Raw genomic sequence first — 144179 nt, forward strand, 5'->3', positions numbered from 1 at the left:
CTAATTAATCAGCAAAGTCTATTCATTCTCTCTCTTAAAATACATCTAGAATCTCTATCATTTTTTCCCAGTGTCCCTATACTAGCTCAAATCTCAAATATCTTCTATGTAATCTAATGTAAAAGTTATTTATTTATTTTTTTGGCCTTCAGTCTTGCATCTCCAAGCTAAGGTCAGTAGAATTTCATTTCCCAAGATGAATTTTTTTTAGAAAACTCGTATCAAGAAAGCCAGCCCTGGCGGTCTGGTGGTAAGATTTGGCACTCTCACTGGGTTCTTTCCTGGTCAGGGAACTGCACCAGTTGTCTGTCAGTTGTCATACTGTGGTGGCTGCATGTTACTGTGATGCTGAAAGCTATGCCATGGGCAATTCAAATACCAGCAGGGTCACTAATGGTGGACAGGTTTCAGTGGAGCTTCTAGACTAAGACTAGGAAGAAGGACCTGGCCTCCCACTTCTGAAAAAATTGACCATGAAAATCCTATGAATAGCAGCGGAGCATTGTCTGATATAGAACCAGAAGATAAGAGAATGGCACCAAAAACAGTGGACAGGGTTCCACTCTGCTGTACACAGGGTCACTAGGAGTCAGAATCAACTTGATGGCACTAACAACAACAACATAGCAATAAATGTTCTTTAAAGAAAGAAATTCGGGGATCAAAAATATTTGAGTAATTCTACATCTTAGAGCTTGTTTGCAAAGAATCATATTGAATATTAGCACATGAAAGGCTCTAGGAAGTAATAGCTTTAAGAATCTAGTATTTAATCAATTATTCTGTAGACTACACTTTGACAAAAGCTGTGCTGGAGTTGCTAAAATTGCTTCTCTCTGTTCCTCGTCAACAGAACCAACCCTCCTGCCTCTGCTCTCCAAGGTTCTCACTCTACCGTGCATCACAGTCCATTCAATATATTTTCATTTCTTAGGAGAGAACAACCTGTCCCATTCATCTTTTATCTTTCCATGGTGCCTATCATGGCCCACTCTACCCATAAGTATTCAATGAATACTTTACAGTTTTGGATTGAATTTTCTCCATAGATTAATTAAAAGAGTAACCCGTTACGATTTTTGAAATTTAGGAATTTTTCATTAATATTTAATGATCTAGATATTATTCATGCCTTTGTCCATGAAAGTGTCAGACATTTTGAAAAAGTTCTTAATCGAGGCCATTGAAGAAGCATAGTATAAATTTCAGGACATTAAATCGTTCCGTACTGAACTGAATGAGTTAAATCTACTCCCAAAGCACCTAAAACTTTGGAAGGAAGTGATTTACTTACTTTCATGAACTCATTAATTAAGTGCTCATGATACTCTAGGCTTTTGCCAAAAATAGAGATGATTCAGTCTCTTTCTGAAGAGACCATCTTCGGTTTCTATCTAACTGTTATTGTTAGAATACAAATATGGCTTATTGGTATCTGCCACCCCTGAGGGACAATGAAGCACATCACAAAGAGAAAATATTGGCACAATGGTTGTCTCCAGCTAAAATTACCTAAGAAACAGAAGTTGCTGTCGAATAGGTTGATGTGTGCTGGCAGGGTTATGAGAGAAGTTTGAATTGCCTCTTCCTGCATTATGTCTAGCATGTCAAGCTCTCAGTTTTGTAGGGGTAGATCTGCTATTCTATCACTCCTTTCGTAATTAACTCAAGATAGCTCAAAGCTACAAGTTTCCTGATGGTAATACCATGCGTATGTAGGCAAATCTGGTAATATGATAACATTCTAAGAGAAGTGGTGTTTCTTAGGACACTAGAGATGCTTCTAACTCTTCCTGAGCTATGACATGACATTTCTCTTCTAACTATTTATCTACTGAAATACCTTTTATATGCTCTAGATTGAAAATGGCTATTCTTGTAAAAGACTAGATCTTTTCTTATATGAGCATCTTTAGCTATTCAATGGAAATCAAATCAGTTGGGAAAATGAGGTTAATTTCTCAGTCCTGATCATGAGAAATGAGATACTCCATCTTGCTGAATTCCTAATGGAATCTGTGAATCTAAATCTTTTTGTGCCATTACCTATTTGCTTCAAAGCTATGGGGAATAGGGAAGTTTAAATGCTTCAGCCATTTCTTTTGAAAAACTTTCTTGTGCATTTTAAATTCATGGAATCGCAGAGGAAGGGAAAATAAGTCTCCCGTAAATTAAGGCATGATGCTCTTGATGATCGGGTCAGACCAGCTGATAAGCTCTCCATAGGAATGCAGCACAGCAATCGACTGTCATAAAGATTAACATCCATTTGCTTAGCTAATGAGTGCTACATGCACAGCATATCCAAAACTCATGTTTTAAAAGGTTGTATCCATTTTTATCATCACATCTGGAAGCACATCCAGTGTGGTATACAGCTGCATGACTGATTTTCGTGTTTGTGGTTTGTAATCAGTCTCGTTAATTTTTAGTCATATTCCATATATACTGGTGTACTCGGAAATATATATTATTGAACATCTGGAAAAGTTTCACTTTTCAGGTGCTTATAAATGCATTTCAGCACTATTTTTCTTTCTCTGTGGCCTTGAATGGTTCTCTCTTGCTAAATTTGACATGCATAATATCTTACAAAAACTAGCCTTTCATAGGTGATAATGCAAAGAAAGTTTGCACAGGGATTACTTTAAATAGACATTTTCAATTACAGAAGAGTCACGTGACCCCATTTGGTCTTTTTCAGTGCTATTAAAGTAAGAAAAAAAGGAAATGCATTCACAAAATGTTAAATTAAATGTTTAAAATTAGCCTTTACTATATTTTGCTTTGAAATACCTGCATGTGTACTTTTAAACATGTCTAAATGATGTGTCATGTTATGTTGAGTATATTCTTTCAAAATAAATCCTGCCCCTCAAGGATATCTATATCCAAAGTAGCTATGCCGTAATGTAGACTATAATAGCCCTTCTGTGCTAAGAAGAACAGGGATAGAAATAGATACTGTATGACTAAATGCTGATTGACAGCTCCATCACAGGCATGGCGTTTCTTTAGCTAAACTGCAATAAAGAGACTTCATATCATACCATTCATAAGATAATAAAATAGCGTAAACAGATGTAACCTTGTGGAAAAAAATTGTCTACTTGATTATAATGATAACAAATTGAACATTTACTTTTTAAATATCTTAGATAAAGATTACAAAGGTAAGTGTTGATTCACAAGGCAAAGTTTCTTCCCAATTATCCTTTTAAATGTTGTTTCTAATAGAAAATAACACTATATGTGGGTACTCTTTAAATACTTGAAGGCAAAATATTTTCTTAGGATATAAGAGTTTTTAAAATGTAAACGCTGATTGAAATGTCTCCAAGTTACAGATTGGAGACAGCTTAAAAGCTCCCACAAAAGGAAACTTCACTTTCAAACCTGTCAAAGTTTACTGCGTTGGTATATTATTGGGGGAAAAAATTTGAAGAATTCTTGTCGTCAAAAGTTTTATGAGAAATACGTAGGATGCTTTCAAAAGCAAAGACCTTTACTACTTACAGACTCACACATGACAATGAATGGCATCATTATTATGAGTAACACAGACTCATCTAAATGTATCCTTGGAATCATGGAGCTCTCGAGAACTCCTTATCAGTTGCAAGAACTTACATAAAAATTGATGAAGTAAAAAATAACAATTTAAGCCCCTAGTGTTGACTATACTCAGTAACTTTGTCACATAGACAATAGATACATTTAAAGTTATTTTGCTTTGATTTCTTTTAATTGTATTGTCATTACTCCTAACAACTACATCTCTAACTACTCTATCATCGAGAGTTACTATTGGGTCAATTATGACCCACATAATCTGTATAAATTTTCTTTCAGACAAATTGATGGGAGATTTGATGTGAAACACAGGTGATTTTGTTCATTTCTGTTTTTTTTTCACTCTGATGGCAATATTTTTCCATGCTCTTTTTGTTAGTGCTGAATATTTGTTTTAAACAGAGGTTAACAAGTTCCAAGGTTAAAATTCATGTCTGTTTTGATCCACCTGGAGGGAACTGAATTGGGATACTCTCAATGATAAAGCAGAAGGGAGTGTAATTAAATGGCATCCACACAGAATCTTTGGGACATATAGAGTTTCTAAATCCCCGAATTCAGCAATGCCGTCAGTGTTTTGGCTGGCAGCCTATAACCTCCTTTTAACCTGAGCCCAGCTTACTCAGCAAGCTATGGCAAATGACTGCTGAGCTGTTACTTTCTTATTTCAAAATACACCTCCAGTTGAGAGAGGGACATGCTCTTTTACATATGGTATGGGATTTTTGTTTGGGAACTCAATTTTCTGTTATGAGTGTTTTAAAGAAATGTGCAGCAGAGGCAGTGGCAGAAAAATCAGAAACTAGAAAAGAAGGAGGGAGGGTGAACTCACAGAAACTGAGATGCAATGCTTGTTTTGGTCAGGCACAGAGAAGTTGAGAAACACTGTAGGTGGGCCAACAAAATCTATCATGTAGGACAGGGACTACAGAGTTCTGAGCTAAAGTCCTTCCATCCAGCCTGTAATGCCACCACCTCTCACAGCTAAACAAGAACAAATTTATTCTCCTCTCCCATACTTTTATATAGCTAAAGAAGTAGTATTAGAAAGTTGGTGATGAGAGGCAGGAATTACACTGATGGTGTGTGTATGAGAGGGTATGTAAGGAGGAGGGAGGGGAAAAGAGTGAAAAAAGTGATGAGCCGTCTCCTAAAGAGTGATGATTCCAAAGACAATGACCACAAATTCCCCACACTGTCCAGGAAACACCTATGCTTCCAAACGTAACTGCTGAACTGAGTCAAGTAGAACATTCAAGAAATATACTTCATTTATTCATTCGTTCATTCATTTTACAAATATTTACTGAGAACAACCTGTGTTCAAGACACTGTTGTAATACTGTGGATAGAAATAGTGCTGAACAAGATGAAGACTTTGACCTCATGAAGCTTACAATCTAGTCAGGAGACATACAATAAACAAGAAATACACAATATGTTTCAAGCAGTGACAAATGCTATTAAGAAACATGGAGGATAAAAAGGGGATAGATATTGACAACATGTGGTGGGGGAGGTGGACACTATTTCTTCTTGGGTGATCAGTGAAGGCCGATCTGAGGAGGTGGAATATAAACAGAAATGTAAAAGAAGTTAGTCAGGGAACCATGTAAAGTTCTTAGGAAGAATTTTCAGAAAAGAGAGAATAGCAAATACAAAGTTGAAATATGTCTGATTTCTAGCATTAAAGCAAGAAGTTCACCGTTGCAAGAGTGAGAACTAAGCAGAGAATGAGTGGAAATCATAATACAAGATTAGGCCAGCTCATACAGGCTTTCATAAGTCATGGCAATGAGTTTGACTTTTATCCTGAACGTGATGAGAAACCATTAGAGATTTCTCTGTAGAGGAGAGATATGAAACTTGTTTAAATTTTTAAATGACTCCAAGGATTCAGGTCTGAGCAAATGGATGAATAGTGGCATTATTTGCTGAAGTAAGGAAAACTAGAGAGGAACAGGTTGAAGAAAGGGGTGAGGGAAGGTGAGAAAAAAGTTCTAATTTAGATTGAGTTTGTGATGTGTATTAGATAACAGAAAAGGAATGTTGAGTAGATAATTGAATATAAAAATCTAGAGCTCAGGGGGAGAAGTCTGTAATGATGGAAAATATTTAGACATCATCAGCATTTAGATGCTATATTTTGATGAGGGACTAGAACAGATTGTGTAGAGAGTGACTGTAGATAGAAAAGAGAGTACCAAGTACTGAGTCAGGGCTCTCTAACATGAAGAGGAGCCTGCAAAGGAAATGGAGGACATGTAAGGAAGGAGGAAAAGAATGAGTGTGGTGTCTCATAAGCTAAGTAAAGAGAGTATGTCAATAATGAGGCAGTGGGCAACTCTGTCACATTCTGCAAAGAGATCAAGTATGAGGAGGACTGAGAATAGATCATTGGATTTGGCAAACGGCAGCTGTCAATGATGTCCTTGACAAGGTTTCCCTGGGATAGTACGGACAAAAGCCTGAGAGAGGATGAAGAGAGAATGGGAAGTCAAGAAGTGATGAAAGCAAGAAGGTTAATTGGAGCCTCAGTTTCCTCATTAATAAAATGCAGAACTCAATCCAAATAATGAGATCCTTTCTATCTAAACATTTTTCATTGTTTTATCACGAGTTTGAGCTCCTTTTATATCTGCCGTTTTGTCAAACTCTAGATTCCTTGTTCATTTCACTCCCTTCTATTGCAATTAAAACTGAGAGAGAAAAGTGATTGGACATTAGCAATTTCCAAAACTAATTTTGCAACTTCACAGGTCATGTAACATCATTACCTGTTAGACTATGCTGATATTTTTAGGCTGTTGTTTTGGATTTGTTGCCATTTACAGGAAAGTATTTTCATTTCCTAATGCTCAATATTTTCTTAATACGTTATTTTCAGAAAACTACTCTCTGCAGAAAATGTAATAATTGGAAGCATTGCAAGAAACTTTCAAATATATCTAATATAGCCTAAGAGAAGTTAATAAGATGCTTTTTATTTCTGATCCAAAATAGGCTATGGTTTCAACAATTAGACATTTTAAATACATAGAAGATATTCCTATTTTTGTAAAATGAACACTCGAGTCAGTGAATTATTTCCCATGGAAAGAATCGAAAGAAAACATCCTGTTTAGGTTATGTCTTCCATATACTAAATATTAAAAACTTAACAACTCGCCATTCAGGCAATACTTCTAATATTTCTACTATTAGCACTGCTACTACTACTACCACTAGTAATAGTAATAATAATGATGAGTAGATCAGGCTAGAGTCATCTGTTTGAGTTGGTCTACCTTTCAACAGAGTGAAAAGTAAATGGTCCAGCAGTACTTTAGTCAGATATTTAACCATGGTGCATGTGGCTGCAGATCTGTCAACATTAAACCACTATTTCTATAAGGCAGATTGAACTATGCTGCTTGGAGAGAGCCTGTGATATTGTGATTTATAATAAGAAATATATATTTGGTCTTTGTCCGATTTCTAGAACAGAGTTAAAACCCATGGGATTTTCTAAGAGAAGAATAAGGTGTCTTTTTTTATGTGAATGAGATGACTTTTGGAAGCACCTAAGGATGAGGAAGAACCAACCATGTGATTAGAGGGGTGGAACTTTCAGTCCCATCCCCCAACCTCTGGGGAGGGGAGCAGAGCTGGTGATTGTGATCAATCACCAATGACCAATGATTTAATCAATCATGCCTATGTAATGAAACCTCCATAAACACCCCAAAGTAGAGGGTTTGAAGAACTTCTGGGGTGGTGAACATGTGGAGATTCAGGGAAAATGGTGTACCTGGAGAGGGCATGGAAGCTCTGTGCCCTTTCCCCATACCCTGCCCTATGCATCTCTTCCTTCTGGCTGTTCCTGAGTTATATCCTTTTAGAATAAACTGGTGATCTAGTAAATAACCTGTTTCTCTGAGTTCTGTGTGCCACTCTAGCAAATTAATCAAATCTGAGGAAGGGGTTGTGGGAACCTCTGATTTACAGTCTGTCCCTCAGAAATACAGGTAGCAACTTGGACTTGTGACTGGCATCTGAAGTTTAAGGAGGGGTCGTTGGAACCTCCAGTCGATAGCCAATCTGTCGGAAGCACAGGTGATAACCTGAGCTTGTGACTGGCATCTGAAGTGTGTGCACATGTTTGGGCAGGGGAGCAATCTTGTGGGACTGAATCCTTAACCTGTAGGATCTGATGCTATTTCTGAGTAGATAGTGTCAGAATTGAGTTGAATTGAATTGAATTCTCAAACACTAGAATTGCTTGGCGTTGTGTGGGAAGCCCCGCCCCCCCCTCATATGTTGGGATTAGGTCCAGGAACCTAAAATAGGGTCTGATTGGAATTCAAGTTGTGTGTTTAATGTACAATGGGTTATATTCTGATTTATCAGGAAGATAACCCATTAAAGTGATTTTATGGACCCATTTTCCCAAATATAATGGTTTATTTTTAGCTTATAAACTATTATTTCTAAATGAACCAAGGTTTATTTTCAGATCAATAACAATTAAGATGTGATTCTGAATTATATTTGTTTAATATAATATTAATAAATACTACTTGTACAATATTTTGAGGTATTACGCCTCATTAAAAATTCTGGTTGGTAATTTATTTTGAAAATTTTGTGGATTTTCCTCGCTTAGAGGAAATGACATTTCTTGTCATTCAAGTCATAGAAACAAATAGCTCATAAATAAAAGTGGTATTATTCAATAATTCAGAATTCATAGGAAAAAGGCTAATCAATTGTCCTTTCTGTCAGATTGTACGCATTAAGGACTTTTCTCTTAGAGCTCAGGTTTAACAAACCAGTATTTTCTAATTAGCCAGTAGGCGGACAGTCACACCCCATCTGCTCTTCTCCCAACTCATAACACACTCTGTCTATCTCTTCCAGGCCTGCATCGAGCTCCTGCTGTTCTCTGCTTAGCATCGACTTCCTTTCTGCTCTGCTCCCAACCCATCCTTGTTTGGAGCTGTCAGCTCTGGTTCTTCTGTGACTAAGCACTGAGTTTCATACCAGAGTAAGTTGAAATCCATTTCCAAGCCATTAACTCTGTATCTGCTCATGTCAAGAGTCACAACCCCACCTCAACCATCTGGATATTCCCCTAGGTCTTGACCCGTTCTTTTGTGGAGATTACAAGTCCTCCTTCAGTCAGTCACAATCACATTCAAACAAGGGTTAAATCCTGACCCTACTTGGGTTTGAAAACTTTTCCCACTCTGGCTGCACACAAAGACTTGAAGCTACAAGGACAGAATCTGATAGAACATCTCTCTCTCTAGTCATGTGCAAGGATAGATTAAAGCTAAACATGGCTCGGATCAATCAAAAGTTCAGATGACTGAAAACTGCTCTTTGACTCTGGGAAACTGATGTAGCTTGTTATTAGGTGAAAATCTATTAAGTGAGAAAGCCACTGTAAAAATTTTTCTTAAAGATACCCATCATATCTGGTGTAACTGTAGATTATGATAGGATAATGTGATGTTCCTTCATGTATGTTGGATAAATTCTTACTCGGCAGTGAGAATACAGAAGAAAAAAATACTGCTAGTCTATTTTGTTCATAATAGCAAATAATAAGCAGGGTACTTTAATCCATTCATATTCACATATGATGGGTATCATTGCACTTTTTCTTTTGCTTACCTGTATGTTAGTGTTTAGTTAGTGTACTGACACCAAAACAAAGATTTGGCCCCTGTTTGGACAGGACTGTAACTGAGCTGCTGAAATTTTCCATCTTATTTTTCCATATCTTAAAAACAGGAGTCTGCCTTACTGCTCATAGCTCTTATCCATAATAAGAGATTGCACAAGGTTAAGATCTAATTAAATGAAAATACAATCCTAAGTTATAGAAAACCTTACCTCCCATTCCTTTCTGATCTGACTTTTTTTGTAAATTTTACACATTGCATCATTTCACACTTTCATTTTTAATTAAAAATAATTATATATAATTCCAAGAAAGTATACAAAGCTTTTTCAAGATATTCTGTAACATTCTTTACCCAGGGATTCTTTCTTTTTTTTTTAAAGAAAAAAATCCAAACTTCCAAACTATTTGGCTGCCCCCTCAAGGAGTATGTTTATACCAGCAGGATCTTTGAGTCCCCCTCACTTGCTGCTAGCTCTGATCTGGCAGATTGGGTCCAGATTCTGACTTAAATGTCTCGGGTAGGAAAACTCAGAAGGTGAATTTTCAGTGAGGCCTCCACATACTAAAAGCTGCTGCTTAACTGGCAGTACATGTAGCAGCAAAATTAGAGCTTGTAGGAGAATGGATTTTAAAAAATGTCTTGAACGTGAGCATAAATTACGAACAAAGATTAAGTGCCACGTGCTTACAAACCTTCTCTTTCCAAAAAATGTGATATGTCATTTCTGATTTTAAAATAAATGTCATTTATTTATTTCTCTATTTTTTTGCTCTTCAGTCAACAAATGTTCAATATAATGTTGTTGCTCAATTACCAACACAGCCTGCTCATTTTCTGAGCTGACTGCACTCTTAACTTTGCCTCAGCGCTCACTATCTTTGACCTGCCCCTACACAGCCCAGAAATCTGGCAAAAGAAGCACTGACTAACAAAAACCAAGGAAATATAATTTTGAGTTCTCTGCCAATCAGGCAGTAATCTGGTGGTGACTCTTCAGGCTGTGACAGAAACATTTAGCTGTGATTGTGTCTGATGTCATGCAAGTGAGTAAGGATGGGGTTGTGTTCATCAGTCTGTTTACATCAGCAGCTTATAAATGAGAAAATCACTGCACTTTGTGATGATTATTCTCTCTGTTCGACCTTTCCTAGCACCTGCAGAGAACCGATCGTGCAGTGATCCCATCAAGCACATTCCTCACACATACACCACACACACACACTTCACACACCACACACAAACACACACACACACACACTTCATGCAATGTAAACTAAGCATCCAAAGAAAAGTGTAATGACCCCGAGGTATATATTTAAATTATAAAGCGTTTGTTTGTTTGTTGTTGAAGTCTAAGATGTCATTGAATTGGCAATAGTAGAATTGCTGCTTCTCGTTGGAACTTGACCTTTCTGGATTCATTCTAAATCCTACCTAGGGGCCGGCCCTGTGGCTTGGTGGTTAAGTGCGCGCGCTGTGATGCTGGCGGCCCGGGTTCGGATCCCGGGTGCGCATCGAGGCACCACTTCTCTGTCCAGCCTGAGGCCGAGTCCCACATACAGCAACTAGAAGGGTGTGCAGCTGTGACATACAACTATCTACTGGGGCTTTGGGGGCAAAAAATAAATAAAATCTTAAAAAAAAAAAAAATAAAAAAAATAAATAAATCCTACCTAGGCAGCAATCTAAATGATGCAAATGATAGATACTAACAGCTGATGACATTGTTTTTTAGTCCAGGGCAAAAAGAACCTAAAAGGAAAGCAAGAAGACTTACTTGTATTGGTAGATTATTTTTGTGGTTATCCATCAAATAGATGGATCTTATCTAATATATCTACTAATAATGTTCTCTTTTCTTTTATTATGTATAGAAAACCTGCACTTCAACAAATTACTTCTGCCAGTTTTCTATACATACAGTAAACGATTTCAGAAATTAACTCAGTAGAGCTCTTTGTTAAAATTTGTCATTTATCTATTAAAATTGTTCAGCTTTTGTCAGACAATGTACTTAGCTCTGTAATAAGAGTCCCTGAAGATATGTGTGTGATTTGTCAAAAGAGAGACAAAAAGTGTATAAAACTCTAAAATGCCAGCAATCAGAAGATTTAACAGACTTTAGTAAATTTACATAGAATGAATAGAAATCTTTGATATTAATAAACTTAGCTCGGGGGAGTACAATAGAGGGGGCTAAGAATGATAATTTGAATACAATTTCAACATCACTTCTTCCAAAATTAAAAATTATTATGGATAAATGTGTGATAGAGTTTAAATAACATAATTGTAACTCTTTATCACCACCCCAAAGTTTCAGAGTGAGAATATTTTTTCTGATGTAAATCGGTAAAGTATATAATTTTTCACTTAGTTTATTTTCTCCAACACAAGAACTAATGTTAAATGAGACAAGACATATTACATTTTACAAAATTGCCTGGCAGAGAATGGATAGGAAGCAAATATATTGGCTTTACTGAATCCAAAAATATGTTCTATTAGTGTACCAGGACTGCCCTAACAAAATACCACAGACTGGGTGGCTTAAACAACAGAAATTTATTTCTCCCAGTTCTGGAGGCTGGAAGTCCAAGATCAAGATTGATATCTTCTGAGACCTCTTTCTTTGGCTTGCAGGTGGCCGTCTTCTCGCTGTGTCGTCACACGGTTTTTCCTCTGTGCACAAGCATGCCTGGTGTTTCTTTGTGTGTCCAAATTTCTTCTTATAAGGACACCAGTCACATTGGATTAGAGCCCATTCTAATCTAACTTAATCACATTTTTAAAGGGCCTAACTCCAAATACAGCTACAGTCTAAGGTACTAGGGCTTCAACATATGAATTGGGGGGGAGGGGCACGATTCAGCCTATAACATATGTGTTCTGGAATTAGAATGCCTCCGGCTTTCAGATGCCAAGATCTTGGCAATACCCTGCAGCAATCAGAAATGGGGCTCGCCTGCTGACGTGTTGGTAGGACCAAGAGCAGTCCTATTCCTGGATACCAGTGAAAGGGAAGTTCATTTGGAAGACTCTAAACCTATAAGTGCTTTGATCACATCTCTTCCTTTTCCTGCCAGAGGAGAACACAGCAGGGCATGAGAGGAGTGGGCAGAAGTTTGTATTACCCATTTATAGCTTTAATTCCAATCCTGCATTTCCCATTGACTATAGAGAGTCTCTGAATATGAAATTCTCCACACCCTTCAGCTCTTTTTTCTAGCTCCTTCTTTCCATGATACTTTGTCTTTCTCTTCACAGCCAGAGTGCCAACCAATGTATTGCTGTGGAACAGTGGGCATGCTGGCGCGTGTGTGGGAGTGGGGCAGGTCATGCAGAATTCAGTATGTGGAAAGAAGAAAGATCTTTTTTTCCTTTTTTATTCCTTAATTGGTTCCTTGAACTGATATCACATGAGAAAATACGTTAGTTAATAAACAGAACATGCTGACATATTTTCCCTTAGAACTGAATTCCCGATTAGGGAAAGTTATGGAACAAGAAAAGAAAAGAATGAATAGTGTTGGCAAAACTTATTTCGGCATTTGAAAGTTTGTATTGGCATCATGATTTTATAAGTTTTATATTGGAGTTAACTTCTCCATTATAAAGGCTTCCTCTCGTGTAAAACTACTTCCTTTATAAGTGGGTGAACAATAGTGACAACAACAACAATAAACAGAGTTTACTATATGCCAGGCACTGTACTAAACATTTTGCAAATATAAAGCCTTTTGTTCTCACTTCAACCCTGTTAGGTATCTAGTGGTGCTATGTCCATTTTACAGACGATGAAACTGAGCCACAAAGATGTTAACTGATTACCCAGGGACATATTAAGTAGCAGAGCCCAGAACTGCACCCAGGCAGTCTGACTCTAGGGCCCAGGTTTTCTGCCACTACTTTACATATCTGTAATAAAAAGACTTATATTCCCATGACCAGTATTCATGACAAATGGCAATTCTAATTTACAAAAGAGGTCTGCTGTACCATTAACAGGGAAGAGAGGCAATTTTTTCAGAAAATAAAACATTTCAACTGAAAAACTTGGACCATATGGTAAGGAAATACATGCTTTTGTACTAAAGCCTCCCCCTCTGGTGCTGTTTACTACTGTCCTGTTTGGATATTTGCTGACAACTTTTGCATATTCTATTTGTTCTAATACATTGCGGCTCCTTGTAAAACAACCAGAACATAAATTATCCCTACCTAGATATTTTAAGTCTAGGAATTTAGAATTGTAAGGCTAATTTCCATAATAAATTCAAAAGATTTTTTAAATGAAATTTATGTCTTCCCATGATTATGCAATTCACCAAAGCACTTTTATATGTGTCCTTAAAAACGTTAACTGTCTGAATGTTCAAGTTGTTGCTTCATAACCAATATAGCTGATATAAAAATATATATGGCACAAAGACTGACCTTATTCTTTGCTCAGATGGAGCAAAGTCTTATACTGATGGATAAGACTCTAGCCAGTAATGAAATAAAGGAGGTTGATGTAGAAATTGAGTCTTTTTTTACTGGGTTGAAGCTATGTATAAGAATATTCCAGAAGGTTCGCTAGCCAGTTTTGGCAAAGTCTATTAGTATTCCACGCATTCTTCTACATTTCCCAGTTTCGTGTGCAGTTAGGTTGGAACCAAGTAACCAGTGTTAGGCAATGGACTAGCAGCAGAAATGACGCTGTGGTTCTAGGCATTTAAGAACAAGTGTGTCTCCTCCAATCTTCTCGACTTCTTCATCAATAACTTTAAAGTCTGTGCTTTCCAGCTGGGGCCACTACAAGACAACAGAGCCTTCTGTGTACCCTTGCTAGCCCATATTGGACATGTAAGATTTGATGTGTTAAGCCATTGAGATTTGGGGATTGGTTTGTTACCACAGCCCAACTTAGCCCTGTCTAATGAAAATGTGGAAGGTAGGGGTGGGGTGAGGGTTCACCTTGGATAGGCAAACTCAGTGGACTTTCTTTACATATTTCCCACATCTAAAATCATACCCTTTAAAGATCAAAAAAAGCATACTTTTTAACTTATTCTAAATTTTCTTTCCAGTTTCAATAGCTGACATCTTGGGATAGATGTTATGAAATGTATAGATAATTACAGGCACAAACATGAAGAAAAATTCAAGAGAAAAACTACTTGGAACAAGAAAAATTTCCACAAAACTCACCTGGCTTTAACTACGTGTGCCTAGCAAAATTTCCTCCTTGCCTAATTTCATATTCAGCCTGTGACCAAGTATCGTGTTGAAGAGTTAGCTTCATTTAATGGCTGATGTGGCACAACACCCAGATCTTCTTTTTAAGACCAAGGTGTTCATTCCTCCAGCCACCAGGGGTCTTCCCTGCTGAGCGATCACAGCTGAGTCCTTCACCAGGAATTGCAGCCAAAGGAAGAGTGCTGTGTGCCCAAGGTATGCCCATCCCCAAGGTAGCCCACTTCCAATGACTTGTGAAAGTGGTGGGTACAAAGGTCTTGCCTCTGTGTAGAACATCTTTGAACTCCTATCCTAGCTTAGGAGCTCCCCACTGGATCTGCTGAGCCTCTTGTCACAACTTCTTCGTATTTCAACTCTTCCCTCTGCCCAATCCTGCTTCCCTTGTTACCTAACAGATAGTGTTCTTCAGAGCTCTCCCCAATAAGCCTCCTGCAGGTAAGTCTCTGACTCAGTCTGTTTCCTGAGGAAACTAATTTATGACATCCATAAGGCCCAAAACAGAATTGCAACTTATAATGAAATGTGCATAAAGAAAATCTGAATTCTTATTCTTTTTTTAAATGTCTAAGATATACGGCCTTACTTATAATTCTGAATTATCATAAATAAAAATTTTAATATAAAAGTATATATAATTATTGGAATTATTTTAGTTTTCCAGAGAAGTTGCAAAAATAGTGCAGAGGTCCTATATACTTTTCACTCAGTTTCCTCTGTTAAAAGATAAACTGAGGCATATTAACAATTTTAAGAGTTTATTTGAGCAAAAATCGATGTGAATCGGGCAGCATTCAATCTAGCAAATGAAAGGAGCACCCAAGAGCTGTGCAAAATGAAAGACTTTTATAGGCAGAAGGGAGCGGGAACAAGGATGTTATACTAGACAAAACAGCGGATTGGTTATTGAAAAGTTACTCTCCTTTAGGGGATGGCGGGGTCTTTTGGGCAAGTGACCTAATTAGTGCTGATCAGGCAACTCCTGATTGGTTTAAGATTCCATTTCTGGGAGAGCCAAAACTGTAATTAAGTTTCAATTTGGTGACATGGGGCTTAGTATAAGCAACTCTATTTTGGGCCTGTTGTCTTGTTTTAACACCTCCAGTGTTAACATCTTACGTTACCTTGGTACAGTTGTCAAAACTAAGAAATGAACATTGATTGGTATATAACTGTTAACTAACTTCTAGCCTTTATACAGATTTCACCTATTTTTCCATTAATTTCTTCTTTCTGTTCTAGAATCACATCCAGGATACAACATTGCATTGAGATAACAGTCATTTTTAGTTGACAGAGTTAATAAAACACACTGATTTTTGCATATGTGTATATATACAAATAACTTGAACATAACAAATATAAGAAATATTTTTTAAATTTATATGAAAATAGCGTACCATCTGATACTAACTAGCTGTGTGACTTTGTTCATGTTTCTTCTCTTCTCTGGGCCTTGATCAACATATCTATAAAAAAGATTGGGTTAAATTTGTTGATGTCTTGGGTCCTTTCCATTTCTTATATTCTATGCTTTCGTACTGTTAAAGATGACATGAAATTTTGCAGAGCATTATAAAGAAACATTTCCTGTTAGAAAATTACAATTGGAACAGAGATTTCTAGTTAATGTAAATTATACCTTCACAATCTTAATGGAGTTTTGTTACAATTTTTGATTGTTAATCTGAATTTTTTAAAAAAACTACCAGATAGTTCCCTTCAGCAATGAGCAAAATCAAAGATTGAGATAGAATAAGAAGAAAGTAATCTATGAAATGAAGAAAAGATATTTGAAGTAATTCTTTGGAGAGTTTAGTGCAGAAAGAGAAGGCTCTTAAAGGTCCATAACTCATTAGTTAATTATATTTATGTTGGGTCAGCAAAGAAATGCCCTGGATTGGTAGAGTTGGTGATTAAAAAGCCTCAGAAGATGCCACGTTCTGATCAACATTTAATTATTTTTTGTAAATATGAAGCTAGTTCAACAGATCAAAATGAGAGTAATTATTATTCTGAAGAAGAACATTAGTTTCTTGAAAATAAATTATGCTAATCTTTAGGCATGTTATTGTAAAAGAAGAAAGAAAATACATAAAGAAGTACAGTACATGATTTAACTCAAATCCCTTACATTAAGAGAGTAATTTAATGAAATTCTACTTGTAACAGCTAATGGTAATTTGTTAATAAACATTAACTTAAATATGAACACTAAGTGGTATTGCAAACCTTGTAAAGGCTGTAATATAAAGAGTGATTGCTTATTTAAATATATTCTAAAATTGTCAATGGATGTTTTAAGTATTTTCATCTGAGTCAATTTATTTAGAAAAATAATGTAGTGAATTTAGTAATTAATCAAATTACAATAGAGTTCAGAATTTAATTTTTAGCAATGAGCATGGAATGTTTTCCCAAGTTTTAAAAAACATTTTAAGTATTGGTCCTCTTGCATAAGGAAAACCTTATGGAAATTTATATTTTATCCATGTACGTGTACGTGCAAGTCATTAATTTTTAAGAAAGTGGATCATTTGGATACAACTCTGCTAAAAGATTTCCATCATTTGGAAATGGGTGCAATGTCCGTGAATAGGATAGAATTAGATTTAATTAAAAGAATGTGTACTAACTAACCTACTCAAGCCATAAAATCTATAGTAAAATCTGTTAGGTGTCAGAATTTCTGAAGTGTGTGTGTGTGTGTGTGTGTGTGTGTGTGTGTTGGGGAGATGGGCTGTGAGGTGGTTGGGAGCCCTACAACCTTGCAGATAGGCACAAGGTATTTTTAGCCTGGAAGAGAAATATGGTTGTAAGTTATGGCCATGATTCTTCCTGGTAGATGGTTCTATTTCTTCTGAGAGAAACTGCAGGCCATTGGAAAGGAATCAGGCTTGCAGGTACTGCTGACATAGTCAAACTCTACAATTCAACTATTCTGATCAAATCCAATGAGGGGACTTCTCTTACAGATTAAAGGTCTCTTTGTGGTATGACTGGCCCAACTCAATAGCTTAAGATCACATAGAAACAATAGTTGGATACTTCGAAAGGGTAAAATTTGTTCAAATCTTTCACATTTGGCTTTGTAATCCATGATATTATTATTTTTCCAGCACATTTGCTTTCCTAATTGTGTTTTGCTTGGATTCATATTAAAAAGAGTTTGTCTTCCCTGAGCACACACCAGCTGGGTAGTGGGAGGAAAGGGCCTCAGAGCTAACCAGGCAGTGGGGCAATTCAACTCTAAGATTCAAAATTAGTCATGAATAATTCACAAAGCAGATAATCCACCCATGGATAAACAAAAGGTACTGGAAGCATCCCAGGTTTATTTTATCTCCCGTCCTAATTCTTAGACCACTAAATTTTTCTTTACTTTATTTTACGCTGGTTAACAGATACACTAAGATATTTTATTCAAGGATTTTTAATTTAAATTGATAGCTCTTTAAAAACAAAAATATTTATTTTGTTTACTCTTGGTTATATTTCCTTTTATTTGAAAGAGACGTCTCTCATATGTATGTGTAAATAGCCAATAAAGCGTGAGGTTAATATGTTTTTAAGATCTAACAGGGGGCCAGCCCCGTGGCTTAGTGGTTAAGTGCACGAACTCCGCTACTGGTGGCCTGGGTTCGGAACCCCGGGCGTGCACCAATGCACTGCTTCTTCAGCCATGCTGAGGCCGCATCCCACATACAGCAACTAGAAGGATGTGCAACTATGACATACAACTATCTACTGGGGCTTTGGGGAGAAAAAAGGAGGAGGATTGGCAATAGATGTTAGCTCAAAGCCGGTCTTCCTCAGCAAAAAGAGGAGGATTAGCACGGATGTTATCTCAGGGCTGATCTTCCTCGCAAAAAAATAAAAAAAATAAAAAAAAATTAAAAAAAAGATCTAACAACTTGTGGATATTAGATTCTCGTCTAATTTGCCATTCAACTAAGAGACAATTGTTTTGCCCCTCTGTGCTTCAGTTACTTCCTCTAGATTGTAAATAACAAAACCTTTAAAAGACATTGTGAGAATTAATAAGATAACAGGTGTTTGATATCAATAAACACAAGGTACTATAAGTGCTTTGACTTTATTCTTTCTTTGCATATGTCCATTGCCATATTTCAGCCTCATTTGGGTGCCAGAATAATTGTTGCTGTGATTATTATTTTATATTCACTGAACAAGAGCAGAATTCTTGGTACAACGCAACACATTGAGGAAAATGCACTTTCTGTCCTGGGGAGAGTATACAGCAGTGAACTACAGGAACAATAGGGAAATCTCAGAAACACAAATTATCCTTCAGTAGTGAGTTACTCCATCAGGAAAAAAAAAGGGATGATTGCTATTCTCTTCCTTCTAAAAATGCTTTCTTGTTCTAATAAGTGAAGGAATATAAATATGTAAATGTTCATATGTCACATATTTGAAGTCTGCACAACACTTCCTTCTTTTGTAGACCATTTTAAGGGAGTTTGAAATTAAAATTATAGTCCACTGACAGAGCTTGTTTAGTTCTGCGTCCAATCTATTTTCCATTCTGGCTACATATACACATTTGGATAGATCATTTTTCCTTTGAAACACCACTCAACTTCCTCCCACACTAATTCCTTTCAATATTGAAAGTCAACTTAAATATTTTATTTAAGGGAACATGAAATATAACCTTTCCTTTAGCACAAATATAATCACTTTTCTTACCATATCCCACCATGAAGGCAGACAACTGTCTTATTTAATTACATGATAAGCATATCATCCAAGACCATCAACTTGACTCTGTGGATTCCACTCTCAATCTTGAAAATCTCTCTCCTTGAATTATGACATTATATTTTCTTGATTTTCATTCCTCTTGCTACTCCTTTATCTCTTTCATTGACCTCTTATCTTGATCCAGCGCTGTTGTGTACTATCCAAGGCTCAGTCCTACAGGTCTTGTTCTTTCATTACCCCTTTGTGCTCTGAAGATCTTGCTCCCTCACCTTCCCCTGGATGTGCTTGCAGAAGGAACCTTTGCTAACCTATAGATAACCACTGAGCCTTCTGGCTCAGCAAAGCACAATACTTCCAGGAAAAATGAAATCACCAAAAGTTGGGTGGTATTGTCAAATATGGCTAGTGAGTGCAGAAAAAAAATCATCGTACCTGAAAAGAGTGACTATTTCCCTGTTTTTCATCTGCCGCACAGTCAGGTACTATAAAAACAGAACGTCTTTCATATTTTTATATATAAGTGGTTCTAGTCCTCAGAACTGTGAAAAATATTTCAACTATGATCCTTCAAACATGCATATTGGTTCATTGTCAAACGGGCTTTTTTTTTTATCATTGAAAGATTTCTAATGTTATGATGCTATGAAATGGTGAAATAATTAGAATACAGTAACCATTGTACCTTGTGGAAATATAAATATTATTTTCTCCAAATTAAGATTTATTTAAATTATATAATGGAGAATAATTTCTAGTTTCCTTTGATTTTTCTTTTTTTTAACAGCTTTATTATGGTATAATTGATATACAAAAACTGCACATATTTATTGTATACAATTTGAGGAGTTTGGACTTTGCTTCTTTTTTAAAATGAGCATAATTGTACAGGAAATTACTACAAGTAGTTTTAATATGTTATCTTAATTAACACTAAGTATTAGTTCAGACTTAACTCATTATTTGATGATCTATACACCATTTGACTGTATGCTAGTTATAGTTTATAGATTCCAGGGAGGTATTTTTTCCTGTTGATTTAGATCAGATTTGGAAGAAATATATTGTTCAAAATAAATAAAAGATTTTCCTACTATAACCTTTATTTAATAATGTTTCACATGTTCCCATTCTCAATAATTAATGAAACAAAGCTATAACTATAAAAGAAGGCAATTTGCATGCAGTGTCATTGTATATTTACGAAACTTTGAGAAATAAGCAAAGAATTCCAATTATGGAAATTTAGTAAATGGACATATGACAAATGTGTAATAATAAGAGCTTTCCTATGGAAGCATTTTTAGTAAGTTAGATGATATAACAGGAAAAAAATCTATTTACAACAGGAAAAAAAACACCATATCTAACAGAAATCTTAACAAAATCTTAACCAAAAAATCTTTCAAAAAATTTTAACAATAGACCCTAAAATCTGGCGGAAGAAAATTAGCACAATTTGACTGAGAAATATAGATTTTTAATAAATGGAAAGGAATGGCATATTCATTGACAGAAATATTGCAATTATAAACATGTTTAATGTTTCCAAATAAATTTACAGGTACAATTAAATGTTAATCGAAACTCCAACAGAGTGTTTTAAAACTGAAAAAAATAGTATAAAGTCTTTTTTGGAAAATAAACCAGCTAGACTAAATAAAATATTTTCATAAAATAGTAAAAATAATGGAGACTTGGTCTACTTTGTATTAATATGTATGACACAACAATACAAAAGAATGCACTATCGGAAAAAAGAATGGACACATCAGGGAGATAATGAATGTTCTAGAAACAAATCTTTTTATATATGAAAAGTATTTATAATAAAAGTAATGTAAAAATCAATATGGGAAGTGAAGATTATTTAATAAATAGTCATGAGATTTCATGCCCGCTAGAGTATAAGATCCACAAAGGCAAGTACTTTAGTTCTTCAGTGTTTCATTCCGTGCCTGGAAGATTGTCTCCGCAGGTAGGTGGTCATTATGGATCTGCTGAATGAAAATGGTTCAGAAAAGTTCATTTTGATCCTCACCCCACACCATAACTAAAGATTAAATTTAGATAAATTGTATAGTTAAAGAAACCCCAAGGAAATAGAAACGAATATTTATCAAGTCTTTTGATGGAGGAAAACTTTATAAACATAACAGCAATAGATATCATAAAGGAAAATCATAGATTTGATTACATTCAAATATAAAATAGATGTCTGAAGGTTACAAAACTCTATAAATAAAATGAACAAGCCAAAAAAGAACTTTAAAATGTTTGTAATAAACTTGCAAAATGCAAATAAAACATTAAGCCCATATACCTGAATGGTAAAAGGGTACAAATAAATAATTTGGAAGGGAGGGAATAAAAATGGCTAAGAAATATGAAATATTTAAATTCTCAAGTAATGAAGAAATATAAATTAAAACAACAATAGGATACATATAAGACACATAAAAACTACCTATTTAATTATAAATATTTAAAATAGGTATAATGTTCAATGCTTGCAGTGGGAGAGTATGATCAGCATGCTTGAACACAGGTGCAACGGACTTTGACAGCATCTATTGTATTTGACCCAATAATTCCACTTCTAGGAATCTAAGCTAATAAAATAATTAGAAATACGATCAAACATCTATGAGCAAATAAATTACTCGTTAAATGTTTTAAATCAAAATAACTGAGAAGAAATAACCTAAATGTCCACTAATAAGGTAGTATTTACAGTAAAGTATGATCTAGCCATATGGTAAAAGATTATGCAGTGTTCTAGTTGAAAGGAGGATTTTTTAAAACACAAGAAAGTTACTATGTTAAAATGATAACAAAAAGAAAAATCAGGAAACACATAGACACAGACTGGAAGTGAAGGGGCTATAATGAGAGCGAAGAGGGTTTTATCTAATGTGTTGAGCGTGTAGATACTATTTTCTTCTTTATTTTTCTAGATTTTTACATGTATTGTGTTTTGACTAAAAGATAATCACTAAAAATCAAGGAAGAAATTTTAATTACCAGAAGTTTTCAGTATCTAATAAGTCATTACTTGTATTATGAAAGATCAGAGCAAGCTCATTTATATATTTATATCTGCATAGAATAATGACTAAATCTAGTGAAATTCTGAAAAAGCAAATAGGATTGTGCCACTTGCTGCCCAACTCTTCCAGTGGTTTATGAGGATAGCTCAAATAAAATCTAAACTTCCCACCATGACCTCTAAAGTAGTCCAGGATCTGGTCCTGCCTAGCCTCATGTCCTTCTAGCTCTCACTTCTCAGCCCCCAGGTTTGCTGTTTTTCAGCCACACTACCTTCTCTGAGCTCCCAGAAAATGCCCAACTCCTTCTTCCCGAAGCCTCTTCAGGTATGCTCTTCCTCTGCGTGAAGAACTCTTCCTTTTCTTTTTTTCTTAGCTGATGCCTTTTCAAACTTTAGGTTGAAACTCAAATGTCACTCAGAAAGGCTTTCCCTGAAACCAACATAAATCAGGTTTCTCCTGCCATGCCCATTCCCCATTCTTTTCATGCATAGCACATACTTTAACTTGGAGGGGAAGGGGGAACAGTTTTAGAAAAGTCGTTAGAGATGTTTAGAGAACAAAGAACCCAATCAGTTGAGTAACCATCATAATAGTCTCTTTCCCTATTAAATAGTTTCTGTGCATTCCTGGATTTTGTAAACTGTTTACTCTGAGAACATAGCAGACTCAAAAATGAGAATATGCAATGTAAAAACACTAGTGATTTTCAGTTTTCGTGATTGAAATGAGTGCATGCAAAGGAAAATTTTAGGAACTATACTTCAGAGAGAACCAAATCAATGGGGTGTGGGGGGAACATAGATAAAATTTGAAATCAAAGGATTATCTTACTGTTTACTCAAGATATGTTGGATGGTAAGCTTAAATGCTTTCTAGAAATACGTTATTTTGATGTTTTGAAGCACAATCAGTGTAACACTTGAATAGGAATATCAGCACTGTACTGAGGGGTTAACCCTATCCAAAAGCATGAATATTATAATGGTATCTTCCTTTTCTCTCTTCTTAAAAAAAGAAAGAAAGACAGAAATTCTAGAAACGATAAGCTGAAGCTGGCCTATAAAGTCCATCCCACTTCTCATTTCTTCTCCCACTCTCATCTTCCTACCAAACTTGGAGATGGAAACATCTTCTCATTATAGTCTGAGAGAGACGTCTTCAGGGTCAACTCTGAAAATTCATTCAATAATCATTTAAAAAATATTTTAAGCACCTTTCCTGACTCTGGGAATACAATGAACAGAACAAGTATCGTCTCTGTTTTAATTTGCTTATATTCTGAGTAGAGAATCAGAGAAATAAAAGTAACCAAATAAAATTAAGGTGAAAATTATAATAAGTGCTACTGAAAAAACAGAGGGATCAGACAGAGAACAATGAGTTAGGGGCAGGACCACTTAAGATTGGGGCACAAAGGCAGTGTGTCTGTTATCAATTTATTGCCTCTTAGCTCTGAATGAACTCTTCAGTAGATGCTCTGTGCTAAACGACAGAATTCCTTTAAGAATTTATACTTTGAAGTGAGCATGACAGGTAAGAAATTATGGCAGCCTGACCCTTCATCAATGGTAACACTATAGATGGAGAAACATGGCGAGAGTCAACATAAATTTGGGAGTAGAGGACTTTCTAACTGAGTGTGTCTGTAGTTGGTGAGGGAAAGTAAAAAATCCCTCACTGGAGTCGAGGTACCTAGTTGAATGTATAATGCTTCTTCAATTCATGATCAGTCAAATCTTTAGTCGAGTCCTTCTGGAAGCCTTCTTTTTTAGGTTTAAATAGAACAACTCTATCCAAGATCTTAGTGTTCCCAATCCCAATAAGACCTAAGATCATGTACGAATTTGGATTTAGTTAAATCTTAGGCTTTAAAGACCAGTGCTTGCTCATCTTACAGCAGAATCATATATCTTGACTTATCCCAAACCACTCAACCCCACACCCTGGATTGGCACTTTCTTTTCTATATAACCATGTGCACAAATTGCACTAGGAAAACCATGATTTAGGAGTTCCATAAATCTAATTTCTGGGCCATTCTATCCCCTCTAAAAATTCCCATTTTTATCCAGTGGGATTCAAAGAATGTACATTCTTTCTCCATTCTGTACCCAGACAAAGAAAGCCTCCTATTTAATTATACATATAGATTTAAAAAGGGCTGAATTTTTCATAATCTTTGAAAATGGAATTTCAAGATTTAGTGATTTATCTCTTTCACGAGAACGCTCTGAGGGTATACTAAATAGACTTCTTCATCATTACCTTACCTCTCACCATATTCTTTCACAGATTTTGAGTATTTTCACATATGTTATCTCATTTGATAGCAGAATATTGAGGACTGGAGTCAACACAAAGATTATGAACTAATCCCAGCTTCCCAATATATAGATAGGAAACTGCAGCTAAAGGTAAAACATTTTTCAAGGTCACGTGGCTAGAAAGTGTTATACTTACATCAAGAACCCTTGTCTCCCAACAACAGTCCACCTTCTGCTATGCTGCCTTTTCCTTGAAGGCTTATATTAAAACGAAGGCTATGCCTATTTCTCATATTTTGTAGGGTTTCTAACGTAATACAGATCTTTATCAGGCCCCAATGTTTTTTCTAAATAGAGAAAAGCAGAAAAAGCCAACTAACACAAGTCTTTTTTTCCACCTTCAAACAAGTTATATGACCACACATGATGCAAATAAAACATGCCAAAAACGAGGATCTGAAAACTGGAGGCTGTGAAACAAGAAGATGTCTTTGTCCAAAATTCCCTGGGAAGAGCATTGCAGCTGCTTTATGTGTGTAGGAATTCCCTGGCCATCTCGCTAACACTCAGATTCTATTCAGTAGATCTAGGATGGGGCCTGATGTTCCGCACTTGTAACAAGCTCCCAGGTGGTGTAGATGCTGGAGGTTTGCAGACCACACTTTGAGGAGATCAGGCATGGACTTGAGACCCTCAAAACCAGTGTCTGAGGGTGCCCTCTGCTGGCAGCAGCTGTACAGGCAGTTATTCCCTGGTGGCAATCCATGAGAAACACGATTTAAGGATTAGGGTAAAAAAGATCTTCTTTTCTCATGTGATGGTTAATTTTATATGTCAACTTAACTAGGATGTGGTACCCAATTTTTGGTCAAACACCAGTCTAGGTGTTTCTGTGGAGGTAGTTTTTACATGTGATTAACCTTTAAATCAGTAGACTTTGAGTAAAGCAGATTACTCTCCATAGCGTGAGTGAGCCTCATCCAATCAGTTGAGGGCCTTAAGAGAAAAGACTGAAGTCCCTCTAAAAGGAAGGAATTCTGCCTGCAGACTGCCTTCTGACTCAAGACTGCAATGTCAACTTTTGCTGGCATTTCCAGCTTGCTGGCCTGCCCTGCAGATTTCAAACTTTCCAGCCCCCACAATCGTATGTCAATTCCTTAAAATAAATCTCTCTCTCTCTTTCTGTATATGTATATATATACACACACACATACATACGTACACACTATTGGTTCTGCTTCTCTGAAGAGTCCTGACTGATATAGACCGACAATTACAGAATAACAATTTCCCAGCATAATTTTGTTATGATATCAAGAACAGACAATCATACAGAAGAAACACTAAAAATATTGATTATTCATTCATTTATCAAATATATTTGAGCATCTATTCTGTTCTAGGCTCTCTTCCAGGCCCTGGGGATACAGCAGTAAGGAAGACAGAGTCCCCACCCTCATGCAGAGTATGTTCGAGTGAGGGAGATAGACAACAAATAAGTGTACAAATAATATAAATATAGATTGCAATAAGTGTCATGAAGAAACATAGAGTAGGGAAAGGTGAAAGTAGATAATAAAGGGATCTCTGAGGACGTAGTATTTGAGCAGAGACCTCTCCACATTAATTCCCATGTTTACCTGACCAACAATGTCTTTAGTATTCACCATATTACATGTGATTTTCCAGATGCTAGAGATAAAAAGATAAATAATGTCTGACTTTAAGAAACTTACCCACAGAAGATGAAACTCACAGACACTCTCAAAAAAGAGGGTATTTTATAAAAGTTATGCCAGATAGAGTAGCCTGGACTGTAAAATAGCCAGAGGATAAACAAAAGTTGGATTGGATAAATCCTTTAAACCGGAGGAGCAGTGACAGAAATATATAGTGTGTGTTGGGATTCAAACCTTAAAATAAGTTGTTTTTTGAACATACTAAATTACCCAATTTATTTTGCTTTCGGCAGTATGGCTTTGAAGATCTAATTTCAGCTCTCATATAACAAATGCTATCTAGCTATTGATCCTTCCAACTTTCAAGTCTCAACATTTGTTCTTCTGTTGTTTCTTTATGACTGGTAGCTATTAGGGCTGTCATTACACAGTTCTACTCTGATACGCGTATGACGTGCAGTACATAAAAGAAGGCATTGTTTAAGGGGTTAGAGTTGATGCTGGTTGGCCCAAATTGTAATCTTCTCTACTTACCTCAACCTACTTATTAAGTCTATATAGCGAGTTTTGGACATTTTTTTTTGTTTTTATTCATAAGACTAGAATTTACTTTTTTTAATTAAATAAATAACAATAAATGAGTAAAAGGTTTAAAGGTAAGTGCTAATAATATAGCTGTTCCGAACACCATAATAAGAGTATAAATCTTAAATATAAGCTTCAGGTGGATTTTAAAATTTGAAAGTGAGTGCGCTCTGTGCATAACAGATAGTTCTTTGGCAAATGTTTGGTGAGAACCTGGTTTGGGAGAGGTGGAAGAGAACTAATGTGTGTCAAGCTTTTTCTAAGTTCTCTCATTTAATCCTCGCCATGTCATAGAAATGCTGGAATCTGGGTTTACATCAAGCCTGCTCAGCTATAAATTCCATGTTCTTTCTCTATACGTTATTGATTTGCCCAATTTGTGCAAAAAACATAACTGTTTCCTGGTGTCCACCCTAGTTGCCCTCCAATCAAGACAGTAGGACTTTTAGAAAATGCATATCTCACCATATACCTCCTGTGCCCAGAATTTAAAACTTTGCTCTGGCTTTTCATTGCCTCAAAGTTAAAAGGAAAACTCCACAACACAACCCATGAGGCCTTGCATGCTCTGGCCCCAATATTACTCTCCAGCCTCATCGTATACCTACCCATACCTTTCTGCTTCAGCCATGTGCCGGTCATTTTTTATGATCTCTCCAACCACAGGAACTTTGCAGGTACCAGATTGTTTGCCTGAAATACTCTTCTTTTTGTTTGGTATCATCCTTCGGATCCTAGTTCAGACATCACCTCATCAGGGCAGGTAGATAAGAAGTGGGGAGGGGGTGATTATGAGAGTTTGGGAGGGAAGGCCAGCCATGATTGAGGGAACAACATGAGCTTCAGTGTCACCTCTGTTCAAAGTTGTAGAGCTCTAAACTCTATTTCTTAGTCCCCTTTGCAGGCACATCTTCCTCTGTACACACCTTGTATATTGGTGTTCTCCTGAATTCCGCCCTCAGCCTTCTTTTCTTTCCTTCCGTGTGCTATTCATGAGTAATCACATGCTTCAACAATGTTTTAGCTATCATTTGTCCACTGATACATCCCATTCAACATTCATTCAAGAAACAGTTACTAAAATCCTTCTAGGTTCCAGGTCCTATATTCAGTGCTAGGGATACAAGAATTACTTAACATAGGCTCTGCCCTCAAAAAATCACTGTCTAGTGGGGGAAACAGATAGTTAATAAATTTATGGTACAGGAGGTAAGCACAATGATGGAGATGTGCATAGGGTATTGTGGGGCATCTAACCCTGCTTACAAAGAAAAGTGTCTCCTTTTCTAGATGCTGAGTCTTAAAGAGGGATGTTGGTTGTGTGTGTGAGGGGAAGCTGTCAGACAGAGGGAGCACAAGAGAAAATATCTTGAGGAGAAAACCAGGCACATCAGTATTACTGGACGTGCAAGCCTAGAAGGGATGTGTTTGGAGACTGATGTGGGAAGTTAGGGATTAGATCCGGGGCAGCCTTGAATCCCATGTAATACCACTGGGCTTCATTCTACAGGTGACGTGGAGTAATTGAAAAATTTAAGCAGAGCAATTACATAATCAGATTGTATTGCAAATGCAAGACTCTTGTAGTGCTGAGAATAATGAATAAAAATTGTTAGCAGAAGACAGGAGGACTCAAATTATAGTAGTCGTGAAGTGGAGATACGGGGATGGATTTGTGTAGTACTGTGTTTCATCTAATGTAATTGACTATGGACTGGACCACAGGACACAATATTTCTTTTTGCACCAAAAGAGGGAATAAAATCTCTGCTAATCAAACTATATAACAATAAATTGAATGTTGCTTGTTGCGATGTATCCTGATTTCAGAGATGTTAAAATGTAAAATCTGCATCTATAGTTGATGAAATACAGTACTTAGAGGTTTCAAGAGAGGAGAGGAAAAGAAAATGAAAGAAGTCAAGAATTAGGCTTCTAGCTTAAGTGACAGAATAAAAAATGATCCAGGCAAATTAGGCAGAAAATATAGAATAGGAGCTTTTTTGGGGTAAAAATGGTTGTTTTCTTTCAGACTTGTTGTGTTTCATACTCTTGTGGGATATTTGCAGCCAGGAATATAGAGTCTAAAGTGCAGATGAACATCTGGGCTGGAATAGAGACTTGGAAATCCTCCACATATAGGTTGGCTATGTTTGAAATCATTACTGTGGATGAAATCTCACAGGAAGCGATGTAATACTTGATAGCAGTTACATAAGGGCCAAACCAAGTGAGAAAAAAGAGAGAAAAAGAGGAACAAAGAGAATCAAGGAAGTATAGTGTCATGGAAGAAAAGGGAATAGAAAAGTTTTAAGAGAGAAAATGATCATTAATATTCACTGAATAAGAACTGTCTGGTAAGACAAAGACTGTACTGTTCACTGGGTTTGATCACTAGTGACCTAAGCAAAAGTGATCTCTGCAGAGTGAAGGAGACAGAAGCTAGGTTGCAGGGGGTTGAAGAATGAATGTGGGATAGAGTAATAGACTTCTGAGCTAAAAACAATTGTTCATTAAGTGCGCAGGGGAGGGAAAGAGAAAACAGAGTTTGCCAGAAGATATATGACGAAGGAAAATAATTTTGGTGCAAGAGAATTGGAAAAGTTTTTAGACTGAGGGGAAGGAACCATGAGAGAGAAAGAGGCTAAGACAGTAGGAAAAAGGAAGCAGATGTTCAGAGAATGGGTGGGTGGTTGAGGTAAATCATTCCCAAGGGCTTTAATTTCCTCCCTAAAATAGGAGCAGTGTTTTGCTGTCTGATATTGATATTGGGAAAGATTTCTGATTATGCCTGACATGGTAGTAAGACAAAAGGATGGAATGGCGAAGAGGGCATTGAAAATGACTCATAACTTTTTATCCTTTTCATGTTCACACAGAATTTCAGATAAGGTAATGTAATAAATACAATGATTTTACCTTCAGAGAGAGCACTAAGAAATGTTGAACTGTCTATTGGAGCAATAATGGAGACTTTTAAAATTACAAATAAGTAGCTTGATCTTTTGACTTTCTATCATGAAATATGAGTAATCAGAGTTATTCGCAAATTCCGAGAATGAAATGATAAAATGAATTTCTTAAATGTACTCTAAAATGTTCTAAGATTTAAATACCTTATCCCCCATGAAAATTTTGCTGGAATGCATCCTCTTGAATTCTTGAAGATAATAACCACTCTGATATCCTCTGCTCTGTTGAAAAGTAAATTCTTGTTTTATACCTACTGGTAGATAGTGGGTAAAGTTCACATCATCAGCAAGAACAATTTTGTTTTAAATAAATCCCCAATGAATATCACTGAACACATTGAAAGTGATGGCTTTCCTATGTCCTTCAATAATTTATTTTATAATCAATTTAATTATTAAATTGAGTATTTTATATGCAATGAAAGGATATTTACACCAATAGTATTCAAAATCAAAATGTTTTACAGACAACAGATAAATATTAATCACAACAACTTCTACATAAGAAATGTAAAGATTTTTCTTCTATATATAATCAAGATTAAGTTTAAAAAATATCTATTTAAGCTGTTCCAGATATTGGTTAAAGGACTATGGTTGAGAAGTTGCATTATTTAATCTATTGAAGGTGACAGCTGTGTATTACATGACTGTGTAGTTATGGACTTTTGAACATTTATTACTTGCTTACTAGTCTATAATGGCTTTGAATAGTCTACTATGTAAGTATATATTTAGTCATTTCAAAAAATGCATATATTATTTGGTAGACTTTGTACCATGCATGATAAAAGAGGTGTTGTTTTCTCAGTACTGTTCTGGGGCCATGCCAGGTACTCACAAGTGAGTCTCAAACGTATTATTTACTAGTATGAGGTTTGAGAATTTTTGTGTTTACAAAATATGCATTGCTGCCCCAGTATAAACTCTATAGAAGTTTTTCCAGATATATTTATCTAGGAAACGAAAAAACCTGATTCTTATTTTGTTCAACCCTCCCTTTACCTTTGACCTTGCCCTAGACTGTCTTCTTGAAAAAAACTCTAATCTTGACAGCAGTCGATTACTTAATTGCCACCTCATTTCCTGCCTCCCCTTTAACTCTGATCTCAGAAAGATGTCTACACCTGTACCACAGGCATCCTATTTCCTAGTTCACAGTTTCCATCTCCTAAAGTTTAGCCTTTCAAGATCTCACAGCACTGAAATAATTACCAATAGAGTGCCTATGGTCATATATCTCTTCAATTTCTGAGTTTGTTTTATGAGAAGAAATACGCCTTCCTCACAAACTGCCCTTCTCTTTGTCTTACTTATTCTTCCATTGTTTATCACAAAGCCTGCATTCTCTAATTCACACTGTAAAAATTATCCAAACTTTCTATTAACTTATTTTCATTAGTAAATGGATTCATTGAATAAGCGACAAAAATTAATTTCAGCAATTTGTAAGTGCACCTAACATGATAGAATTTTAGAGTTGTGCATACCCTCACAGGTCATCTAATGAGATCCTTTCATTTAGCAGATGTGGAAAGCTAAGGCAAGAAAAATCAAGTGACCTTGATCCTACTATTGGTGAGTGACAATACCAGGACTAAAATCCAACTCTTCTTAGTACTTCATTGTTGTATCTACTGTAGTTATTTATTACAAACCTTTAGACATGCATTATTTTCATATACTGTATTTTGTATGGCCTAAAATAAATTTGGTTGCTGATGACACTTCCACAATGCTTTCTTGGGTCTGGACTCTCCCCTCCCTTGTATTTGCCTTTTCCTTCATGGAACGGGGAAGAGACAATGAGATCAAAGGTGCACTGAAGAAAAAATTCATAAAATATATTTTAAAATACATTCGGAGAGCACCAGAAAATGAAAAACAGGAATAAAAATCAAATACATTAGAAGAAAAAAGTAGGGAAACTTATGTTCTTGTCAATCCAAGAATAAATCTTTTGTCTGTCCTTCGGCTTCAGATTCTTCTATCATTGGCTCTTTGGGATTTCTGGAGCACATTTTCTAGTGTTTGTTCATCAGCAATTACAAATCTGATATCTGTGAGCTGTTCGTGTTTGAATATATTAAGTTGGGTTTTCTTTCTTTCCATTCTGTAGTCCATTCTCTACATTGAACCACAAAAATCTTTTTATCTGCGTGTTCTGGAAATGAATTTCTCTTCCTAGGAGCTAAACTACCATTTAAGAGATTATAAGCTTTGTTTGTGTGTATATGTATACGTGTGTGGTGTGTGTATTTATGTATATATATAGAGAGAGAAAGAGACAGAGAGCATCTTGTCTTTGACTTTGATGACCACAAATGGCCATTTTGCAAATATATAGCTAAAATAGTACAAATTAATATAGAATCTCAAACAGTTGTAATAAATTGCCTTGGCATTAGCTGCACTACCAAAGTTACTTTTCACTAATTCTCCTATTGATCTTAATATTTAACCAAATGTAATTAAGTTAGAGTCAAATTTTACAGTTTCTTTTTGACAAATTAATGTTGCTAAGTAAAAAATATAAACACTGCAACTTAAATTTGTGTTGCTTCCTCATACAAAACTACAAAAAACAGCATTTACTAAAGGCAGTGGAAATTCATGACTGCTATGCTCAAGTAAAAGTTTTGGAATTTAAGAAGCACTTAGCTGCTGCATTAGGCCATTTAGGATGTTTCAACGTCTCAATTGACTGTAATTCCAATCTGCTCAAGTGCCCTGTTAATGACCTTCCATCTCCAAGTAAGCAGAGGAATTCAATGTTTATACTTTAAAAAAAAAAAAACTCTCTACCACAAACAGATTGAAGGACAGGTTCTTTTCATTCTATCTTTACTATGGCAAGAGAGAGTAAATTGTTACCACTACATCAATTGAGAGAGACTAACCTTCAGTGGCTCTTAATGAAAGCCCTCATTGACAAAACAAAATCAACAGCTTCAGGTATAAGAAAGCCACTTAAGTGTTTTCCATTTCTTATTGTCTAACACTGAGTAATTATGTTTGTAAAGTCTAAACAAGCAGTGAAATTTACCCACACTTTAACTTTGGTGACATGTAGTAAACAGATAGGTCTCTAGGCTTCCTGTAGAAGTGTCACTCCAATATATAAATATATTCTCATTTCTATGCAGAGTGAAAAAGTCCTAACATCTGGGGATGTTGTTACAAAGAAGTCTTGTGTTCAACTCTCATGCCCAAAATAATCTAGAAACCCAAAATACGCCCATATTTATTTTAATTGGTACCAAACTAAGAAAACAGCAAAACTTGTTTCAACTTTTCTTAAAGTAGAGAAAAGAGGCTATGGCTAACTGTTGAAATGTCCTGTAAAAAACCATTGTGCTTTTTACAAGTTGAGGTATTGTGTTTAATACATAAATTTCTAATGTTAAACTCTAGGAATCTGATGTCATCTTTCTTTATAAGCATAAAAAAGCCATTTTGTATCTCCTAATATATTTATTCTCAGATGATTATTTCCAGCAGTGTACAATATGCTCCTTCTAATCTACAGGAAAAATATTCCATCTTATTTTGTACAACATGATTTTGTATTCAAAGATTGCAAAAACCCTTGAGGCAAAATACCAGTAATAATGACATGAAGTCCCACATTGTTTCAAGAAAATGTCAAAAAATATGTAAAATTCTGTATTTTTTCTCTTACAATATTTGTTCATGGATTAAACAATGATGTAGTGCAATTTCTTTGTAGTATAAATAAATATTTCTTTGAGTGTAACTCAGCTTTATCATGTTAACAGCCATTCTCCCCATACATTTTCTACATGATATATAAACAAACAAATAAATAAATAAGGATTCTCAGCTGGAAGGATAGTTGAGAGTAATAAATAATCTAAACCCTTCAGATCAGAAGAGGTGAACTAACTCAGTCTTTTAACTACCTGAACAATGTGTTTTCCTCTATACCACACATAAAAGGAAATCTTAAAAAATGCAAGGCAATGAAAAAAATTGTCACAAGGAAGTTTTACAACAAACGAATGCTACCCATATGAACACAATACAGTTTGGGCATTATGTGTAAATGGCTGCCGAATTTTCACCTGATTAGGAGAGGAGCTGATCTGCGTGACTGGAGAGTAGGGTGAAGGACCAGGGAGGGGAAGATGTGCTGGGGAGAAGGAAAAAAGGAGCTAGTAGCACAGGATCTAACTAGGGAAGTAGATTTGGACCAGGCTGAAAATACCTCACAGGTGAAGTTTCTGAGGTTTAGATTTTTTCTTGTAAGTCATAGGGAACCAATGGCGATTTTTAACCTGAAGAGTTATTCTTGGCTTTGATCCTTTTGTCTCAAATTTCACCAGTAAATAATGAGTGTCATGAAAAGAGTATCTCCTTGGTTAAAGAGTTTAATAAATATTTTAGAGGAAGTGGGTATTATGCTGGTCAATGGGAGGATTTCAATAGAATTGGGAGAAAAAGGAAAGCAAAGGAAGGATACCTTAGTAGGAAAAGTGGCTTGTGCAAAATTTGATGAAAGTGAACAAGTGTGCATTTAAGCAACCAGAGGTGGGCTTGAGTATGTAGTCACACTCTAAAACACAATGGTTAAGGACACACTTTGGAGTCGTCTAAACTTGAGTTCAAATTTCAGCATCAGCACATGCTCTAGCTGAATAATTTCGAGCAAGTGTCACAAGAGATTGCTTAGGTTACAGGCAACAGATACGTACTTTGGCTGATTTATGCAAAAGAAAAGAGAGAGAGAAAGAAGAAGGAAGGAAGAATGGAAGGAAGGAAGGAAGGAAGAGGGAAGGAAGGAAAGAGAAAGAGAGAGAGAAGGAAGGGAGGCAGGAAGAGAGGAAGGAGGCAAGGGAAAAGAAGGGAAGGGAAGGAGTGACTTTATCCACAGATATGGGTTAACTAAGGGATTGAAATGGAATCTTGCTCCAATGGCAGGAACCTGGAATCTCTGGTGGGTTTGTAGCAGGAACTAACAAACATTCTCTTTTTATGCTGCCATTGTCAGTCTCTTTATTATTACTCTCAAAATTAGTATCCAGGAAGAGTGTCTGAAGTCTTGCTCCATCCTTTGTCTGAAGAGGGCAAATCACCTTGAGTGACAGACATTCTAGGCTATGAAATTGGGGAGCTATTACCAGAAGATGAGGGAATGAGTACTGGGTGACAAAACTAGTAAATTTCTATAACTACAACTAAGTCTTCGTAACTTCATTGGTTTAATGGAATAATAATGGCGCATACTCCAAAGGATTGGGATAATCAAATGAGACAAATGATATAAAGTGCTTAACTAGTTCTTACAGAAAGTACATAACCAATGTTATTAGCAGGTTTTATTATGAGGAGTATTGGAGATGATCCTGGTTAAGAAAGATTGAGATCAGATTATAGAAGGACGTAATACCAAGCTAAGGATTTTGAACCTTATCTTGTAGGTAATGGGCAGGTTTTTGTTTTGATTTGTTTGTTTACTTTTTATCAAAGCATAACATAACATTCAGTACAGCACAAATCAAAGGTATATAACTGGATACATTTTCACAAATAATCATATCTCTACTGTCTATACGCATGCAAATCAGAACCCCCAAATCTCTTTCTTCTGCATGGGACATGTTTTAAGCGTGGAAACTTATTTGTAAAAATAATATTTAATAAAGATGAATCTGTCAGTGGGTGCAGAATAGAAACAAATTGACAAAACTTAATATTTGGATAAAGTTATATAAAGATCAAGCAGAGGAATATAAAATGGTTTTGAGTATGGATGACTAAGAATGAGGATACCATTGACATTACCAGAAATTCAGAAAAAGGCCAAGTTTTGGAGGAGAAATAAGTTTATTTGCTTTTTAAAATATTATTTTCTTATGATAAAACCAAACACATAACTCACTATGGAAATAAATAGAAAGTACAATAAAGAGAAAATAGAAAATCACCAAAAATTACTCTTTACCATATCGTATACACTCTCCCAGATCTTTTCTTTCTCTCTCTCTGTGGATATGCCATTATTTTTAAACAATCCCTTTCTGTTGCACAGTTACATTATTTCCAATTTTCATTTATATAAACAATGCTGTGAGATATATATACATATATGATATCAATCATACATTTTTACTGCAAAATATATGCTGAGAAAAGAAATTACTAGATTATATTTACTGCACCATTTTAAGGCTTTTGTTACATATTGTCAAATTTCATTTCAGAAAAGTTTTTCAAGTTACTCTTCCGCCAACAGTTTATGAGTGACCATTTCCTTACACTCTTGCCAATACTCAGTATTATAATTTTGTAAACAGTCTTTGACAACTTGATAGGTTGTAAATGGTATGCCTTTTTTATTTTGATTTGCATCTCTTTGCTAACTAGTGATTTTGAACATTTTATGCTTGTTAGTCATTTTTCTTTTTCATTTTCTGCATTTCCTGTTTGTGTCTTGACATTTTTTATTGGGGTATATATTAATTTTGGTTTTAGACATGTACACTTGGAAGTAAAAGTGGGATGATGAGGAAGAAGTGACTAATAAGTATGTGGCGATATTTAGAGGACTCGTGAGAGGGGCCAGAAAAGGAGACGTGAATTTAGTTTGAGCACAGAGCAGGAACAGTAAAAGCCATGACAGTGAATATTTTATTAAATGCATGAAAGAAAAGAGCAAAAGGCCAAAGACTTATTCTTGGAAAACATCCACGGACTTAAGTACAAAATGAAGCAGAAGGATTCAGAGAGGTAGATGTGGAATGAGAACAGCACTGTGTGTGGAAACATGGGAAAATATGTTTCAAGGAAGTACGTCAAATGTTACAGATAGGAAAAATGGGGAAAAAGAAAATCTGTTGATTTGATAGTGAGGGGATTATAGATGACCTCTGAGAGTTAGGTAGCCAACAACTGAGCCTACTATTGAATGTTTTCTTACATTTAGAGTTTCTTTCTCACCTCATTGGCTTTGGTGTCATCCTGTGCGGTTGTCACCCTTGGGCAATGATGAGTTTTATAGAAAGATGCCAACAGACCTCTGCAGAGTAAGAGACACAGTCTCGCTCCCAGCCAGGGGAAGGATTTCCTGGTGTTCAGAGTCCCTCAGCAGGAGTACCCCGTTATGACTTCAAGAAGCTCCCTTTGCTTTTCTCATGAGGGTTTGTTACCCTCCTGACTCTCCCAACTGACTAGCTACAGCCCCTGCCTACCCATCAGGTGGAGGAAACTAGTAACAATTACTGCTTTTCCCTAACTATTTAGCATAACACTAGGAAAGTTCCGTTTCTAAGTCATACAACTACGAGAATAGACCTAGAACATACAGGTTCTCAGGTTTTTTATATTCCATTCCACCAAAATCCTTGACATTTATTAAATCATATTAAAAAGTAATAATGATATTTTCCCTAAATGTCATTTCTGTATTTCTATCTTTCCTTGCCTTCTTTCTCTTTTCATCTTATCTTTCTCTCTCTATTTTTTTTAATTTAGTGCCTACACTAAGAAAGTTACCAGATATCTCATATAAACACAAGCATAAAAATTCCAGGTTACTGAAAAATTCCAGAAACAGCTTAAGAAATGTATGAATATGGCAATGGTAATTGCTTCTTCTTTATTCCATATTTCTTCACTCCATTCCATTTCTGAAATTCAGAAATTGCATTTTATAGCAGAAAAAGCACATGCCCAATCTGAATTCAAATCCAGCTTTGCTGCTTAATAGCCCTGAGACCCTGGAGAAGCTACCTGAGCTTTCTTGACTTTAGTTTCTTCATCTACAGAGTGGACATAAAAAATCTTCTCACAGAGTTATTAGGAGGAAATATGTAAATTGCTTAGCACAAGGAGTGTACTCAACAACCATTTGTTCCCTACCTCATGTGACTCTAGGTGAAAATTCAAATAGCAGAGGCCTAAATATTGAATTATTAAATAGTATCATAATAGTATCAAAATAGTATCATAATGCATAAACAATTTTAAATAATCTAATTTCTTTTTTTTTTTTTGTGAGGAAGATCGGCCCTGAGCTAACATCCATGCTAATCCTCCTCTATTTTTTGCTGAGGAAGACCCGCTCTGCGCTAACATCTATTGCCAATCCTCCTCCTTTTTTTTCCCCCCAAAGCCCCAGTAGATAGTTGTATGTCATAGTTGCACATCCTTCTAGTTGCTGTGTGTGGGACACGGCCTCAGCATGGCCGGAGAAGTGGTGCGTCGGTGTGTGCCCGGGATCCGAACCCGGGCCGCCAGTAGCGGAGCGTGCGCACTTAACCGCTAAGCCACGGGGCCGGCCCTAATTTCTTAAAATTAAAATATGTATGTTCCTTGGTCTCTTAATTTATAGTATACGTTCCTCTCAAATTCTTAATAGTTTTCAAATAACTCTCAACTTTTTTCATTCTCATATTCTATGATATTTATTTACATAAAGTTATTGAAGAATCTTTTCCTCTTATAACAGAAGCATCTCTTAGATTTGAGCTCCAAAAAGTTACTAAAATTGGTCAACTCTAGCATCAGCCATGGTAGCAAGAATTACACTGACTTCTCATGTGATACTCGCCAGGCAATCAAAAGGAGACCTTAGCCTTTCAAACTGCAGTACTACGTTAGCTGAAAATAATATTGATGGTGAATATGGATAAGTTCATTCATTTATAAATTACTTACGTCATATACCTAATTACAGATCATTGGTAGCTACAGGTTAATTGATCATGAAACACTATAGTCAAAGTCAATTGCGTGGTCTACAGAAAGTAATCTTGTAGTTCAAATCTGGATGCTGTCCTAGAATGATGCTGAACAGGAGCAATCTGGGTTCACTCTACATAGATGCAGTCAGTGTTTGTTTCCTTGGTCTGTTTTCGCTCCTTGCTACCCTTTATGGGGTAGATAGAGTAACTAGAGGGGGCTGCTTGAATTCATAGTGAGTTTTGTTCCACATTTGTTGTTTGAAATGTGCTGTCACCTTAAGTTTGAAAGTGAGGTAGAAAAGAAGAGTTAGATGTCCACAGTAACCATGAAGTTGCATGCAGAAAGAACCACAAGGATGACAGTCTCCTTAAATGCTTAAGATGGATTGGAGTCTCACCCAAGCAAAAATAAGAAAGGAAGTGTAATGACAATAAGTCTCAACACTGTGAACTGCACTTTTCTGAGCTTTGAGAGCGTATCAAGAGACTTTATTTTGTGCCGCACGAAATCAGCTTGAGAACAGGGTTGAATCCAATCGCACAGTTCATAATCATCCATCTCCTTCCTAAGAATAAATGTTCTTTTATAAAAGGATGGTTGACTATCCCTTCTTTGTATGTGATGTTAGCATTTTATAAATTGACAGAAGCTAGATCTATTTTGTTTCTAATTTTATCTTCTTTAAGGTAAGATTTTAAAATAAATGGTTATTTTTCATTCACCAAAATACCTTATTTTCTTTACATCTTACAGTGGTTCCTTTCTGTAATGAAATATATGGTAAAGTTTAATAGGATCAGCATTTCTTAGCAATTAATGAATTCATAATAAAGGTGAGAAAAAATGGGAAGAAATTACAGAGGAAGTGTGTCTGGAACTAATTATCTGTGAAAGAAGGGTAGGTTTTATGAGTAGAGGAGAGAATGAAATCATTCTCAGCAGGGAAATGATAGAAGGGAAAGAGGAAGAGGGACGGTGGCAGAAAGCATAAAGGAAAGAAGAAAATGGACACACACGTAAAGGCAGCAATATGTAAATGATGCTTAGTGGAGAGAGAAGTACCTATTTAAACTAGAGCAGAAATTTTATTTTAGGATTTGTTTTTTATTCATAGATTGGACTGGAGAAGGAGAGATAAAGGCTTTCACACTGTCTTCCAAATAAAATACTGGACACTCAGTTAAATTTGAATGTGAGATAAACAATGATTTTTTTTTTTTTTGGTATAAGTATAGCCCACACAATACAGGCCGTATATTGGCCACGCAATATACTTGCGCCAAAAAAATTTGTTACTTATCTGAGATTCTAATTTAACTCGGACTCTGTATTTAACCTGGCAACCCTAAATAGATCTATGAAAAAAAATCTGTTGAAGTCTTTTAAAATTAATTGAATTGTATTGTACAAATACATACATGTCTAATGGAATTACGTTAATAGATAAGATTTTGGTCTAATTTCAGGTCTTGTATGAATGTCCTTAGTTTTGCTTTATCATTGATACAAGAACAACTCATTTTCCTTTTATTTCTTTACTTAGAAAAAACTCATAGTTTCAAGAAACTTTTGTTTTTACATTATGTACATATTATATTGGGATTAAACCTTCTATTAAATCTATTTTTTTAATAATGGAAACTGAAAGCCCAATCAAAAAAATCACACCATATGAAAATGTGATGTGAGGCTGGAATTCTGCTTTTTCTGGGTTAAAGCACTTTGTTGAAAATGAAAAGAGATACCACATGAATAGTATTTTGTCTCAGAAGTGAATTTTGATAGCATAGGTATATAATACTCTTAAGCACCTCAATAGTGTTATAATACAGGCTTTCCAAGTCAACTTCTTTGATTTAAGTAATATCATTTAAAAGGCTACTTGACTATCAACTAGCTCTTACCAAACAATGTTTTGATTAGAGAAACTGGAGAAATAATTCACAGGACTTTCACAGGTGCCTGTTCACATTCCAGGTGGATTTTAGTGCTTTCTATTTTCATGTGGTCTCTGACCTGGAGAGGATTGAACAGAAATTTTCATAAGTCCAGGCAAGAAGTTTGGCATTTGTGTGTCTCTGGTTATCCTGTAATAGAAATCATCTATGTTGTATTCTTCTGGAAAGAATCAGAGTAGTATAGCCCCTCAATCACGTGATCATGCAATACCAGCCAAGTCCTCATGTGCAGCAAAATAACTGTCCCATCCCCCACCACCCTGCCACCACCCTAATCTGAAACTGTGGAATCAGTTCCCAAAACAGAGAGCAAAGGTGTGTGTATTGTCTCTAGATGTCCACTGTTAAGGTATCTCACATAACAGTAGAGGGGAGAGGTAGCCTTTCATTTTCTCATCACTAACACTGTGGCCTAGCAGATTGCATTATTTATAAAGGTGAGCCAGAAGTGTCCGTGAATGAAAGGAAGAAAAGAGAGCATTCCAGCAAAGACTATGGAGTTCCTGTGTGGAGAGGAGGAAAGACAAGGCCTGAATAGACCACGGGAATGAGGAGTCATGGGCATATGAGCCAGCATAAACCACTGCAGAAGACTTGAATTAGCTGGACCCCTGCCCATCAGAACTCTTAGTTAACCTAGGGTTGTGTCTTAGTATTTCTTCTAATCCATCCAACCTGTCATTTTTCCTGGACCTTTTTGTCCTTTATCCTCATCTCATCTCTACCTCTGCCCTATTTACAACAGAGAGAAAGTAAGCAAATAACCAAGCTAAAATAATTCCTTATTGAGATCATTAAGATCACAGAGCTAGTAGGTCAGAGTTTTGAAATTTAAATTCATGCCTGTCTGATGCCAAGCAACCACACTTTCTATTACCCGCTGCTGGAGAGAGGGAAGATGAGGAATGAGAAATACTGTGAAAGGAAGGAATTCTGATAAACAGTATGTCTCTAGCACCTTAAGTGAAATTCATTCATTTAATTTATATTTATTGAGCAATTACCCAGCCTTAATTTAAATTAGGATTAGGCTAAATTCTTAAGAAAATCTATACACATAAATTATAGTGGGGCAATACTTTTAAAGTCATATATTGGCTTTCTTTTCTATATTGGTCCCTCTCTTTGTACTACTTTATACTACATTTCATAGTCTTTTTACCTCTGTTCACCCTATTCAATATAACTTTCACCAATTCTGTTTTATCATATATACGTTTTGATGCTGGTTCTATAATGAAAACTATAAGCTGTTTTCTGTTTCCGTTTTTCTTTATATCACTCTAGAGAAAACTATTTTCCAATATAAACTTGGATTATTACCCAAAATATAATAATATGTCAAAGTTCTCTGTTTTATCGTAAAGAGCTTTAAGTCCTGCTTCTGAGAAGCACACTCTTTTTAAATAGAGGCCCATCTCCATCCTAGTAATAAAGCCCCATCCTCTGAATAGGACTAGAATCTCCCCCTAAAATACCCAACACCCTGTCTGGAAGTGCCTCAGTCTGGGTGACCTTGACCAAGTAACTTAAAATTTTTAGGCAACAAGTAACTTTTACTGCTTTGCAACCTGATGGTGTTGACTGTATCTCTTTATCTTCAGGCTTATATATTAACTTGGAAAGCTTTAATTTTCCCATTTCTTGTCCTCAGTTACAGTACATGTGCTTTATCTTCTGTTCTACTTTGTCTAGAACAATCAACCATCCCCTCTTGAGTTAATTATCTCAGGGTTACATAGTACATATATCTCAACCAGCTTTTCTTTCTTTTCTGTCTTGAGTCCACCTCTGTTCTCTCTTTTTTTTTCTTTAGAGAATGTTGACTGAAAGAAATGTTTCAAAGGCCATCTGTGATAACTCTCTTAAATTTCAGTCTAAGTAAATAAGAATTCATGAAAGCTTCCAGCTTGTAATTACTTTTCTTAATAGAAATCTAATCCTTGGCTGTTAGTATTCCTACCTCATTTATTTAACATTGGCAAATAATTTGCTTCAATATAAAAAAAGCTAAATATTTTGTATTCTTGTTCATCTATAAAAACTGAATATTCAGTTCTTTAGGATTTGACACATCACCATATGTCTTTTTTCCCCCAGAATTCATATTATTCATCTGTTGTGTAGTTGCCATCTAGCCTTAGAGTTAAATATACAGCATGTATTAACAAACTCACCAAGGTTTCCTTGCTTTTAAAAAACAGCTTTATTGAGATGTAATGTACTTGCTATAATTCTCCCATTTAAAGTATATAATTCAACAGGTTTTAGTATATTCACAGATATATATAACCATCATCCCAATCAATTTTAGAACATTTTCATCTCCTCAAAAAGAAACCGTATACCCTTTAGCTATTCCCACCCCCCCACCCTCCCGGAGTCCCTTCCTCGTTCACTCCCCCCTTCAAGCCCTAAACAATCACTAATCTACTTCCTGTCTCTATAGATTTCGTTATCCTGGACTTTCATATGAATGGAATTATATAATATGCTTTTTTTTTTTAATTTTTTGTTTATTGCAGTAACATTGGTTTATAACATTGTAAAAATTTCAGGTGTACATCATTGTACTTCTATTTCTGCATAGATTACATCATGTTCACCACCAAAATACTAATTACAACCCATTACCACACACATGTACCGAATTATCCCTTTCACCCTCCTCCCTCCCCCCTTCCCCTCTGGTATCCACCAATCCAATCTCTGTCCCTATGTGTTTGTTTATTGTTGTTATTATCTACTACTTAATGAAGGAAATCATACGGTATTTGACCTTCTCCCTCTGACTTATTTCACTTTGCATTATACCCTCAATGTCCATCCATGTTGTCACAAATGGCTGGATTTCATCGTTTCTTATGGCTGAGTAGTATTCCATTATGTATATATACCACATCTTCTTTATCCATTGGTCCCTTGATGGGCACTTAGGTATAATATGTTTTGTGACTGGCATCTTTCACTGAGGATAATGTTTTCAAGGTTATTAGTACTTGATGGACATTTGGGTTGTTTCCACCTTTTGGCTATTATGAATAATGCTGCTATAAACATTCGTATATAAGTTTTAGTGTGGATGTATGTTTACATTTCTCTGGGATACATGTCTTGCTGGGTCATATGGTAACTCTGTGTTTAATTGTTTGAGGAACTGACAGACTGTTACCCAAAGCAGCCTCACCATTTTACATTCCTACCAGCAGAGTATGAGGGCTCCAATTTTCTCTTATTCTCACCAGCACTAGCTATTATCTGACTTTTTGATTCTAGCTGTCCTGGTGGGTGTGAAGTGTTTTCTCATTGTAGGTTTTTGTTTTTTTTCAGGTGCACATCATTATATTTTGATTTCTGTATAGATTACATCATGTTCACCACTCAAAGACTAATTACAATCCATTGGCACACACATGTGCCTAATCATCCCTTTCGCCCCCCTTTCTTCCCCCTTCCCCTATGGTAACCACCAATTCAATCTCTGTATCTATGTGATTGTTTGGTGTTATTTTATCTTCTACTTATGAGTGAGATCATACTCAGCCATAAGAAACAATGAAATCCAGCCATTTGTGTCAACATGGATGGACCCTGAGGGTATTAGGCTAAGTGAAATAAATCGGGGGAAAAAATCTCATTGTGCTTTTTATTTGCATTCCCTTGGTTGCTAATGATGTTGAGCATCTTCTGTGTGCTTACTGGCCATTTTTATATCTTCCTTGGAGAAGTGTCTATTGGGATCTTTTGTTCATTTTTTATTTGGGCTTTTTGTTTTTTTATTTTTGAATTGTAAGTGTTCTTTATATATTCTAGATACAAGTCCTTGATCAAATATAAGTTTTGCAAATATTTTCCCCATTGTGTGGGATGTCTTTTCACTTTCTTGATGGTATCCTCTGAAGAACAGAAGTTTTTAATTTTGATGAAGCTCAATTTATCTTTTGTTTCTTTGGTTGTTCATACTTTTGTTGTCATATCTAAGAATCCTTTGCCAAATCCAAGATATTGAAGATTTACTTCTGTGTTTTCTTCCAAAAGTTTTATAATTTTATCTCTTACATTTAGGTTTTTGATTCCTTTTGAGTCACTTTTTTTATATGATGTGAGGTAAGGATCCAACTTCATTCTTTTTTGTGTGGATGTACAGTTGTCCCAGCACTATTTGTTGGAAAGACTATTCTTTCCCGATTAAATGGTCTTGGTACCCTTGCCAAAAATCAGTTGACCGTAGATATAAGGATTTATTCCATTCCATTGATTTATATATCTATCCTTATGCCGGCACTACCCTGTCTTGATTACAATTGCTTTGTAGTAAGTTTTGAAATTGGGAAGTGTGAGTCCACATACTTTGTTTTTCTTTTCCTGGATTGTTTTGGCTAGTCTGGATTTCTTTCAATTCCATATGAATTTTAGAATCAACTTGTCAATTTCTACAAAGAAGTCAGCAGGGATTTTGATAGAGATTGCATTTAAACTGATGTAGATCAGTTTGGGAAATATCACCATCTTAACAGTATTAAGTCTTCTGATCCGTGAGCTATGATTTAACATCTTTGTCAACTACATTTTTTTATTTACTATTGCAAATATGCCTGCCATGCCATCTTATAAATGTGTAGGAATATTTCATTTCAATGACAGACTTCTCTCTTTACTGCTGACATTGTAAGGGAGTTGATTTATAAACTTCCTTAGCTTGGAGTGTAAAGAAAACAACTTCTGGGAAGAATATTACTTACAAAAATCCACCACCACCATTTTTACCCAGAAAATCCTGTATACTAAGGATATATTTTGTGTTGGATTATTATCTATCTATATGCATAAGCAACCAAAGCTAACAAGTGTCTACCTGCTACCTCACATTATTTCTTCATTGCAGTACTTTCTTGCACATTTATGTGAGGGTTACACATATGTAAGTTACCATAGACATTAGGTAGGGGCTGTATTTGAAAACTATTGTTCAGTTTGTGTTTCATAAAATTTACTATTGCGAAAGTATTCTAGAGTTTTTGCACATTCTCAAACTCCACAATGCTCTCTTATTCCTATGTAAATCTCTCATGTGTTCACTTTTATATTGTGCTAGATATAATAATTTGGTGTCATATGCCAATACCTGCAGAAATAAAACTTGAAATTACGGCTTTCAACTTTCCATTGTTCATCCATGAATTTAATATGCAGTTGGGTTTCTCACTTGAATTGTAACTCTGAAAGCATGACAGCATGCCCACTTTTTCCGTCAACCTGACACATAAGTGTGAAATTACATGTACTAATTTTGAGCCTTCCATAGATGGTCTGAAACGTACCAGAGAGATCAAAAAGAAAAATCTTGATGGTTTCACACATTGTCCAAGATTGTGTTGCAGCTAATGGCACTGGCAAAGCTGGTGGTCTGGTGATTAAGAAAGAATCAATCCACAGCTCATGTGTTTGCAGACAGTAGTTCTCAATGAGAAATCTTAAGTGGTCACTTGAACTTCTGTGGCAAGGAGCCAAATTCTTCTCTAAAATATGCACAAGAAACTCTTGCTGCCTTCAGCAAGCATAAATCTTATACTGAGTAGAACATTCTCTCTTTTCCCTCTCTGAGGAAATGCTACAAACAATAATTTTTCAACCTATAATATGTTCATAGAATAGAAAGGATAGACGTAAATAATGATGAAGGCCAATTCTCATGTCACATAAAATGAATGTGTAAAAGAAACCAGATGAAATGACTGATTTATCTCTTTTTTATGCAAGCTTATGTTTAAATAATTACATCTCAGTTGCTCAAAATGTTTTCTTCGACTCTGACTTGAAAAGCAGCTCCAAATTCTTTCATTTAATTTTAGCCTTAAACAACTGTGTTGTTGCTGATAAAACATCAACTTAAACTGTGGGTTTCCTACTACATTATCTAAGTAAATACAAGTTACAAAATCCACTTATGTACAAGGAGTGGATAAACTCAGGCAGGTTTTGATCTAATCTATAGTTCTTTGCTCTTTAAACGTCTGTGACAAAGATCATTTTAACTTCTTGGGTTACTTCTTTCAACTCTTCTGGCTACCCTTGAGTAACTGCGTCAACGTGATAAACAATGCAGCATAACCCTTTCAGACCCTGGTCCTGCACTTTTCATTGTATATGTTGATCTTCTTTTAGAAAGTAGTTCAGATTTCAAATCTAAATGATAAATCAAAGTAGAGAAATTTAGTTTTTATTATTCGATAAAGGAAAAAGTAAATGAATGATTGAAATAAGTTCAGTACTCAGGGAAAATTTAAAAAATACCTCAAATGTTGGAGTTTATATTATGGTAAATTTATGTATTACTGCACGAAGTAAGGAATTGCACAAAATATTGAATGATTCCATAATAATACAGATGTTTATTCCACAGCATTAAAATCCATTCAATTTCCTGATCCATTAAATGGGGATGATGATAACCCCTAAATCGTTGGATCATGGTGAGTAGTAGGTGAGATAACACACAAAGTGTAGTATTTTTATTTGGAATATTATATCATGTGCTCTGGTCTTCTTATTAGAATAACTGTATCATTTTAGAATATGTTTGGTAGTCAATCATTATAACACTAAACAGGCTGATAAATTTTACTGCAACCCTTCAACAGAAAAGCAATTTTGAAATTTGTAAAAAAAAAAAAAAAAAGAGCAAATGTTCCATTAAAAATCTGACTGGGAAGGACCAAGAAAGTTGGATCAGAAATCCAGACTGAAGAAGGTTCTGCCCTTTTATAGCCTCCTCATCTCAACACAAAGCTCCACATTGACCTTGAAGGGGGAATAGGTCAGGAAGCCCACAGTACTTCAGCTCACAGCCCATTGGCCAAAACTAGTCAAAGTCTTCCCACTCCCTCTACCCCCCACCCCCCGCTCCACTGTACACGGCTGGGAAATACCGACAAATAGATTTAATGTTTGGTAAATATTACTGTCTCTACCACAGAGTGCTTCAGAAAAGAGATAAATGTAAGCTAGGTCTTAAAGACCGAGTCAAATTTTGACAAATGGAATTGTGAGTAAAGGACATTACAGGTAGAGGAAAGAGTGAGAGCACAAAGGCAAAAAATCCTCATGGTGTGCAATGTAGAAATATTCACCATTTTCTCTGTGGCTGAGACTAATATTATTCCGCTAGCATCTGTTCTCTTCTTTTTCTATAGTAATACAGGCATACCTCGTTTTATTGTGCTTCACTTTATTGCACTTTGCAGATATTGCATTTTTTACAAATTGAAAATTTGTGGCAACCCTGCATCTAGCAAGGCTATTGGCACTATTTTGCCAACAGCATTTTGCACACTTTGTGTCTCTGTGTCACATTTTTGTAATTCTCACAATATTTCTAACTTTTCATTATTATCATATTTGTTATGGTGATCTGTGATCTTTGATGTTACTATTTTAATTGTTTTAGGGCACCATGGACCGTGTCCATATGAGATGGCAAACTTCATCGATACATGCGTGTATTCTGACTGCTCCACCAACCAGCTGTTCCCTCAACTCTCTTCCTCTCTTTGGGCGTCCTTGTTCCCTGAGACACAACAATATTGAAATTAGGCCAAGTAATAACCCTACAATGGCCTATACATGTTCAAGTGAAAGGAAGAGTCCCACATCTCTCACTTTAAATCAAAAGCCAGAAATGACTAAGCTTAGTGAGGAAGGCATGTCGAAAGCCAAGACAGGCCAAAAGCCAGACCTCTTGCACCAAACAGCCAAGTTGTGAATGCAAAGGAAAAGTTCTTGAAGGAAATTAAAAGTGCTACTCCAGTGAACACATGAATGATAAGAAAGTGAAACAGCTTTATTGCTGATATGGAGAAAGTTTTAGTGGTCTGGGTAGAAGATCAAGCCAGCTGCAACACTCTCTTAAGCCAAAGCCTAACCCAGAGCAAGGCCCTAACTCTCTTCAGTTCTATGAAGCCTGAGAGAGATGAGGAAGCTGCAGAAGAAAAGTCTGAAGCTAGCAGAGGTTGGTTCATGAGGTTCAAGGAAAGAAACCATCTCCATAATATGATAGTACAAGGCGAAGCAGCAAGTGCTGATGTAGAAGCTGCAGCAAATTATCCAGAAGATCTAGCTACGATAGTTAATGAAGGAGGCTACCCTAAACAGCAGGTTTTCTTGTAGATGAAACAGGATTATATTGGAAGAAGATGCTATTTAGGACTTTCATAGCTGGAGAGGAGAAGTCAATGCCTGGCTTCAAAGCTTCAAAGGACAGGCTGATTCTCTTGTTAAGGGCTAATGCAGTTGGTGACTTTAAGTTGAAGCCAATGCTCATTTACCATTTAGAGAATCCTAGGGCCCTTAAGAATTATGCTAAATCTACTCTGCCTGTGCTCTATAAATGGAACAACAAAGCTTGGATGACAGCAAATCTATTTACAACATGGTTTACTGAATATTTTAAGCCCAATGTTGAGACCTACTGCTCAGAAAAAAGAATTCCTTTCAAAACATGACTGCTCGTTGACAATGCACCTGGTCACCCAAGAGCTCTGATGGAGGTGTTCGGTGAGATTAATGTTATTTTCATGCCTGCTAACACAACATTCATTCTGCAGCCCATAGATCAAAGAGTAATTTCAACTTTCAAGCCTTATCATTTAAGAAATACATTTTGTAAGGCAATAGCTGCCATAGATAGGGACTCCTCTGTGGGCCTGGGCAAAGTCAATTTAAGACCTTTTGGGAAAGATTCACCATTCTAGATGCCATTAAAAACATTTGTGATTCATGAGAAGGGGTCAAAACAGCAACATTAACAGAAGTTTGGAGGAAATTGATTCCAACTTTCATGGATGACTTTGAGGGGTTCAAGACTTCAGTGGAGGTAGCAACTCCAGATGTGGTGGAAACAGCAAGAGAACTAGAATTAGAAGTGGAGCCTGAAGACGTGACTGAATGGCTGCAATCTCATGATAAAACTTTAACGGATGAGGAGTGGCTTCTTACAGCTGAGCAAAGAAAGTGGCTTCTTGAGATAGAATCTACTCCTGGTGAAGATGCTGTGAAGATTGTTGAAATGACAGCAGAAGATTTAGAATATTACATGAACTTAATTGATAAAGCAGCAGCAAGTTTTTAGAGGACTGACTCCAATTTTGAAAGAAGTTCTATTGTGGGTAAAATGCTATCAAACAGCATCGCATGCTACAGAGATATCATTCATGAAAGGAAGAGTCAATCGATGAAGCAAACTTTATTGTTGTCTTATTTTAAGAAACCGCCACAGCCACCTCACCCTTCAGCAACCACCACCCTGATCAGTCAACAGCCATCAACCTCTAGGCAAGACTCTCTACCAGCAAAACGATCAGGACTCATTGAAGGTTCAGATGATGGTTAGCATTTTTTAGCAATAAAGTATTTTTTAACTAGGTATGCATATTGTTTTCTTAGACATAATGCTATTGCACACTTAGTAGCCTACAGTATAGTGTAAACATAACTTTTATATGCACTGGGAAACCAAAAATTTGTGTGACTTGCTTTATTGAGATATTCACTTTATTGCGATGGTCTAGAATCAAACCCACAATATCTCCGAGGTGTGCCTGTAGAAGCTTTAGCTGAGCACAGGTTAATCTAGCTAAAGAATTCATTGTGTAGCCTCTTTTGCATTCAGGCATAACCATGGGAGTGGGTTCACATCTATGAAATGTGACAGAAATGATATGTGCAACTTCTGGGATGTGTTCGTAAAGGGAAGGAATATATCTTCCTCTTCTCTCTTCCTTTCATCACACTGACCTACAGACGCTTTGGGAAGTCACTTGGGTCACATGTACGAGAACAAACTCTAGCAATAGTGGAGCAAGACGACGGAAAGTGCAAGCATCGCTGATACCATCAAACTGTCATACCTTTCCTGACTAGTTATCTAGAGAGAGACAAATGAACTTCTATCTTGTTTCAGCCATATTCTTTTGGAATCACTTTTTAAAGCAGCCAAACCTGTATCCTCATATAGACTCTTCTAGGTAATATCAATGCTCTCTCTGTGATATCTTTGTAGCTATAAACAGTTTAGCAATGAATATACAATTATAAATTGAAAGCTGCAATTGCAAAAAATAACCCTGCTTTGAGGCTGATTACACTTCTAATATCAGAGTTGTGAGTATATAGGTTAAGCAGTACATTTGATTTCAGAGGTACTGCAGAGGGTTTTAAAGTCCTGTGCTGTAGGAGTGTGTGCATACAATGCAGTGATACAGGTTAAACAGAATAACCGTCCTACCTCAGCAGCATTGTGAGAGGCCCTGTTTGAAAATATATCTGCATATCAGTGTGAGATGACTGTATTACACGATAGAAAATGGAAAAACGGAAAATTGCACTGGTGGGTGACAAGAGGCGGGGAGTGACTGATGACTGAAGAAAATGAGGAAAGGAAATAGGGACCCCCCTTCCCAGCAGCCTTGTAGTGAGTTTTCCGAGATATGAGTCACAAATTTCGGAATAGATAACTACACTGCAGAGGTGGACAAAATCTACTATGTCCCAGATAGTGGAAGAGGAGGAAGCATAGAAATGTCAGGGAACCCAAGCTGGAATTGAGTAGCTGAAATGTGGAGATTCACCGCGTATTCGACCTTTGAGAGCCAAGTGACAAACATAAAATACGGGAATTCAGCATTGTGGAGTTAACGTAGGGGAGTTTAAACTCCATATAGAGTCACTGAATGAACGTCTCTTCATATTAATTAAACTCATTAATTGGATAATGTCAACGCTTTAATGTTCCATGAGGCTAATTACCTAGAGAATTTTGCAAGACTGCTCATTGACACAGCAAGTGACATGAATTCTGCAACAATGGTAAGTAAAGTGGTCATACTATAACCGTGAAATTTTTATGAGGATTAAGTGAGCCATTCCACCTAAGTTGCTTAACATGGTGTTTAGCATGTAGTAAGCACTTAATAAAATTTAAAGAACAATCCAGGTTGTGAACCAGGTTTAGAGTTGGGAGCATCAAAGAAAAGAGATATAGAATTGGATTTTTTTTTTCTAGCAAATTAGGAACAAACCTTGTTTGTAGTACTCTTACCACATATCTGTAAATCAATCTCTCATTTTAATGCATAGTTTTTATCATTTTTCACTGGGAATTGATATGCAAATATTATGTATTTTTTTCTAATGGCTGTTTTAAGCCATTTTTTGTACTGTCTGCAGATAAAAAATTTTCTTGATGTCCCAAGAAAATCATTACATAATACTTCCAATTTGAATTTCAAGTTTTTCATGCCACTTCACACTCTAGTCCAACAAATAAGCCACAGGAAAATATTAAGATACTCTCAATCTAGAGGAGCATAATGTGCAATATGTCATCTTAAGAAAGGTAGGTTTTGTGTACATTACATTAAACCAGAATAGTAGGTTAACTTTTTAAATGATGGCAATGTTACAAATGTATTGCATTGTCTATTTTTAGCTTTAAAGTTCTTGTCTATAAAAAAAAGGGATGATAAATAATCCTACGATCTCAACCGCATTTCATCCCCAACACTTAGCTGTCACTACTACCACTGACCTACCTAGCTGTCAGATTGTTAATGTGGGGACAGAAACATGCTAAGGGGCATTTTCCAGTGCACACTTCAGCAACTGATTAAAAGCACAGTGGATCTGAATAAGGAAAAAACACCCCCTCAGATTTATGCATATTTAGGCTACACAAATCCCTTGAACATCACGCTTCTCCCTTTGTCACTCCACATGAAAGCAGTTCCATTCCATTTAAGTCTTCTGAAGCTTCCCCATCACTTTCCTCCCAAAGAAATTACACATTTGCTGCCTTGCTCACATTTTTAGTAATTCCACCCTGAGCCATGTCATTTACACGATAGTTGTGTATCATTTAATTTCCCTTCCTTCTTCCATGGCTCCAACACACAAAAAGCAAAACAAAAGCTTGGTTTCATTTGTGAGCTGAACAGCAACTTTGTAATGTAAAAGCTAATAATAATACACCTGCATCCTAATATCGAGAATACCACATGTTCTGAGATAAAATTAGAATAATAAAGAACCGCTAGGTCAGTATTCCACAAACCTCAGTGAACAGGAGCAGCTCTGAGCAGCTTGTTATAATGCATATCCTTAGGCCCTAGTCCAAGTGATTCTAATTTATTCTCTCTGGTTAAGGTCTAAACATTTGTGTTATTAGTCATCGCCCTCCGCCTCAATGATTCTGAAGCGGGTGTTCCAGAGGTCACGCTTGAGAAACTCTACACTGGATTGTAAATTTTGTGATGGTATGGATGTCTTTATCTCTGCATCCTTAGAACGATGGCTGGAATTTAGTAGACGCTCAAAAAATGTCTGTTCTTGACCCCTGCGGTCTTTGCCATCTCAGCAAATGGAAATTTCAACCTACCAGTTGCTCAGGCCCAAATCTTTAAAGTCATCCCTGATTCCTCTCTTCCTTGCACATTCCATACCCAATTCATTAGCAAATCCTTGCAGGACAACCTTCAAAACAAGTTTCTAATCTTACCACTTCTCACCACCTCTCCCTCGTCACTCCACTGTAAGTCATCACCATCCCAAGACTCCAGCCTCTTGGCCAACCTTCTAGGCTGCATTCTTGCTCCCTGTATTCGTTTCCTGAGGCTGCTGTAACAAATGAGAACAAACTTAGGGGTTTAAAGCAATATAAATTTATTCTCTTCCAGTTCTGCAGGTCAGAAGTCCAAAATTACTCTCACTGGGCTAAAGTTAAGGTGTTGGCAGGGCTGGTTCCTTCTGGAGGCTCTGGAGAGAGAATGTGTTTCCTTGCCTTTTACTGCTTCCAGAGGCCAGCTGCATTCCTTGGCTCATGACCCCTTCCTTGCATTGCTCCAACTTCTTGTTTCCGCAGTCATATCACCTACCACTCACTCTGATCTCCTGCCTTCCTTTTATGAGGACTGTGGTGATTACATCTGCCCACCCTGATAATCCAAGATCATCTCCCCATCTCAAAATCCGTAGTTTAATCACATCGGCAAAGTCCATTTTGCCATATAAAGTAACATTCACACCTTCTGGAGATCAGGACGTGGATATTTTGGGAGGATCTAGCCTACCACACTCCCCTACAATCAGTTCCCCTGAGAACTGCCAGAATGAAAAAAATCAGATGATAATCAATCCTAAGCTCCAAATCTCCCATTTGCTTGACATTTTACACAGCATGAAATATGAAGAGTTTACCAGAGTCTAAAGGCCCTGTAGGATCTGGCCTCCTCTAATCTCTCCAACATCATCTAATACCACAGATCCTTTCTTAACTGTGTTCCAGCCACATCGGCCTCTTTGCCGTTCCTCAGATATGCCAAACGCACTTTCATCTCAGGGCTTTTGTACTTGTTCTTCCTTCTACGTGGAATGCTCCACCTTCAGGTATTCACATGCTTGGCTTTCCGACTTCATTCAGGTTTACGATTAAACGTCATCTAATTGCAGGTCTTCTGTGAGTACTCCATGGAAAACAGCACCCCCTACTCCCAATAACCTGGTACGTACCCCGCTTTGTTATTTTTCGTAGCACTTTATGTCTGTCTGAAATAATATACATTTGTTTGCTTATCATACTCTTGCTTGCTCTCACTTCAAGAATAGTGGGGGTTTTTGTTCACTGCTATGTTCCCAGCACCTAGAATAATGTCTGACACAGAGATATACTCAAGTATTATTTCTTAAATAATAAATGAAGGAATACATGTTGAATCAATGATTTCTAAACCAGTGTCATCAGATACTCTCTCGAAAATCTTCATGTTTCTTTTGCTATTTTCTCATTCTTTTCTTACTAAACATGAAATGTAAACATAATTTATCATCTTTTCTTCAAATAACACCCTAACCATTTCTCAATAGTTTTATTGCAAATGCATGTCATGAAATGGATGGAACATTATAGGCTTGCCTGATGACTATTGACATGTTTCTATAGGAAAATATATCCCAAATTAAAAGTAAGTGACCTTCCAATACATATTTAAAATATGGTCTGTTTATAAGTTTGTAAGACTATTGGCATATACCTGACTGCAGAAAATACATACCATGTATATTTATAGTTTAATCAACTAGTGTGTTTGAATTCATGGGAGGTTGCTCAAATGAACCAACCTTGTTGAAGTAATGATAATAATATTTAGAATTACTGTAACACTTTACCAACATTAATTATACTCACACCAGCATGGCATTGTCATCTCCGCTTTACAGATTTGGAACCTAAGGGATAAGGAAGTGACTTGCCTCAGTCACTGAGGAGCTTGGTGTTGAGATGAGAACTCAGTGATTCTGGCTCTTAGAGTGTGTGCTGCTGCCACCAGGCCACACTCTTTTCTCCAGAGAGAAGACGTGTCAGCATGGGATTGTACTGAAGCAGAGATGTGAAAAGGAGCTATTACATATCTATCTAGTGAGAAGGTCTGGAGGAAAATCTACCAGTGCTAACAGAGAGGCAAACCACATGACACCACTATATTAGAAATCCCATTGACTACCCCCATAAGGTAAAGCTGGGAGAGATGAAAAATAATCTACACTGTTTAGAAAACACAGCCAACCCCACACCCTTGAAAAAAGTTCATTCAACCTTCTTCATTTGATTTGACCTCTAATAATATGGATAATTATCTTATAACTCCTTTCTTACTTCTTAATTGTTCTGCAGATCCAGAATGTATAAGCAAAACCTAATCAAATTCATTCATTTAATTTGAAGATTTTGCTTACATAGAAAAAGTAGTAGTTTAGCATTCTATCTTCTTAATAGCATCAGAAGACTTAAGGCTGTAATCTAACTTCAACTATTAAAATTGTACACAGGCATGTGATTTTATTAAGCAGTGATTCTTTATACCTTTCCCCTTAGAAGACACCCACATTTCTTTAAAAATAAGTTGGGCAAACACTGACTGTGAATGTGTTTTTGTTTTCTTAATGGAATATCAATGGGAGTTGTACACACAGATCAAGAGCTGTACACATATTATTATCTCCAAATAATTAATATTTGTGTATTATTTCCCTTGGGCTGGCTATACGTGAATACAGAGGAGCTGGTACTACTCATCACAAAATGCAATGTTAGCTGGTTCCAGGGGTGCCTTTGTGAATACTCCCTGCCAGTGGTTGAAGGGACTAAGGAAGCACCCTGCTGAGTCCCCTCCCATCCTCCTCAGGGAGTATGTGCTAATTCTATCTTCTCTTATTGGGAAAGCAGCCAAAGGCAGAAGCAGGAAGGACAGCACTGTATTCCTAGAGAGAGTAAGGTGGCAACAGTCAGGAGTGGAGGAGAAAAATGTAAATTTTATAGCATAATGATAACAGAAACAGTGATTAGAGCCTCAATCTTTCCATTACAGTCTGAGAGGGAAGTCTCCCTCCTGTGACTGGCAGACAAGGTAACAGCATCCAATTGCAGCCTTATGTTTATACTACGCATGTGAAGTAAAATAGAGAAAGGAAATCTCTGAAAGGATTTGAGCCCTGGGGCAGAGTCAAATGCGGGGACCACAAAGGGCTTGTTACTTGGTAGTGTCTGTGTCACGCTCCTGCAAGATCTTACCAGGTAGCTGGGTCTCTGCTTGCTTTTGACCTTGGAAGTTTGACCAATAGTTTAGTTTCTATTATTGGGGCCAAAAACTAGCTATTTTTAAAAAAAGATGAGTTATTTCAAAGGATTATTTATATTTGTATAGGTCCATTAATAGAACAAGCTCTGCAAGACATTTGATTCTTATCAAGTGGGAAAAGCAGATGGTGGGTGGGGGAGATACCTACTTCTCGATGAGCTTTTTAAACATGAGAGAGTAAGAAATGTGTCCAATGGCAAATCATCCTTCATAAATAATACTAGCTTGTTGGGAAATATAGCTAATTATGTATCATGTACAAGTTCAGCTGAGCATGAATGCATTTCTGAACACTAGACCTTTTCATTTTGATATAGAAAAGAAATACGACTCTGCAGAGCCATTTCGCAATGTTTACATCAAAAAGGAAAGGTGAATATTAAACCTAGTTTGGAAATTACAACAATTCTTCAAGCAGCTGAAAACTTACTTCACTATTGCAAGAACATTAAATAGAATCATTAGTATACAAATATATAAATGCAACAATAGGGGTGGCATTTTTTTTTCCTTAAACATGTTGCTTTAAAAAATCCATGAAGTGAAGAGAAATTAATATAAAAAATTCTTTTAAAATTAAAATCTCTCAGTTCCATGGTAACAATGTATTACAAAGTTAAGCAGCAATCACATGTATAATTAAAGCATTAATTATACATATATTTAGATCATCAATATATAGTCCTCAGTTTGTTTGACAGAAAACAGAAAACATGCGAAATGAGAAATTTTGTGATACTTTTCTTCATTTAATTCTGAGCTTTAATCCCCCCTCTCCAATTGTAATTTATAAACTCCACAACTTAACCCCAACCCAAAATCGAGGAAAGAAAATATTTGAGAGGCAGATGATAATTAACTCAAAGGAAGTAAAAATATTGGCTGTGTAATATTTGCAAGGCAATCAAAGAATGAAGGCATCGGTATTTGAAAGTGGAAATTACCCATAATTTTAGGCTTTTAAATGAAAAACTCTAAAAGACTGAATGTAAATTTGAAAACCTATCCACAGGAACTACAATGTCTTTCCTGTATTTTGACCTTTTCTGCATGATAGTCAGAGCATCAAAGTCAGATTCTGCATCTGCTAGTTCAAAGCCTTGTCACTTGTGAAATCTGGAAGGAGATGCTGCTGTGTGGTCTGGCAGGTTTGGATTCATGAGCAAAGAATATTTCAATACGATGAAGCTAGACAAAGGTTGCTAGACTAGATCCTGTCTATGGAGAGCATGGCTCTATCGGCCTTCACAACGATGACAGCCTGGTTGGTGGATCTTGAAATGGTGGGCTCCAGGAACAAACTGTCTTGAGTAATATCTTGTGATCCAAGAAGCAGACACTGTAAAGACTTTGAAGTCTGAGACCAGAATTCAAATCATGGCTCCTCAGATCAGATGATTACGGAAAGGTCTTGGCAATGCAGCTCATTACATATTGTTCAATTCATGTTTGCTATTGATGCTCTTACGGAAGATTTCAAAATTTGCTTAAGTATAATCACTTAGAATTCAGGACAACCCCATTATCTCCCAAATGAGTACATTGTCAATATAGTATGATATGATATAATATAATATGATATAATACAATACAATATAATTTAACAATTTTAGATTCTTAGGGAACTTTAAGGATCTTATAGCACAAAGCAATCCAGCCCAGTGAAATGTCTTGCCCAAAGTCAGTTTTTTTTTTTTTAAGTGTAACAGATAAGTTTTCAAAACTAGAACTTAAATCACATTTTTTCTCTCAGAATCTTAAGTGATTTGAAAGTTTGCTGTTCCATGGGACTCTGTATTAACTCTTTCTACCTGTTCTGTTTTCATTGGTTAAAGTAATCAACCTCTGTATAAATTGGCTGATAAAACAAACTATTTAAGATCTTGTGAAAGACCTGTGCTTGTGTTAACAATGTTAGACAATAGGGTCAAAACGACACAGCAGAAATGCCTACTGAGATATTTTCATATTATTAAACACATTTATAAAATTATCTTAGCAAAGTAGGATTAATATTCCCACATGCACTGGAAAAGCTAAATTGTTAATAGCTTCCCTAGGGCTTTGATTCTTCTATGACACCTTCAATGATTTTGTCACTGTTCAAATATTGTAAACAATCACAATTTACCCTCATAAAAATGAAACCCAGTGCTTTGAAGACCTCAGTTGCTTTAAAATAAAGGATGATTATCTGCTTAGCAATTAGCAGATGATTGAACCATACAAATCAAGTTCAAAAAAATAAAACTATGGAGATTGGGTTATAGAGACCAATGTCCCAGAGTAATCAAATAGTCTGGATAACTGCCAAGTTTATCCAGTGATGCATTCTGTACTATTGTCACATATTAAGTAGAAACAGATTATAACACATTCTCGTTGGAAGAAAAGTAACTATAGGAATGATATACTGGATAAATAAAAAGATAAATAGAATGTAGTTTTACAATAAAAGCAAATTATTAGTAGAAAAGTTTGTGTAGGCATTAAAAAGATTGTGACTGTCTCGAATGTGAGACACTTCAGAATGTACATTACAATATTAGTGTTCAGGCTTTAGATGAATAACATTCTCATTGGATTATAAATTGGTCTGGAACTAGATTTGGGGACGCAACCTATTGAGCTGGACAGAGAAAAGTCTGACTTAAAAGCTCAAGCAGACTCTGAGTTTGGAACAAAATGATGGTACCTACGCAGGAGAGAATCCATTAATGCGTTCAATCTAGTCCAAATAAGTGGATGAGTAGACAGATGGGAGAACGAGGATTCACGCTCCCAGTGACTGTACCAGTTATTAATGCTTTGATCATCACAGCCACCATTTGATAAATCATTTTTAGTAGGCCAAAATGTTTTATTTCTATCCAAATAGGGAGAATAAACTTTATAATGTAAATTTCCGATATAGATACATAAGGCATCATTTTTATTCCAACCAAATGTGTTAAGCTATTTTTTACTTTTCAAATTTTTTGTTGTGAATTTTTAATGAAACAGGCTTTGTTTAAATTTACCTAACATTTTTCAGTGCTGGCATTACCCATCATAATATAAAGACTATCAGAGAATAAAAAAAGGAGAAATTATATTTTTTGTTTGTTTATTTGAGCTCTAATAATTCTTAATCAGTGAATTAGAATCAGTGAGAATAGGTAGACCTTTTGAAAGATACATTCTTCAAAGATTAATTAGTTGTTGTGGCTACAGGGACAAACCACATAAAAACACATGCCAAAGCTCTGCAAACAGATAACACAAAGTGTTCAAACCCAAGTCCTAATGTTATTTTTTCTCCTCCCTTCTTTCTTTCTTTCATTCCTTATTCTTTCCCTTCTTCATCTCTTTCTTATTCTGTGCCTCCTCCTTCCCACTCTTCTTACACTTGCTTTCACAAACATCTATTGGGTAAAGTTGAATAACATACGGTTCTTTCAATAGACTGTTCACAGTCATTCAGGAATAACAGATACATAAACAACATATACACAAAGAATAATGATTGCACAGAGGAGACAATGGTTATTAACTGAGTCTGAAGGAGGGCCAGGAGGGGCTGCAAAAGCAACCGATATGAGCTGAACATTCAAGGACGTCACCAGGTGGACAAGGAATAGAACAATTTCATGTAGAGAGAACAATTCTTACAAAGTCTTCTCAGGGAACAGGATTAACTCATTCTATCTTCCTTGTACTACATTACTCTATATGTGCCTTTCAGGACTTTGTATGCTGGCCTTCCACAATTGCCATGTAACCAGTGTGGTGGTAGTTGGGTTAAGCCTTGCTCATTCAAGATAGAATATACTTGGAGGATCCATTTTCTTCTAGTAGTAGGGCTTATTGGCTTTCCAGACTGGTCTTCTCAGGAAACAGACCTTGAGAAGAAGTAAACAAAAAAGAGAGATTGATTATTGTCTGTAGCTAAGTGAGAATCAATCTAAAGAATGCCATAGACTAAGAAGAAACTTGAGAAAAGAGTACACAAATGTCAGGAGAGTTAATTTTCCAGGGCTCAGCACCCCAGTAGTCATTGCCCCTTAGTTTCTGAGAAAATGTAAAAGAAGGAAGTAACTATTAATTGCCAGAATTTTAAGAGATATTTTTGGACATGGTTTACAATATACTGTGTGACTCTAAAATGGGCTCAAGTCAAGCCCAACTCAGAGAGAGGTTAAAGATTTTTCATAAGCCAGAATTGTCTACTCTCCTCCCAATTTCACCCTGCTCTCAATAAATGTCAAGGATGGGGGCTGTTGGTGGTGAGGAGATTTTAGATAACTTTAAAAGTAATGGTATAATAAGACAACTTACAACTAGCACGTAGAACAAGGCCTGGAACATGGTAGGTGCTAAATAAACATTTATGAATGAATAAGTGTATATTCATCCCCATAGGGAAAGAAGGAGAAGTCTCTCTTGCTATCTTGTCTCTTTTGACATTGATTTAACATCAGCTCCATGGGAGTGAAAGGAGAAAGGAGTAAGCTAGCAAGCTTTCTGCCTGCTTGAAAAATAAGGCTTCTTGTGTTCTTTCTTGAGACAAGATTCTCAACTAGGCGGTACTCAGAGAATTATTAAATTATAGGAGCTGGGTAATGAAAAACATAGGAAGAGGAATATATGTATAATATAGAATATATAAATAGATATAAATGATGTATATAAAATATATACATAAATATACAGTCATGTGCCTCATAACAATGTTCTGGTCGACGACGGACCGCATATACCTGTAGGTGGTCCCATAAGATTAGTACCATATAGCCTAGGTGTGTAGGAGGCTATACCATCTAAGTTTGTGTAAGTACACTCTATGATGTTCACAGGACGATGAAATCACCTAATGACACATTTATCAGAATGTATCCCCATCATTAAGTGATACATGGCTGGATATACACTCCCCGCCAGAGTTCTCCATTACAAAATATATATATATATAATAGATATATGTAATATATATATATATTACAGGAGGTTTATATATAAATTTATACATATAAATATCAATTTATATATATGTGTAAAGAGAGAGAGAGATTCTAAAAGATTTATTTTGAAGTATGTCAATTCCACAAAAGACAGTCTCCTTTTTCTTTTATTACATGTACAAAAAGATTTTGATGATCTTAACTTGGTTCTAAAAATGATCTCAAACTACTTAACTTCCTCTTAAACTAATAATTTTAAGGATTATTTTAAAGAATTGCCTTCATGGGCCAAAATTAGATAGATGATGATGATAGATAGATAGATGATAGATAGATAGATAGATATAAATAGATAGAGATTTTTTTCAGACCTATTGATATAGGACTTTGCAAAAGGAATTCTGGTACTGATTATAGAGACTGAAGTGATACCATAATATTAGACAAATTAAACAACCTTCTTAAAAGTTATCAGATAGCTTCATGTAGAGGATGGATGTCTTGGGATGTGAAAAAGCACTACTTTTCTATTATTTTTCCTCAGTGATGGGAGGTTGAGTTTACTGTCTTTGGAGGAAACTTTCACAAAGATAACAGAGCCTTGATTCCTAGAAAATACATATTTTTATTTGCATTAAATTATTATTCTATTTACTCATTCAGCAAACAGTTTTTGAGCCTCTACTATATGTTAGTCACTGTCCTGGGTCCTATAAATAAAGATAATTTTTTTTAATTTCTAAAAATGACGCTAAAAAATTTGGAGAATTTACTATTTATTCAGTCAGCCTTTCTCAGAGGGAAGCCAGGTAGTTAAGAAGACTGTCTAGGACTAGAGTGGAAGATCCCTTTGGAGATGCTAAGAGGTCTTTGAAGAGAAAAGAAGATGTGGAAAGGGCCATGGCTAACCACTGAGCCACTCTCTGGGTTGGTTAGCTGTGTTTTGATTTTAAAAATAATAGTAACAATAATACTAACACAGTAGGTTAAATCTTAGTAATGATAAGATAGAAGATTCTTAAATGGGAAAAGTTTTTGAAGACGACAAAGCTACACCATCAATTAAGATTGAGGCTAAAATCTGCAGCAACGAAAGAAACGTGCTGATACCTTGAAGTTATTTGCTCACTGGAGGCTTTCTTGGAGTTCACTTCGAATAGGTCTCTATCAAGCAACAAAACTTCATGAAAGGCTGAGCTGAATAATCCAGATTGATAGCTCTAGGCAACCTCTTTTGATTTCGCCTTTGTTTTTTACACCTGAGAATGAGGAGATGTAAACAATCAATTATTTAAAATTCAGATATTTTGAGATCTTTCTCTCTCACACACACACAACACACACAGAAGAAACAAACAAAAACCAGAAAATGGATAGGAAATGATTCAGAATTCTCATTCTCTAACTAAAGCCTTAGTTGAAATACATGGATTTAGGAGGCTAAGTCATCAGGGTGGAAATACTGGCTTTCCTACTTAGTAGTTATATGATAATTTCCTCTGATTTCCAGTTTTCTTATTTGTCTAAATGGGGCTAGTGATATTTTTAGTATTGCTTGCAAGAATTAAAAGTAATGTGTGTTGAGAGCTACACACAGTGGCTGTACCTACTAGGTATTATTACTTGACCAGAGGTCTTATCTAATAAAAGATATCCATCCAACTAATAACAATATTTTCTCAAAGAAATAGTATAGATTCAGCAGAGCTAAGAGATTATTTTTCCTATGTTTTTACACAGACGTAAATTTATCAGCTAAAATCTATGGTGTAATAAGTAACTGTGTCTGGACATAAAAGAAAATGTGAAAACTCCATTTATTTGATTTCAAAGTTCACTCATGTGCTGTTTTAAATTCATATCAATTTACTACTGTATTAATCACTTGGGCTTTTGAACAGTTTTATAGAAAAGAATTTTACAGAAGATTTGCATTTCACCCTTTAGATCCTTTTGTTAATTTCAATTCAGTTCAGAAAATGTCTAAAGTCTTTAATGAAGCACTATCTTCATTTATTAGTGCACTATAATTTGGTGAACTTCAGCAGCTTAAAGTACACGGATGACATAATCAATTATAATTATTTTAGAAATGTTTTTGTCTTAATTTTTTTTAAAAAAGCTCCCAGGTAATAATAGCATTTTTCATCAGCAGAATACCTTATAAAGGTGAACTAACAGGAAAGGAGTGTTCTCTGGTGGTTCAACAGGAAATTGAGAGTTCAGAGAACTGAATTCTATTTCTGTCCCTTCTATTGACTTCAAAGATTTCTGATAAGTCACCTAACATAGCCTGTGCTCTTCATATGTAATGTTTCCTGCTTTAAAAGAGGTCGAAGAAGTAGTTCTCAACTACTCCTGTTGTGTAGATAATTAGATCATCTCCCCCATCCATGTCATTCTGTTTTTTACTTGTTATTTCTCTTTTTTTGCAGTTTGTATATCTTGTAGTATTTTACATATGGTTTGAGGGGGCAGATAATGGTGAATATTAATCTGAAATAGATTCCACTTTTGAAACAGAAGAACATGAGTTTAAATTCTGATTTTCCCTTTAATTAGCTGCATGGCCTTGGGCATGTCACTTCACTATTCTGAATTGTTTCCTTGCAACTAAAGTATCGTTAGTGATATCTGCTTCGCAGGGTTGTTGTAAGGAGTAAATTAAGTTATATTTGATATGCATTATATCTCCTTGCCAGCTTTGCGGCTTTCGATTGGCTTCCCTATCTGGTCTAGTCTTTACTGAAAACCGTGAAAAGATTTCCAACCTTCCTTTTATAAAATTCAGAGTCTTTACAATGAACTGTCAGCACTGAAATTTCTACCTACCTCTCCTCCAAAAAAAACCAGTCAGATAGATAGACAGACAGACGCACGCGCACACACACACACGTGCACACACACATGGCTTTTGTTTGTATTGAAGATCTTGTCTCTTGATCATTTCTCTCTTTCACTAGTTCCTTTTTTGGCCACACTGGCATCCTTGCATTCTCTAATCTTACAGAATCACTTCTGCCTCAGTGCGTTTGAACTTGTTCTTCTTTTCTCCTAGAAACTTCTTCCCCCAGATACCGTGACGGTTTACCCCCTCACATCGTTCAGGTTTTTGCTTAAATGTTACTATATGAGTGAGTCCTTTTGTGACCATGCTATTTAAATTTCCCATCTGCTCCTCACTCCACCCTTCCAGAACTATCTCTGTCTCTTGTTTACCTATCTTCTCTCTTCTTTAATTATCTATTATGGCATATCATATCAAATTACCCCCAAACATAGTGGCCTAAAACAACAGATATTTATTTTGTCACATTTTCTGTGGGTCAGGATCTCTGGCATAGCTTAGCTAGGTGCCTGTGGTTCAGAGTCTCTCATGAAATTTCAGTCCAGCTCAGAGCTGTGGTTGTGGCCTTATCTGAAGGTTTGTTCAAGGAAGAACACATTTATAAGTTCACTCATGCAGTTATTAGCAAGATTCAGTTCCTTGTGAGCTATTGGACCAAAGGCCTCAGTTTTTTGCCAGCTGTTGGCCAGAGGCCTCCCTCAGTTCCTTACTACATACATCATCCCATAAAGCATCTTACAACATGGCAGCTGGCTTTCCTCAGAGAGAGCAAGCAAGAGTGAAAGAGAATTCCAAGATGGAAGCTACAGTATGTTTGTAACCTATCTCTGAAGTGACACATTGGGCATGGTCTATTAAAAGTAAGTTACTAGGTCCAGCCCACATTCAAGGGTAGAGTTCTACACATGCAAGTGAATACCAGGAAGTGGGCGGGGATCATCCGCGGCCATCTTAGAGGCTGCCTACCACAGCACGCTAGTAGGGAATTTTGTCTGTTTTCTTCACTGTTATATCCCAAGAGTTTATAACAATGCTTGGTGAGTGGTATGTTTTCCATATGTATTTGTTGAATGAAGGTATCTAATCCAGAATCTGCACATAGTTAGTGTTTAATAAATTGTTACTATGATTATAAGTTCTTAAATATGCGTTTTTATAGTCATTCCTATTATTCCTTAGTTATTATATTAGGTTTGAATTCTTATGATGCCACTGAATTAACAATGAGAAAGAGCACCCTAGGGTGCTTCCTCTAAAGTTTTCATGTTTTAGAGACAATACATCTCTGGCTGTCAAACCTGCAAATAATAGGAAGACCAGAATGACTATATGAAAAACTGTGAGACCAGTAAGAAAGAAAACTAAAGGATGATAGTACCCATCACATTACACTGTATAGCAGTTGTTGGAAAATGAGGTTCATGGAAAAAAAAAATGTGTGAAAATTACTGATTCCTTCCTGCTATACAATTCTGTTTCTATCATTATTTTTGTTTCTGGAGAAGTCTGAATTGCTGTTAAGTTATCTATTCCTAAAGGCTCTTCTCCTTCATGAAAGGAAGGTCTTGCCCTCATATAGACATCGTTTACTGGGGATTTTCTGCCTTTGTACCATTGAAACTGAGACCTGGGAAAATCATAGGAATTAGAAATTAGCAGAAGAAGAACATCCATAGCAGAAAGAACATCTTGTTCCCATTTGAAGCTAGGTGAGATTCAACTGAAGAAAAGTGCACAGTTTGATGAGCTCAGCAACATCTGTCTCTCTTGTTTTTAACTGTTCTTGTGAGTAAATGAATAAATGACAGGTACAGAAGAAGAAGAATGTGGATAAAGCTCTGACTAGGGATGGGATATTGTCCTTAATGGCAACTGTGCAAAGACAGAAAGCCTGGGTGTTCATAAGGCTGGCTTAGGAGAAGATGGGAGAAGCCCATAGATCCCCAGCACCCATCCTGTGAGAGATAATCCTGTGTGTGATCCAAGATAGTGGGCCCTGAGGGGGAGCTGAGAAATCAACCTAAAGTGGCTCCTGGGTGATGTTTCTGATGAAATAGGAGAACAATCACCTTTGCACTCTCACTTTGGCTCACATTTGTAGCTATTACTTCAGGTTAATAATCTGGTAGCTTCTCTTTATGTTATTACAGTAAATGAAGTAGTCATATGCTTAGGAACTGACGTAACTACCTTTCAGTTGTTCTCAAACTGAGATTACTTAAAGACTTTATTATCAATAGGACAGATGAAGGTCTTTTTTGCTTCTAGTGGCCATTGGCCCCAAGATATGGACACCAAAGTTTATGCCCAAAGCAGAAGCATGCAACAACTGGGTGTTGATGGGTGTACACTTACTTTTCTGGGGTCGTTGAGTGAGCTGAAGCAGCTGCATGAACACCTCCACCCCAGCACTAACTTGACCTGTATGAAAGCTAACCTCACAAGGGTTAGGGACTCGCCCTCTGTAACCAGATGGAGAGAGCTGGTCAGCTTGAAGCCTCCTTCACTTCCTCTGTGAACCCTACACTACGAGAGAGGCAGGGAGTATTTTTCTTTGGAAAAATTCCTTTGGAGAAACAAAAGCCTTGAGAAGATTAAGTAACTTTTCTTAGAACGATACAGCTTATTAACGCCAGAATTGTAATTTTAAACAAGCAATCAGGAAGTGCTGGGGAAAAAAATATTTAAATGATCATATCAAGAATGAAAATAAACTACTCTTTAGGAGCCAGGAGATTATAAAGATGACATTTTTTTCTTTGATATCTAGAAGTTAAACTGATGAGTGTCTAAAGAGAATACACCTAGTTTCTCAGCAAACAATTGAAATATTAGATCATTTTAATTATGTTAAAATTACTCCTGTGTAAGCTGCAATAGCATTCGTGCAGCAGCAATGGAATTCAAGAAAGTTTAAGTGCACGGGAATTGAAGGCTTTAATTAGAATTGAAAAATTGGAACACTGACGTACCATTCCTTTTAGAATAGATCCTAGCTTCATTTAATTTAGAATTAGAAGATTTGCAAAAGAATGAGACAAATATGGTTAGGCTAGAGGTAGCAAAAAAGTGTAAAAACAGTCAGCAAAAATATGCTAAATAAAAGCTGTTATTTACATTAGCACTTAACAGAGTAAACAAGAAAAAAGATTGTTTTACTAATAAAGACAAAGGTAACAATGAGTTGTAACAATTCAGGTTTTTAAAACTATATTTCAATCATTTAAGAGGCATTAATGAAAACTGCTGTTAAACCAAATATAAACAAGTGTGAAAGCAAAGAGGTAGTGCTGTCTAGTGGATAGAGCATTGAACTAGGAATGCCTGGCCTTGAAAATTATGTTCCAGTGGGTCTCTGACACCTCATGAGACTTGGGAAAAGAGACATTATTTCTCAGTGCTACTGTTTTCTGATCTGCAAAACAGAACCCATGAAAATATACTATACTAGATATGCTATGTGGTGTATTGGTTCAATTTGATATGCAGGAACTTGGAAAAAATTATCTAAATGGTTTGTCTGTACCCATTTGTTTAGTCCTGCTACTCTTTCTTCAAAAGATAAGACCAGGGAAGCTCCATCATATTAAACATATCAAAACTGAGTTGCTGTTGTGGAATTGAGGAAAGTGCAGAACACCACACTCCCGTCCATTTACCTGCCCTCATCTGTTCCAGCCCGGCTGTTCCTCAAGGGAGTCCAACAACCCCACAGCTCTGTTGATCACAGTTTAAAAACACTCATCTTCATGATGCTAGCAGCTGGATATTTGGAACGATTCAAATAAATAGCTGTTTTTCCTCCACTTTTCATTCAGCTTTTTCATGTGTAGAGTTTTAATGGAATGATAATTTTAAAGCATATTAAACTATAAAAGGCATTGTAGAAATTCAAAATTCAGTACCTCCACTTTTTTCTTCTCAATCTAAAAGGGCAAAACAAAATTATTGAATCCTGAATTCAATATATTTCAATTTGTTGGGTAAGATCAAACAATAAACATCTCTAGGCAAGCATTCCTATTTTTAAAGAATTCAGTTCAAAGGAAGGCTGAGTGACAGAAAAAGCTCTCCACACCAATGAGGAAAAGACATGAGTTCCTGGGTTCTAGTTCTGGTTCCTTCTATTGCATATGTATTTTTGAAAACGTCATATAATCTATTTTCTCATATCCAAGAGACAGGCTTAACAGAGATAGTGTTTACAATGATTACTGGAGTCGGGGCCCATGACCTCTGGTTATTTCAGCAAAGGCATAGCATTTTGATCAAATCCTTTATTGATGAGAGAAAGAAAAGGATAGAGAAAAAATACATCATTCTCTAACAATAGATTTCTAATATGGATATTCCCTATGCCTCTCTGAACTAAGACTGATTCTTATATTCATGATTATTGACTGAAAGAAACAAAATAGTTGTCCCTGAAGACAATAGTGTATTATTCGCATAGACTCAGAACCCAGATACATGTGAAGGGAAACATTTTAAAAGTTATTTCATTCTCTATTCAAACTTTTAATACCTTGTTTTTTGCTAGTTCCTCCATACCATCTTCTGCCCCTCTGCTGGCTCACTCCCCCTCAAGTCACCCCTTCTTCCTCCTGCCACACTCACTTTCTTCAGTTTTAACTTTGGAACTTTCCAGCTCATATATCAAAGCTCTAATTGGTTTCTGGATTCTCTGCAAACCTACAGTTGACTTATTCTTAACATTGCCCACATAGTTAAAGAGTAAGTTATGGCCATTTAATTATACTAAAATGGGGATAACTTTAAGTCAGTTAAAAGAATTAATGCATATCCCATTAGATAAGAAGCTATTAGATGAGTAGCAGCAAAGTGGGTGTTGGCATGCTTACACTTCTCTCTTGAAATCTCAGAAAATTAAAAGCATCAAAAGAGAGAGCAGTTTGGCTGTCAATACTACATTATTACTCATGTCCTGACCAACTCTTCTTTGTGTAACATTCACTCTGTTATAATTAGGACTAAAGAGAAGACACTGCATTAGCACTCTATCAGATCTTATTAAGGGTATTTTGAACTAAATGCCTTAAAATTGTTGGAATGTAAAAATAAGAGTTATTTTGATTATGTAGATGACATCTTCGTCATTTGAAAAGTATCAAAACAAAAACTCCTAAACTTTAAACTTGAATATGCTCTTTTCTTCAACTGCAATGAAAATGCAACACACTAGTATATTATTTTTTAATATGCACAAAATCTTTCACCATGTTTTCTACAAAAACATTTCAAAGTCTAATATAACGGCTATTTGTTAACAACTCAGCTGAGGATAAAAGCTCTCGGGTTCGAGTTAAAGAAGTACATTTAGGGGCCGGCCCCGTGGCTTAGCAGTTAAGTGCACGCGATCGGCTACTGGCGGCCCGGGTTCGGATCCCGGGCGCGCACCGACGCACCGCTTCTCTGGCCATGCTGAGGCCGCGTCCCACATACAGCAACTAGAAGGATATGCAACTATGACATACAACTATCTACTGGGGCTTTGGGGAGAAAAAAAGAGGAGGATTGACAATAGATGTTAGCTCAGAGCTGGTCTTCCTCAGCAAAAAGAGGAGGATTAGCACAGATGTTAGCTCAGGGCTGATCTTCCTCACACACAAAAAAAGATAAAAAAAAAAAAAGAAGTACATTTAAGAGTACGGATAGTGATTTTTTTAATACATTGGTATAATTTATTGTTTTTAACAATGATATCCTTGGGTTAATACTGACTGTAAATAGCATTGCATAAGACTTCAGCCAATTTCTTAAACCTCTGTCTTAGTCATCAGTTCCTGATTTCAATTATTTTAAAATCCTGTAGTTAGTAAGAGGGAACCCTATGATTGACGTCAAATACTTTAAGAAATATAATAGAATGCACCCAAACTTGAATAACAAATATTGTCATTTGAGTCTACTGGTTTTCATTATTATCTTATATAATGTCATTAGCAACATAAATACCATTATTAAAATGTATAGAAACTATATCAGAATTGAATGTAAGCAGTGGCCAAAGATAGGGTTGCTCAATGTGACCCCAAAACTTACTATGACCAAACCTTGAAAATATTACTGGATTCTTTTCTCTCCATTTTCTTTAAACAAAGTTCCCCTGACCCAGGGTTGTTTTTGCATCTTATTCTGCCCTAATGATATCACATTTTCACATCGTCCTTCCTTAGTCTTCACATCTACTAGGCCATTATAATAGGTTCATTCAATCATGGCCTTCTAACCTGAACACTTCCAAGTAAATGGGAAAGATATTAGCCACCTACCTTACATAGTACTGAAGAATAACATCTGGTAAATGGTGTTCCCTTTCTAATCACGTAATTTCAGTCAACTTGCATAAAAAATAAAAAGCAGATGCATTCCACTAGTCACCTTGGAATAGAATTTTTAGAGGACAGCAGCAGTCTTACACTTGCACTGTTCAGTGCGGCACATAGCACTTCCCGGATGCTTAATAAATATTGAACAACCCAGCAATCAAGCCCTCCAGGCAATGGCTGCAGTTGTTAGCTGACACGTATGCAGACTGTACACAGTAGGAATTGCCAATCAAACAGCCAGATCTGAACACACAGAAAATAACAGAGACAATAATGGTAGCATCACCTTCAAAGATAAAGGACAATCTATGTGTATTTATTGTGCTACGTATGAATTTAAAAGTATTCATGGTTTCCTTTGCATTCCACTGTGCATTTACATAACTCTCCGCATGTGAAATTAGCCAAATGCACACTCTTCTCTTCAGTGAATATGCTTAACAAGAGTCTCAAATTATTTTTTAAATAAATAATGCCTTTGCTTGAACTAAACTTTGTCCTGAGTACAGGGTATCTAACCCTTTTATGCCATCAAATGTGGAATTTCCTCCAACTCTACCTACTTACAATTACCCACTCATGAACTTACAGTCCTGAGGGTCCACTATGTGAAGTGTGTCTCTTTACTAACCTGTCCACTTAAGAGTTAGACGTGATCTTTACCTTTAGCACAAAGTGGTTACTTTGAAACTTAAACCTTTGTCATTAAAAACTCTCATTTGGATTTCAGATGATTAAGATACCCTTTCGTTGAACTGTGTTACTGCCGCCTTTGCAACATCATCTTCCTGCTGGCCTCGAAGAGTTAATGAATCTTTATATCCCTAATCTTTGTGCAAAAGTTTAGCTGTATCTAAGGGATCTGACCCAGTTTTTAGAAAAAATTGAGCTCCATGTAAAAAGCAAGACAAATGAGGGTATGATTGTACTGAGGGGATGGGAAAAGCCTTAGTGTGCCTATCGTTTCCCTTCTCACCTACATCTTCCTGTGCTCCCTGTTCTGTGTCAAGCCTTTAGTGAATCCTGCTTAAGCTGCTTAAAATTATACATTCAATGTCAGCTTTATGCTCTAAGGAATATTTAATGTGAGACATCATTCACTTTTGCATAGAAATTAGCTCTGCAGTGTGAAAACTGGCTTCAGGTGAATTCTACTTAAAAAAATGCAAGTGAGAAGAGGAAGAACTTGAAAGCAAGCACCACAGTCAGAAGAGAATCACCACCAACAGCTAGAGGGTCCAGGATATTCAGAAAACTGTTGTATGTCTAGAGTGGAGTCTATTTATAAAAAATTACATTCAAATTAGGAAAAATAAGAGTCCTGGCATATCTAAGGCATGAACAGCATTTTTTTTCTACCTTGAATTCTCAGAAACGTTGTGAACTTGATTCACCCTTGGACATTTAAGAAGGCACTGAAAACACTCAACATAGTGAAGAGCTTGTCTTTTATTTGCTCTTTAAAATGCATTTTGATACACTCTTATTCCTCCTGACCAGCAGGTAATGTTGAGTCACCTCACCCAAACACTGCACTTGGTTGACTTGGGTCATTTATTCAATATTTACTGAGTGCTCATGATGGGCATGGTAACAGTTTCAAAGTGTAAATGAGGAAGACATGCCCCCTTTGCTCGTAGGAAACATACACTCCAGAGGAGGAGAGAGACATATATCAATCCTTACAATGCAATGTGGTAAGGGCTAAAATAGAGACATGAACAACGTGTCTTGGAAGCAGAGAGCAGGGAGCAGCTAATCAGGGATGGTAAATGAGAAGACAGAGTAAGTCGATTTTGAATAGAATTGAAAGAATGAGCAAAGGAGGGTGTACATTCCAAGAAGAAAGCAGTTACCCACATCCCCTAATACTTTCTCCACTAGTTCTTTCAGAATATCTCCTTGTAGGGCAACACAAGTGGATGGGGCTGCAGAGTTATCCTTCACTCTAAAAGGTAAAAATACTTAGGATATCTCTGAAGGATTTGATATTAATGTTTGCCACTGAATAGGAGATGGATTTCTACCAATTTCCCTAATGTCAGCAAAAGTGGTAGAGGTCACTTTAAGCGAGGTGTACTAAGTGTACAAAAGTGGACAGGTGTACTAGGTGTACAAAGACGAGCAGAATTTGGCCTGGAATTCCAACACTATCTGTTAAGTGCCATTATAAAGACATGCATTAGGTGCAATGGCAACAGGAAAGAAGGACAATTAGGAAGGCATCAGAGAAGGAACGTGGCTTTCAACATACGATGTCTGACTTGAGTCTTAAAGGAGGAGTAAGACATAGACAAAAAAAGAGGGAAAGGGAAGCCAGGCAGAGGAAATGGATGAAGTAATACATGGAGGCATCAAACAGCACTGTATGTACCAGGCTGTTCAAAGAGTGAACCATCATGGAACACGAGGAAGAGGGCAGGAGAGACAGATGAACCCAGGGAGCTAAACAGACATCAGAAGCTTGGGAGATATTACATGCCTTTGAAAAGAGTCTTGATGTTAAATTATAGTCAGTGGACAGATATTTTATAAATAAAACTGGTATCTTGAAAGTTTACCAAGGTTGCCAAAGAAGTAAGTAGCAGATCCAGAGGTCAGATTCAGGTCTGTCATCTTCCAGAGCTCACCTCCTTGACCACGACTCCGTAAGCGACCATCCTAGAGTTGGGAGGCTATTTTCAGATCTTCCATTAACTTAACTTTTCTTTTCGTTCCTCTTGTTATCCAGCTATGATAGGGTGGGAGGAGCAGGGTTGGGGAGGAAAAAATCCATGCTATACCAGGAATGTGTTTGGGATTTACAAAAATGGCAGATGTGAAATTGTTGGGAAGAAGCATGCCACACAAGTACTAATGTGATATCAGAAGCCAGTGATTTTTTTTCCTGCTAAAGCAACAGAGTATTATGAAATTAAAGTCATAATTGGGCCCAGAATGCTAATAGGTGCAGCTGTATAACCCAATCAGTAAACAAAGAAGATGGCAGACAGAGAAAGGAAATAGAATATAAGAATGCACGGCAACCGAACATGCAGCCTAGATAATTTTAAGAGGAAGAGGGATGGATGTAGTGTTAGCATAAAATATATAAAATAACGCTTCTCAGATGGAGGGAAAATATTTTTATTCTCTGGAAATGATGTGATCAGAAACGTTGGATTTAAATTGATAGAGAACCCTAGTTTACATAATAGAAAACACTTGAACAGAAAGGTCAACTGCAGAATACAACAACTTCGATATATGTGGAAGGAGAAAACCATTTAAAAATTTCAATTTGTAGTTTTTTAGACTAATTGGATCCATTCTACACATACTGAAATCCTTCAACATTTAGCAGGGGCTGATGCACACAAATGACTTAACAGGGGCCCTTTCTGCCCTAAGTTTTCAATGATGCCCTGACATCATATCAAGTTTCACTAGAATACTGTCCAGGAAAATGGTTTGCTGCACTCTTTGAAAGAGCAACACCATGTCAATAATGGCTGACAATTGAAGGAAACCATGATTACTCTCAAACGCAAAGACAATCTGCCCCTTCCTTTTCCTCCTTCTCTGAGTGAAACATAGGAGGAAAAAAAAAAGGTGAAGTTAAAACAGGAATTAAAGAATCTGCAGGAACTGCACATGCTCCTTGAGCTTATGTTAGTCAACATCTCTGTCCAGTAATTGGTCAGATTAAGCATCTTGAAGGAGTAAAATAAGTGTCTATTTGAGGAATATAGATGGAGTTTTAGAGCTTCCAGTTTGAACACGAAACGTGTATTATTAAGCTCAGGTTTGTCAAAGAGGGCCATCCTCCTGAAATCAATTTGTCATGGATTCATTTGAAAACGTAGTGACAAATACTCAGTTGAAGACCAGCATTCCAATCTGTGCATACATATTCATCAATGTCTTTAGGAAAATATTGCAGGTGGCACTAAGAGAAATTTGTATTTTGGCACTGATCTTGTTCATTTCTTAGATGCAACATGTTATATACAGAGCCTAGGTCAGTTGTACTATAACTTCTCAAAAATAGTTTCTGAGTGTCTGCTATTTTAAAGGCCTTGTTAGGGACAGTGGAGCATATGATGAAGTACAAGACATCATCTGTGTCCTCAAGGAACTTATAAAAATTGGAGAGAAACAGTTGAATACATTACAAGTGATTGATACAGAAAATAGGCATCAGCAGAGGGATAAAGACAATTATTCTTTGCAATCTAATTCACAGTCTACATGAAATGACAGTGATTTGATCCTGCACATATAAATCTCAGCCAGACCTCCGGATTGCGGGAGCACAATCGCTTTCCACAGCTCAAAACAGCTATTTTGCCTCCTTTACTCTCTCCTCAGACCATCTACATTCTTCCCCAACTCAGCCCCACACTTCATTAACAAAATAGAAACCCTCATAATTCAGACCGCCTCACTCTACTGCTTATAACTATATAATAGCTTCCCGTTGCTTTAAAATAGAATCCAAACCTTTAGCATGGCCCACAAAGCTGCAGATGGTCTGTCACCTGCCTGCCTCTCTTCCCTTTTTTATACCTCTCTCTCCTTGGCACTCCAGCTCATCGACCTGTTTCCCTTCCTTGAGTGGGCCCCCCTCATCGCTGTCTTGTGCCTTCTTTGCACCTACAGTTCCCTCTGCCCAGAACATCTTTCGTCTTGACTTTCTTCTGGTCAGCCTTTTCTCATCCTTCAGTTCTCAGCTCAGATATCACCTTTTAAGAAAGACCTTTTCGTACCATCTTATCTAAGAAGCTCCCACCATACCCCTCCTCCTTCCCCTAAACCAAGCATTTTATACCACACAAGCTTATCTTTTTTTTTTTGCTGGGAAAGATTCACCCTCAGCTAAAGTCTGCCGCCAATCTTCTTCTCTTTTATTTTTCACCCCAAAGCCCCAGTACATAGTTGTATATTCTAGCTGTAAGTCCTTCTATGTGAGCCACCACCACAGCATGGCTAACGACAGACGAGTGGTGCAATTCTGCGCCCAGGAATCGAACCTGGGCTGCTGAAGTGGACCGTGCCAAACTTTAAGCACTGGGCTGTCAGGGCTGGCTCAAGCTTATCATTTTTTAAAATCCCTCACAAACTAAGGTTTTATTGGAACTATTTTGATATACTCACTTCACATTAAAACATATGAGTAAATATAGTAAAAGTTGTTACCTCACCGTAGAATGAGTCCATTATTTCAAGACTTATAAATCTCACGTTTTTATTTAGTCCTCAATATCTCATCAAAGTCTATTCTCAAAAAAAAATTGTACAAATCATTTATACCTCACTGATTTTTAAATAAAAATTGCATATATTTATTTACAACATGATGTTTTGATATATATATACATAGTGAAAGGACTACTATGGTCAAGCTAATTAACATATCCATCTCCTCACATAGTTACTATTTTTGTGTGTGTGTGATGTGAGCACTCAAGATCTACTCTCTTAGGAAATTTCTAGTATACAATACCGTATTATTAACTACAGTCACCATGCTGTACTTTAGATCTCTAGAACCTATCCTCCTACATAATTCCAACTTTGTACCCTCTGACCAACATCTCCCCATTTCCCCCACCCTCCCCACCCCTTGTAACAAATGTTCCACTCTCTGCTTCTATGAATTTGACTTATTTAGATTCCACATGTAAGTGAGATCATGCAGCATTCTTCTTTCTGTGTCTGGCTTATATTTTGTTTTCTCCTTAGCACCATGGCTGTCTGGAATTATCTTGTTTAGTTACTTATGTTTGTTTTGCCTGCCTTGTCCTATTAGAATGGAAGTTCTAGTGGGGAAGGGACCCGTCTGACACTCTCACCCTATGCCTGGCATATAGAGCTTAAAAAAACACCTGCTGATTGATTGAATCAATGCATAACTGAAAGAATGACAAAGCAAATGTGCAAAAGAGAGAAAAAGAACGAGTGTTGTTTGTAGGTTAATCCTTACACAGGAGTTAGAGCTGTATAGGCTTCCAACTTGGACATTCAGATGTGGAGAAAATATTCCACCTTTGCTGTCAGGTGTGTGGATGGTTATTCTAAAGCATTAGATAAATCTGGCTTATCTGTGGTTTGAGTTGATAGAGAATCAAAAGGATTAAAGAATATTTGTAAAATGATACTGACTTTAATTTACATAATTTCCACCCACTAATTTTACATCCATGTATTTTTGGTAACATTCCCTTCTGTCCAGCTGAGTTGGACAGATCATCCACCAATAACAAATTTGTGAGTGTGATGCAGTGTAATCACATATTCATAAATATACTGAAGGATGCAAACACCTTTGAGTAACTAATATTCTCTATATTATCCAGCAACCAATGCTGTGACACCCTCCTCTAAGCCCCTAAAAAATAAGTGGATTCTAATTTACCCAAGCTATGCTACCAAAAAGCTAAAAGAGAATATTAACTGGTAACAGTACATACTAAGACTTACTGCTTTTCTTAATAAGAGTGAAACTTACATTCAGTGAAATGTGTGTTCCTTTTTGCAGTTCTTAGTTTAAGATATAACATTTCATTAATGTGGACTTAGGGAGAGAAAAAAGAAATCTAAAATGTCCAAATCAGAGCAAGTAGTCAGGATTATTAAAATAATTCTCTGCATATTTTTCTTTGCACACATTTAATTTAACATATATCACAGCAATAGCTTCAAAAAGTGAGTACCTCTTAAGAGACATTTAGTTACTTTTAGAGCCACTCTCTGGGTTCTTGTAGCCACTTTGAAATTAAGGTGGCTTGGGGAAAAACTCCTACCATTCCTGAAAAGAAGCTTTTTAAATGAAAATCTTTCTTTCTTTTCTTAATTTTATCCTTCCAGCTATTTCCTTTAATGTACTTACTGATATAATGCAGGATAATGTTGCTCATAAGTTCTGAACAGGTAGTTATGGACCAATAATTTCATAGGTTAGAACATTCGGTCAGAACACTCACTGGATTACCATGTCCTCTATCCTATTCTATAATTTTTCATATATCCATATGTCTATCTAAACACAAAAGACAGTGGCTGCTCTCTGCTGAGAGATGAAATGGAAATCTCCATTACAATGAATTGTCTCCCGTATGAATGCTCTACATTTTCAGCTATCTTCACTGTATTAACTGGTGTCATCTTGTGGATCTTTAGCCTTGTCTAAGCTGCTCTTGCAATGACACTGATAATGAAAGGATACATCACGAGGAGCAGTTACTAATATATAGCACTAATTACATAAAACATTGCTTTGTCTAGGACTACTATATTACATGAAAAACTGTCCTATCATGTTCATTTAGTGTCAACATAGTCTATACATGGAGAAATACATTTTGAAAGGGAAGTTGGTTAACTCTTTTTAAAGTCTTATGAAAAGTGGTTTTGAAATTACTCTATATCACCAACCAAACCATTACATAAATTTGCTTTTGTGAACGAAGATCAATCTGAGAAGCAAAAGTTTAATAATACAAAGCGAATATGAATTATTCAAAAAAGGAGCAGGCATTTAATGTTTTCCTTTAATGAAAATGCTGATAATAAAAGTGGAAATATCTCACCGAATTGGAGCTTTTTGCAATTTTTTACTTCCCACTCATGTAACTGTAACAAAATGCTCTGTAATACAGAAAGAGCATGGAAATCACCATATTGAAATATAGTGAATCAATACTTGCCTTTGTCAGCTAGAATTTTTCTTGCTAATTGCATACTCAAACCTTTTGCAGTCAAGAGATAGATTAGAAAGGGAGACAATTGAACCAAATTTTGTTAGTCAATAACTAATAGCAGAACATGAAATGTTTAAAGTTGTGTCAGGGACCCCAATGAAATGTGTAAAATGGTCATGGCCCTTAAGAAACTAGTCTTTTTAGTAAGCCTAGACTGTCTCCCATTTCTCTGTTCTATCATTTCTCACTGTTGGCTTTGCTGGTTTTTCCACTCTCCAGTTCTTTTAAGATTACACATCAGATCTCAGTCCCTGCCCACCCCCGTGGTTTGGCAAAGTGGTTTCAATTAGTTATCCTAGCAGATCTCGGCACCTGAAGGGCATGATTTCCAGTGTCTACCTGGTGACCTTATGAACTCCAATCATAGGCAAGAGGAGAGGTTGTACCCCTCCGCATCCTTTCACTTCCTCCTCATGGGCCCTCCCCACCTCAAACTAGTTCAGTGGTTCCTCAACTTGGTCCTAGCTGGTCCTTCTTGGTATGACAGAGAGGAACAAACAAATGCATGTAGCTCTCAGGGCGGTAAATCTTTCTATAGGGAGTTTGATTAAAGCAGAGGACTGTCTCAGGGACATTGTCAGAATATGCCGTGGGTACTTGATCACAGCCCAAGGAATTTTCAGTAACTCAAAAATATACTTTGCTGATAGAGAGGAAATGTGTTCATAACTGTCTGCAAATGTTATATCAGGCAAATGGGCAACAGTTCTGCAGAAAAAAAAAAAGGGGGGGTAACCAACAGGACTTCCACTTCCATAAAAATGCTACCTAGGATATGTTTTAGGTTAAATGCTTTATTTTTGAGTCTAGAGCAAAAGATCAAAACCTATCTTGGGTTGTATCTGAATAGAAAAAAGAATCAAGCAAACATTGCTTGAGGAACTATGAGCCTAGACAACTTTCTATCTCTAGTTATGAGTACTGACCTGGCATATATAGGGTACCTCATAAGTTAACAAACTCTGGAAAAAAAATAAATGAATGAAAACAAGGTGGCAATCTGAGAAGAAAATTATAAAAATGTTTTTCAAGTAAAAAGAAATTATCTAAATAGATAATTTAGATAATAAGAAAATAAAGCAAGAAGGAAATAATATGATCTATGTAGGTAGAAATAAAGACTCACTACAAAAATAAAATAAAACAGTAGGATGGATCTTGATTGGCCTAAGAATGTGTCTCTCAAAAATATACTACAAAATATAAACCTTTCAAAATAAATAACAATTGTATTGCACGCCTACCTCAAAGACTGTAGCTTGTAGTAAAAATCTTAAAATTCAAAGAGTACCTCAAAGTAACTAAAAAAATTGTAACTTTATCAGTCTGATAAGCTCTCAGTCAGGACTGATTCATTTGCTATTTATTGTATTAGCTCATTTAATATTCATTGCTATTTGTACTTTTATCATCATAACTTAGCATTAATTACCACAGCATTAAAACAAAATGCCATTGTAATTCTATATTCAGAGCATAAATGTCTCAAAGTGACACACATACTTAGCAATTTATCCACCAAATGGAAGTCCATTTATACTTTAAAGACATTTTCTATAAATTAATATATTAATTATTTTTTAGAATTATCTAATTAATATAATTATTAAAGTATCTTCACACTTTTAAAAAATTAGTTCAAAATTTACCATTCTATTATCTAACAAGAACCATAATTTCATCATTAATTGAATCTTGATAGGTAGAAAGAGAAAATAGTTTGCTTTTGGGGAGGAGCATTATCTTTTTCTCACTGGAATACATCTAGTTAATTCTATTATCTACCTAACCAAGTATGTTATATCCTCCAGTGATTTTTCAATATGACTTAGAAGTGTTCTTAAAATTAAGTCCTTCTATAATTCATCTCCATGTTATGATCATCTATTAAAAGTGTAAAATTCGACATATTCACTGTTTCTCCTAATCCATTCTTTATTTTGGCCCCTATTTTCTTTGCAAACAAAACTAGTCAGCATTTTATTTATCTTTTGTCTGACTCTAATCTTAATTCAATCACACAGGCCTATTATCAGATATTGGGGTCTGGATCACACTAAGACCCGTTTATTGAAGCTCCCACTGTGTGAGTGATCCCCGGGCTGCTCCATACCCCTGGACAGGAAACACCAAAGAGCACTGTGTCACTGATGAACACCAGTTAGGCCAAGAGCCCAGATCCAAGACAATTTGACTAGCAAACTCTGCAACTTCAAAATGATCTCCACCCAGTATCTAAAAGCACTCTATTATGTAAACATTAACCACCTCTCATTTTTCTGTTAGTAATTATCAAACTGTGCAGTATGAAAGAATCACCAAGTTCCACTGCCAGAAGTTCTGATACATAGGTCTGTGGGTAAGGTCCAGGAGCTGCATTTTTACCAATGAGTCGTGTAATGCCACTGCAGATATGATTAATGCTCCACCCATAGAGAAAGATGCTGAAACTCTAGAAGATAAAGGGTTTTGACTGGAATAAATCCATTTTATGAGGACGTGCAAATGAATCATCATTTGTTCATCTCCTTCTGAGACTAAACTACAGTTTGATCATATTGCTCAGTGATCAGAACAGGCTAATGGGAAGAGCTGCAGAAAGGCATGTGGTCCCAAGGCGAGAACCAGAGTCTCTGGACCTGAAGGGAAGCATAAAGTTCAGGAGAATTCTCATGAGAGACCTGTCACTTCTCCATCTACTAAGTTACGTGCACCTATCTAAAACTGGTTTTAAAACACAGGGATAGACCAAGACTCTCAAGAAGTGACTCTTGTCTGTGACTAAAATTTTTGAAGTAATTTTGAGGAAACAAAATATGTTTAAAGCTTTTAAGTATAAGTAATATTAATTGACAAATATTACAGCACTCTATAGAACGTAGCGTGAAGACTTACACCAAGTGGGTGTGAATGCACGTGTCAGTCCTGTCATCTCAGTTTTAAGATGTGTTACCTGCTATGATTTACAGGCACAAGGCCCTAAAAAAGAAGACATCACCACTTCACACCACGAAATGGTCCAATTATGCCCTGTTACCTATATCAGTAATTGATAATTGCAGAGACATAAAGGTATGGGTCTACAGTTCTGTGTTGTTAATTGATTTATGTGTGAATATGCTAACACAATCTTGATTGTGATTTAGGATTTCTACTGAGATTGAACTTGAATACTTATTGTTTATGACCTAAAATATTTTAAAGTAAGTTTGAAAATCTGCAGCTACTATTTTAGTTTTCCTAAAACATAAAGCGTATTTAGCTGTAGGCTAAATGTGTCTCCTCACAGAAGATAAAATAAATTTTCTTACAGTCTGGATAAATTAAATGAATAAATATAACTGATTAAGTAAGAAAAATCAGTTTAGTAGGTGCATAATTATTCATTTAATTTCTGGGAGAAGGGAAGTTACTGACGATTTCTCCTTCTAAGAAGTGGATAGATGTGGGCAGCAATTAAGGAATCGACTAGTACATCTGAAGTATATTTCCCAAATATACTACCCATTTTAACTGCATATAAGTGTGTGACTATATACATATAGAGATATAATATATCCACATATGTGTGTGTGCTGTACAGATATACATGTATATGAATATAATTTTATATATAGTTGTATACTGATCATTTTTATCTGCATGTATATGTGTGGCTATATAGATATATAAATATAATATTATATATAATCATATTGATCATTTTATAGATAATCTTATATGGACTATTAACAGTTTCTTTCTTAAAATCTTAAACCAAAATGGTCCCAACACTAACCAAAGTGTGAAGGAAATAGTTATGTGCAAAAAAATTTTCACTCAAATTATTTTGGAATAAATATTACTAGATATTTTAAATCAGTGTTAGAAAATAGGTAATATTATGATATGTTCTTCTCTCCCTTTTGTGAAGGGATTTGACTTCCTGAAGCCCACTAAATAGGAGGGAGAAATAAAAGAATCAATTACTGCCTAAATGTTCCTTAAAAAATCTTTAAAAAACTAATTCTTCTTTTGTGGAATAATCCTTGAATTCAAAAGAACTAAACAATGAAATTGGTAACATAAAATATAATGTTGTTAGTAGCAGAAATGTTTTTAAAAAATATCTACCTATTTAGTGTTTGTTTCCATTTACAGAGTTGAATACTTAGATGGCAAAGTAAAAGATATTTGAACCTATGAAGCTTCACTCCATTTCTTTAAATTTAGATTTCAATCTGCGTGTGATGTATGACTTTGTAAATGTATAAGTTAGATTTATATGATTAGTGTATCTGTGGCCAACATTCAACTGAACGTTTTTTAGTAATATAATAAATTATAATCACTCTGAGAACTTTTACGCATAGAGTACTGTTCTATATTTATCAGGCTATATATTTTCCTATTCCCGTGGATCCAATTAATTCACTATGCACTTGATAGCACTGAGTAAATATTTGTTGAGTGAAAAAAAAGGCAAAAAGTTATTACATTTATATGAAGGAGATGAGATTAATATAAGTGAAATATTCAAGAGTAAAAATTTCAGGATTATTTAATAATATACATCAATTAGAGCCAAATATATGCACAGCATTTGGCTAAAGATACTTAGCAATACAAAGGGTTGTCCACTGAGTCAGGTAGCCAGACTCTCAGAGAATAGGTGTAGGAAAAGTTCATTTGGAAAGTTACTGAAAGACAGAGAAGCACAGTTTTTAGCAAAAATAACAAGGAGACGCAAACAAGGGTCTTGGGGCATGATAACTTGAGGTGACTTATTGCAGACATAATAACGGTGTTAAAATCTTGGTTGTCAAATGTAGAAATTCAAATCTGACAGAGAGGCTTGTCTGGCAGGAGCAAAATTAAGATCTAGAGTAAAGCAAGAAATAAAGGCAGTTGAATAATTGGGGAACAAACTGGGGGAAAAGAAGGATTGTATGCCATTTTGAATGATAAGCGGAAAAACAGCTCACCATTTTTGGCTTTTAGGATTGAACGACCTGAATTAAGAAGATCGTTGCAGTGGTAAAATTAGAAGGTATGCTGGATAGGATGGATTGGCACTCAATATCCATTCCATCTTCTTTCTAATGTGTTATATTTCCCAGACTCCCTTGCAGCTAAGGTCTAGATATGATCTGGGTTCGAACAATCAGAGGCACTCACATGAGATTTGGAGGCAGAAGCAGGGTGGAGCTATGCTTCCACTGCTTTTGCTCCTTGTGCTAGCAACATGGTCATGGTGACATTGGACTTTCCTGTGGCAGCATCAGCAGAGGTCCCAGTGTTGAGTCATCAACTTCATAGTTCATGAGAGGTAAGGTGTAGGGCATTCATTTTGGTGCATTTTCTCCTATAATGAGAATATATAATCTGGAATTTGAGGGTGAGTTCTCTTGCAAAAATTTTGCTTATTCTTCTCATGATTTTGACCTCTCCTGGCCTAGAGGCTGTAATATCCAAGAAAGCAATGCTTCCACAGATGACATACTAGTTCCTAGAACTGAAAATTGAGACTGCCATGAGGCCATTTGGGGGCTCCTTAGGACCTTAAAGTAACAGAAGAAAAAAAGAAGTTTCTCTGTTGGATAGGAAGATTGATGTTCATTTTAAGGGAACATAGGACTACTATTAAAATATGTGTCAGGGAGGAGTATGTATGTATCTGGATCAGAGGAGATATTTTGGGGTGTGCCCTCATATTACCATACCCTGAGGTAAAATTTCATGTACAATTCCAACAATGCAAGACAGATGACCACCGATGGCTCAGGCCCATCAGGAACAAAAGTTTGTTTTATTTATTTATTTGTTTTTTTGAGGAAGATCAGCCCTGAGCTAACATCCATGCCAATCCTCCCCTTTTTGCTGAGGAAGACCGGCTCTGAGCTAATGTCTGTGCCCATCTTCCTCCACTTTCTCAAAAGTTTGTTTTAACTCACCCATGATTTAGCACCAAACAGCTGAGGGCAATGGAAGCATGGATTTCAGTGTAGAAGAAGGGTGCTATGAATACAAATATGGTCTTATGACTATTTAGAGAAACAAAGGCTGGAGTAGCCCCATGTTCTCTATGGATTTATTTCTGTGTAAACATATTTTCTTTTTTCCCCAAATCTATATTGTATATTGTTCCTTGATAACTTTGTAGGATATATAAATGGGAAGGTTAGTGAACTAGAAGAGGAAGGAACATCACCTAGAGAAGGACTCTATGACTAATGGAAGTTTGGATTTCTTCTCTTGGGAACAGTGTAAGTACGTTTTCATTTGACGGAGGAATAGTTGCACTATATTGGGTGGAAATCAGTTGTTGCTGATACTGTTGTTTGGAAATTTATTTATAGGAAGAGAAGCACAAATGGTCAGGGAACAAGACAAACAGATGGACAGTGGGAGTTGTCATGCACTGTTGCTCAGTATCCACTCACCCTCTTACTAATGTGCTTTCCTACACTTCTGAGATCGAAAGGCTAAAATCTACATTTCCAAGTCCCTTTTGCAGACAGGGCTCAGAATATGGTTTAGATTGGGGCAATTAGTCACATTCATGTGGTAATTGGAAAGAGGAGTAATGTGGAGGCCACAGGTCTACCATTTTGTTGGTCATCACAGTCATAGAGGCCCTGGATTTTTCTGCAACATCATTTGCAGAGATCCCAATGCTCCATAATTAATTTGTGAATACTGAGAGGACTCAGTGCATCCATTTTTGCCTGTGCTAATGTATGGGTGTAATGTGGCTCTGGAGTCAATAGTACATAGTTTTCTAATCTATGGATTGCAACACCTAAAATAATATATTCCTGAAACCTCTGGTTGCAAAGACAGTGCCCTCCATTAACAGAGGTAGAGATTCTTCTGGTGGTTTACATCTATGGCATTGGAGCCTGCCCTCCAGGCTTTCCAATAAGTTTGTATGAACTTAATTCCTGTTTTAAATCCTTTTCTACTTACAATAGCTAGAGTAGTTTCAGTTATTTTCAATATAACCTTGACTCAAACAGATGGTATATTGAGAAAGAAACACAATTAACCAAGTTAAACCATTCTTTGTGATGAAAATCCATCCTTCCTGAGCATAACATAAACTAGAAACAATCATGTGTTGGAAATAGAGATAATTTCAGTACAAAGGATGTTGATAGATTTATCAAACCAAACATAGTTTATAATTTTCAATAAGTTCTTGCTTTTTTAAACTGTCTTGTAGGCAGAGCTAGGTAAAATGACTTCACCAACAGAACTAATTCATTTCTAATTTGATCCTGGGCCATTAGCTTTATCTATTAGACCACACATACATTTTTATTTGAATTTCATATTAGTTTAATAGTCACAGTTGGTTACTTGCCACTTATATGCTTCTAATAAACGATATATTTATCAACAAATTTTGACACCTGAAAAGCACTGATGCATATCCATATGGATGTTTTCATAGTATAGAGATGAGAAGATGTATGTCATACAGATGATAAAATCTAACAGTTTAGGAGAAAACATCCTTATCTGTAAACAGAAAGAAAACTCATAATTAGGTTCAGCTAAGATCAAGTATTAAATATTTATACATTGATTTAATTTTTGTTGTCATCTCTAATTCTTTTTCAAGTCAGACTGAGATATTTAAAGAGACAGACACAGAGATGCAGTATGGGTCATGTACATTTCTGAAATAGTGGCTGATTACAATGGTCCAGTTTGAGGATGGTGGGGTAAGTCACCCACAGTTTACTCAAGAGAGCGAATATCTGATCAATCTAGGAGCTAATTATGTAGTGTAGATTTTGTCTGGATCTCCTGCTTTCGCTTCTTTTCTTCTCCAGGGTGCCAAAAACTTAGAGTTGTACAACCTTCATATACTGCCAAGGTACACAAAATCACAGGTATTTGAGCAATTTGGTTGGGGGAAGCATATATTAACTATATTTAGCTTTGCAAACCTGACCTGTAATAGAAGTGGCTTTCAGATCTAAGTAAGAAGTAAACATCCACCTTCAGACGCAATTCAGAATCTATTTTCCACAGATTCTGAAGACCCATATTACTGGTCATTTTAGCATAGAAAAAATTCTGGTCAGCATAAATTGTACATTTAAAGACAGTTCACCAACATCATAACTGCATGATATTTTCCATCTTTCTCATATAATATCTAATATTCTGTGTCCTCTATACTTATTTAGAGTTACATATAATGATTGATATATTCATTCTTGTTTTAATTTATACAAGGCTGGCTTCCTTTTCCCGTATTTGGGGGGGACAGGCACATACTTATGTTTGGGAGACAGCAGTTTCTTTAATACTTAATTGTAAGTTCAAATCTGTCCTCTTTGAGCCAAGCAAAACACTTGTGAAAGATAAAAGTTTTGATATGTTATTTATCAAGTTGATTTCCTACTTTGTTATGTATTGCTAGAAGCATAATGCAAGAGAAAATGCTATGATTTCAAAAAAGGATGAAAAGCAATCATTAGAATATTTTTGGGAAAGAAAAGAATAAAATATTTTTATATAAACAGAAGTCAAAGTTTTCCCCAAAAAGCCAGCCTACAGACATGAAATAATTAGATGCTGAATAAATGAAAAGTGTATCATTAGAAAAGGATTTATACATGATGGATCCAGGGACTGTTCCTTTGCGCAAAGCTTTGTTTCCTTTCAGAGGTTTCTGGCAGCTTCCAGGATAGAAGTGAATTTTATGATAAAATTACTTCTAAATATCGTGGAGCAAACAGTACTTACGGTGGCTTCATGTTTTCTCATCCCTCTGTGTCCACAGACAGCAGGAAACCCTCTTGTTGACTGAGGCAGTGTTTGATAATAACCTTTCTCTCCTTGTTATATTATTTGGAGTGCTCATCATTTGAGACATGTAATGTGTTGGGCATCTCCTACAGTCTACTTCAATTGCCAGGCACCATACCTTCCATATTCTCTCTGCACGCCATTTTTTAAAATCCAACTTTCCAGCTGAGTAGATTGAGGCACACACTATTTTCTGAAATCCCATGAATTTCACATATGGAATTGGCAAGAAAATGTGTGCTGACCTATGCGCCCTCCCCTCCACCCCAGCATACAGTCATACAGCATGGGAAAAACTTTTTACACTTTATATTTTCTCCCTTTATCCACAGTGCCTCCAAACTCTTCAGAAAGTTAAATACTATATACCAGAGGGAAAATAAAATTGAACCTAGAAGACAAATTAAGTCACTTAACTCCCAGGAAAAGCAATATCTTTTAATATGAGCGTTTAAACAAGATTAGGAGTAAATCAAGAAATGCCTTGGATGTGTGGACATTTATATTTTGCCACTACATGCAATGTAATTGTCTAAATAGTTATGTAGCAATTAGTTTCTGATTAGCTGGTAAAAAGAGTGATGCTATTGAAAGACATATCTAGACACTTGTAATAGGGTAACAAAGTATACTTTCAAACTAGATCCTGAAGTCAAGATATAGCTAATATATGGCATCTCTAAATTATCAACACACAAGTATTTTTTCATACACCTTGTGGGAAAAAGGCAAGATTTGTTCCTGAGTCCTTACTCAATTGCACATAAACACACAAAAGTACAAAAAAAATACACACTTACACATATGCACATATTAATACACACATACATAAACACATATGCATACATTTGCCCACACTTGAACATGTACACACATACACTCACACATACACAAATACATACACATGTACACAGACTTGCCCTCTCTCAGAAGACTGTAAGGCAGAGTATTGACCTAGCCCTAGATTTATGTCTTTACACAAAACATTTATTCCTCTCCTCCACTCTCTCTAGTTTTTCCATGGCAGCAGATCTGGGGTCAGCAAACCTCAGCCTATGGGCTGAATCCAGTCTGCCACCTGTTTTTATATGATCTGAGAGCTGAGGCAGGTGTTTACATTTTTAAATGGTTTGAAAAAAAATCAAAAGAAGAATAATATTTCATGATATGTGAAAATTGTATGAAATTCATATTCCACTGTCCATAAATAAAGTTTTGTTGGAACTTGGTCATACTCATTTATGTCCTATCATCAAAGGCTGTTTGGGCTATAACAGCAGAATTGAGTAATTACTACAGAGACCACATGAGGCTCTCTCATTGCTTCCCACTGCTGCTCGGGAAACTACCAATCACAGTAACACAGTTATAAATCTGCAGTGTTTCAAGTGCCACACAAATCTCCATCCCATGACATTTTACTATCATTTTTATTACCAGCGTATACGCATTATGTTGAAACACAAAAAGAAGAGAAAAATGTATTTCTTAAGTTGTATTTTTAAGACAGTAGAGTGTGGATTATTTTGTTATTGAATTAGATCAATAAATAAGAAATTTAAAAACAGACATCGACATCATACTAGAAGTCCTAGGAAGAATAAGATGCAAGAAAAAGAAATAAAAGGCATATAAATTGGAAAGGAAGGAATAAAATGGTCCTTATTTACAGATGATATGATTCTCTACATAGAACATCTCATAGAACTGTAAAAATCTTCTGAAACTGATAAGTGAATTTAGCAAGGTCACAGAATAAAGATCAATGCAAAAGGTCAATTTTATTTTTATATGCCTGCAAGGAACAATTAGAATCTGAAATTTAAAAACCAACAACTATTTTAAATTGCACCCCCACCAAAAAATGAAATACTTAGGTATAAATCTACTATGCAGAAAACTACAAAACACTGACTAAAGAACTCATAGAATATCTGAATAAATGGAGAGATATTCCATATGTACAGATTTAAAGGCTCATATTTTTAAGATGTCCATTCTCCCCAATTTTGTCTATAGATTCAGTGCAATCACAGAAACCTTTTATTCTTGGCAGCAACAAGATAATTTTAAAATTCATATTGAAAGTCAAAGAACTAAAATAGCCAAGACAATTCTGAAAAAGAAGAACAAAATTGGAATACTCATATTACCTGATTTCAGGACTTATTATAAAGCTACAGTAAAGTAAACAGTGTGGTATTGGAAAAAGGAGAGACACATAGACCAATGAAACCGAATAAAGAGCCCACACAAACATAGTCAAAATTATTTTTGGCAACGGGCAAAAGGTAATTCAATGGAGAAAGGATAGTTTTTCAAAAAATGTTGCTGAGAAAATTGCATGCAAATATGCAAAAACAACGAACATAGACACATAACTAAACACCTTAAATAAAAGTTAACTCAAAGTAGATCATAGACCTAAATTAAAATGTAAAACTATAAAATTTCTGGAAGAAGATATAGGAGAAAATCTGCGTGACCTTGAGTTTGGTGATGAGTTTTTAGGTACAACACTAAAAGCACAATCCATGAAGGAAATGTAAGTGATTGAATTGAAAAAATCTCAAACTTTATCAAGCTTAAATACTTGCTGTGAGAAAGACTGATAAGAAAATGAAAAGACAAATTATAGACTGAGAGAAAATATTTGCAAATGATATACCTGATAAATAACTTGCCTCCAGAATATATAACAAACTTTTAAAGTTCAGCAATAAAAATACTAATTCAAAAATGGCAAAATATCTGAACAGATACTTCACTGAAAATAATATATGGGTGGTAAATAAACACATGAAAAGATCCTCAAAATCATATGTCATTATAGAAATGCAAGTCAAAACCACAATGACTCATCACTACATATCCATTAGAATGGCTAAAACCCCAAAATTTGACAATAACAATTGACTAAGATGTGGAGTAATAGGAACTCTCATTCATTTCTGGTAAGAAAAAAAAAACAGTACAGTCACTTTAAAAGGCAATTTGGCAGTTTCTTATAAATTAAACATGAACTTCCCATACAACCCAGAATTGGCACTCCTAAGTATTTACCAAGTGCTTTGTTAAACTTAGGTCCGCACAAATACTTGTAAGTGAATGTTTATAGCAATTCCATGGCTTAACAGTGGTAAAGTTTTATTGTGAATTTTTTTTTAGCTCAGAGTCAAGATTGAAATTTTTCTGAGAAGTACCACCCTCCTACTATTATTGAATACTGAATGACTTTGGAAATTAGTTTTGCTGCATAACTGGTAATGTTTATTAATGAACCTAAAATTACAAGGCAAACACTGCTTTTACATGAGAAACAAATAATGTAGTGAAGTTAATTTGAGGACAACTAACATTATTTGGATTACAGGTAAATCAAGATGCTTTATATACACTCTTTGCAATATCAAAAGTTAAAACAAGAGTCAGCCCTGATGGCCCAGTGGTTCAAGTTTGGCGCATTCTACTTTGGCAGTCTGGGTTTGGTTCCTGGGCACAGAACCACACCACTGTCAGTAGTCATGCTGAGGCGGAAGCTCACATAGAACAACTGGAAGGACAAGTAGGATCTACAACTACGTACTGCAGCTTTGGGGAGGAAAAAAAAATTAAAACAGGGTGTTAGATATCCATTTCCACAAAATATTTTAGTGGTTATATTTTATGAACTCAAACTACTGTTTCAGTAGCATGTTTCAGACCTCCATCCAAGTGCCAAAGAAATTTCTGTATTTTAAAATTCATTTAATTGTGCGATTGAGGAGCTGCCATCTAACTTCCTATTGGAAGTGACTAATGTGCACAATCATGACATGGTAAATGGCAAAGGTCAAGAGAATAATCTAATAGAATTCTATAAATGCCTTCTAAGTGAAAAATATGTTTAATTTAGGGTCATAACTCATGGACTGCTATCAATATTTAGCAATGCCTATCTGTGTGAAAAGATTTTTCTTTCTTTTTTTTTTTTTTTTTGCTGAGGGAGAGTCACCCTGAGCTAACATCTGTTTCCAATCTTCCTCTTTTTGCTTGAGGAAGATTCACCTGAGCTAACATCTGCGCCACTCTTCTACTATTTTGTATGTGGGCTGCCACCACAGCATGGTTGCTGCCGATTGGTGTAGGTCTGCTCCTGGGAACCAAACCCAGCTGCCAAAGCAGAGTTTTCCAAACTTAACCACTAGGCCATGGGGCCCGCCCCTGAAAATATATTTTTAAAGATGAAATATGTAAAATCTCCTTTCAGATCAGCTTTAATTGATGAATGTTTGCAACTGATTTTGGTGATAGGAAATACTAAATGACCCAAAATTAAGCAAAATATTATCCCAAAATATAATTCCATTATTCTCGTTAGTAGACCTGAATTACAAAAAAGTCCTCAATTATTATTATTATATTTTTAATTTGTCAATAAAAAATGTGGAGGTTTGTTTTCTCTCTTGTTTATAAGTACCTACATAACAGTTTTGACTGCCTCTTGGCCCACAAAGCCAAGATATTTGCTATCTGGTCTTTTACATAAAAAGTTTGCCAACCTGTGCCCTAGAGTATTTAATAATTTTGCCCTTCTAACCAGAGCTGTTACTACTCTCCAGGGGCCAGAAGAAACTCTATTTCTACTCTCTGGATGGGAGTTGAGTTGGTACAGAATGGATTTTTTTTCTCAATGCCATATATTTCTAACATCAAAGTTAAAATTTGGAATATACTTTCCCATAAAATAACTGGGATTAATTTGTATGAAATAGTTGTATTTCTACCTTTAGTTCCAGTCCATTAAATAGTAAAGGCGCCTTTGATTTGCATTTCCCTGATGACTAGTGATGTTGAGCATCTATTTTTGTGCCTATTGGCCATCTGTATGTCTTCTTTGGAAAAACTGGAAGGGATATATGCACCCCTATGTTCATTGCAGTATTATTTACAATAGCCAAGATATTGAAGCAACCTACGCGTCCATCAATAGATGAATGGATAAAGAAGATGTGGTATATATATACATTGGAATATTACTCAGCTATAAAAAGAATGAAATCTTGCCATTTGCAACAACAGGGATGGATGAACCTAGAGGGTATTATGCTAAGTGAAGTAAGTCGGACAGAGAAAGATAAATACCAGGTGACTTCATTTATACGTGGAATCTCAAAAACAAAACAAACAAACAAACAAAACAAAACAGAAATAGACTATAGCTAGAGGAAATAAACTGGCGGTTACCAGAATGGGGAGGGGTTGGGTCAGGGGTGAAATAGGTGAAGGAGATTAAGAGGTATAAACTTCCAGTTATAAAATAAGTAAGTCTTAAGGATGTGATGTATAGCATAGGGAATATAGTCAATAATATTGTAATAACTTGTAGGGTGACAGATGGTAACTGAACTTATTGTGGTGATCATTTCATAATGTATATAAATATTGAATCACTATGATGTACTCCTGAAACTAATAGGATATTGTATGTCAATTATACTTCAATTAAAAAAATAGTAAATATGCTTTGGTGGACCTGAGTACCTAAACAGCATTTTGAATGAAAATGAATATTTTGGTGGTGAACTTGATGCAATCTATGCAGAAATAGAAGTACAATGATGTACACCTGAAATTTTTACAACATCATAAACCAATGTTACTGCAATAAACAAAAAATTAAAAAAAAAAAAAAAGAAAATGCATACTGGGTTCCAAAAAAATGACTAGTAATCACACTTTTAGAACAGAGCTCTATTGCAGTTCAAAAACGATCAATAATTTTTTATGTTTCTTTTAAATGAGACAGCATCATGGATAGTTTACACTAGTCCTCATCCAGTTTTTAATTCCAGTGTAGTCTCCTAACTTCTCTAGCATTTATTGTCAATTTTCACCTTTTTCAAAACCACATTAGTAACTGGATCCCCAGATCTGCAAACAACATTGTTAAATATAAATCAGTTAATATTAATAAAATACACTGATAATTATAAGCATGATATTATGTCATTTATGTTATTATCTCCAAGCAGAATTGAACTGCTGGGGTGAAATAATGCTACTCTTCATTCTGGTAGCCAGATTGACTCCCAGGCAGGAAACCACCTCATTCCCTTAAGGTAGATAATTACACTCTGAAACCCACATGAGTCTCATTAAAGAGCAGGCCAAGGTAATAAACAGATCCCACAACATTCTTATTAGCCTAATACAACTGCACTTGGGGTAAAAAATGATTCCACAATGAGTAAACCTGATAATCAAGAGTCTTGAGTTAAGCAAAATGTTAGGTTGGGTGTATGGAAGAAAAGTATAAAACCAAAGAAAGAAAAATAAGCATACGTTTAACAAAAATTACTTATTTATCTATCCATCCACATATATAATTATATTATTAGGAACTTTTCTTATTTATTGTGGATATGAGTCAGCAGTCATTTATTTTTCATTTTATAATCATTTATTGATTCATTTGACAAATATTTATTCTTTTTACTAGGTTCTAAGCAAGTTGTTAAGAAATATAACTATATCCAATAGGGGAAATAGGTAGTCAATATCTAATTATGGAAATATATAAATGTAATTCATTTCTTACATTGAAGGACTTTTACAATTAAAATTATTTTACCTACATTATATTGTTTGTGATCCATAACAGCCCTTAGATAAGGAAGAATTATTTTCTCCGTTTTATACTTGAGAAAATTGATGCTCAAGTTAAATGAGTTGTGTAAGGTTCTACAGTAAACTCAAATCTTCTGAATCAAGGTCTAGAGCTTTTTACACTACATCAAATCTACCTTACCTTTTTCGATAATATTGATTTTGAATAGCCTGCTGTCCCTTCAAACTCAATATTTGAATAACAACTTTATCCAATTTTCCTCGCTACTTGAAGAACCATAGTTTTCTCATCTTAGTCCCTCTCCAGCATCTTTGAATTCCTCTTCATTAGCTTTCTCCTCATATCAAATATACCTAATGCTACTGCTTTTATTATGATCTTACATTCAATACCTTCCTCCCTGTCCCTTCAAAGAATTGCCCCTCCATATTTTTACTTCTTGACTTCACTACCATATTACAACTCTCTCTTTCACTATAACTCAGGCTGAAAGACTGTGGACTAAACACGTTTTCTCCTGACAAACATCACTATGTTACAATGGAAAAAAACAATGTTTTCTCAATGTTAGCTATCAACTTCTCGTATTTCTGCCTCCAGCATCTGTTAGTTTTCATGTACACCACGATATTTAGCTGTTTGTAGAAGTTTTTGTTATTTTATCATTTTTTGTCTTGGATAATTTTTGGTTGGTTTTCTTATGTTTAGTTATGTAATAATTTTATTTGCAGAAAGCTTTTTCTATATGTTTTTTTATTTTCCTATATTTGTATCTTATTTCCTATATTTCCCTTTTGAATAGCTATGGCTCAGTATGTTCTAGTGTGTTATTAAATAAGAGTTAGGACAGGGTACATTCTGATCTTATTCCTGTTTTTAAAGAGAATAACCTAATGTTTCTCCATTGAGTATAATGTTAGCTCCAGGTTTTAAACATACTCTTTGTCGTGCTAAGAAAGAAATACTCCAAACATAATTTTTAGTGTTTTAATCAAGAATAGACGTAGAATTTTAGCATTTCTTTTTATTGTCTGTTGAGATAATTATATAATTTTTTACTATCTTTCCTAATAATATGATGAATTATGTTAATAATCTCTCTTGTGTTATAAAAGAATTTCTTGGCTGTTCTAAATCTTAGTCATAATGGAAATATATGTTTTAATTTAATTTTTTTTAGTCTTTGAAGTGAGCTAAAGTGTTATTTATAATTTCAATAACTCTATTTACAGTGAAGTTACCTGTCTTTTTTTTGGTTTGGTCTTCTTATGTAATTTAACCTTTTTATTCCTAAATGTGACAAAGATGAGTTATATATCCTTTCTATGTATTAGAATCATTTTCTATATAAAGAAACAATGTTCTTAATAAAAGGGTAATTTTCTTGGGGCCGGACCAGTGGCACAAGCCATTAAATGGCAGCCTGGGGTTCGCAGGTTCAGATCCTGGGCACCCACCAATGCACGGCTTGGCAAGCCATGCTGTGGCAGCGTCCCACATAAAGTGGAGGAAGATGGGCACGGAGGTTAGCCCAGGGCCAGTCTTCCTCAGCAAAAAAAGAGGAGGATTGGCAGATGTTAGCACAGGGCTGATCTTCCTCACAGAAAAAAAAAAATAAATAAAAGGATAATTTTCTTTGGAAAATTAGATAACAATACTTTAACAAATTTATTTGAGTCAGGACTAAGGTAGAAGAATCTAGCGCAGTTCTCAAATGTGGTCCTAAGGGCCACCTTCTTCAAAGTCATTTCAGGAGATTCTTAAAAATGTCCAACTTACATTTACTGGCAGTGTCACTTTAGGAATTTTGTGGGCCTTAGGCACTTTTGCCTTGTGGCCTCTTTTCTCCATAAGAAAATATTATGTTTCATGTATGTGTTTGTATAAAGATGACCATATTAATATTATATATTTAAGTTTTTTTCTTTGACCTAAAAGTTTATATTTTTTTCTTCTGATTTTTAAAAATATTAAAACATTTTGATAGGCCCCTGAGAGTGTGTGGGCCCTAGGCCCTATGCCTACTCTGGCTATCAGGTACATGGGCCCTGCATACTGAGTCAGACTCTTCAAGTATAGGAGCCAGAAATGTGCATTTGAACAAGCAGCTTCAGTGGTTCCTGTGCCCAGAGGTCTAGTGGCTAAGAGAACTGGGTTAACTGAGGATCAATCCAGACTTTGTCACAACTGATAACTGATAGTAGCACGGGGCTAGTCTCAACCTCTTCAGGCTGTAATGGTTTTGTCTGTAATATCTCTAAATTCTTCTTGCTACGAATTTTTATGGGAATGTACTTTATTGAGAACTGATGCCTTTCCTGTCTTCTTACGTATTCTTTCATTCAATACCTATATAAATGGATACATTAGAAACTGTGCCAAGTAGTGTATAAGGCACTAGGATTATAGCAGTCACAGAATAAGGTATATTTGCTCATTGATTCCTTTGGGCTTACAGTATAGTGGGAAAATAGACATTCAATAAGTAAAACAGTTGTGAGGATGTGAAAACAAGAAAATATGAGGTGATAAGAAGGAGTCTTAACCTAGTCTGGGAAGCCAGACTATGTCTCCTTTCAAATGAGTGGGACTTAGCAGATCAGGGAAGGTGTTGAAGGCTATAGATGGAGAAAACACTGTACTCAAATGCATTAAAACAAAGGAGTATGAGGCATTCAAAGATTTAAAAGAAGAGTAGGGTGGCTGGAATAGAAAGGTAAAGGGGAAGAATAACATTTCTTGTGGATGAAGAAATTCATTTTCTATTGTTTGTTTTACTTCATTCCAAAAAGAATCCAAGATGACTAATCTATTCATATTATGCCCACAGCCTTTTATTTAGACAGTATTTATTCAGAGCTTATCATGTTACACACACTGCTACAATAGACGTCCTAATGGGCCTTATTCTATGGGTGAGTCCTAATCTGTGGGTGAGACAGACATTAAACAAATAATTAGGCAAATAATTATGTAATTAAGTTTGTACCACATGGAAGAATAACGTAGTGTGTTATAAGAGCATGTAAGATGAAAAACTGACTGAGTCCATTTGAATGCTGAAACCTGAAAGGCCAGTAGAAATTTGACCAGAGACTGGATGCTGGAGAAACATTGTGAAAGGGCCTTCTAGGAGAGGGAATAACACCTGGTAAGACTCTGAAATAGATTTATTTCTGGGCTCTCTATTCTTTTCTATTGATCTATGTGTCAGTTTCTGTGCCAATACAACACTGTTTTCATTACTATAGCTTTGTAGGATAGTTTGAAATCAAGGAGCATGATGCCTCCAGCTTTGTTCTTCTTTCTCAAGATCACTTTGGCTAGTGAGGGTCCTTTGTGGGTCCATATAAATTTTAGGATTATTTGTTTTAGTTCTGTGAAAAAAGCCATTGGCATTTTAATAAGAGATTGCGTTGAATCTGTAGATTGCTTTGGGTAGTATGGGCATTTTAACAATATTAATTCTTCTAATCCATGAGCATGGTATATCTTTCCATTTGTTTGTGTTGTCTTTAATTTCTTTCATCGGTGTCTTATAGTTTTCAGTGTACAGGTCTTTCACTTCCTTAGTTAAATTCTTTCCTAGGTATTGTATTCTTTTTGATGTAATTGTAAATAGGATTGTTTTCTTAATTTCTCTTTCTGATAGTTCACTGTTAGTGTATGCAAATGCAACTGATTTCTATATATTTATTTTGTATCCTACAGCTTTACTGAATTCATTTATTAGTTCTAATAGTTTTTTGGTGGAGTCTTTAGGGTTTTCTATATATAAGATCATGTAATCTGCAAATAGTGACAGTTTTACTTCTTCCTTTCCAAATTGGATGCCTCTATGGTCAATTAATCTATGACAAAGGAGGCAAGAATATACAATGAGAAAAAGACAGTCTCTTCAATAAATGGTGTTGGGAAAACTGGACAGATACATACAAAAGAATGAAGCTGGACCACTTTCTGACACCATATACAAAAATAAACTCAAAATAGATTAAAGACTTAAATGAAGGACTAGAAACTATAAAACTCCTAGAAGAAAACATAGGTAGTAAACTCTTTGACATTGGTCTTAGCAATATTTTCTTGGATCTGTCTCCTTAGGCAAAGGCAACAAAAGGAAAAATAAACAAATGAGACTACAGCAAACTAAAAAGCTTTTGCACAGTGAAGGAAATCATTGACAAAACAAAAAGGCACCAACTGAATGGGAGAATATATTTGCAAATAATACATCCAATAAGGGGTTAATATCTAAAATATGTAAAGAACTCACACAACACAATATCAAAAACCAAAAAGTCCAATTAAAAAATGGGCAGAAGACCTGAATAGATATTTTTCCAAAGAAGACGTACAGATAACTAACAGGTTATGAAAAGGTGCTCAACATCACTGATCATCAGAGAAAGGCAAATCAAAACCACAATGAGATATCACCTCACACCTGTCAGAATGGCTATTACCAATAAGACAAGAAATAACAAGTGTCAGCAAGGATGTGGAGAAAAGGCAACCCTTGTGCACTGTTGGCAGAGATGTAAATTGGTGCAACCACTATAGAAAACAGTATGGAGGTTCCTCAAAAAATTAAAAATAAAACTACCATACGACCCAGCAATACCACTTCTGGGTATTTATCTGAAGAAAACAAAAACACCTATTCAAAAATATATATGCATCCCTACATTCACTGCAGCACTATTTACAATAGCCAAGACATGGAAGCAACCTAAGTGTCCATTGGTAGATGAATTGATAAAGAAGATGTGGTATATATATATATAATGGATTATTACTCAGCCATAAACAAGAATGAAATCCTCCCATTTGCGATAACTTGGATAGATCTAGAGGGTATTATGCTAAGTGAAATAAGCCAGACAGAAAAAGAAGAACGCTGTATGATTTCATTTATATGTGGAATCTAAAAACAAAACAAAACAAAACAAAACAAATGAACAAACAAAACAAAACTGAATCAGACTCATAGATACCAAGACCAAATAAGTAGTTGCCAGAGGAGAGGTGGGTAGGGGGAAGGGGATGAGAGGTACAACCTTCCAGTTGTAAAATAAATAAATCATGGGGAAGTAATGTACAGCATAGGGAATATAGTGAACAATATTGTAATAACTTTGTATAATGACACATGGTTATTAGTCTTGTCAGGGTAGTCAATTTGTGATGTAAATAAATGTCGAATCATGATGTTGTACACCTGAATGAATACAATATTTTATGTCAACTATACTGCAACAACAAAAAAAAAGAATCTGTAGTCGAAAGAGCTTAGCAAGTTCTGATTGTATTTAGTACATTTTCAAAAATTTTGTCTTGCCTTTCAGGTTAATGTATAGCTGAGATATATTATGGAAATAACATCTGATCAATAATCACATAACTATTCTTGACAATGCAAACAATTACCTATTCAATTAATTAAAATCTCTTCATCTATAGACTGTGTCTGTTGGACTAGATATTTCAAAGACTATTATAAATTTAGCTATTATAAAGCATTTTTTATGTGCCAACACTTTATATTCAATTGTTTCATTTATTTCTTACTGCAACATAATGAAATAGGCATAATTTTTCTGTTTTTTTACTAGTGGCTGCTTTAATTCTTTTGTGTGTGTATATATATATACGCACACATATATATACACAGAAGTGGAATTTCTGGTTCATGTGATATTCTATTTGTAAGTTTTTGAGGAGCCATCATACTGTTTTTCATAGAAGCTGTACTTTTTACAGCCCCACCAGCGTTGTGCAAGGGTTCCATTTTCTCCACATCCTTGCCAACACTTGTCACTTTCTTTGTTTTGATAATAGCTATTCTTACGGCTATGAAGTGGTATCACATTGTGGTTTTGATTTGTATTTCCCTAATGATTAGTGGCGTTGAGTATCCTGTTGACTCTTTGTATATCTTCCTTGGAGAAATGTCTATTTAAGTTTTTTTCCCATTTTTGAATCGAGTTGTTTGGTTTTTTGTTAAGTTTTAGAAGTTCACTACCTACCCTGGATATTAACCCCTTATCAGATATAATTTGCAAATATTTTCTCCAATTTTGTGGGTTGCCTTTTCACTCTGTTGATAGTGTCCTTTGAGGCACAAAGTTTTTTAATTTTGATGTAGTCCAATTTATCTAGTTTTCTTTTGTGCCTGTGCTTATGGTGTTACATCCAAGAAATAATTGCCAATTCCAATGTTATAAAGTTTTTCTCCTATGTGTTCTTCTAAGAGTTTCATAATTTTAGTCTTACATTTAGGTCTTTGTTCCATTTTTGAGTTAAGTTTTGTATATGGTGTAAGGTAAGGGTACAACTTCATTCTTTTGCCATTTGTTGAAAAGATTGTCTTTTCCCCATTAAATTTTTGATTTTGGCACCCTTGTAGAAAATCATTTGACTATATATGCAAAAGTTTATTTGTAGGCTCTTCAATGTATTCCATTTGTCTATATGTCTGTCTTTATGCCAGTACCATACTGTTTTGATTTCTAGAGCTTAGTAGTATGTTTTGAAATCAGAAAATGTGAGACCTTTGACTTTGTTACTCTTTTTCAAGACTGTTTTGTGTACAAGGGATCCCTTGAGATTCCGTGTGAATTTTAGGATAGATTTTTCTTTTTCTGCAAAAAACAACATTTTGGGGATTTTGATATGGATGTCATTATTATTATCACACATTTTTTTCAGGGATCAGAAAATTTAAGCATGGAGATGATAAGTTGCCCAATGTGAACCGACTCTTAACCATTACATTGTACTTCACATTTGTTGTCACTAAACAAAGCAGTTCATCAATTTTGTCATCCAGAGGAGAACCTGTTAGCATTAACAAGTTTGTATTTCTTCTTTCTCTCCTCCCCCTCCTTCTTTTTCTCCTTCTCTTCTTCCTCCTCCTCACCACCCTTCTTGTTTTATGTCTTATTCAATTATTGCTATTTCCATTTTCCTCTTTAGTGTCCCAGTCTATAGTCTTTAAATTAAAAAATTAGCATTTTTAATGTCATCAAATAGCCCTTTAACAATATAGACCTTCCTTAGAAATGCTTTGGTTTCTTCCCATAATGTTTTGGTCTATTTTCCATTATTTGCTTTTATTTTTCTTGTTTGCTGTCCTCTATAATGTTTTTATTGATGCTTATATCTATATAAACTGCTATTCTGATTATGTATTAAATACCTCAAAAATTATATTTCTGTTTCCTTCTAGTAGTTCTTGCCTTTTTACTTTTATGTGGTTTGTTACTGTTATCTGGAACATATAGTTCAATATTGCTTGGTTTTCATTATTTGGTGCTTTATCCTATGGTCAACTTGTTGATATCTTTTAATGTTCAAAACAAAACCTACCATCCCATATAACATTATAGTAACTTCTTCTCTTCTTTATTTTTATGGGCAAAATACAGTAGATGATTCTAAAATATTCTGCCCATTTGATTTTAATAGTATCTCTTAAAGGTAAAAGATTACTGGAATTTGTTTACTATTCAGCCAATCACTTTTCTCTTTCAATAGAACTGTCTGTTTATATTTAGTGAGATGGTGGATATATTTATGTCACTTCTGGCATAGCTATTGTTTTGTGTTGTTATCTTTCTTTTTCTTTGATTTTTACTTATATAGTTTCTATGGTTTGTGTGATGGAATTTGCCTCTATTTTGTTTTTAAATAAAAATGTCATTTTTCAAATACTTCTAATATTAATATATTTTAAAACAGTTCCAAATATTTTACTGTTCATTTCTATTAACTTTAAAAACCCAGAAGTCTGTCCTCAGAGAGATTAGGAATATAGCATCTTGAATTTATTCATAGTCACCCAAATAACCCTTTGAGCTTCTTATATTCATATATAGTAGTCCCCTCTTATCCACGATTTCATTTTCCACGGTTTGAGTTACCTGCGGTCAACCGCTGTCCAGAAGCAGATGACCCTCCTGATGTACTGTCAGAAGGTCACTAGTAGCCTAATGCTACTTCACGATGCCTACATCATTCACCTCACTTCATCTCATCACATAGGACTTGTATCATCTCATATCATCACAAAAAGAAGGGTGAGTACAGTACAGTAAGATATTTTAAGAGAGAGAGAGAGACCACATTCACATAACTTTTATTATGGTATACTGTTTTAATTGTTCTATTTTAGTATTAGTTATTGTTGTTAATCTCTTACTGTGCCTAATTTATAAAATTAAACTTTATCATAGCTGTGTATGTATGGGAAAAAACATAGTATGTATAAGGCTCAGGACTCTCTATGGTTTCAGGCATCCAATGGGGGTCTTGGAACTATCCCACACAGATAATGGGATATCAGTGGGGGATTACTGCAGTATATAAGCACCTAATACTTAGTTGAAATTAAAATTAATTTTATTTTATAGTGTTAACCTTCCTTTTGTTAATGTTGTAATTCCCTTATCTTTTGTAGATGTCTTTATTTTGAGGATTCTATTGTCTCTTCTACTGATCTTTAAGCTGTGGGACTTTTATGTCGAATTGTCAAATTAACTTACATTCTAAATTCAGTAAGAAAAACTGGTATCCCTGGGTACTATTTTGTGTTCAATAGTTCCTGTTCTTTCAACTTTAAGATTTTCTCTTATGATACTCTTTTATCCAAAGTTAATGAGTAAGAGTCGAAGACATGATTTACCTTTTCTAACTGTAAAATGATTTCACTTTTATTTTTTAGTGACTTGTAAAAATTTCTGTTATTGTTTTTAAACCTTAAAATTTTGACAGGTAGTTGTCTACGTCAGGAGTCAAAAAACTGTAGCCTGAGCCCAAATCTGGTATATGCCTGTTTTTGTAATAAAGTTTTATTGGAACCCAGCTATGCTCACTTAGTCATTTCTTTATGTGTAGTCTATAGTTGCTTTCATGCGGTAATGGCAGTTAAGAACTTATGACAAAGACTACATGAGTTGCAAAGCCTAACATATTTACTATCTGGCCCTTTCAGAAAAAGTTTGCTGTTCCCTGATCCAGAGGGTCTTTCATTTCAAGAAAATTTTCATTTCCATTATTAGTATTATTGTTATTATTAAAGTTACTAGCCTTTATATTTCTTAAGAAAGTTATTATTTTTCTAGTTCCATCATTTTCCCTAAAATTGCTGTCATCTGTTATTTTACTGTAATTTAGGATCCTCTTGGCACTGAAATTACGGCACCACTGATTTCATTCTACAGAATTAGTTTTGTTCTACAATTTTTTTTTTTTTACCATGTGGAATATACAAATTTAACAGAGTTGGTTAGAATGCCATCTTTATTCTTGTTGTAATTATTCTTTTAATTTTTTAAAGATAATTGTTATCACCGTATCTATGATCATTTGTTTTCTCGTTCAAGTGATGTTGTAGGAGCCATCTTTGGAAGTGACTTCTACAGGGTACTGGAATCTTCATCTTACCCTTTGTGGTACAGTAATGCTTTGTAGTTTGACTTGAGTTTTTTTTTTTAAATTTCTGGTTGTTAAAGTTAATTTTCTGAGGTTGGGTTATAGTTTTCTTTAATTTAGGCATTTTAAGTATTTGTAGTATGGTGGAGGGGCACTTACGAGAAAGAAACCTGCATTGTCAAATGCTGTGATTTTTCTGGAAAATCCTTTATTGCTTATTTCTTTTAGAATACATAAAGCAATATTTTATATTCACATCAGTAGTGGCAGTAAATGACTGATGATATTGATATCTTATTCCTAAACCCCTTTACATATTCAATTTAGTATTGTCAGAGCTAAAGAGGACTAAAATTATTCATTGAAGTTTTTAATGTGTAATTTTCAATTACCTTTTACCCAAATTTTAAAAATAAATACAATGAATTCCATTTACTTAGCATTTGTTAAAAAAATAATTATAACTGAAAGACTAGTTTCACCAATCCACAAACTCTCCCATAAATTAAACAGAGTAACTAAGTCAAACATCTTTATTCTAATTATTGAAATTAATATAATGTTTCCTGTTTAAATTTGATTGACTATCTCAGGTTTTTGTTATTAATAACTAACATTTTAATCTCTGCAATAATTTCTAACTACCTCTCTATTCAAGTTATTATTATGATTATATTCACCAGCAGCAGATGTTTCCTACAGATCTCATGTTGTTGTAAATTGTTGACTAGATCTTCATCTTGTTTATTTTTTTAAATTTGTTTCCAGATATCATAAAAATGTGCTAATATCTTTATTCTATATTATCTCATGAAATATACAGCCTTTTATTCTAAAGCCAAGTCCAAGATAAAAGAATAGGTAGGTTTATTACTTGTGCAAATAAAGAAGCAAATACATGTGGAGTAAGTTTTTTCAGCAAGTAAAACCACAGTAAAATTTTAACTACAGTCCAAGGATCTCAACTTCCAACACGATGTTGATATTTTGTTGCAGTAATCTGCCTCCCATGTTAATAAAGTATAATCACTGCTCTGATTCTAACAAGATTTTGTTAGATCAGGTCAACCATATATTCATAGTTATATATGAACATTGTAAGTTCATTGTATGTTCTCATTGTAAATGCCAAGAATGCAGTGTTATTAAAAAAAAGCAACAGAAAGTTGAGTAGGTGATGCGTGGATCTCTAGAATGTGTTAGGCAACGAGTTTTCTTCTAAAAACTTCAAGTTAACCATATCTTAGGTTCTATTTTTGGTCCAAAAAAAAAATGTTGCTATGAAAACTCAGAACTAAGTTACTTAGATTCTCAAAGCTTTAAATTTTGTAAAATGTCATGACATCTACCTCCTGAGCCTTTTGAGAGGATTCTTCTCATAAAATGTAATTGTATTTTTTAAACTTGTGTGTGTTGAAATAAATTTGAAGTCAAAATCAAGTTTAAGCAACTAAGCCTTAGAGCCAATAACCAGTGGGATCTTGAACAAAGTCTGTCCTCTGCTTTTTGGGGCAAAATTTGGGATCATTTTTCACAATCATAAACCAGAAAAAAAAATTACAAATCTCATTTTGGACAGAAGTGTAATTAGGTTGGATCCCCAATTAATGTCATATTTGGAGGGAATGAAATGGTTAGCAAGAGTCATTTATTTATCTTTGAGCTGAACTCCTTGTAACAGGTTTAATGAAGACTGCAGACATTCATGCCCACAGTTCCAAGTTTTGGACCATCTCAGCCTGTGTGCATATCATGGAAAAAAAGTCATCCAGGATCTTAAGAAACAGTAACCATATTATTTCCTTTTCCCAGAAAGGAGAAATGAATATAAATTACTAAAAATATAAAACGTTTAATTACTCTGATATTTATGTATTGTGTTTTTATTGGCACTTCTTTAAATAAGAAGTGTGAGTGGTGGTGGTTATAAAGCAAGTACAATAATAACCACTGAAAATTTTGTTCTGCCTTGTGGGAAGTGTGGGTGTTTGAAAGAAATAAGAGCAAATCTGCATTATAATGCCATGTATCCATAGGTAGGAACTCAGTAGAATAATCTGTATCCACCTGCCACAGTATGTAAAGCTATATGTATAGAAGATGGATATGGTGTATATTGATTTGAATCTCAAATGCTTGCCTACTATTTATAAAATTTTTAAAAACCTTTTTCCTATTAAAGAAAAAGTAGAAATTGCATAAATTAATAATAATAAGAGCCATTATTACTTAAGCTATAGACTTTTAGTCCCTTATTCTGTTTTCCCACCAGAAAATATACATAAGTTGTCAAAACTATTCCTCTTAAAAATGTTTTGGTTTTTTTTTTTTTTCAGTTTATTTATGTCAGTGGTGCCAAATTCTGATCTTGCAGTCTATTTCCTGTTCCTTTTAATGTAAGTGCTTTTGTAGTCAAATTTCCTGTGTTCTTCCATAATACCCTGAGCAACTTTTATTTAGCACATAAATGCACCTTGTTATAACTCTTTATCTTGGCCAATTTTTCTAGCAAACTATAAGCTTCTTGAGGGCAGGAACAGTGCCTAAAACAGTATTTGGCATTAACAAGAATCACAATAAATATTCCTTGAATTAGTGAGTTAATCAAATATTTTATTAACTTCTCTCTTGATCATAACAAACATAGTTAACGCATATCAAGTGACGAATATATCAGATACATTTAATAACCCATCCAGTCCTCACAACAACACTGTGGGATAGATACCATTACCACAAATGTACAGATAGGAAAAGTTAAATGTGAAGAGGTTAAGGAACATTTTCAAGGTCAAAGAGCTAGTAAGCGGCAGAGCCAAGATTGAGCCACACAGGCTTACCCTGCTTAATCACTGCCCTGGGCTAATATTTTAGGATACCTATCTACATAAGCCTTACCTACATAAATAAGGCAAAATGGTGAGTGGAGGTGACACTGAATCATTTCATCAAAACTCTTCCTCCTAGGGAAAGGGGACATTTAAAACCCCTTGATATAAGACTTTATTTAAATGTACCATACTGGACCCCAATTAATAGTTGCAAAATAGGAATAGTTAGAATGTCCTTAAATGTTACAAGTGATGGTTGGAGAAAGAAATGAGCCCTAGGAACATTTTTACATTAGGAAATATAATACCTGAAATCAAAGATCCTAAAAATAGCACCACGAGGTCATCAGTTTATCATACTATTGTGTGTTTAGCACAATACCACAAAGAATACTATCAGTTTTTATAACCTGCAAAGGATCATCACTTTTAAGAATAATCATAAAAATAAAAGATTTTTGTTATAATATCAATGTAAAAATAATCCAAGTTCCTAAAAAATATCTAGTTAGAAAAGTAAAGAATGATTTGTTTTTGTCACAGCAAAGGTACACTGAATTTTATTTTAATTTCTCAATCAATGACATATAAGTGACTCCAGGAATTATTCCAAATAACGTTTGTAATAATTGCAGTGCTCATGCTCACTCATAAATACAAGAATAAGTTCATAGAAATCAGTTCTTCCTTGTGACTTATCTGTTGAAGATTAAAATTATTTCATCATTCATTCTTAATGTATACCAGGTTGTTTGGCATTTTCTCTCATGTAACCTACAGAAATGTGTGAGGTACCTTCTAGAGAACATGTCACAATTATAAAACAATTCCATACACTTCCTTTGGAGACACGTATTCCTGTCAGTGTGAGACCTTAATATTCATACCCTGAAGATTGATTACTATGTCTGTTTCAACAAGAATGTACTATCTTTTCATTTCTTTAGACCCTTTCTTATCTCATTACTTTCTTTGAAGCCTCTAATAAACTTTAGGATTATCATTCTCTGGTAGTTGTTTTCCTATTGCCTCACTGATACTGTAGCCTATACTGGCAGCTCCACATTTCTCAAACATTTATTCATTTAAAGGTATCATTCACTGAAACCCTTTAAATTTTTAAATTAAACTTTGTGATCCCACACTTACCTAAAAAATAAATAGTGTCTCCACCCATATAGTGTGCTACTGGACAGAGTGCAGACGAAGCCTATATCTCTCCAGAACTCAGTTAAGAGTATATTTGGAGATTTTTTTCCATTGAAATACTGGGTGACACCATCAATTAACCACATATTTGTAACCAGGGATTTTCATGGAAAGGGTAATAGGTGTTGATGTGTTTTGACAGCATTCCCATTGGTAAGAGAGAAATGAATGAACAGAGACAGAACAGCAAATTTGGGGAGTACGTAGAAAGATGAGCACTGAGTGGAAATGAGGAGAGAGAAAACACATTCAGTTTTTCTAATCTAAATGCTAAGAAGTTCATGTGTAGCAAACTGAATATTTATGTATTATGTATATTTATATTAAGTGTCTCTATAGGAAATGAAAAAACACTATGCCAGATGCTTTGGAGGGATAGAAACTTATGTAAGAAAACCTCCTTTCTAGACTCTAGGAATCACTGGCGCAGAGGCTGAGTTGTGAATACAAATAGGTAAAAAAGCAATAGAATCAACAGGGAAACCAATAACTTCACTTAAACCTTGAGATTTGACCATTGTGCATAAATATGAAAAAGCTAAGAAAACATTGAGGGTTCAGAGGAAGGAAGTATTACATCCTGCTTAGGAGGAATTCAATGTTGGAGGCACACGAGCTCACGCATGAAGAGCCAGGAGTACTAAAGTGTACAAAGAGAGAAGACGCAGGAGCAAAAACAAAGTAAAGAAAAGGATGTGTTTAGGGAAAGGCAAAATTGTTAAATTTAACTAAAAGTGTCAAATGTGTGAAGGGGCTACTTAGTGTGAAATGTGGATTGCGTTCAAGTTATAGGCAGATATTGGAAGGCCTTAAACGCTTTTACGAGTTAACGGTTTCTGAGGAAATAAGTATACATTCAACAAATAGCTGGAGAGTCACATGTGGCATTTAGACCTGGAGGTAGTGATTTGGAGATTATACAAATAGAAATGATAGACATATAGAGAGATAATACATAGAGAAGGAAGAAAGTGTTGAAAGAAAAGAAAAGAGGGCTGAGAACAGATTCATGGGAAATACCTATTATAAAAGACAAGAATAAAAAAGGATACAAAAAAGAAGACATAAAAATAATTATTCGAGAGGTTGAAGGATATGGTATGGGAGAGCCAAGAAAAGGTGTAACATGGAGAAGGACAGGTTGGCAAAAGAGGTCCTTAGTTACTTTCGAGAAAGCAGATTCTGAAGAGTGGTGGGAAAATAAAGGCAATTGTGTGTGAAAAAGAGAAAACTACAAATGGAAAGTAGTCTCCTTGGTATTTTGGTAATGAAAAAAAGAAGAGGAATATAGAAGAAATGGGAGTCTTTTTAAGGCTAGAAGTTTTCTCAGTCTCTTTGTAGACAAAGGGAGATGATCCAATGGAGACAGATTGACGATGCAATGAAAGGTAATTCACAAGGAAGATAAGGGGGATAGAATAGGAGAACAGGGAGGTGGCTAAGCTCATAAAGGAAACAGGGAACTTTTCTTCTGAGAAAGAATATGAAACAGAAATCATGGTTGAAGACACAGGTATATTTTAATAAACAGAGGCTAAAATAGGGCAGAATATACTTCAAATGCCTGTGATTTTAAAAATAGATGACAGGGCCGGCCTGGCGCCATAGTGGTTAAGTGCGTGCGCTCCGCTTCGATGGCCCCAGGGTTTGCGGGTTTAGATCCCCTGTGCTCACTGACGCACGGCTTGTCAAGCCATGCTGTGGCGGCATCTCATATAAAGTAGAGGAAGATGGGCACGGATGTTAGCCCAGGGCCAATCTTCCTCGTCAAAAAGAGGAGGATTGGCGTCGGATGTTAGGTCAGGGATGATCTTCCTCACAAAACAAAACAAAAACAAAAACAAAAAATAGATGAGATACTTTGTCATCTATGTATGATGAAAATAAATATAAGTTTCAGTTTTTAAGGTTATGGATATTTCTGAACTCAACATGGTGGAAAATTAAGCTAGGAATGAAAAGCTTTCTGAGAAATAAAAATATAATTGTTCTGATGTGGATCAAGATGAAGTTAGTAATATACATTTCATATTCATAGTGGACTTCATACACGTGGTTAATAATATTCTTAAATACAGCTGTCCAGCTTGGGTTTGGAGTATAACATGTGAAAGGTGGAGATATTAGAAGTAATGGTGATAATAGTAGGTCTGGAGATATTAAGTGGGTCAAAGAGATAATAGATTCTATATGCTAATAGTTTCATTGAATGGTTGATTATGATAAAGTTGATTATGATAAAGATTCCACTTAAGCAAAAGTAGAGCAATAGATTGCACAAATGGGGAGGATAAAGTTCATAGTAAGGATGAAACATAGGTTCCACAAAAGTGAAAGAAATGAAGGAGCTGGGATAGCGAGTAATAAATCAGAAGATATAATCCATTGGTCCTTTCGTGCACTGCATAGGAGAGCTAGTTTAAAGGTGAGCAAAGGGTCAACAGGATGGGATAAAAAATTAATCACATTAAACCACAAAATATAAAATCAAATATGCCCAGTGATAGAACTGGCTGGTGTGTAGTTATTTAGAGGATACATAAAATCTGAAGTGACTCACCTCCTGCCAGGTACAAAGTCTTCTTAGAAAATGGTTAAGTTATGGTGGATGTATTGATTCACTTTTTGGGTGAATGATTATGTGGAAGTTTGACTGCCAAGTAAATATTCTCAAGTGTCAAAACGAAGAGTAGGTAAAAATAAGGAGGTTGTTCAACATAAAATTTACTTCTAAATCAAAGTCCACTTGGAGGAGTATAACATTGCCTTCAATGATTTCTCCCTGTATCCAAAAATAGCCTGTTAATTGTGACTCCCAGCTTACATCGTATACCTAGAAGAGGGGAGGGAAGCAAAACTGTCCTACAAAAAAAATGAAAAAGCTGTCGCTCTGTACATTTGTAGTAATAGCTACAGCCTTGTGATTGTATAATATTGCATTGCATGGAAACATTTTGTTTGGGAATGTCTTGATTTCAATTATATGGGAAAACAGTTAGAATGCATTTAGGAAAGTGTGTCAAAGCAATGAAATCTTCTTAATAACAAAAACTTGAAATTGCCTGACAAAGTGAAACATTTTAATGATGTCGACTTTTCTAAAGCAGAGCCCATTCATTGTTAAAATAGAGACAATTTATCTTTTAATTCAGTAATAATTCTAGTCCATTTTGTGCTATATTCTTTCATAATTCTAACATTAAAAAGTAGTTTGCTGAATTAATATTACTTAAAAAGAATATTTCTTTATTTTTTTCTATTGCATTTTACAGCAAAGAACATTTAACACAGTTATCTTTGGTGAATTATACAAAATTAGTATTTTACCATTCCAGAAGTCACACACATTTTGGTCTCCATTCAAGATACTTGAGAGCAGCATGAAATTAAATTCTTAGTAATAGAAGACTACTTCAAAATGGTGGGGAATCCAGAAAAAAAAGATAAGCTTGAACAAATTGCATGAAATAACATCTTAGAACAAATTACATAAAATAATTTAATAAACAACCAGCATGATATTTTGGTGATGTAATCTTGGAAAAAGTAATTTTGGTAGGGAGCAGATGCACACAGCAAAGCTTAGGTCTAATAAACTTACCCAGAGCTTAGAGTCAAAATTCCATTTATGAAAACTGATTCCACCTCTAACACTGAGCAGCTGAACATATAGATATGCAAACAAGAGATTAAGCAGAAGAGCTTAAAAGCTTATAAGAATTTGCTCTCAAAATCAAGGATCTATATTCATTTAATACAACAAATACAGCAAGTATTTGTTTAGTGTCTGCTATGTGTCAGACACCACGGTGGCCTGGAAGCTCCCCAAATTTAGTAATCCATGAATTCTACCTTCAACTTGCTCATGGTTTAGTAAGGGAGAAAGACAAAGAAAAAGAAGTAGAATTTAAATTTCTGTTTACATGCATGTTTACTTTTATTTGTTGTATTTACACTTATATGTATAAGTGTACTGTGAAAGTAAAATACTAGATACTGTAGAAATTACACCCATAGGCTTTCACCACTAACAATCTGGGCTCAACTCCCAGCTGCATTGGTAACCAGTTGTAAGTTACTTTAGGTTTCTCATCTGTAAAATAGTTTAATACCTACCTCACAGAGTCATTGTAATGAGGGTTAAATAGGATAATGTTAAATGTTCAACACATGTATTAAAGTACACTCGGCATTTAATAATCACTTGATAAATGTCGGTTAAATAATAATCATAATTCAAAGTAGAGGTAGCATCCTTTTGTTACAAATGATGAATAGGAGTTTGCCAAGCAGTTTATGGAGGTGTTACTGTGCAAGAAATAGATGTAGAAAAATAATATGGCAAATCTGGAGACATCCTTGATACCAACTTTCTATTAAGCTTTAAAAAATGGAGTTCTTCCCCTCTTCTTTCTTGATACTTTCTTACTAGGACACCTCAATTATTCCCTTGCTCATAAATGCCATCTAAATGTTGATTATTTTCAAATTTATATCTCTAATGCAAATTGCTCTTTTGAATTCCAGGGTCAAATATATAGATTCTTAACACCCAGTTCATTAACTGGAATCAATATCCACCCAATAGCTCAAGCCAGAGACCTGGCAATCATCCTTAATTGTTTCCTTTCCCCTCTTCTCCATGCCCATGTATCAGTAAGTCATCTTTTTTTTTTTTTTAATTTTTTTTTGTGTGTGTGAGGAAGATCAGCCCTGAGCTAACATCCGTGCTAATCCTCCTCTTTTTGCTGAGGAAGACCGGCTCTGAACTAACATCTATTGCCAATCCTCTTTTTTTTTCCCCCCAAAGCCCCAGTAGATAGTTGTATGTCATAGCTGCACATCCTTCTAGTTGCTGTATGTGGGACGTGGCCTCAGCATGGCGGGAGAAGCGGTGCGTCGGTGCGTGCCTGGGATCCGAACCCGGGCTGCCAGCAGTGGAGCGCGCGCCCTTAACCGCTAAGCCACGGGGCCGGCCCAGTAAGTCATCTTGATACCTGATTTTATCTCCAAAATATATCTCCAGTGCAACTATCCTCTCTTCTGGCCTTCAGTAAGCTTTATCTTCATTCATTTCCTCCCAGTCCTTCCACAAAGAAGCCAGTTCTTATCTTTCACAAACATAAATGGAATTGTGTAATCCCCCTGCTTAAAACCATCCAGTGGTCTCATTGTAGCTAATAAAAATCACCAACAATTACCAGACTAAAGTCCAGCAAGAACTGTCCCCTGCCTAATTTCCAAACTTATTTCTCTCCCTTATAGAGCTGTAGGCACACTGGCCATTTGAGTTTGTAAAACAGGCAAAAGGTTTCCCCTCCCAGAGATCCTCTGCCTGGAATTCTTTGTACACAGTCTTCACCAGAGTATCTCCTTCTCAGGCTACAAGTGTCTATTTGAAATATACCTACTCAGAGTAAACTTCCTTAGCCATCTTGTTTTGAGCATATCTACCGCTTCCTAGTTGTTCTCTCTCATAATACTCTGTTGTTTTAATTCACAGTAAGCTTTTAAACTGAAGGCAATATCTGCTTCTTTTTAACCACTAAGATTCAATGCCGCTCAATAAGACATCAATTCATTCTTTCAACAAATATTTATCGAAGACCTATCATGTGCTCGGCACAAAGTTACATAATATAACCTATGTCTCAGAAGGCTTATTAGAGCAGAAGTGCAAAAGGGCCAGAGTGGAAGCAGGAGGGGACCTGCTAGTACAGACACCAGGGAAGAAGTGACGGTTGCTGTGATTAGGCTGGTGGCAATGGAGCTTCAGAGAAATAGGTGGGTTTAAACTATTGACTATGGTAGAACAAACAAGAGTTGCTAGTGGAGTGACTGTGGAAGTAAGAGAAAGTAAAGAATGAAGAATTACTCCAAGGTTTTTTACTTGAACAATGAAACTGATGGTAGTGTCAAAACAGGAGTGAAATTGATTTGAAAGAAATATATCAAGATTTCCATTCTGTGTGTGTGAAGTTTGACATGCCTTTTAGACATACACGTGGAAACATCAAATTGGCAGTTAAAAATATTTATTGGAAATCCATGTGCAATGTTTAGAATAAATATAAATTTGGTTATTGTCAGCATGGAGATAGTATTAAAGCCATGGCACTAGAGAAAATATTCTAAGGAGAAAGTGTGATAATAAGCATAACTAACACTTATAAAGCACTTAATAAGTGCCCGGCACTATTCTAAGCATTTTGTTTATATTATCTCATTAAACATAATAATTATATGAAGTGGGTACTATTATTACCCCCATTTTAAAGATGATAAAACTGAAACACAAAACAGGACAAGAGACTTGCCCAAAGTCTCATAGCTGGTAAGTGGTAAGTCTGGGATTTGAACTCAGAGTGTCTGTCTCCAAAGCCCATGGATGGATAAGGAGTCCCGAGACAAAGCCATCAGACGATTGAGAAGTAGAAGTCACCAAAAACTGAAAAAGAGGAGGAGGAGCTAGTGAAAAAGAATGAGGGCCGGCCCGTGGCTTAGCAGTTAAGTGCGTGCGCTCTGCTACTGGCAGCCCGGGTTCGGATCCCGGGCGTGCACTAACTCACCGCTTCTCCGGCCATGCTGAGGCCACATCCCACATACAGCAACTAGAAGAATGTGCAACTATGACATACAACTATCTACTGGGGCTTTGGGGAAAAAAAAGGAGGAGGATTGGCAATAAATGTTAGCTCAGAGCCGGTCTTCCTCAGCAAAAAGAGGAGGATTAGCATGGATGTTAGCTCAGGGCTGATCTTCCTCACAAAAAAGAAAAGAATGAGGAGTGAACAAAAGGAAAATCAGCACGAAGTGGTGTCACGGTAGAGATTAATTTTTTTCAAAAGAAGGAGGAGTCATCCACATTAAATTCCACTAAGAGATAAAATAAGATACAGACTGAGAAATGTCCCCTGAGTTTGACAACAAGGAGAAAGTTGGGCTGCAGTTTCAGTGGAATAGTGGGAATTGAGAGTGCCTAGAAGGTGAGTATTTGAAGATAAGATGATTGCATAGACAGTTTGTTTGTGGTGTTAAACGTGTGTGACAATATAGAAGGAATAAAAGAATAAATAAATATAAGACTGTAGTTTGGTGATAGGAGAGCACACAGAGAGAGCATGAAAAATGAAGTTAGAGTGGTGTTAAGTACCACATCACAGAGGTCCTTATATTCCTGGATCTCTTCACAAAAATAATTGCAGCAATTGCTATTTTGCAAGCAGACATCTCAATTTATTATTTCAGAATGAATACACTGCAAGGAAATCAAACCATCATTTGTAAAGTGTTTGATGGGAACATGTAATAAATGATAATATTTGGAAATTTTAACCCCTCATTCTTACATACCAAATTTTTGGTAAGAATAAAGAATTGGTAAATCTTCATGTGTAGATTTATTGAAATTGAAGTTAAATTTACATATAGTGAAATGCATTGATGTTAAATATATCATCTCTAGATCTGATTTATTATTTACCTTATGATGTCAGAAATGTTAAGTAATTCAGACTGTAGTCAATCTAATGTCTATTTCAAAACTATTTCTCAACTATGAATCTTACTCTCAGAGCTCTCCACAAAATGAAAAAGAAAAATAAATAATCAAATTTAAAATAGAGTGATTAACACTTTGAAATCTGTAAGTGCTGCACAAGGTAAGATACTAACACAAAATGACATGTACCTGAATCACTTTTATAATAAACCTTCCCTCTATGAAATTATGCAAAAACTGTGCTAATAAACTGGATACATGTATGTAAAATTTTTATGAAAGCGTCTAAAAGTGATAAATATCTCAATAGAAAAAAATGTCTTCCTAAAAATCTCAAGGAAGAAAGAAAACTGTTATTCATTGATACATTCTAAAGAAAACTTGGGGGCATCTTACTATTGAATCATCTTTAATGGTCTTCTTGCTAGACCATTACTCTACTATTACTCCTCTCTTTGAACTTAAATGGTGGACTATGAGAATGGCCTGTTTCCAGTGACCTCGCCCATGTGGTGCAATGATTAATCATCACGAATACAAGTTACGATCAAGCCATGGGAAGCTTGTCTTCTCCCATCTAATTTGATTAATGAGTTTTATGGCTGAGATCCATTGTGAAGAAGAAGTTAAAAGTACCCGAGGCAAAGTGCAACTGTGGGCCATCTCACATGAGTTTTTAGGGAAATAGAAACCACCCTGATCATGAAAATTCCATAGTTACAAAGTGACAAGATCATCTATCCAAGGTGGCTATATATGACCAGAAAAGACTGCGATATTCTCTATACTCTGAAAATAAATAACTAATAAATCCTTTACTATTTATTTTTTTGCTAATAGCCACTAGTATACTCTAGTAACCAGCGAGAGACTGATGCTTCTTTAAATTGGTTTCTTTACAAGCCCAATAGCATCGATCTTTCAGAAGTAATTAGGGTCATTCAAATATTGACATTGTCAGTCATAAGACAATGCAGTTTTACTCAAGGAACAGTAGAATTGCATTTGTGACATTCAATTAAAGAATGGCCCATGGCAGCTTTTTGGAACTCAATGATTCAGTGAAAAATATAATAATCTCTTAAAACAGTCACTTGAAAGTAAACAGCAGCTTCAGTGATTTTAAAATGTCAATATAGAGCTACAAATTACAGACAAATAAGGTAAATTATTTTTTCACGTTGTGGATAAAATCCTTATTAGCACTAGGACTTACTCGCTTTTTAAAAATATGACTATTAACCTTCATTTCTAGGGATCAGATACTTTCCTGACCTAAATTTACAGATTTTTCCTAATATATTTTTTATAGTTTGAATATTGAAGTTCTTTTGACGTTTAGTCCTAGAATAAATTTTCTTCTTCAAGCCTCCTTCCTTCTAAATTTCTGGTATAATTGACATTTTTATGTATCAAAATTCAACATTTTAGTCTCGTTATTCACCAACACGCATCTTTTATGATCTCACTGACGTAGAAACAAAGTGGAGAACACAAAATATTACTAGTCTCTGATACGTTCTCTTAGGCAGTGGACTGTAATATAATTCTATCCGGAAATAACGGCCACTGTATTAATTTTCTAGGACTGCCATAAGAAATTACCACAAACTTAGACACCTCAAGGCGAGGGGTCTTTATTGTCTCACAAGTCTAGGGGCTAGAAGTCCAAAATCAAGGTGTTGACAGGGCTATGCCTTCTCCAACGCTCTAGAGGAGGATCCTTTCTTGTCTCTGCCTAACTTCTGGCGGTTGCAATCCTTGGCATTCCTTGGCTTGTGGTTGTGTCCCTCCTATCTCTACCTCTGTAGTCACATGGCATTCTCCCTGTGTCTGTGTCCAGATTTCCCTCTTCTTATAAGAACTCCAGTCATCGGATTAGGGCCCACTCCAATTCATTATGACCTCATCCTAACTTGCATCTGCAATTACCTCATTTCCAAATAAAGTCACATCCTCAAGTACTGGGGTTCAAGACTTAAACATATCTTTTCAGGGAACACAGTTTAATCCACAATAACTGCCTATAGTAGCTAGTCCTAAAATCTATTTTCTATCACTGCAAATCATTACTTTAAACATTATTTATTAATAAGTTGGTTTTCATACTTTTATTCATAAAATATTAATTTTTCTCTAAAATAATAACTGGACCAATGCGTTTATGAAAGAAAATAGCTCCATGACAAAATAATTTTTTAGTCATGTTTTATAACATCAATAAACACAAAGCTTGCACACTTTTTTAATCCCTTACTAACATATCATTAAAAGGTAAATATACTAAGTATATTAATAAGATAACTATCATTTATTTTATAATTTGTATATTTAATAATTAAGGATGTTTCCTTCTTTTGTATCTTATAAAATTTAAACATGAGCCAAAACTTTAAAGAATATGAACTTGAATAGAATATGAATTTCACTATAACATCTGTTTAAAAGTAGATTGTATCTATCTACCTATATAAAATTCATTTGCAAAAACTTTACATAATTTATAATTATATATCAACGTACGTTTTTAAAAGCAAGAAAAGAAATTAAAGCATAGGGAAAATAAGTGTAAAACATAACAAAGTATACAGAATTTCATAAAATATATTTGATGTGTTATTAATTGCTTTGAACCTACCTTCTGATGGCCTATAAATTTTGCTCTTATCTTTCTGGCAGCTAATGTAAAGAAGGAAACAAACTATACAGTGGACACTTTTTAAAAAGCAGTTACTCAGAAAATGTATATTTATTTCTGATAACAAAATTTGAGAAATACTTCTCCTGTTGGTGATCATAAACTTGAAAGTGTATGACCAAATGAACAATAGCCATAATTTTTCTATACATGTCATAATTATAACAAAAATTACTAAATAATTATTAAAGTAATACCTTTTATAGGACTCTTTTTTTTTTAAATAATTGCCTTCAATTCAGGTCACAGTAGTGAAAAGACTGCGCCCACATAGAAATCTCCCTGAAGGACTGGCATAATCCAAACCTACAAAGTGAAGAGTCTATAAGTGATGGAAGGGGTTAAATATTTAACACTAAGTCACCAAACATATTTTATCACAACACCAAACTTTAGATAAGTTTTGAAATTCAACTCTACCTTACAAATTAAAGGCAGTCTATTTGGTTTAACAGTTCACCAACGTTTACCAAAGATGAAAAGACGTATAATCAAATAATAAAGATATACAATTGAATAATAGGCCACCATACAAATGGACAGGAAGAAGATAATCCACACAAAAAAACATGCAAATGATGTGAATAGGAAATTCACCAAAGAGTAAACATGAATATCGAATAAACATATGCAAGATGATTAGATTAACGGTAAAGAGAGAAATATAAGTTAAAACCATAAAGAGAAGGTATTTTGACTCAATATCAGGTTAGCAAGAATTAAAAATTTGATGATATATGGTATGTCTAAAACATGGGGAAATAAGTACTATTTTTTTATCCCAAACGTGAGAGCATAAATTGGAAGGTCAATTTGACAGAATCTATATGAACTAGTAAATGTTTTTTATCCACCCTAAACAAAAAGCCACACATACACATAAGAGGACATATATAAGGATGTTCATTGCAGCATTGTTTGTAGCACAAAATTGCAAATAACCTAAATGTCTATTGACAGGAGTATGGCAAATACGTTATCACCTATCCACACTATGAAACACTGTACAGCAGTCAAAATGAATGAAGTAGAACTATATGCACTAATAAAAGGTTTTCAAGATATATTTTTGAGTAAAAATAGCAAGTTAGTGGCACTATATTTCTTAAAGCTATTTTTTCTGGACATAAATACAGAGTAGGTTCAGTTTGTAAGTCAGAGCCCTGCAAATGTGTGATAATTAAGATCTTATGGACAGCATATAGAAGAATGTGTATCTTCCTGTCCTTCATAGTAGAGAATCATTTATTCAGCTCGTACAAAAATGGTATTAAGTCATATGACATAAATTAAAGACAGGGGATGACAGAACACGAAACTGGTTATCCCATTAGAACATTTGCCATTAAGCTTCTTGCCAGCACTTACTCACATGGCAGTGAAAGGTTTTATATAAGCATTAATAGCTAAGGGTTTATGTCACATTCTTATAGGTTATCCCAAAGACATTTCCAGTTCATGGACTCAAAGGTACAGAAAAGGTGTGCACAAATGTATGTTGTTCCAGTAGCTTTATCCACAAGATGACAGTATAAAAAGCATCAATGAGAAGATAAGTGTGCCAAAATCCTGCCCATGGCTGGTTAAAATATATAAGTACCCAAGGAATCTAGGCTGTAAGTAACAGCCTTTGATATGAAAAATCTAAAAAGCTAATGTGAGGGGAATGTAATCTTTCTCTATTGATTGAATTTGCTAAAGAGAGAAGAAGATGAATAGCAGGAAAGCACAGTATTCCTCAGTGAACCCATACCAATGAGATAAAAAGTAGGATGAGGAGAGACCCCGTCTCGAGGACCCTAATCAGGGGTGTCACTAACATCTTTGGTATTTCTTCCGAGGAGCTTTGGGCTTATTATGATGAAGTTTATATGACCCCCATCTGATAAGAAGTTACCTAGGAAAATGCTCTCTTTTCATTTTTATGCACAGAGGATTTGTGGGAGAACTATTATATTGAACCCATGCGATATCATAAACAGCAAGTGGCACAGCTCTAACTAAAACTATGTGTATAAACACAGACTTCCCCATCAAGAGTTAAAGGCATTACAAAGTAAAAGACATAACAAAGTTTTTTAAACATGAAATATTGTAGCTATTTAATAAGTTATGTTTCACAAAATCCACAAAATTAGAAGTCTTCAAAATTTGCCTGTAAGATTTTCAATCAAAAGACCAATATTTGTTTCCATTCTTATCACCGGGGTCTTTCCAGTTAAGGAGTCCCATCAGAGGTTTCCTCAAGTGGAAATAACTCAGAGGTAAACCCCTGTGGTCTAAAAGCATTCCTCTGGCATATCCGTGTGACAAAAATCTTCCAGGTAAGAAGAGAATGCACCTTTTGAGAAGGTAGAGAATTTCACTAAGCTGCAGGCCTATTAATCAATTAATTCATGCTGTATAACATCTTCTACTGACCAACGGATCCAAGATGCCTGGATGTTCTAATATGTAGTCTCTGAGAAAAATATCCAACAAACGGCACATGCCAAAGTATAAATTGGAAGTTTTGCCTCTGTCTTCCAAAATACTCCCCAAACCAGTAGGCTTATTTCTACATTTTCTTTGAACATGTTGAATGAAATATGTATCAAAGAGGAAAAATAATTGCTTCAGTAAAATAAAAGTAAAAACATGTCGAAGTTTGAGATAAGTTTTCCTCTCTAATTGCACCCAACTCCCATCAACGAGTGGAGGTAATGTAAGTGATTTTCACAGAAATTGTCCAAATTGAGGAGGAAACTGAGGACATTTTAAAGAACTGGGGCAGTTCTATATTGATACAGCAAACAAAATAATAATGTGGATAATAATGGAGGTGTGACAATAATAATATCGTATGCAAAAGCTAACTAACTTATCAAGGGCTAAGTGTGTGACACTGTGCAAAAGCATTTTATATAGATTTACTCCTCATAACAACCCTGAGAGGTGGATGTTACTCTCTTCGTTTTGTATAGTAGGAAACTGAAGCTTAGCAAAGTTAAAAGGCTGGCCTCAGTTCACAAAATGAATAATGTTGATACCAGGACTGAAACCCAACCAACTTGGCTCCAAAGCTCATATTCTTTAACAACTACAGAGTTGCTAAGAGTGGTTTTAAATCGAGTGTCTCTGCATGACAGCTCAATTCAAACTCAATCTTCCTTTGAAATGCTTTCAGAAATTCATAATACAAATATTTATTGGTTACGTACTCTCTGCCAGTTCGTTCTAGGTACTCAGTATACAACGTTAATTAAATTAAAAAAAATTTTTAAACACCCATTCCAGGTCACAGAGCAATTTTAACTTGACAAAAACTAGTCCCATATGAACACTCGTCATACAGGAAAAGGTATTATTGACTTTTATTTTTAAAGAGCTGAAAAATGTTAGCCACCCTAAGCAGATATGTAGAACAGTATGATAGCTTTGTCACCTTGCATCAGGACCATGAATAGTATAAAGTGGTTTAAGTTGAAAATACAGCCATTTAAAATGATACGGCATTCCAATCAAGTAGCAGAATTAAGTTAAAAGAGGGAAAGCATAATAAATATTGTCATTTCCTGAAGTTTGGTAGAACTTTCCTATTTTTTTCAGTTTCACTTTTTAGTCCTGAAGGCATTACTTCAGTGTGTATACATTTATGCTAATCATATACCACAGCCATGGGTTCTTCTATCAATATGAAATGTTTTGTACTTGCTGTTTTTGTGCATCTTGTATTGTTATGTGCAATATACAAAATAATGTGTCTAACTATGCCATTTATGCTTTTGAAAGAAAAAGCAAATTACTTACTGAAGAGAAAGGCATTTGCATGCATGTGTGTCAGCTTTCAAGCCATTTCCTTCTACAAAATATTGCTTTCTACACTTAGAAAATGCATCCATCCATCAGTTACAAACCATTTCAAAGCACTTTATGAATCCACAGAGCAAAATGTACTTATCTTACATTGGCAGTGTCCCAGCTGTTACAAAATTGCTATTGTCCTAATACTTACAAGGCAATTTTAGCATCAGTTAATAATTTTACAGGATAGATAACTTCTAAAGCATTATAAAATGACAGACATTAAACAATAGCAACTTCGCATTTTTTGAAACAGTTCATGACAGCTTAAAAACTAAAGTGATTTTAATGTATAGTCTACGCAGTTTTAGTTTCTCATTGACAATTCCTTTAGAAGATAAAAATGTGAAAATCCTTTTAAATAGTGGGTGAAAGAATAAAACAAATTTATATTTAAAAGATATTCAGTAAAAATCTCAATTAGGAATAATGTCTCAAATCTTCCTGTACAGATAGTAGATGACAAGAATTTGAATTTATTTAGGCAGAAAAAAAATGATGGTATCATTTAATGGTAGAGTACCACAAAATAAAAAGGCATATCTATTCATTAAAGCTAATACAAAAAGAAAAATACAGCGAATAGCATTTTATATAAATCAGTATGCATTATTTCTTCCTAAATACTGTTTTCTATCAATCTTAGTTTAAAAGCTTCAGTTAAAGGAAAAATCTGGGTAAATGTAACATGTGTTCTCTCTTACTCCCTTTGTTTAAGTTGCTGGGATAGCCATACAGCCCATTTTTGGCTGGATATTTTACCATTCACCTTTGATAGCTAATGCCTTGATGATAAAGAAAGAAAAATAGCTCTAAACAAATTACATTAATTGGTAGTTTGATGTTTTACATGTGCAATCTCTTCAAGGAAAAAATGCTTTTGATAAGCACCAATGTGCGACAGTGGCTATTTTCATAAACGGACTTAGATAAAACCAATTATTCCATGAATGTTCACAAAGTCCAAGTAATTGACCACATCATCAAAAGACAACTCAAATTTCCTTAGTATGCAATTACCATCTTCTTCTCTATCACTGAGCACATTGATATTACACGGGCTTGTTGTACACCAGCTACTCCAGAAAATCAAGTACAAGTTGAATTTTCAAACAATGTAAGTTATGTTCACGTATGTAATTGTCTATAGAATGTTACCTGTATATTTTCATATTGCCATTCTCTCAAAAATATAAAATAACAAGTTTGCATAATTTCAACTCTTTTCATGGTATCAATATACCTAAAGAAAAATGTAATTCAAAAAGTCTCAAATACTTTTTCAATATGCAGTACATGCTAGTTATTAAACAGTTCTGTATTATAAGACATACAAATCCTTGTTTTACTCCTACTAGAAGGAATACATGTGATAAAATAGCCAGTCAATGTTGCCAGCTCCACCGAGGTAGGGACCATGTATCTCACGGATTGCTCCATTCCTATCATCACACAGTGCCTGGAAAATAGTGTGTGCACCACAGATGTTTGTTGACTGACTGATTGATTGAATTGGTCTGATTCAATAGAGATTAACTATTTCAATCCTACATTAGTTTTTTTTTTTTTTTTGCAGGAAAGGATTTGTCCTGAGCTAACATCTGTTGCCAATCTTCCTCTTTTTTTTTTCCCTCCCCAAAGCCCCAGTGCATGGTTGTATATCCTAGTTGTAAGTCCTTCTAGTTCTTCTATGTGAGCCACTGCCACAGCATGGCAACCGACAGACAGTGGTGTGGTTCCGCAACCAGGAAACAAACCCGGGCCGCCAAAGTGGTGAGCGCCAAACTAACCACTAGGCCATCAGGGCTGGCTCACCTATTTTTTATTTACATTTGAAATTTCAAGTGTTTTCCTCAGTGTACATATAGAGAATAGGTCTCAAAAAGAATTCATTTGACTCTGACTTAGAAAATAATACAGCCACTTTTTGCCAAACATTAATGGAGAAATATAAATCTTTCTATTAAAAAACGATCTTGTCTTGTACTTGCATGTCACTTACAAAACTTATGAGATCTTTAATAAAATGACTAATATTAATAATATAAAATTGACTCATATCTACAGTGAAAATATAGAAAATTAAGGTAATATTAGGTACTTCTTTCTTTTTGCCCTCATATATCATCAAAATAACAGACCGAGTTAAATTGTCAAATATTTGTTTACTGTTGCCTTTGCTAACATGTTTATTATTAACCAGTATTGACTATAATGGATTTTGTACAACATAATAAAAAACTTAAATCCTTGAGAGACTAACATGTTAATTAAGTCGTAATTTTAAAGTGTCATTAAATTCAATCATTTTTGAATCTCAATCTCAAAATACAAGTCTATCTCCCCAATTTTTAGCAAGAATGTATTTAATGACAGTGATAATGAATTCCTAATTAAAGGAAAACTTATTTACACGGGGGCGTGCCACAGAAGGGGGCATGGAATTTGGCAAGCCCGGGTTTTCACAAACAAGAAAGCAAACTAACACTTTCCATCATCTTTTATTACTGGGCTTTAAGATATTTCAGACACTCCAGAATGCAATCTTCAAAGTTTGTAATACCTCTTTCCTGAATAGATCTTGAGTCGTTTTCCACTTTCCTCCTCACAGCAGTACATGGCCACGCTCCATTCCTACCATCTATGTTTAACCAAATGTGAAGACTGTTTCGAATCCTGCTCTCAATAGAGATTGGACATTTGCCCCTCAGGGTAATGAACCTGAATTTATATCCTAAATTAAACCTGGACCGAGTACCTGGAGATAGACCACCCCACTGGAGGATTCTAGTGTAGGTTTTTAAGCATACAACTAAGAACTTTCAATGAACATTTATCATGTTGTTGAATTCCTAAACTGAAAAACTTGTTGCTACCTTAGTTTACTTTGCTAACTTCTTGTACACATCTGCACTGCATGAATTATTAATGTAAACAAATTCCATTTTGAAATTGTTTGTATTGTTCAGATGCACATCAACAGATTTCAGGCAAGAAACCCTGAGGAGCAAAATATGACAATTTGAACAGGGAAATTACTTAAAGGAGATACTATCATGATGCTATACATTGTGAATACAACTCTAGATACCATAGTATTTCCAAGAAATTGGTCCAGAATTAGCATATCTGAAATGGCCTCCTAAGACTTCCCATTGTTTTGATTGGTCTTGTCTAAAGCAGGGGACCCAAATCTGAGGAAGAATGCAGACTATTCTGATTTCTGGGATATCCTATACACTAAAGTCAACATGATCCTGCACCTCTTGAGTTTGCTGAGAGTCACTCTGCCCAGCCTATCCCAGACCCGTTTCACTGAAACTGTCATTTTGTTTTTTGTGTGTGTGAGGAAGATCAGCACTGAGCTAACATCCATGCCAAACCTCCTCTTTTTGCTGAGAAAGACTGGCCCTAAGCTAACATCCATGCTGATCTTCCTCTACTTTATGTGGGACGCCGCCACAGCACGGCCTGACAAGCGGTGCGATGGCGCGCCAGGGATCCGGACCCGGCCGCCTGCAGCAGAGTGCGCGCACTTAACCGCTACGCCGTGGGGCCAGCCCCTGACGCTGCCATTTTGAACAGCTGCCCTAAGGCTATCGTCAACTGGTGAGAAAGTGTTTCTATTTGGTAGGAAGGCAGCTTGTCAGAAATAAATGATCTACCCTGTTAGAATCTACCCACAGCTTTAAGTTGCCCCTCACACCACAGTAATACAAGCTGAGACTTTCTGTAGATAATAACTTAGTGAGTGTATCTCATCTGAGTCCTAGAATGACTTTATCTTGCATATATTCAGTGGGGTGTTAATATTTCAGCAGGCACTCTATTTCAGCAGGCACTCTAGAGCTAGAATGCTTAGATTTACATCCAGCTCCAGCATGTCTACTATGTGTCACCTTGGGAAAATTACTTGACCTCTCTAAACACCTTTCCTTATTCATAAAATGGGGATGATAATGGTGATATTAACTACCAAGGTTAGATTTAACTGATAAAATCCGTATAAAGTGTTTTGAACAGTGCCTGGCATGTATTAAGCACTGAAATACAAGCTAGTTTTCATTTTTAACATGTTTGGCTTCATCATCTCCTACCTATTCAGTATATTCTTTACTAGAGTAAATCAGAAATCCATTTAACTCCGTACAACATTTTTGTTAACCCTTACAAACTAATTAGGAAATAATACACTGAGTTGAGTAGATAGTGCAGGGCAATAATCTTATTTGAAAGGAGAATTTTGATATCTGTAATATCACAAAACTATCTTCAAATTATAAACTGTTCTGTTACATATCGTACCTCAGAAGAGTTTGAAAATTAAAAACACTCACGGTTGCTTGCATTTGTATATACATGTATATAGTATATAATATAAAATATGTAGTATAATAACAATCAAGTGAAAGGTTATATAAAAATCATAATTGAAGGAAGCATACAAATTCTTAAGATCTGAGGCAGGAAGACTAAACCTTTTAAAATTAAAGGGGTTTCAAGAGTATAAAGCACATTTCTACTTTTCTTGCTATTATTATTACTATTTATGTATTTTTTTTTTTTTTGCTGAGGAAGATTCATCCTGAGCTAGCATCTTTTGCCAATCTTTCCCTATTTTGTATGTGAACCGCCACCACAGCATGGCTGCTGACAGAAGAGTGGTGTAGATCCACGGCCAGGAATGGCTCCCGGGCTGCCAAAGCGGAGCGTGCCGAACTTAACCACTAGGCCACCAGGGCTGGCCCCTGCCTGCTATTATTAAAAATGAACATATTGAGGCTGTTATTTCTGGTTTAGCCATTTACCTTTGACTCCTTTTTTTTATAAGCTGGGTAGAGCTTATTTTGGGGACTTATTTACTTCGAACATGTAATGTCTAGCACTCTTTTTCTCCAAATTTTGATCTAATAGTAAATCCAACATATTATTTTATTTATTTCTTGAATGTTAAAAGATATTCCAATCATAAATGTGTATGTAGACATTATCATTTCAGAAAAATTAATTTTTAAGAATACAAGGATATATTCAATCTTGAGCAGATTCATTGAAGATCAAAAGCTAACTCAGATACGGAGTGGATAACTTTAAAAAATACCATATAAAAGAACTATCCTGAAAAATATATACTTATGGCTGCTTATGTTAACAGTAAAAAAAAATCATGAAACCAATGAGTTTGTTTCAGAGAACTCTTTGAAAGAAGCCTTCATGTTATATAAGTACTATATAAAATATTAGATAATGTATGAAAAAGGTTTAACATAGTATCTGGCACATGGTAAGCCCTTAGTATATGTTAGCTATCTTTCTTCATCATCATATCATATAAACAATGTTATCTTTTCATTATTCGTTTCCATCTTGAATATCAACTCCTTGATCAAGTGACACAAAGGTACACTTATTTTGTATCCTAGGAATATGCTGAATAATTGACTGATTTTCAGACTCTGTTCCCACCCAAATATATGCTCTTTTAGTTTAACCATAACTCTACCATGTATTGTTACTTCAACCTGGTGAGTAACAGTCTATCTCTTCCTGGATTTAAGTCTGTAAACATAGTAATAGCAAATATTTTCCTTCATTATAAGTAATAATGCTTATAATGTTAAATGTTGTTATTGTAACATTTAACATTAAAAAAATTATTCAGTGAACATTCAGTTGGCTACTAGAGATATAATTTAGAGGGATTGTGTCTCTCAGTTGAAGGAGCCCCTAATAATGGTTCTGAGATTGACATTGCTATTCTTACACACAGTCAATACCCAGTAATGCCAAAATATGTTGTTGTTGTTGTTATTTTTCTTAAGCATAACCACCCATAATTGGGCAAGAGAGTTTCACAAGAATCAACAATTATTTTGTCTTTTAAGATGTAATAAATATCCAAATTGCAACAATTCACCCTAAATTACTTTGTCCAAAAGTTGTATTTTTACAGTAATCTGCAACTCCAAAATAAGGAAAATTGGGGAAAAAATCACTATTGCCTACTTATGATGTAATCTTGAAAAAAAAAAGTTTTTATAAAATATAGCAATATACTCAAAACTGCTTATAAAAGTAACAGATACTTTCAAGATGAGATGTCTTTTTTCCCCAATAAATTAAATTGGTTTATAATTTCTGTTCAGTATGAATATGGAATTTCAATAAGATTGAAAAATACTATCTCGTAAAAAAATTACAAGTTCATTCTTAGCATCTTAGCACACGCACAAAAATAATAGTTTAAAAGTTATGGTTAAATGCACACAAAAATTAGAAAATTAAATCATGATATCTTCAGAGTAAATACCATTTTCAGAACTCTCTCTCTCCTTTACCTGCCAAATATCTATATATTTGACTCTAAGGTTTTTATTCTCGACTAACTCTAATATTATCTGAGTTATATTCTGCTATTAAATCTTCACACATATTACTCCATTTGCCTACACTCCAGTTTTGATACCATCTTAGATTAAAATGAAAATTTCTTTAAATTGCTCAAATTTCAAAGAATGGAGCTAGGATTCTTATGAGAGAAATAGTGTTTTCTCCAAGAATTTCTTGAAGCATGGAGGTTCAAGTCAAGAATAGCTTTTTCAATCATATGCCCTCAAATTACAATGTATTTTGTCATCTTCTCCTAGAAGATCCTGAAGTTATTTATAACTTCATATATGTATGATCTCTAAGTAGAGGGTATGTATGATGATTTTCTACAGCTGAGATCATTTATGGTCCTAGAAAGGCAAAGTGGCAAACTTAAGGTGGACTGTGGGCAAACTTTTTCATGGGATTGACAAACCTTTCAAAAACAAGCAGGAAGGACAATGATGGACTTTGCTCTTCATAGATCCCTCCTCTTTAGTACTATACTCGTCTTTAATACTATACTCAAGGTATAACGTGTCTTCAATACTATACTCGAAGTGATCTGTGGTTAATCTGCTTCAAACAATCAACAAAATACAGTATGCACTGACTAGTTGGTGTTTGTTACATGCTACGGGAATACAAATGATGTGTAAGATGTTAGCCTGGCCCTCAAGAACATTGCAATGTAACCAGGAAGATAAAGTTAAACTTTAGGGCACTAAATTGGGAGGATAATTAAGCATTACAGTGCATAGAGTAGTCTGTAAGTGTGCCAGAGGTAAGAGTTTTAAGTACCTCTCAGTGCATCTTAAGAGGTGCTCATATGTGAGTTTCTTTCCCAACAATACTTTTGCTACTTTGTTCCACTAAAGGATAAAGTGAACGTCAGCTAAGGAAGGAGGAGGGTATGACCCGAGGCAGTTTCTGTCAGACAGGGAAATAAAAAGGCCTTGCATAGCTAAGGAAAGAAGCCAAGAAAGAAAGAATGAAGGAAAGGCATGACGTCAATCATGAGCACCCTTTCTTACCGTTCCTCATCCATCAAAGACTAAGGGAGCCAGGAATGGTATATAATAGGGTGTGTGTGTGTGTGTGTGCGCGCGCGCGCGCATATGTGTGTGTGTGTGTGTGTGTATATGTTGAGTCACATAGAGTATTAATTTCAATTTGGCCAGAACACTATTTTAGGTTGTGGTAATCTGAAACGATTGTTACCTTCGGTTGATATGATATTGTTTTTCAGACCATTGGAACTAACTAACTTTGATGCACATTGAATGCATTCTCTAAGAATACTTGGATTATTTTAGATGAGGCAAATTCACTAGGGTTTGACTTTTGCCAAGATTTTTTTTAACATTTAAAAAGGAATGAATTTAGACTTACAGAAGAGTTGAACAAATAGTACAAAGAATTCTTATATACCCTTCACCCAGCTCCCCATAATGTTAACATCTTACATAACCATAGTTCAATTATTAAAACCAGTAAATTAACAATGATATTATATCATTAACGAATATACAGACCTCATTAGCATTTTGCTGGTTTTTCCACTAATATCTCTTTTTTGGTTCAAGATCCACTCCAAAGTCCCATATTGAATTTAGTTGTCATATCTCTTTAGGGTCCTTCAGTCTGTGACAGTTCCTTAGTATTTCATGTTCTTGATACTTTTTGAAGAGTACATGCCAGTTATATTTTAGAATGTCCTTCAATTTGTGTTTGTTTGATGCTTTCTCATAATTAGATTGATGTTACGCTTTTTTGAGAAAAGTAAAGCAGAAATGATGTTCTGTCCTTCTCAGTACATCATATAATGGGGTATCTGATGGCATTATATCTTTTTACTGGTACTGTTAATTCTGATCACATGGCTAAATGGTGTCTGCCAAGCTTCTCCATTGTAATTTTAATATTTTCCGTTTGTAATTAATAAGTATATTGTTAGGAAATACTTTAAAACTATGTAATATCCTATTTCTCATCACTCATTAATTTTAGTCTCCATTGATGGTTTGAACAATTGTGTACAGGAAGATAGATACAACAAATATTACCGTGGTGTTTGTTTAATAGTGATTTTCTCTTTCCCTTATTCCTTGTAGATTTATTTATGTATATTTCACTGTAAAGGAGTGTACTCTCTTATACTTTTTTACTTTTCCATTTATATATTTATATCTGTATGGAGTCATTGATAATTATTTTAATCTAGTGGTTATAGTTCCAATTTATCATTAGTTGGGTTGTTCTCTAATGGGCCTAACTTGGGCCATTGGGAGCTCTTTAAACTTGGTTTTTGTGGGGGTTTTTTGAGATGGCTCCATCATTTTGTGGGTTCTTCTACACTTTCTGTTGCCTTAAGATGCTCTAGTCTCATCTTATATTTTATCTGCCCTAGTCTTTTCTGGCATCAGCCATTTCTCTAGAGATACCTGGTTCCTTTCATTGGAAAATGATATTTAGATTCCAGTATCTAAAATTACGTGTGCTTATTGCTACTGGGGTGTCATTGTTTCTAGACCTTCTCAGAGAACAGAGCTAGGAGATATATATATGTAAAAGAACACACAAATACACACACTTATTTCTGTATCTAGCCCTCTGTATATATATTAAAAACTATGAGTTCATACTGATACTTTTAATTCCAATTTAACACGACAGGGTTCATTTTAGTCTTTCCTCATTTTCATTTGTAACCTCTTTCTCTGACAGTGAGAAACGTGGCTTTTGTTATTAACAGTATATTTGCTTATTCTTTCAAAGCTAAAATGAACAGAAAATAGTTTCAGAACTTATACCCATGTTAGAAACAAATTTACTACACAGAGTATAGCATTTGTGGAAAGCTTGGTTTTTTGTTTGTTTATTTTGTTTGTCTTTAGACTTACAGTATTTAGTCAAAACACTGCTTTCTAAAGTTACTTAACATTGGTTCTTTTATCCCCACCCTCCCCAGTGTGGTTATTTTATTCATTTATAATACAGTTAGGTTCACTTGGTACTGCTTTCTTTGGTGTTATCTTCACAACCTGATTTATTTAATCATTTATTTATTTGGGAAGTATCTGAAACAATATTATGAGTAGAAACTATAAAAAATGTATATTCACAGAAGTATTGCTTCTCCTTCAACCTTATATCATATTTCCATTGTCTCCTTATTTCTACCCTTTCCCACTCACCCCTGTATATAACCAATCCCTTTAGTTTCTATTTTATCCCTCCTGCATGTCTTTTCCACAAATGAGCAGACACATGTATAGTTTCTTATACTTCCTTCTTGCTTGGATGGTCACATACTATAGGCACTTTTTGTACCTTGATTTTTCACAGAACAGTATGTCCTGAAAAGACCTTTCTCATTCTTATTTACTGATGCATAGTACTCCATTGTGTAGATGTACCATAGTTATTCAACTACATTCTTTTGTGCAGTCATTTAGGCTGTTTCCAATATTTTAAAAATAAAATTTTAAGGGATTCCTGGTGAAAGAATTTGTTCCTATATCGTCAGGATATAGCCTAGGAAAACTTCAAGCATGTTAGACAAACTCCATATCAAACAGGGCACTGAAAGTATGGTACCTCAAGAGCTACAGATTAGGAACAATCTGTGGTGGTAGAGCATTGGGTTCCTTGGGGCCCATTCCTGAGATGTAGGACATTCAAGGTTTCCACATGCTCGATTACTGAAAATACAAGTAGATCAAAGGAGGACTGGGGCCATGGCAAAGACTAAGCTGCAAGTATTTCATAATCAGAAGCAATGACCAAGTTCGCAATCAGAAGGACTAGATTCCCGAATGATGTTCAAATGAGACCAGTCTCTCGATGGACTCTATTGAAAAAAAACAGTGTCAAGGTAGAATAAGAGTCCTCTCAGCAGAGGGAACAGGGCCTAGAGAATGGTACAAAGCATTTCCATAGTAAACTTTCCTTTAGAAAACTTCCATCTTTCTAAGGGAGGTGGGGAAGGAGAGGATCTTTGAGGAATTTGGGGACAGCTAATCCTATCAGGGAGTTTGTATTTAAAATTGACTGAATGTTACCTTACAAAGACTATTATATTAATTATGTATTGGTGTATAATAAATTACTCTAAAACTTAGTGGCTTAAAACAGCAAATATTTATTATCTCAACATATCTATGGCTCAGTAGTTCAGGAATGGCTTAGCTGGGTGGTTCTGGCTCTGGGTCTCACATAAGATTGCAAACAGAATGTCATCCAGAGCTTCTGACATCTGAAATCTTGACTGGGGCTTCAGGGTCTGCTTTCAAGCCGATGCACATGGCTGTCGGCAGGACGCCTCATTCCTCACTAGCTATTGGCTAGAGGCATCAGTTCCTTGCCACATGGGTCTCTCTATGGGCTTTTTGAGTGTCCTCCTGACATGGCACTCGGCTTCTCCCAGAGCGAGTGACACCAGAGAAAGAGCAAAGAGGAAACTGCAATGCCTTTGTGTGCTAATCTCAGAAGTTACACATTGTCTATTCCACCATGTTCTTTTCTTTAGAAGCAAGTCACTAAGTAAGCCCACATTCAAGGGGAGGTTCCACCTATTGAAGGGAGAAGTATCAAAGAATATGTGGCCATATTTTACAACCACTACAACTGTTTTAAACGGAAAGAGATGAGCTACCTATAATTAACAAACTAAAATTTCTTTCTTTCATCAACAGGGCTTAGTCTCCAAAGCAAGATCAGGACATAATAAAGGAAACTACTTCTTTTTTTTGGTGATGAAGATTGGCCCTGAGCTAACATCTGTTGCCAGTCTTCCTCTTTTTGCTTGAGGAAGATTGTCCCTGAGCTAACATCTGTGCTAAGCTTCCTCTGTTTTGTATGTGGGATGCTGCCACGGCACAGATTGTTGAGTGGTATAGGTTTGAGCCCGGGATCCAAGCCCGCAAACCCCAGGCCGCCAAAGCAGAACACGTGAACTTAACTACTATGCCACTGGGCTGGCCCCAGGAAACTCCTTTTTTATATATGTTATTTGTAAATCGTCATTCCTGTTACACAGTAAAGATATAGCATTGTGAGCTGAAGTGCTGATAAAGACCATGTACATCCTCAAATAAAATTATATTTTATTTTATTTTTTAGGAAGATCGGCCTTGAGCTAACATCTGCCAATCCTCCTCTTTTTGCTGAGGAAGACTGACCCTGGGCTACTATCCGTGCCCATCTTCCTCCACTGTATATGGGACACCGCCACAGCATGGCTTGACAAGCAGTGCGTCTGTCGCGCCAGGATCCGAACTGGCGAACCCTGGGCCGCCACAGCGGAGTGCGAACACTTAACCGCTTGCGCCACTGGGCCCGCCCCTCAAATAACATTTTTTTTTTTTTATAATTTTATTTATTTATTATTTTCCCCCAAAGCCCCAGAGGATAGTTGTATGTCATAGCTGCACATCCTTCTAGTTGCTGTATGTGGGACGCAGCCTCAGCATGGCCGGAGAAGTGGTGCCTCGGTGCGCGCCCGGGATCCAAACCCAGGCCGCCAGCAGCGGAGCGCGCGCACCCAACCGCTAAGCCATGGGGCCGGCCCTCAAATAACATTTTACAAGACTGAATCTACACTACCTCTATGAAGTCACTAATGGCATGACATCTTTTATCCTTACCACCAGTAAGATTGGAGAAAGGTTTAAATTCTCATTTCCACAATTCTTGAATTCTGCAATATAAAGTACCTTAGGTTTAATAATAATAAACCTTGGCAGAAAGATGTAGGTTTGAATATACCTTGGTTGGAATCTCACTTCTAGTTATTAGTTTTGTGTGAAAGTTTCTTTATGCCTTGGTCTTCCTATATGCAAACAGGGATACTTATGCCTCCTTCATAGTACTGGTGTGAGTGTCACTAAAGCACCCAGCACAATACCAAAGACACAGTGGGGACTCAAAAAATGCTATTATCGCTCCACGCTACATAAATATAATTATGTTGATACAGTTTTAGGATTGAATTTCCTAACCCTCATTCTGTTTAGAACTCTGCAAAGTGTTCTACATAAATGTAAGCCTCAAGGACGTACAACCAGGTGATGTCAGGAGACAAACTTAGCCATCTTCATCAAGTGTAATACTGGTAATAAATGGAACTAATGGAATCTATTTGTCAGTACCTAGGATTAACATACAGCTTTTGCATTACCAAAGGAAGATTTCTGATAGTTAAGAGCTCTGATACTGAAGTCAGAGAGCCTGGGTTAAAATACTGGTTCCATACTCACTAGGTGAGTGACATCGGGCAGATCAGTAACTTCTCTGTGCCTCAGTTTCATCATCTGTATAATAGAAATAATAGTACCTTCTTCTTAGGGTTGTTGGGAGGATGAAATTAGTTAATAATTAAAGTAATCAAATGAACACCTGGAATACAGTAAGTGCTAAATAAATGTTAGCTATTTTCATTAACATGATTATGATGATTAGTATTATTATTACTATAATCATTTTGCTTTTTTTCGTTGGGGGAAAAAAGACTTTTGAAAGTAAAAAAAAAAAAATACCGCTATTAATTCCAGATGATATTTTTAAATAATTTCCTGTTTGGTTTTTTTGTGAATTATTTTAGGAATAATAAGGAAAGATTTTATTTTTAACCCCTAGTCACTTGAAAGGGAGAAGAGTCTCAGAAAGAGGCCAAATCTGGTGTGTAGGTAAATTTCAGAGCTAGAAATGTCAAAACCTGTTTCAACGTTTTTGAATTTGGATGAAGATGTGCAACTGTTAATCCTTTTGAGGCCAGTCTGAACAGAAAGCCCTGAGGGAAAGAGAAAAGCTGACAGCTACTTCTGTGGTGTCTTCCCAGAGCAATCATGCCCCCTGTCCTCAATGTTCCTCATCCTCCTGCAGTCTCTTCCAACATCACTCCAAACGTGCTAATTACGGACCAGAATTCTCGCAAGATTCTTTACCCCGTTCCTTAGTTCCAGTGATATGCTAAACCCTAAATTTGAGAGAACTTGCCAAGGGGCTAAGCAGCACCGTGTAGCCAAGAAACCTTACTCTAAACTCTGGGAAAATAACGCTAACTTTTCTACATTCACTATTTTTCAGAAAGCGTGGTTCAACTGAGAATTTTACACAAAAACAAAAATCAGCTTAAAATATACAGTCATTTATTACTAGAAAAATATGGAACTTAAGCAGAGAAATTTTAAAAGTAGTAACTTCCTACGGTGTTAGTGGTAGCCTCTCCTGGTCAACAGCAGCCCATTAATCTAATTGAATACCACCCCAGTCCAACTACACCTCTGGGAAAAATTAGTCAAAATCTAAATATCACTTCACCTGCCTGCAACTATGAGAATGTTCACGTTTACAAAAATACTTAGACTTTTGTTAAGTCTTAGTGCATACATTTTACTGCACACGTCAACTTTTCCTCAAAACTCCTCTTCTGACATTCTCAAGGAGGAGCTTCACTTGTTTCCAGGAACAAGTTTCACTTCTATTTTTAATCTCCGCTTGATTCACAGATGTCAGGTACTCTTAAGCCGCTTGAGGGAGATGGCACATCACTATTATTCCTGCCTTTCTCCGCCATCCCCCCACCACTGTCTCTTGGGATGTGAATTTGCACAGAAGTCTGTAGCTGACAGGGGAATCAGAGACAGCCCTCTGCCCAACTCCACGTGGAACTTTGGTAGTATTACCAAGATGAAAATGCCTTAAACTAATATGCACTAAAATGTTAATGCCGTCCATATAATATTTTAATTGTAAATAAAGTAATTTAGTGTCTTAGTTTAATAGAAGAATGATGAGATTTTTCACCAAAAAGCCACTGCAAGAGATTGAATAGATGGTGTAGCCTTATGATGCCTTTCAAAATGGAGAATTGATCTTATTACAGAGCCAATGAAGTATTATAGTTCTTGGCAAAGAAAAAAGGAAAATAAGAAAAGGAGAGGTGAAGACTCATCCTTGCCTCTTTTAGTAACTTTTGAATGAGTCCATAAACTCAAGGTTTTCATTTTGTTCTAGGCTTTAAAGTGGGCTTATCAATCTTTGCCTATTTTATATGATAGATAATAACTCCAAATAACACATTTTGTAGATATAAAATGTTTCACAAAGGAAGGTTGACATCTTGACCTTGCTAAAGTTTACTTTAGTAATTGAATAAATACCGTTTACTTATATGCCTTTAGCTCCTAAACAGGAAGGAAAATACTTGCACCTTCAACTATAATTTTCTTATCCTCCGGAAACTTGTCATTGTACTAACATAAAGCAACCTGCCTCTCACCTCGGCTCTGTGGCAACTGAAAGAATTGCTTCGCTTTCAGGCGAGGGTCTTTAAACTCCAAAAGAGGTACTATCTAGCGTGTTCTAAGTTTGAATCTATTGAATAAAAAGGAGTTTCAATGAAATCAAAAGTAAAATCTATGAATCTGAATCCTTGATATTCAAAAGAAAAAGTAGAGTCAAAATACTCATTCCACTGAAAATATATGATCTTCCTTAATTTCAGATGATATTATTTTAGCATGTGGCTCAAGTAAGCTCCTTGTTAAATGGAGAAGTTATGTTGTTCAGGGAAATAAATGGAACAGAGGTCTCTCTAGTGTGACACTAGCTGACAAGAGGAAAGTGACAGGCACAGAGGTGACTAATAAAGGAGGCTAATTTCAAAACTAAGATAGAATTAGAGGGGAAGACCTGGTAGCCCAGTGAATACAAGCTTTTGTGTGTGAAAAATGATTAGTGATCATATAAAATAAAGCTTCTATGGCAGTAATTCTTAGCTTATGAATTTTGGTACACTATAACTCTACAAAAAATATTTTTTACATCTTCATCTGGATAAGGTTCTTTATGAAGAAAGCAAAATGTTCCCAGTCTCATTTCTCATCCTTCTTTTATTTATTTATTTTTTTTGTGAGGAAGACCAGCCCTGAGCTAACATCCAATGCTAATCCTCCTCTTTTTTGCTGAGGAAGACTGGCCCTGGGCTAACATCCGTGCCCATCTTCCTCTACTTTATATGGGAAGGCGCCACAGCATGGCCTGCCAAGCGGTGTGTCGGGGCGTGCGAACCCCTGGCCGCCGCAGTAGAGCGCGTGCACTTAACCACTTGCACCACCGGGCCGGCCCCTCTCACCCTTCATGCATGCACCATTTGTCATAGAAGAAGGTGTTCTCACTCCGAGATTTTTCTGTTTCAGAAGACTAGGTCTCTCAAACTAGAAATAGACTCGTTCTAGGCATTGCACCATCTAGACACAAGTCGTTGTATGTGACTTTGAAAGTTTTTTAAAAGACAACGTGAATGCTGCCCATTCTACTGAAATGAAGAGGAGGAGGAACCCTACTTTTTCTGAAGGCCTTGGTGTCTGAAACCAAGAGCATCAATTTGAAGCATTTCAAAATTTAAATAAGAAAACAGAAAAACAGCAGAACTCAGTGGTCGGTGAGATGTAGCCAAAATGAGGGTGCTAACGTAATCATTTGCACCCTTTCTATGCACTGTCTAAAATCTTACCATCAACTTCTACGTAACAAACCACAACTAGTTCAGAGCCTACGGAAAATATCATCATATTTTATCAAGACATAACATTGATATTCTTTACAAAATAATCTATTTCACGACATTCTATAAAATAATTAGTGAGGTACTCTTGTAAAATAGTTCACTTTATTTGTCTACCTATAAAATGTAAACCTAGATTTTGTTTTATGATAATTCACATTTCATCTGAAATATTCATTCTAATAATTTTAATTTTTAAAAGATACATCCCTTTTAAGAAAAAATAAAGATTTGATATCAAATGATCTTGAAAATACAATGCCTTTGACTGTTTAAAGAGATTGAAATTTTATTAGTAGGCTTTTAATCATTTAAAACAGTAGAGTATCTTCTATTCATTTTCAATAGGACAAGGCAGTATTAAAACAAGACCATTCTATCAGAGAAGCTTGATTATTTCCTCAGTGTTTTAAATTATGCATATGATTGGTGACACAAATACATGTTTAAGTGGTTGCAAATTTAAAAAATCAATATTCCCAAAGAACTAAAATTATGCCCAATCATAAATAACAAATTGATTCACCGGCATATTTTGATCTGCAACTTAACCTATGAACACGAACATTTTATAAAAGAGAAATATCTTTTCACATCAACTTGTGTTCATTATAGTTCATACAAATATAGTTAAAATCAAACACAAGCCTTTTCAAAGAGAACACAAATTAGAACCGTTCACTGTTCTTTTCTTTCCCAGATGGTCTGGTGTGAGACGTGGACTGCCATGTTGCACCAAACCCACAGCCACCAGGACCCATTGTTCCCAAGGGGAGCATAGCCTATGCAGGAATGCAATGGTGTGCTCTGCAAGGGACGTGGAAAATAACCTATGTCACTACCGTACAGTACACAACAGACAATTATGATTCAACTGTCCAAATTATAATCAGTTTGACAAATGTCCACAAGCGTCTTCATTCTATTTTATATTTTCCCTAAGACAAGGCAATCACACAACCAGACAATTCCATCAGGGAAGCTTGTTAGCTGCTTAGTCTGTTAAACCCTGGTTGCCATAGCATCTCGAGTTGAAAAAGCTGCAGATTGGCATGAAAAAGCATGTCGACAATTGCCCTGTCACAGCATGCAAGCCAGGTCTGCTCAAAGGCAGCACACTACAAGTTTTCTTTCCCAGTTTGCACTACCCCATGCTGTTTAATAATATCCATTTACTGGTATTGGGATTGATCTAGCGCAGTGTAAAATTCACATCTAGTGAGACTTTGCTTTTCACAGGGAGTGAAATGCTTTAACAAATGGGAGTATGGCAATTAATTTAGAAATGTAATACTGTATGTATGTAAGAAGTATATTTAAATTTAATAGAGAAACTGTCCAAAATTTTAATGCACGGTTCTTTAAAGAGCCAAACAGTTTTACTTGGCAATTTTTCAGTTGACTTTCTAGACATTTCTAAAGCCTAGTCATACTTTGGAGATGACAGACAGCGTTCAAAATTCGATAGTACGTTTTTAAACATGTTTTAATCATGCCATAGTCATTTCTTCCTTACGTGCATACTATAATTTAATTAAGGATATACATTTCTAAAATAACTGTAATTTAATTAAAGATTAATATCGTGAACACTGAAATTATAGTCTGGAGAGCAATGTGCATCAATTTTTTCCAGAGGGATCATATACTTAATGGTGATAAATTACCATGTGTTAATAAGAAAAAGTGGGTTTCTACCAAAGGGTATTCAAACCCCTGCCAACTCTCAGATTCATACAGTGTATGGATTTTAAATAAAGTAACGCATGTTTACAAATAACCATTGCTAACTTTTTGGAACTCTGAAATGTGAAAATAGCTACATAAGTTGTGAAATTTAGAAAATAATTTTGTTCAGAAGTTTATACATGCATTACTCAGTCTTTCTTTCTTCCATTATCTCCTTCTATTCTAAGCTGTCACTTCAATTTATTTTTCTTCCAATGCCGCAAAGAAAGAAATATCTTAAAACACATACTCGGAAGCAAATTAACCTAGCAAACCATAAGTATTTCAAACACAGATATTTTTCTATATTTTCTAAAATACTTGTTCTTTCCATTGATATCCACTGCTCTGCTCTCCTAATATCACAAAATCATTTTTAATTAAGTAAAAATGATCTCTTTTTGAACCTTACATGTGAACAAAGTTGATAGTTGACCACAATACAAAAAGAAAAGTTAATATTTACACTAAAAGAGAGATACTGAACAATGATTATTTTTCATATTCCTAAACTAGTGAAGACCTTTTATTTCTAAACAAGATTCTCAAAGATTTTTTAAATAGAATAATCAAAGCATAGTACCTTGAGTTTTATATACATATATAAGTGTATATATATCAGTATGAAAATAGTGTCACTGAGTGAGCCTCTTCAGACTGTAAATTTACATCCCTCATTTTCTAGGAATTCTCAAAAATCTCAAAATCTTGGGATGAAACTTGGTTCACATATGGTGTCCATGAATGTGTTTTCTTATACCACATCTTCCAGTTTTTTTTTAAAAAGAGAAAAGCTGTTTACTTGTTAAAGGTCTTTTTATAAGCTTTGATGACTCAAAAACACCTTCATTTTAACACATGGAATTTGGCAAAGAACTTAACCATGTTACCATTTGAAAGACTTTGATATTTTGAAAAAGAGAATTAAAAACAACAGAGCTTGAAACTTAAGTTGGCTTTTGTGTATAGAACATAATTTTCTCAAGTATATTTTTTAGTATAAGGATTTACTACTGAAATTTATCTGCCAGACTACTATAACATACCCAAGCTACAGTCATCCTAAAGGAACAATGGTAAGTAGAGCCACAAACTTTACCCCGTATCAAGTTAAAAAAAAATTCATGGTGTCGCATTACTGTAGTCTAAAGAGATAAATGTGTATGTCAAATAAAAAGCTTAACAAAAGGTTGAGACAAAATTTCTTCTAATTACACTTTTCCAGAAAGAGTGTATTTAAACTTTTGTTTGTTTGTTTCTGAAGACCTTAATTCACATGCAATACAGCGCAGTGCAATTCTTCAAGTTGGATTAAAGGAGGTACCACCTCTTAACTAGTCTTTAGGATATGTATAGTTTCCTACAGTCCTCAAAGTATTCGGTTTGCAGAGCCCAAGGACTGATAGCATGCAAATGAGAGTTTATACTCTAACTCAGAGTACCTTTGTTTTAGTCAGGGTACCTCAAATCTTCCCTTTAACCCAAAGCTGCCTTCGTCTGTGATTTACAAACAAACGTTGGTCTTTACAGCTGTGCTGTGTTAATATAAGCCATTCTCTGCTACATTTTTTTTTTTAAGTATGAACTGCATTTCCTTTTCTACCTGATTTATTTCATGCACATTCTTCTACTCTAAAACTGGAAATTAAATGATTCTTTCTGTATTGCTTATAATATGTCATTGGATATCACTATTACTTTTGGACATCCTCTACAAACAATCTACCTTTCTGTCATTTTGATTATTGCCAAATTGAAATTATACAAGCAAATGTTGATAAACCTAAAATTCCATAAAAAGAAAAAAAGTACTTGACTTGTGGTAGCAAATAGGTGGTATCTTGCAATGTCATTAGTTCCCTTCATAATACAAAGGGTAAATGTTATAATAAGGATACTACGTTGCTTTATTTCATAAAATAAGTGCGTCCTATTTATTCCCTAAGTGAAATACTAGGGAAATGTAGATTTCGTATAAGCATGTACATTCTTGTGTAAGGTAGTTCTTGTTTTTCTGGGTGATTCTGCCTTATTCTGACATTTTCTTCACCTGACTGGAAGCACATAAACTGCTAGATAGGCATCGCCCTGGTATCTCCATGCTGTAGCATACAGCCGTGAATTTGCTACGATCTGTTTAATCAGCAGTGTATTGATTTTCCGCAGCTTTCCTTCATTTTAGCCCCATAGCAGGCTTCTGTAATTTCCTTTGGACAAAGTGTAACCAAACTGTGCTAAGTGATGTTGATTTGCAGGCAAAAGTAAAGGGGTAAATATAAATTAACAAGCTATAAACATTTTACAAGTGGGGAGTCAATAAAAACAGTGTCTGCAGTTTCTTTTAAAAAAATGATTTGAAGCAGATTGTTAACAAACGTGTCCAAAGAAACTGACATGAGTCTGAGAATAATTTTTGCACTTTGTGATTAAGAATTGATCAGTCTAAAAGCCTCGGATGCAACTGAATCACCCATAAGCTGCTGGTCTGAAAAGACTCAGCAGGAGCTGGTATTTGTTTGTTAAACTCCCATGATTCCAAGTAGATAATTGGTCTGTGAAGTTCATGGCAGAATCTGAATTTGCTTTCTTGCTTCCCAGCTGGCTGAGCACTGGTTTATAGACTCCTGTGTACAAATTTAGCCAGCAGCAAACCTCACATCTTTAATATAAAAGGTGTTTTGTTGTGTTTTTCAGGTGCTGAGTGGAAAGCCCACACTCCAGAAGCTCATTAAAAGGGCCAAGTTACAGTACAGGTTTATTTCTGTCACAGCGTTTCTGAAAACAGTGACAAAGATTAATATGTTTCTTTAGTACTGGAAAAAGCCTGACACAATCCCTTGTGAATTTGATCATCTGTTTCATTGCCTGTATAAGATTCAATCTCCTATTATATCCTGAAGTTACAGCTGTAAACTAATGCTGGTAAGAATTCATAAGCTATTGCAGAAGCCTGGGGCAAAACTAATTGTTTTGCTCAACGGTCGCTTATTTATTTATTATTTATTTCATACCCCTCTCCTATCATCTTTTTCCACTGTTCCTCCTCAAAGTCGAGATTATCTTGGCTCTTTGTCTGAATGTACAGAGCAAATATGGAGACATGAGGAGTTCATGTTTTCAGGAGCTTTCAAAAAAGTTGCTACAAATCAATGTATTGTGGAAATGTTGTCCACTCTGAATTTTTTATAAAACTATTCTTACTTTCCTTTCCTTGAAATGGAAATTCCTCATTAAAAAGCAATATCTGCACAAGCAATATAACCTTTGTGTTCTCTGTAATCATGTAACATTAGGCTTTCTCTGCTAGTGGTTGCTGTATCTCTGGGACATGATTTGACATGTGGTACATGTAAATCCTAGAAAAGTGCAAACTATATCATAAAATGATTCTGTTTTACATCAAATTAGATAGGCAAATAGCTATTTTCTATTTTCAAAAATTAAAAGTTATAACAATTTGCTATATGAATACCGCAAAACAAATGATCTTTTAAATTGAGGAATCTCTCTCTCTCTCAAGTAACTTGTAAAGGAATATTTATTCCTTACCTACCACTTTTTGTTATTATGGAAAATTATATGCTACATTAGAATTTTAGAGATTAAAAAAATATATGTTCAAAATTTCAAACATTATGCAAGTATAAAATAACACACAAATAGAAGGATCCCTAAGAATCCATTTGTGTACACTTTTATAGGTGTTGGTGGAAATTATTGCAAGATAAACTGAAGACGTATATTCATGAGATGTTTCAAATTAGACATTAAGCCTCCATTATTCTTAACAGAAGTTGTGTGCCTAATTCCCTATGCACCACAGATATTTTAACCCACAATAACTGATTGTAAATACAGTATGAAACTAGCTAGAGCCTTATTTACACCTGCCAATTTGCTGCCCTCCAGCACTAAAAACAAAAACAAAATGGTAGCAAATAACTGCCAAGCAAAACACCCTCTGCCCCTCATGTACACTCCTTTCTATTTCCACAAACAGAACCTTTTGCTTCCTGTTTTCCATCAGCAAATTCAATTTCGAGATTTCAAATAAAGGTAAAGAAAAAGATATTTGCATGACATGACAATAAGAAAATAATTGTTCCAATGTCATCTCCCTGAAACATGTGTGCCCTTAAAATAATGTAAGTAGTGTAAGTGCTTCGTGGCACTTTTAATTGAGGAGTAACACATGTGCCATGCAATGCATATGTTGCAATGGCACCATTTCTTTTTACTGCATAGCTGCAAAATTTGTGCTTGATTTTGTTCATACAATAAAAGCCCATGGTATTCATTAAAAAGTATATATCATGGATATGTTAGCGGACAAAGTTGAACTCCCCATTGTTTTTCACATCCTGTGCTTCCCTATCGTATCTCATTTACATAATGGCAGCCCAATTATTTTCGTCTTTGTTTTTTTAGAAGCTTAAAGCATTTGTCAACATTTTAGTGAGGTTTCCCTACTACCTTGATTCAATGAAAGTGACTTATGCTAAATGTTAGACAGTGTTTTACCCTACTATTGTGGTTAGCAATGATTTGCATTATTATTGCATATATTACTTAACTTACATATATTAAAAAAGTAACATAAGGCATATAATAATGACTTGCATACATAATGATATGAATAATTTGCCAATCAATAGCATCTTTTTCCAACGTGCTCAATATATGTTATTTGATGATAGACTCTGTCCTTAAGCATTCAATACCTTGAGTACCAAAGGAACTCAGACATCTTGATTAACTTTTTAATATTATTGAGAACAAATATGATTTTTATCACATAAAAGAATATTGAAGATTACTTCATGGACAAAAAATTGATGGCTAAGTCAAAATTAGAACTCAGTACTCTTTAGACTTTAGATCACGTCTAATATTTCATGTCAAAGGATTATGATTTCCAGGGCTGGTAAACACATATGTGGAGATCTGTCTTACTGGATAGATTGTAGGATTCTGAAGACAAGATAAATGTCTCATTTAACTCTTGACCAACACTAAACATGTATGTGTATTCAGCAAATATTCATTAAATTGAATAAATTGAGGCTTTCAAGACATAAATTGCCAATATATGGTATCTTAACAGATCATACCAATTCTCGTTACTTATGGCAGTGATGTTGATGAATTTTTCGGGTCAATATATGGCAATTGAAAATTGTGGCACAGACTATATTTATTGTGCCTTCTAATGGGAAATGGGGTGAATAGGAATGAAATATAAAACAGAAAACAATGTGTGGCATGCTATATTTGGATGTTTCATTACTCCAATAAATAAAAGGAGATTAGATATTTTAGGAGAGAAAATGGTAAAATTTCAAGAATTGCCTTTTTATTTTTTTTATTTCTGTTTTTTGTGTGTGTGTGTGTGAGGAAGATCAGCCCTGAGCTAATATCCATGCCAATCCTCCTCTTTTTGCTGAGGAAGACCAACCCTGAGCTAACATCTATTGCCAATCCTCCCCCCTTTTTTTTCCCCCTTTTTCTCCCCAAAGCCCCAGTAGATAGTTGTATGTCATAGTCGTACATCCTTCTAGTTGCTGTTATGTGGGACGCTGCCTCAGCATGGC

Source organism: Ceratotherium simum, chromosome 3, assembly GCF_057802395.1.
Source record: "Ceratotherium simum simum isolate JZ-2026a chromosome 3, ASM5780239v1, whole genome shotgun sequence".
NCBI lineage: Eukaryota > Metazoa > Chordata > Mammalia > Perissodactyla > Rhinocerotidae > Ceratotherium > Ceratotherium simum.